Here is a 144,179-nt window from a genome sequence, read left to right as displayed (position 1 = left end):
ACCAGTTTAATGGAAACGGGCTAAATTCGCTTTGTCTTAATGCGTATTTCTGATAATTCGCTTCCTTAATTCGAATAAGTTTATGGAAACATGGTTATGTCAATGTTTTGTGCAATGTCTGCTTTATTGTAATCATTCTAATTACAGGTAACTATTTATTTGTTTATTTTCTCTGTTAAGAACTTGTGCTTCATCTTCTGCTCTGTAAAGCGTCATGAAAGGTGCTATACAAATAAAGTTTTATTATTATTATCATTATTATCATTATTATTATCTGTATTCTTTAGGCTGCTACTAAGTAGACTGGCTGCTACTTACTAATTATGTTTACTTTAGTCACAGGACCAGAGCATCATGCTGTTCAGTGCCATAGACACAATTGGCATAAAACCGGTATTTATGTCAGTGACCTGCCGGTCACAGATTCGCCCGGTTTGATATCATACCTGCCGATTTTTTATATTGGCCGATTCCGATTTCCACCCCTAGTTAGATCATAACATTATGGGAGGACCACATCGTAAGTTACATCATAACATTATGGGTGGACCACATCGTAAGTGGACCATAAGTTACACTATAACATTATTGGTGGGAAAATATGTTTTTTTAGATATCTGTAGTGATAATATGGCCATAGCTATACTAACACTAGATATAGTGATAATATGGCCATAGCTAACACTAGATGTAGTGATAATATGGCCATACCTATACTAACACTAGATGTAGTGATAATATGGCCATAGCTATACTAACACTAGATGTAGTGATAATATGGCCATAGCTATACTAACACTAGATGTAGTGATAATATGGCCATACCTATACTAACACTAGATGTAGTGATAATATGGCCATAGCTATACTAACACTAGATGTAGTGATAATATGGCCATACCTATACTAACACTAGATGTAGTGATAATATGGCCATACCTATACTAACACTAGATGTAGTGATAATATGGCCATAGCTATACTAACACTAGATGTAGTGATAATATGGCCATAGCTATACTAACACTAGATGTAGTGATAATATGGCCATAGCTATACTAACACTAGATGTAGTGATAATATGGCCATAGCTATACTAACACTAGATGTAGTGATAATATGGCCATAGCTATACTAACACTAGATGTAGTGATAATATGGCCATACCTATACTAACACTAGATGTAGTGATAATATGGCCATAGCTATACTAACACTAGATGTAGTGATAATATGGCCATACCTATACTAACACTAGATGTAGTGATAATATGGCCATACCTATACTAACACTAGATGTAGTGATAATATGGCCATAGCTATACTAACACTAGATGTAGTGATAATATGGCCATAGCTAACACTAGATGCCAAAAAATTAAAAGATCCTGTGTTTGTGGTGTGTCTCCCCCCTTCCCCCGCCTCTCTGTTCGTCGTCTCCACACAGCAGTCACATCTCCTCTCCTATGAACACAAATTTGTTTCCGTAGCCTGTAGCCGCTGCCTGGAGTCTAATATGGGAGCGACATTGCATACTAATGTCTTCAATGAGTTATGGCCCGCCTAGTATTTGACAGTCATATCACATTTCTCTGTGTGTGTGTGTGTGTGTGTGTGTGTGTGTGTGTGTGTGTGTGTGTGTGTGTGTGTGTGTGTGTGTGTGTGTGTGTGTGTAGGTTTCTCTTTGAAGGCTCTCAGGGTACAGTGTTGTACACAGGAGACTTCAGGTTCGCCAAAGGAGACGCCTCCAGGATAGAACTGTTGCATTCTGGGAGCAGGTGAGCTAGTGTGGCGGAGAGAGTTGCATCCCCAGCCTGAAGCCTCAAAAGTCTAGTATCTGCTCTCGTTCCATAGGGATGTCCCTTTGTAGTGATGGTTAAGATATTGGACTTTCACGCGGGAGACCTGGGTTCGAAACCGGGTGGGGAGGTTCGGATCACCTCCGCTATCATTGGTGCCGTGACCCGGATCCGGGCTTCCCTGTAGGAGGAGGTCAAAGGGGGGTGAGTGTGGCGGAGGGAGTCGCAGCCCCAGCCTGAAGCCTCAAACGTCTAGTATCTGCTCTCGTTCCATAGGGATATCCCTTTGGAGTGATGGTTAAGATATTGGACTTTCACGCGGGAGACCCGGGTTCGAAACCGGGTGGGGAGGTTCGGATCACATCCGTTACACTAGTCTCTCTTTCTTTTTCTCATTACTTGTGCCAGCAGGGCGCATAAGTACTGCGTTCGGCTGCGTATGTACTGCACGTATGTATGTTGGTGTCTGCCTGTGATTAAGCCTGTAGCCTAATCAGGGACCAGCATTTCTGGCAACGTCATCATTAACAGCCAATGAGGGACCAGCATTCCTGCTGATGCCAGTGGTGATGCCAGTGGTGAGCACACCTTATGATGCACTCTGCTGGTGCACAAGTAGGCCTTGTGCAACACCTGGACAGAGTTCTAGTTTGCCTTTGTTTCATTCAGCTTTTTCAAAGTGACCAACAGTCGCCACTCGGCACATTATCGGTTGCATTTAACATGAATTTGTTCTATAAGCGCACATTTTACCCTCCTTTTATAATGGACGACTTGCTTATCAGGCAAGTGGGCATGAATGACATTAAGGCTAAAAGGATAACGCAATACTTTACTAGTTATTCTGCCCTGATGCTGTGTATCTGTACAGTAGATAGTGAACAAAAATCCACATCTCCAAAAAACTTTGAAGAATGTCAGATTATATCTGTAAAAAGCCCAAACCCAAAGTTTCCAAGGCCCCGTTTTAAACACACAAAACAATGTGTTGGCAGGGGGAGAAAGATCTGTGTCTGAAGCAGTTACTCTGTTACTTATTAGCTGAGGAAAGCATCACAGCTGCTACTGTACTTACTACTGTAGTTGCACTGTCACACCTGTTACAATTTAGGTCAGTGGTTCTCAACCTTTTCAGGACGCGACCCCCCAAAATAATCATATGACGAACAAAAAGAGTTACATCTTGTACTGTAAAACAATGTTCTGTTGTGAAAATAGCAGCATGTAGATCGGCTATTTTCACAATTTCTGCCTCTAATATTTGACAATTCTTTTGCCAATGCTTTGTCATTTTAGAGGTATTAAAAAGTTCCTTAAATTGTCACTTTAGAAATGTGCAGATACCACTATACACTTAAACTTTATGTTGGTTTGTTTACTGTTGAGTGAGAAAACAATGTGAAGCTGGCGTCCGGAGAGGAAGTGGTCACCAGGAGAGGAAGTCAGGGTTCCACGTGAGGTGTGGGGACCCCCCTCAGAGACCCCCGTGGGGCTCCTTGAGGGGGTCCAGGGGGTTCAACGTTAAATGTGTTCATTTAGCATCACGATCCGGAATTATTTAATACTTTAGATATTAAAAGATAGCAGACATACAAGCTTGCAGTGCGGCACCGAGTGCCGCGCTGCGAGCTTGTAGATCTGCTATTTTTGGAAAAATCGTGAAAATGTGTGCAAATCTTTTTCAAAGCAGACTTTTGTAACTCAAATCTATGCTTCTGGGAGGTCCCTGGAACAATATGTTTTGAGATGGGGGTACACGGCTAAATACGTGTAATTTTGGGGGTCCTTGATATGAAAAGTTTTGAGAACCACTGAGTTAGAAGAAGGATTTAGAAGATATTTATAGAATCGGGTCAAAATTATTCAAGGGGTCCCTGGAACAAATTATTTTCAGATGGGGGTCCACGGCCAAATGCATATCATTCCAGGGGTCCTAGTATTTAGTTTTCATTACATTCCTGAATCTGAGACAGTAATCTGACGACAGCTCATCTGTCAATAGGAGACTCTTTGAGACTCTGTCCCTCCTCAAACTATGGACCCTAACCCTACAGTATGTGACAGAAAATTAGCATTTATTTTGGTGAACTACTCCTTTAAACATAATGTAATACCACCCCCCCGCCCCCGATTCGATATGTGTGTGTTTAAAATGTTCGGTCAGAGTTTGTGTCAGAGTTTTGACAGTCAAATGTTTACACAAATAGCCAGAGTTCTCTGGAAGAATCAAGTGTTTCTATAAAGAATGTTTCTTTGTTACCAAGTGTTTCTGTAAAGTTAAGTTCATTAAGGTCATGGTTTTGGAGTCATTGACCAATCAGAAGAGCAGTAAAAGCTGATGACATCACAGACTATCTTGATGATTCATTGTCTTGATAATTCTGTTTTCTTTTATGTGTATTTGTATACTGTATATATTTACTGTATATTTTGTATTTGTATACTGTATATATTTACTGTATATTTTGTATTTGTTAACGTGTTATTGACGTTCTAGATATTGAGTGAAATAAAAAAGATGTAGTTAATTTAGTGATGGACGTCTCATTTAAACATAATGCTTCACTTTGATGACGACTGGTAAGTGTTCATTTTCTCCTTATTTTCGTGTTGACATATTTTATTGCCTTTTATATTTAAAAAAAAAAAAGAGAGAAACTAGAAGCAGTGCTCTTCCGAGCACAGGTCTCCACCAGGCCACACAAATCGGCCTGTTATAGCGCCACCATGAGGCTGATTTAAAAAATGTGGGGCAGAGGTTCTGAATTAGCATCCAGGGAGTGTGTGTGCTCAGTTTGGCAGCGATCGGGCCAACGGCGCCGGAGATTAGCTGGTAACAACCAGGCCACACAAATCGGCCTGTTATAGCGCCACCATGAGGCTGATTTGAAAAATGTGGGGCAGAGGTTCTAGATTGGCATCCAGGGAGTGTGTGTGCTCAGTTTGGCAGCGATCGGGCCAACGGCGACTGAGATTAGCTGCACACAAACTATGAGGACACACGGACACACGGACGGACGGACGCACGGACGGACGGACGGAGGGGAAAACATACTCTCCCTCAGCCTTCGGCTGGTGGAGACAATTAAACGTTTACCCTGGACCCATACTAGTGAAAATAGCAGATCTACAAGCTCCACCCACCTCTACCCACCTTCACCCACTTTCAGCTTGAGCTGCAACAGCCTGGTTTAAATGAGCTGAAAAGCATAACGTTTTGCCTTTTAAAATAATAAAGTCTGTTCACAATTCCTGCAGGGTAAACCTGGTTTCTGCTGAGGTGATCATGTCTTGTCCAACACGCAGGAGAGAAACATGCCATTCATAAACACCTCAACACTTAGGGCTCATACTGTACACACACATACACACTGAAATGAGCAGATCTACAAGTTCACAGCACGTTGCTGACGCCACAAGAGGTGAGCTTGTAGATCAGCTATTTCCGGTCCATGAAGCCGCTATGCAACAGAGTGTCCTGGAACGACCCTTGAGTCTCTCTCTCTCTCTCTCTCACTCAAGCACACACACACACACACACGCACGCACACACACACACACACACACACACACACACACACACACACACAGCTCTGCAGTTTACTGTAAGTCACATGACTTCAGGAACTCTCTCTCTGTACAAACCACTCCTCCTGCTCTTCGAGGAAGAGAGAAAAGTTTCTGTTCTTTGTCCTTTCAGTTGCAGTAAGGAGAGACAGATGGGGAACACGACGCACACAGACAGAAGACGGACATTTTGTTGTTCAAGCTTGTGAACAGAGTGAGTAGAAATGTATTTATTTATATTATAAAACCTTAATACAGTAGGTTCATGTTGAGTTACAACAATAATAAAAGTAATATAATAATGCGAGGTGTTTTGATCTTGTAAAACGACTATTTGGAAAATGTTTATCTAATATTATTTGACAAGTTGATCAGATGTATACTTCATGGTACCAGGGTGTCGTGTACTGAAATGAGCGGCGACGGGTCTCCATTCCGATCACCAGGTTAGCATTCGCCAGCGTTGGTAGGTTAGCATTCACCAGTGTTAAGTTTGACTGAGCTTAGGGTTAAGGTTAGGTTTAGGGGGTCGGAATGAGCAGATCTACAAGTTCACAGAACATCGCTGACGCCACATGAGGTGAGCTTGTAGATCTGCTATTTCCGGTCCATGAAACCTTTGTGCAACAGAGTGGCCCTCTAGTCATCAGCCTTGTGTGTGTGTGTGTGTGTGTGTGTGTGTGTGTGTGTGTGTGTGTGTGTGTGTGTGTGTGTGTGTGTGTGTGTGTGTGTGTGTGTGTGTGTGTGTGTGTGTGTGACCCCTCAATCATGTGAGGACCCCCTGGGGGTCCCGAGCCACAGGTTGAGAACCAGTGCTGTGTGAGACATCATTTTCCTCAGGAGAGAAACCAGTTTGATCTGGTTTAGATCGCTCCTTTCATTTCCTGTTGTTACTACCACACACACACACACACACACACACACACACACACACACACACACGTATATAGTTTACTGTACGTCACATGAATTCAGGACAGTGTTGTAATGTCTCTCTGTCTCTCCAAACCACTGATCTTGAAGAACGGCTATGTTGAAAATGTTTGCAGAACATATTGTTTTAAGTTCATTCAAGCTCCTCTGTGTTGGCTGGTGACTTAAGAGACGCTCCACATAAATACTTCACCTCCACAAAAAAGACCGTTAAGAGTGTTTCCCCTGACATCAATCACAGTGACATCAGAGCACGATGTCAGAGCGACAAACCCATAGACCGTAAAAAGGAGTACACGTCCAGACACGGACAAGCTGCCGTTTCTCATAGTAAACTTGCTCCCTGCGGCCTGCGGTCGCAACAAGATCACAGCTCATTGCGGATGCGACTGTTGTGAGCTTGCAGGTCTGCTGTTCTTGGCTGTTCTCTGCATGCGACACCGTCGCAGTACGGAGCATATGACAATGAGGTGTGGTTTTGATAACAAACTGCTTTGAACAGCTTCAAAGCAGGTACGCCCCTCTCCCCCCCAGCACCCCTACTTCCCGCGGTAATGGCAGGTTTTATAGCATTGTTTGTTGATTACTTTTGATGCAGTGAAGATCTTTTTAAGGCGTTAAAAAGTTGTTAAAAGTAAAAGGAGCTATTCAACTTTTTTTTTGAAAAACAGATGCTAAAATAAAAATAATGTTTCAAAAATATTTTATGAAAAAATAAGTGTTTCTGTTCAAAAATTACCACACAAAGCGTAAAATAATGATAAAATAATAATTTTGGCCGTTGTCAGGCTGACACTTTGTTTACATTCTTGTATAATGTTAGACTAGGATGTAAACAAAGTGTCGGCCCTACAAACAAAAGTTGACTATTCCTTTAAATTGTCACTTCACTGTCCTCATGTTGTGCTGAAACATGTGAATACAGCCTTCACATCACAGGAACGAAGAAAAAACACATTAAGCCCAACTTATATTTCATTGAATGTCAAGTACTGAAAATAGCAGATCTACAAGCTCTCAGTGTGTTGCCAACTGCGACGCCTACAGCTTGTAGATCTGCTGCATTCACATGTCACATGTATTGCCATGTGACACCATCCTACAGCTTGTAGATCTACTTTTGTGATTGCTGAATGTTTGCTCCAGAATAGATGATGTGGTTCACTCAATGGTGACTCACACACACAGGGCTGTATTAACCATTGGGCCAGTGGGGCCGTTGCCAGGGGCCCTTGGCTCTTAGGGGCCCTTGGGGGAACTGGGCCACGTGGTCATTAACAATTTACTAAAGTTAAATGTATAGGTTACATTCCACAGAGTGATTTTGGCAGTATGACTCAGCCCCACCCTGTTCTGTCTGTGATTACAGTACATCACGCATCTCTCTCTCTCTGTGTGTGTGTGTGCGTGTGTGCGTGCGTGCGTGCGTGCGTGCGTGCGTGCGTGTGTGTGTGTGCGTGTGTGTGTGTGTGTGCGTGCGTGTGCGTGTGTGTGTGTGTGTGTGTGTAGGTCTTGCTCTACCATGAGTGGCTCAGTGGAGAGAGAGGAGTCTGACCCCTCCTCTAAAGACATCCTGAGTGACAGGTCAGTCTGTTTGAGTGATTGAAGAGTTTATTAGCAGTTTGCAATAGGAAAAAGTACACACACACACACACACACACACACAGCTGAGAGCTCTGGTTAATCGCGTTAGAATGCGTTCTCCATAACGTTAATAGTTTCAATATAAGGAACGATGTTGGTGTAAGTGTAAGTAAGTGATTTGAAGAAGGATATATAAATTGATGAAATGGAAACGCTGTGTTTATCTGCATTTCTCCAGACTAGTAAAGAGGCTGTCTGTCTTCTTTCTCCTCCTATGGATTCAATAAGCTCCCCGGCTGGTATTGTAGGCGGGCAGTGGAGGGGGCTACGCTGCGGGCGATGGGAAATTTGGATTCAAAGTGTTTTCAAATAGACCATGTGACCTACTGTATCATACTATTATAATTTTGGTGCTGACAGCGGGCCTTTAAGGCCTGTCTGTCTGTCTGTCTGTCTGTCTGTCTGTCTGTCTGTCTGTTGAGGAAGCTGTAATGTGTAAGAGAGGTTTGACAGAGTGGATTCCACATGGATTGTAATGATTGAATATTAATAAAGTAAATGATGTTGATGCTGTCTTTCTGTCAGGGTCCATCGGCAGAGAGCAGGGTCTCCTGTACCCAGCTGTGTCTCCATGAAGAGTGACATTTCCATGGGTAGAGGTATTAACTTCAAAGATGGACACCACTCTACTGATCCCAGGTCAGAATGTAAAACACATCATTTAGTTGTTATGAACTCTACTGATCCCAGGTCAGAATGTAAAACACATCATTTAGTTGTTATGAACTCTACTGATCCCAGGTCAGAATGTAAAACACTCTGAAGAGAAAACACATCATTAGTTAAAGGTTGAAGTTAAAGTCTTACTATTTGTTGCATTCATTGCTGCCTGTATGTGAGATTTGTTCTCCACATTTCACCCATCTCTAGGAGCGGTGAGCCGCAGCCATGTTGTGCTCGGGAATCATTTGTTTTTGTTGATCTAAACCTAAACGATGCTATCTAGCTTTCATCTATAGTCATTGAGGTTGGCGAGTGCTACTGTAAGTGCTATGGGCTTAGATAGATAGATAGATAGATAGATAGATAGATACCTTTATTATCCCAAGGGGGAAATTCAGTTGTCCAGTAGTAGCACAGCAGTATACAGTTTAAAAGTTACAGAGACGTAACAAAAGATAGATAAGAGGGAAAAAAACAAAACAAAGACAAGAGCAGTACAGTACCAATAAAGAGAAGGTGCATCAATAGAGGGGGCGAATAATATATAAGTATATATACATAAAGTGTATGCGGTATGTAAGGTTTTATAGCATCCTTTGTTGATTACTTTTGATGCAGTGAAGATCTTTTTAAGGCGTTAAAAAGGTGTTAAAAGTTAAAGGAGCTATAGTCAACTTTTTTTTTTTTTAAACAGATGCCTAAATTATATTTCATTGAATGTCAAGTACTGAAAATAGCAGATCTACAAGCTCTCAGTGTGTTGCCAAGTGCGACGCCTACAGCTTATAGATCTGCTGCATTCACATGTCACATGTATTGCCATGTGACACCATCCTACAGCTTGTAGATCTACTTTTGTGATTGCTAAATGTTTGCTCCAGAATAGATGATGTGGTTCACTCAATGGTGACTCACACACACAGGGCTGTATTAACCATTGGGCCAGTGGGGCCGTTGCCAGGGGCGCTTGGCTCTTAGGGGCCCTTGGGGGAACTGGGCCACGTGGTCATTAACAATTTACTAAAGTTAAATGTATAGGTTACATTCCACAGAGTGATTTTGGCAGTATGACTCAGCCCCACCCTGTTCTGTCTGTGATTACATCATGCATCTCTCTCTCCGTGTGTGTGTGTGTGTGTGTGTGTGTGTGTGTGTGTGTGTGTGTGTGTGTGTGTGTGTGTGTGTGTGTGTGTGTGTGTGTGTGTGTGTGTGTGTGTGTGTGTGTGTGTGTGTGTGTGTGTGTGTGTGTGTGTGCGTGCGTGCGTGCGTGTAGGTCTTGCTCTACCATGAGTGGCTCAGTGGAGAGAGAGGAGTCGGACCCCTCCTCTAAAGACATCCTGAGTGACAGGTCAGTCTGTTTGATTGATTGAAGAGTTTATTAGCAGTTTGCAATAGGAAAAAGTACACACACACACACACACACACACACACACACACACACACACACACACACACACACAGCTGAGAGCTCTGGTTAATCGCGTTAGAATGCGTTCTCCATAACGTTAATAGTTTCAATATAAGGAACGATGTTGGGCTAAGTAAGTGATTTGAAGAAGGATATATAAATTGATGAAATGGAAACGCTGTGTTTATCTGCATTTCTCCAGACTAGTAAAGAGGCTGTCTGTCTTCTTTCTCCTCCTCCTCCCCGCGCACGTCTCCTCCTATGGATTCAATAAGCTCCCCGGCTGGTATTGTAGGCGGGCAGTGGAGGGGGCTACGCTGCGGGCGATGGGAAATTATGATTCAAAGTGTTTTCAAATAGACCATGTGACCTACTGTATCATACTATTATAATTTCTATTTCAGAGCTTTTTCAAATAGACCATGTGACCTACTGTATCATACTATTATAATTTCTATTTCAGAGCTTTTTCAAATAGACCATGTGACCTACTGTATCATACTATTATAATTTTGGGGCTGACAGTGGGCCTTTAAGGCCTGTCTGTCTGTCTGTCTGTCTGTCTGTCTGTATGTCTGTCTGTCTGTCTGTCTGTCTGTCTGTCTGTCTGTCTGTCTGTCTGTCTGTCTGTCTGTCTGTCTGTCTGTTGAGGAATCTGTAAGGTGTAAGTAAGAGAGGTTTGACAGAATGGATTCCACATGGATTGTAATGATTGAATATTAATAAAGTAAATGATGTTGATGCTGTCTTTCTGTCAGGGTCCATCGGCAGAGAGCAGGGTCTCCTGTACCCAGCTGTGTCTCCATGAAGAGTGACTGGTCCATGGATAAAGGTATTAACTTCAAAGATGGACACCACTCTACTGATCCCAGGTCAGAATGTAAAACACATCATTTAGTTGTTATGAACTCTACTGATCCCAGGTCAGAATGTAAAACACATCATTTAGTTGTTATGAACTCTACTGATCCCAGGTCAGAATGTAAAACACATCATTTAGTTGTTATCAAACTGAACTCTACTGAGCAGCAGATGAGGAGTATAAATTAATACAGTGAGGATTTAGTTTTATAGCATGAACAGTTATGACATTATCAGTTGTTAGTAATCTCATCATACTGTCCAAAACAACCAGATAGATGTATTTATGATTTAATGTTGGCAGACTGATTCATTGATTGGCAACAGAGCCAAGCCAGTGCACAGGTAGCCTGATTTCAGACTGCTCAGAGAGTGGGCGGGTCTATGGGCTGGTCTATGGGCGGGTCTATGGGTGGGTCTATGGGTGGGTCTATGGGTGGGTCTATGGGTGGGTCTATGGGCTGGTCTATGGGCGGGTCTATGGGTGGGTCTATGGGTGGGTCTATGGGTGGGTCTATGGACTGGTCTATGGGCTGGTCTATGGGTGGGTCTATGGGCTGTCTATGGGCGGGTCTATGGGTGGGTCTATGGGCTGGAGCAAGGCAAAGTGCACAGGAGCAGGGTGTCGTGAAGGACGCACTGCATTCTTGTGTTATTGTGGGCTCGCTGAAAGCGAGAACACTATGTTATCTTCATTATTTATCTATCAAGTTCTCCTCAAAATGATGTACAGTTTACAGTTTATGCCTTTAGCAGACGCTTTTAATCCAAAGTGACTTACAATAAGCAGGTAATACATCACTATAATAAACAAGATAATATGTCAGAACATCAACAACAATAACAACAATAATATAACAAATGCATATGAATATCAATCTAGAAAAAACAATATAATCAGCAAAGAAAAAAGGTTCTAAAAACCTAAAAACAAATGCTAACTAGCTTCATGTATGGTCATTGAGTGTTTCAGTAGTGCTATGCTATGAAAATGTGAGTCTTCAGTCCACGGCGGAAGCTAGTGAGTGAGTCTGTTGTTCTAAGTGTGACAGGGAGTTTATTCCACAGTTTGGGGGCCAGGAGGGCAAATTGTCTCAGACGAGTGGATTTTTGACCTGGGGTTTTCAGTCAATTTCTCCTAAAAAATGACATAAGTCAAGTTCTCTTTAAAAAGTGACGTAATCTATCAGTCAAGTTCTTGCGTTTTATATTGTGAATGATGTCACAGTTCTGATCTAGAAGTATGTCGTGTTTGCATCGCTCACTTCGCACGGGTGCTTTTTGCACAAAGGTAAAAGTGAATATTTTGGTCCTGATGCTTCACACACTGTTGTCACTGTTGTCATGACAACATGACATCACCTTCCCAATGAATGAACCATTGTAAAGCGCTTTGATCACTTGGAAAAGCGCTATAAAAATGCAATTCATTATTATTATTATCACAATATAGAATAGAAACGCTATAATGGAATTCATTTCACAACTAATTTGTTGCGACTCGCGTCAGCGCAACCACACTTGCAATTTCCCAGAATTACACCTTTCTAGTTTTATCTAGCTTTATTTATTGATGCTACAATGTGTAGACGAGACACAACCTAAGAATGTTACTCTCTTTATTGAATAAAGTAACAATAAAGGATCTTGAACAAACTGACATTTTTGGTCTATTTTTCTGATTCCAGAAGTCTTCACCACAGACCAGAGTCTCCGACAGACAGCTGTATGAGTGACTGGTCTAGAGAAAGACCTCCTGACTTCAGTGAACCTGGACCTCCACACACACAGTAAGATCACTGATCTGTAGGAACTAGAGAATGTCTTGTATCTGCTCACAGATGTATAGACATAGTAGAGTATCTCTGTCATCCGTAGTGATCTTTGATTCACGTATTTGCGACCGTCAGGGAGCAGTTTACTATGAAAACCTCCACCGGCCGTCCGTCCGTCCGTCCGTCCGTCCGTCACACGTCACACGTGACCATCAACAAACGTCACACCTTTGTTGATGTTTAAATCGAAGAGTCTTGGTCAAATACTTCTGTTGGTTTCTGCACTGATCATTTATACAATTCAGCTGTGTTTGCTTGTGTCATCATGATGAGGTCATAAATCAGCCATGCCCAAATATAGATTTTACGGGTTTACATGCTTACTCAGTTATTCGTTATGTGAAAGTCCTATGACGTCTATGATATCTGACATCATCATACATACATTCCCTTTTATGCCCATAAATGGAGATCCCCTCTGTAGAACCAGCCACTGACATCACTGTAATGTCAGGGGAACCAAATCCCTTTTATGCCCATATATGGAGATCCCTGTGATGCCAGGGGAACCAAATCCCTTTTATGCCCATATATGGAGATATGGAGATCCCCGTGTTGCCAGGGTAACCAAATCCATTTTATGCCCATATATGGAGATCCCTGTGATGCCAGGGGAACCAAATCCCTTTTACGCCCATATATGGAGATCCCTTATGTCATCAATATTAAGCCCATATCTGTGAATATCTTTGGGTACCAGATGTCTCCATATATGGTTAAATGGTCCGATATACATCACTGGCCAGAAGACCAAGAAATGGTGCAACCTCGCCCTTTGCTTTTCTCCCTTAGGCATCTTACTGGTAGGTAGTTTAATGAGGAATGCAGTATGGTGGTAGGTAGGTAGTTATGGCCTTTGATGTAAGATTTTCACTTTCTAGGATAACTATATTTGCTATTCCCAGATGATGCCCTTTTAGGGTACCCCTCATGCCCATATATGGAGATCCCCAGGCTTTACTAATTAACATAAGTTTTATGCCCATATATGGAGATCATTGTCCCAATGTCATCAGATATATGGGCATAAATGGACACAGGCAAACTAGATGGGCTGTATGGATATCCAGATGTGTGATGTAAGTGTTTTATTCCAAATGTGGCACCCCACAGACATATTTCCAGAAACAAAATCCCTTTCATGCCCATATATGGAGATTTCTGATGTCATCAATCCCAGGCCCTGTAAAAAACATGGTTGCTATGGTAAACAGTTGGTTGCTAGGGTAAACAGTTGGTTGCTAGGGTAAGAAAACATGGTTGCTATGGTAAACAATTGGTTGCTAGGGTAAACAGTTGGTTGCTAGGGTAAAAAAAACATGGTTGCTGTGGTAAAAAGTTGGTTGCTAGGGTAAACAGTTGGTTGCTAAGGTAAAAAACATGGTTGCTATGGTAAACAGTTGGTTAGTAGGGTAAACCTTCAATGATTTTGACATCTTGTTACTAATCTGTCGGTAGATAATGCCGGTCTTATATAAGGGTCATTTGTGTACGGTGTGATGTCATACTGATGTCAGCAGTGTGACAGGAGATAAGCGACCAACGGTCGCTTATCTCCCGATTAGGGAGTCTTACTGGTCTTAGGTTGTCTTAGACATGCGTCAGGGTTCCTCACAGTGAGACCAAAAGATGTACAAGGGTCTTCTAGAATCTGTCTGAAAAATGGTCCAGATGTGATAATCCATTGCAGAGTTAAAACCAGATGAATGTGGCTTGTTTTTGCCAAAACGCATATATTATACTTGTCTTTGGCAGTAAAATGGTCCCATTGATCCTCTGATCCATCCTATCCTTGCAAAGTGAACTGGGTTTATGTGAGAACTATTTTAATAATCCTGTCTTTCTGTCAGGGTCCATCAGCAGAGAGCAGGGTCTCCTGTACCCAGCTGTGTCTCCATGAAGAGTGACTGGTCCATGGATAAAGGTATTAACTTCAAAGATGGACACCACTCTACTGATCCCAGGTCAGAATGTAAAACACATCATTTAGTTGTTATGAACTGTACTGATCCCAGGTCAGAATGTAAAACACATCATTTAGTTGTTATCAAAGTGAACTCTAGTGAGCAGCAGATGAGGAGTATAACTTAATACAGTGATGATTTAGTTTTATAGCATGAACAGTTATGACATTATCATTTGATAGTAATCTCATCATACTGTCCAAAGCAACCAGATAGATGTATTTATGATTTAATGTTGGCAGACTGATTCATTGATTGGCAACAGAGCCAAGCCAGTGCACAGGTAGCCTGATTTCAGACTGCTCAGAGAGTGGGCGGGTCTATGGGCTGGTCTATGGGCGGGTCTATGGGCTGGTCTATGGGCTGGTCTATGGGCGGGTCTATGGGCTGGAGCCAGGCAAAGTGCACAGGAGCAGGGTGTCGTGAAGGACGCACTGCATCTCATTGGTGGTTCTTGTTTTATTGTGGGCTCGCTGAAAGCGAGAACACTATGTTATCTTCATTATTTATCTATCAAGTTCTCCTCAAAATGATGTACAGTTTACAGTTTATGCCTTTAGCAGACGCTTTTAATCCAAAGTGACTTACAATAAGCAGGTAATACATCACTATAATAAACAAGATAATATGGCAGAACATCAACAACAATAATATAACAAATGCATATGAATATCAATCTAGAAAAAACAATATAATCAGTAAAGAAAAGAGGTTCTAAAAACCTAAAAACAAATGCTAACTAGCTTCATGTATGGTCATTGAGTGTTTCAGTAGTGCTATGCTATGAAAAGGTGAGTCTTCAGTCCACGGCGGAAGCTAGTGAGTGAGTCTGTTGTTCTAAGTGTGACAGGGAATTTATTCCACATTTTGGGGGCCAGGAGGGCAAATTGTCTCGGACGAGTGGATTTTTGTCCTGGGGTTTTCAGTCAATTTCTCCTAAAAAATGACATAAGTCAAGTTCTCTTTAAAAAGTGTCGTAATCTATCAGTCAAGTTCTTGCTCGCACAGACACCGTTTTATATTGCGAATGATGTCACAGTTCTGATCTAGAAGTATGTCGTGTTTGCATCGCTCACTTCGCACGGGTGCTTTTTGCACAAAGGTAAAAGTGAATATTTTGGTCCTGATGCTTCACACACTGTTGTCACTGTTGTCATGACAACATGACATCACAATATAGAATAGAAACGCTATAATGGAATTCATTTCACAACTAATTAGTTGCGACTCGCGTCAGCGCAACCACACTTGCAATTTCCCAGAATTACACCTTTCTAGTTTTATCTAGCTTTATTTATTGATGCTACAATGTGTAGACGAGACACAACCTAAGAATGTTACTCTCTTTATTGAATAAAGTAACAATAAAGGATCTTGAACAAACTGACATTTTTGGTCTATTTTTCTGATTCCAGAAGTCTTCACCACAGACCAGAGTCTCCGACAGACAGCTGTATGAGTGACTGGTCTAGAGAAAGACCTCCTGACTTCAGTGAACCTGGACCTCCACACACACAGTAAGATCACTGATCTGTAGGAACTAGAGAATGTCTTGTATCTGCTCACAGATGTATAGACATAGTAGAGTATCTCTGTCATCCGTAGTGATCTTTGATTCACGTATTCTTAGGTTGTCTTAGACATGCGTCAGGGTTCCTCACAGTGAGACCAAAAGATGTACAAGGGTCTTCTAGAATCTGTCTGAAAAATGGTCCAGATGTGATAATCCATTGCAGAGTTAAAACCAGATGAATGTGGCTTGTTTTTGCCAAAACGCATATATTATACTTGTCTTTGGCAGTAAAAGCGTCCCATTGATCCTCTGATCCATCCTATCCTTGCAAAGTGAACTGGGTTTATGTGAGAACTATTTTAATAATCCTGTCTTTCTGTCAGGGTCCATCAGCAGAGAGCAGGGTCTCCTGTACCCAGCTGTGTCTCCATGAAGAGTGACTGGTCCATGGATAAAGGTATTAACTTCAAAGATGGACACCACTCTACTGATCCCAGGTCAGAATGTAAAACACATCATTTAGTTGTTATGAACTCTACTGATCCCAGGTCAGAATGTAAAACACATCATTTAGTTGTTATGAACTCTACTGAACATCATCTTAATATTTTAGCATGACGACATCCTTCCATATTTGATACCCCAGGCCCCCCAATCCACCAGAAAACCCTGACAGGTTTAATAAAGACCCAGAGATGATCTATTTAATTGACTGTAACCCTGACAGGTTTAATAAAGACCCAGAGATGATCTATTTAATTGACTGTAACCCTGACAGGTTTAATAAAGACCCAGAGATGATCTATTTAATTGACTGTAACCCTGACAGGTTTAATAAAGACCCAGAGATGATCTATTTCATTGACTGTAACCCTGACAGGTTTAATAAAGACCCAGAGATGATCTATTTCATTGACTGTAACCCTGACAGGTTTAATAAAGACCTCCAGATGGATGTCAGTCAGAGTGTTGCCAAACGCCACAGAGCAGAGTCTCCAACACCCAGCCTTGTGTCTATGAAGAGTGACCGTTCTAGATTGGAACCTCTTAACTTCAGTGGACCTCCACACACTGAGTAAGTGCATTTTTAGCCCCTTATGCGAAGATTTCAGACTCAATTGGCGGGCGGCAGGGTGGGCAGGTTATCACACTCTCATGTGCAAAAAAATAAATGAAAATAATCACCTGCTCTTACTTGCCTTTTATTCTTAATAAGAGTAATAATAAGAATACGTTTGAATACACTTGAATTGAGCGTGAGGGAGTGACTTTTAAAATGCGCCAGAGAGGCTTGGAATGAGGTTTCTCCTCCGCTCCTTGGAGCGAGGACCGTCCTCTGCTCCAATTCCACTCCTGTTGGGGCCGTGAACCATGTCTGTGCCTCGCATGGCTTTTTACTGTCAAATAATAGTAAAGAACCCCATTTTGAACAATATGCTTGTTTATTTAGCCCAAGACAATATTGTGCTACTGTAGACCTTTATGTAAAGCGACTTTGGGTACTTAGAAGAGCTGTGTATAAAGATGAGCTATTGTGGAGATGATTATCATCTATTTTTTCGCGGAACTTGCGGGGCGGGCGGGTTTGTTGATTTGTATATTGTTCTGCGGGGCGGGTTACATTCTGTGCGGGCTGTGGGCGGTGCAGGCTCTGAAAAAAACCTGACCGGCTCATCACTAGTGTGTGAATACCAGTGTTGGGAAGAACGCCGTTACTTGTAACGACGTTACGTAACGAAACTACTTTTCTCGGTAACTAATAACGTAACTCGTTACCTTTCCCATTTCAATAACGCCGTTCTAGTTACTGTGGTGTAAAGTGGCTAGTTACTTTCAGTGGTCCAATCTCCGCAGCGGAGAGCAGACTGTGAGAACGGCAGCGGTCAGCGGAGCCTCCCCTCCACTCCCCTCCCCTCCCCTCCCTGCCCTGTCATAAACTTCCCCTGCATGTGTCTGTGGTAAATCTCACAGTAGAGTGAAAGGCATGCCTGGTCTAGCACACTAACTTGTGCTGTAGAGGAGCAATGATTGGTTGACCTAGCTTAAACCTTCAGGCTAAGCCAATCAGAGACGGCCTTGGGCGGGTCTTAAAAAATACACACACACTGAAGCCAGCGCAGTGAGCGCACACACATTGTCACATAAACAGTGAAGAGAAGAGACACGGAGCGGAGAGTTTTAGTGTCTCCAAATGCTGACGAGATCTCGAGACAACAGCAGCTTTGCAACTTGGAAACATTATTTTAACTTTGTGGAGATAAATGGCGCTAGAATCTACTCCACCAAAATCGCCACAGCATGTCAGATTGATTGCCAAGCCACGTAATGCAAGTGCTAGCTAGATATGAAACATGCTTGATCAACAATGCTTTCCATCGCAACCTTTGAGTAGAACTAGTCAGTGTGCACAGCACAAAGTTCACAACTTGGTTTGAAAAAGGCTACAATGATTATATTCCTGTCAACATTTCTAAACATATCTTTAGCTTTATTGTTCCACTGCATTTCTATGCATAATAATTGCTACAATGACAGGGAGTTGTCTTTTTTCTTTATAAGGTCATTATTGAAGCCCCCTTGCTTTTTGGCAACGTTTTTTAAATAAAAAAAAAACGTTATAATTAGTTTTCCTGTTCTTTTTTCACATTAACATCACCATTAAATCCTATTGTTTAGTATTACAATGCCATTGGCCACGATATTTGCATATAAATACCCCCCACAGAGAATGACATTCACACTTCCCTGAGAAGTTGAAATTCCAGCTTCTGGTTGAACAACATCTCACTTTTTAACTGAAGCTATTCCTCACTAAAATGCGAATTAGAACATGATTTATGATTTATGGCTATAAAACATTACAAAAACGTTTTAATTTTTTTTTTAATTACATTTTCCTGTGATTAGGACTCCTACTACACCATCTGATTTTTTTTTTTTTTTGGGCCAGTAGAAATTAATTCGGGCCTTGCAGGGCAAAAAAAAAAAAAAAAAAGTGTAACTGACTTTTTCCAAAGTGTAACTGACTTTTTCCAAAATGCTTCGTTTTGATTATATATATTTTTTAAAGTAAAGTAAGGTAACTAGTAACAAGTTACTTTTATAATTTAGTAACTAGTAACGTAACAAGTTACTTTTTCAGAGCAGTAACTAGTAAAGTAATAAGTTACTTTTTTAAAGTAACTTGCCCAACACTGGTGAATACTGACACACCACTGCACGTACAGTAGCCTAAGTTAGACAGGTCCTGACAGACAGTCAACTAAGTATTTAAAGATTGAAGCCTTGGTATGAACACATCAGGGGTTGACACTAAAGTCTCAGAGGAACTTGCCCGTCAGGGAAGTGCAGCTCATGTTCTACTTGTCCAAAGGTCATGCCCACTTGCCCGGAAAGTAAATCGTCTATTAGAAAATGATAGGTAAAATTTTAATTACCGCTCAATTTAACACTTATTTCTTTACTTTCTGGGGCTGTGCGATAAAAAATGTCTTAACTCAATACCTTAAAGTTATACCATGTAACTTTTTTTATAAAACAAATCTTAAAATTGTCCTAACTGTTAAATGGCTAAAGTTTTAGAACACCCACTCCGTTATTTTCAGCTTCAAAAGCCTTCTCTTTATTTGTTTTCTATGAACCGTGAGGGGGGGAGAATTTCGCGGCAAAATTGCGTCATCATCACTACCGGCCAATCACAGCGAGGGTTATACACTGCCGGCCAATCACAGCGCATCTTGAAGTGGGGTCGCTAGGGCGGCCATATTTGTAGTCTCCCGTGTGTCTCTATACTCGAGTGAACGGTGAAGCATGGGTGAAGGAGTCGTTTCTCCGGAATGCCTGAACGCACAGGAACCAGGGACCCCTCAAAAGATAGATCTCGGCGAGGTGGAGGCAGACGCGGGGATTGTGAGGCCCGGTCCACGGCGAAAAAACTTACACAGTATAGCTTTAAAATCCAAATACCTACAAAGCTATGATTTGTCTATGGTTTCACACTTTTTACTTTACATTTTTAAGTGTATCAACGGTAAAAACAGCACATTATAGGTAAACAGTGCTATTATTTTACATTCCACAGACTAGAAGACAGAGCACTCTGGCCATGTTAAGGTGTTTAGACTTTAGACAGATATCTGGTGTTGTGTTCATAGACGTTCAGGTGTTTAGACAGATACACCGGTGCCTAACTCTGTCCCCACTAGGTGGAGCACAAATCTAGGAGGCGCCACGAAATATCAGGTATTTCTGGTTATAAAGTCGGCTACAATGTAGGGATGGGGCGGTATCGACATTTTGTTACCGCGATTACTGTCTTTCCATTTACCGCCGGTACTGCGTTAATTACCGCACCCCCGTATCTATTAATTAAGGTTCGGCGATAAGCCAAAATATTGCAATCATCTTCCCAAAATCGCCTCTCCACAGCCTGACTGCCCGAGTTATACTTCTCCGTACAGCACAGCGGGTCTGGCTTTTAAAGGAGCAGATCTACAAGCTCACAACACATCGCATCCGCGACGCGTTCTGAGATTTTTAGATCTGTGCACTCACTGCACTGTCGGGTTACCATAGTAACGTAGACTAGCTACTTGGGCTTTTCAGACACAAACAGCTGTGTGTGAACTGTGAACAAACCAGAAGAGGACGGGTAGTCAGATCATGTACAGTGATTCTGTAAACGTCTCAACTCTCAAATCGCAGTGATTGAGTGCTGCTATATACAGGTTTTAGTTACAAGACTTGACAGAAAAGGTTATAAAATCGCCGACGCGCCGCCGGACGGGGCACAACGCGCGACGCGGTGGAAAAAGTAATTTTCGGTTTTAGTCCACGCGGCCCGCGCTCCGGCAGTAATCCGTATGAATAAAAAAGAAACTGCTACAACACGGTATGTATTAACATCCTTGTGTCGTGTGGATCACAGAGAAAGTTTACACTGCTCTGTACTCCTCTACGCGGCTGCTGTGCTGCCCTGTGTAGGTCTGACTGTCTGTGATCCGAGTGACGTATGTGGCTTCCAAACATGTGGTACACGGCCCAGAGCAGAGCGGCATGGAGCGCATGCGGTCCTCGCTTCTCCCCCGTTTTAAAACTCGCTTGTTTTTGTTTTGCAGATGTGGGGGAGCCATTGCTCCCCTTTGCTCCATTAATTAGGCGCCAGTGGACAGATATCTGGTGTTGTGTTTATCGGTTGCGTCCCCTCTCAAATGAGCACTTGTCGGGTCGGGCAACCTGAAAGCAAACTTCAACTGCCCAATAGTTGTGTTTACCTGCCAGGGGCAGGTGGGCAACCCTTAGTGTCAGTGCCTGACATACATTATCGTATTTCATTGACTGTAACCCTGACAGGTTTAATAAAGAACCAGAGATGATCGTATTTCATTGACTGTAACCCTGACAGGTTTAATAAAGACCCAGAGATGATCTATTTCATTGACTGTAACCCTGACAGGTTTAATAAAGACCCAGAGATGATCTATTTCATTGACTGTAACCCTGACAAGTTTAATAAAGAACCAGAGATGATCGTATTTCATTGACTGTATCCCTGACAGGTTTAATAAAGAACCAGAGATGATCGTATTTCATTGACTGTAACCCTGACAGGTTTAATAAAGACCCAGAGATGATCTATTTCATTGACTGTAACCCTGACAGGTTTAATAAAGACCCAGAGATGATCTATTTCATTGACTGTAACCCTGACAAGTTTAATAAAGAACCAGAGATGATCGTATTTCATTGACTGTAACCCTGACAGGTTTAATAAAGACCCAGAGATGATCTATTTCATTGACTGTAACCCTGACAGGTTTAATAAAGACCCAGAGATGATCTATTTCATTGACTGTAACCCTGACAGGTTTAATAAAGACCCAGAGATGATCTATTTCATTGACTGTAACCCTGACAGGTTTAATAAAGACCCAGAGATGATCTATTTCATTGACTGTAACCCTGACAGGTTTAATAAAGACCCAGAGATGATCTATTTCATTGACTGTAACCCTGACAGGTTTAATAAAGACCTAGAGATGATCTATTTCATTGACTGTAACCCTGACAGGTTTAATAAAGACCCAGAGATGATATATTTCATTGACTGTAACCCTGAGAGGTTTAATAAAGACCTAGAGATGATCTATTTCATTGACTGTAACCCTGACAGGTTTAATAAATACCCAGAGATGATCTATTTCATTGACTGTAACCCTGACAGGTTTAATAAAGACCCAGAGATGATCTATTTTTGACTGTAACCCTGACAGGTTTAATAAAGACCCAGAGATGATCTATTTCATTGACTGTAACCCTGACAGGTTTAATAAAGACCCAGAGATGATCTATTTCATTGACTGTAACCCTGACAGGTTTAATAAAGACCTAGAGATGATCTATTTCATTGACTGTAACCCTGACAGGTTTAATAAAGACCTCCAGATGGATGTCAGTCAGAGTGTTGCCAAACGCCACAGAGCAGAGTCTCCAACACCCAGCCTTGTGTCTATGAAGAGTGATCGTTCTAGATTGGAACCTCTTAACTTCAGTGGACCTCCACACACAGAGTAAGTGCATTTTTAGCCCCTTATGCGAAGATTGGCGGGCGGCGGGGTGGGTTATCACCACTCTCATGTGCAAAAGTATAATCACCTGCTCTTATTTGCCTTTTATTCTTAAAAAAAGAAAAAAGAAAAAAAAAAAGGTACTCTGACGGTTTCCCCATCCACTGCCATTCATTCGGGTCCCCATCTGGAATCAATGGGGTAGATTTACTATAATCACATTTTTGTGTTAGGAATACAACACATACTAACAAAATATTATTGAACTCAAGTCTCCATGGCATGAGTAATCAATAGGAAAAAAAGGGGGGGGGGGAGACAAAGTTGTGTATTAGCTTGATCTTGTTTGATAGGGAGAGAATACAGTCACAGCTGGTACCGCTAACGAAAAAAAGACTTCCCAAGGAATATGTGGAAATTTAAGTTTTTAAAATCAGATCAGAATTGACTGAGATGTGGCCGAGTCAGTCTGCTGTGTTCTTATGCAACCAAATGGACCCGCGCTGGGAAGCCACTGAGGAGGCCAAATGACCTCTAAACGCTTTTGTCAAGGTTCATAATAGCATGTCACTGCATTGCGCCCCCTAATTAACATAACCCCCCCCCCCCCCCCCCCCCCCATGCCTTAACCCATTCAGGCCGGGAACACATTTTGCTGTTTGGGAGGGGCTTACAGTACATGTACAGTATGTAGCAACATATTTGTTTTTGTAGGCTATTTCTGATTTAGATAAGATGTTGCTGTTATCACTTAATTAAGGAATATGAGCTGGGATTAAGTGCTTCATTTTAGGGCCCATAGTCTAATAAAGTTGTCTCCTCCCTGTCCAATCTTTAACTATAGGTGTGCACCCGCTGGCCTACTGGTTCAGGCGCATACCACTTAGGCATGGATGCCTGGCGGCGTCGCTGGTTCGGTTCCCGATCCGAACGACCTTTGCCGCGTGTCACTCCCCATCTCTCTCCCCATTTCCTTTAAGTCTACTGTTCTATCAATGAAGGCATAAAAGCCCAAAATACAAATCTTAAAAAAGTATAATAATAATCTTTAGCTCTAGATTATAAATTACTGTGTGTGCAGTTTGTGAATGAGTGGTGAAGCTGAACAACAGACTGGCTACTTGAGTCCTATCTATGAAACAAACAAATGTGTATCTGTCGGACTGTCCGTCCGTCCATTTATCTGTTCTACTGTCCTATGTTCGACTATTATTTTATTGTTTGTTGCAGCAATGTCATGGAGAAAAAAACAATAATTGTACTCTTTTATACATTTTGCTCATATGATAATTGTTTAAACATGTTTTATGATTTCAGAAGTGTTGACCACAGAGCAGAGTCTTCAGCAGCCAGCTGTGTGTCTATGAAGAGTGACCGCTCGAAAGATCATCCTCCGGACTTAAGTAATGACCCTGGACCTCCACACACACAGTATGTGAATCCTCTCATATAATATACAATATAACACTATACAATATATTATAGGGAAGGGAGAAGAGTCTGGGACGCGTGGAGCGTCGTCCAGGGTGTTTTAGGGAAAGGAGAAGAGTCTGGGACGCGTGGAGCGTCGTTTTAGGGAAAGGAGAAGAGTCTGGGACGCGTGGAGCGTCGTCCAGGGTGTTCGAATTTGTTTGTTTGATCCACACGAGAATTTGCATGAGCCTTCACATCAGCCCAAACAAAGCACACTTTCTGACAATACGCTCAGTATTGGCAACAATTGGTGAGGACCCCCTAAAGGCCTAAATGATATGTATTTGGCAAAGACCCCCTAAATGATATGTACTTTCGCGAGGACCCCCTAAATGATATTTATTTGGCCCTCTGGACCCCCTAAATGATATGTATTTGGTCTTTTAGAGGGGAAATGGAGGCGACCATTTATACTGTATTGAGCATTTGTAAGAATCTTGACAAAACCCTAGTTTGACCCCTAACAAACTTGTTAACCTTCTTTTTTCCCTCGTATAATAAAGTTATTAGGACCCTAACTTTCAACAGCTTTCACAGATTCTCCTAGGTAAACTGAATTTAAATCTTTGTGAGATGTGTTACTAGACACCTTTACAAACCTTTGGAATGGAATTCATTCACAGATTGGACATTTGTCTGATAATATTTCCTGACTACAATCTACATCAACACGTTGAGAGCTTGTAGATTTAAAAATGTATTTCAAGATAGTGAAACATGGCAAAAGATTTTATGGATAAGGGGTAAGGCCAGGGGCGTCACAAGTGGGGGGGACTGAGTTACCAGGGCCCAAGGTGGAGGTGCCTTGATTATGTTATACTTTAGCTATTGAAAAATAGCAGATATACAAGCTTGTAGATCAGCTATTTTTCAATAGTTCAAGCACAAAATATTGTGTAATAATGCATTTTCCAGTCTAAATGGGTTAAACCAGGGGGAGGACCCCTTATGAAGAACATTGAAAACCTAAGAGTGAATCCTTAATATTACTGTTTTAGTCCTACTGTATGTTCATAGACCATTCTTCTATTGTTTGTTGCTGCATTGTCAAGGAGACAAAATCATGAGCTCATATGATATGAACATGTTTTATGATTGCAGAAGTGTTGACCACAGAGCAGAGTCTTCAGCAGCCAGCTGTGTGTCTATGAAGAGTGACCGCTCTAAAGGTCTGGTGCCCAACTTCAGTGATGAACCTCCACACACACAGTAAGAGAATCTTCCTACAGTAAATATCCTCATACTACTGTAAGTTAGGCTACATGTGCACATTTAACAACAACTTTGTTTTTTTGAAGCGGTGAAAGCCGCTTCCAAGGAGTGGCTTTGTGTGTCCCATATGTGTCCCCACATCCATATATGGTCATTTCAGTCCAGAATGAACAGGTTTTATCTGTCCGTAAATGTGTGTCCCATGTGTGTCCCCCACGTCCATATATGGTCATTTCAGTCCAGAATGAACAGGTTTTATCTGTCCCGTACGTCCAGAATATGCGTGTAGTGTCCGTCCCGGTCTGATGATTGGATGATTAAAAATGTCCAATGAGACCATACTTTGAGGATTGGTCAAGCTTCACATGACAATTCGGACCCTCCAGATAAAATCCTTAATTCATTCAGAATTCTGAATTCTGAAGCTCTAGAACACATATCGCTTCACTTCGAACCGAATGTATATACAGAGTTCATAGCTCTAGAACACATAGAATAAAAGTTCACCGCTTCACTTCGAACCGAGGTTTGATTTTTACAACAAGGGTTGTCCTTTAACTACAAAACTCATCACGAGTCTATTTTGAATGCGCTAGTAAGAGCAGCTCTTAAAGAGGCGGTGCCATAGTTTTGTACTTTTTCTGGTTTTCATGTGTCTAGGAGGTTGACAGTACTTCATTAGACCCAATTATGGTGTGGTTGTTATGAGCAATTATGTATTGCCTTTCTATTTGGGTTTTAGCTGGAGGCTGCCACCTTGTGGGGTCAAACGTGCCGGTCCAAAAACACAGATACTTATTACATCACAGAATCAACCCCTCCCCTAATTACCATTCACCCAACATATGTGGGTGTGGCTATTTTCAGCTGGGTCACCACCCACCATGACAACCACGCATACCAATGAACTGGTGGGTGTGGCCACATAAAACATAATTTTAACTGTTTATGTACACTTTTTTGGAAAAACCTTCCTCCTAGTATAATCATAATAGTAGATAATCATGTTTTAGAGGGGGAAAAAATCATGGCACCGCCTCTTTAAGAAGATTCCGGCTCTTAAACTAAGATATGGAGGCGTGACCAATTGCCATTTTGCTATTATGAGTGTGTTAATTAGGGCAGTACGGCAAGGTGATGTGCGTAAAAGGCCCTGAATTAGGCTTGTTTGGGCGTTAATTTAATCAAACCAATCAGCGTAGTGCCTGTCTGTAAGAGCTGCTCCAGAGACAATGACAACAACAACAGAAACAGGGCTGTGTGCTTTACAGCAGAGGAGACCCTGATGCTGGTGCACAGACAAACATCCTCCCCAATCAGGAAGCCAAGTGAATCTGGGTGATTAATACATTCATTAAATGATTAATCTGGGGGTGGGAGAGCATCACACAATGATCTACATCTGGGGCACTGCTTCAGTGATGTTACTAGTATATTCAAATGCCAAGCGCCCCCTTGTGGATCAACTGTAATATTGTCAGATCATGAACATTACAATTGTGAGCTTGTATATCGGCACTATTCATTGAAGGACAAGTAATATAGGTCTTAAGTGGTTAATTCAATAATATAATATAACTTTAATATATTATATTGTCTTCATCTCCACAGAGAGAGACTCAGAACCACACCTGAACAGAAGACATCCAGTCAAACCACAAGTGAACAAAGTAAGACACATTTTACACTAATTAACATCTTCATATTAATTACTATTTTTGGACGAATTTTAGATTTTCTGGCGGGTATTTAAGATATAGTTTTAATGGTAGGCTATATTAGATGTAAAGTTATACATTAACTTGAGTGTTTAACATGTCTTCATTGTCTTCTCATAGCAGGTGTCAGTCCGCAGGAGCAGTTAAAGGTTTATAAGGTCGGTTTGAACCGTCTTGATCGTGTGACATACGTCACTGAAGTGCCCTCCCTCAGCAGCATCTACACAGAGCTCTACCTCTCAGCGGGAGAGAGTGAAGGGGTTAATACCCAACATGAGGTCTGGCAGCTTGAGACAGCTTCCAAGAAGAGGACCCTCCATGACCAACCAATCAAATGCAGTGACATCTTTAAGCCCCTCCTCCTTGGCAGAGAGACACCCAACAGAAGAGTTCTGACCAAGGGCATCGCTGGCATTGGAAAAACCTTCTCTGTGCGTAAGTTCACTCTGGACTGGGCAAAGGGTTTGGAAAATCAAGATGTCATTCTCCTGGTTCCCTTCTCATTCCGGGAGCTGAACCTGGTCAGAGATGAGCAGCACAGTCTTCTCTCACTGATCCATCGTTTCCACCCAGAATTAAAGAAGGTCACAGCAGAGCAGCTCGCTGTCTGGAAGGTTGGCCTCATCTTTGATGGTCTGGATGAAAGCAGGTTTCCGCTGAAATTCGAGAACATTGATATTGATTCTGTTGTCTTCAACAACAATGACATCATCTCTGATGTCACAGTGACATCATCAGTGGGTTTGCTGTTGACAAACCTCATCAAGGGGAATCTGCTCCCCTCAGCCCTCCTCTGGATAACTACCAGACCTGCAGCAGCCAATCAGATCCCTCCTGCACATGTTGACCTGGTGACAGAAGTACGAGGATTCACAGACCCCCAGAAGGAGGAGTTCTTCAGGAAGCGATTCAGTGATGATGAGAAGATGGCCAACAAAATCATCTCACACATGAAGACATCAAAGAGCCTCCACATCATGTGTCACATCCCAGTCTTCTGTTGGATCACTGCTACCGTTCTGGAGGACATGTTGAAGACAAATGAGACAGTAAAGCTGCCCAAGACCCAGACTGCGATGTACAGCCACTTCCTGTGGGTTCAGACCAAGAGGAAGTGGAAGAAGTATCATGATGTGAATCAACAGCAGCTCATGGAGAAGGACAGGGAGGTTCTTCTGAAGCTGGGCAGGCTGGCGTTTGAACATCTGGACAAAGGTAGCATGATGTTCTACCAAGAAGACCTGGAAGAGTGTGGTCTTGATGTGACTGACGCCTCGCTGTACTCAGGAGTGTGCACAGAGATCTTCAAAGAAGAGACTGTTAAATCTGAGGGAAAGGTCTACAGCTTTGTTCATCTGAGCATCCAGGAGTTTCTGGCTGCAGTCTACCTGTTCCACTGTTACACACAGAGGAACATGAACGTACTGGAGACATTCCTGGGAGAAGAAGAAGAAGAAGAAGAAGAAGAAGAAGAAGAAGAAGAAGAAGAAGAGGAAGGAGAAGAAAAAAATATGCCCCTGGATGTCTTTCTGAAAAGAGCCTTCAAAAAATCCCTGAAGAGTAAGAATGGCCACCTGGACCTCTTTCTCCGCTTCCTTCATGGCCTCTCACTGGAGTCCAACCAGAGTCTGTTAGGAGGTCTACTGTTTCAGACAAAAAACAGTCCAAAGAGCATCCAGAGAGCCATCAACAACCTGAAGAAGATGGAATGTGATGATGCAAATATTTCTTCTGACAGATTGATCAACATCTTCCACTGTTTGATGGAGATGAACGACCACTCACTGCATCAGGAGATCCAACAGTACCTGGAGTCAGGGAACAGTTCAAAGACAGAACTGTCTGAGAGCCAGTGTTCAGCTCTGGCCCACATGCTGCTGACGTCAGAGGAGGTTCTGGATGAGTTGGACCTGGACAAATACAACACAACATCAGGCTGGGCGAAATCCAGGCTGGTCCCAGCTGTGAGGAACACCAAAAAGGCTCGGTTAGTTGTCATGTGAATAGAAAATGTATTAGAAGAGAATAAATCTACCATCACATCCAACACTATAAGTAGAAATGATGGTTAATGTAAAATATCCAATAATAATCAGGTCTGGTGGTATTGTGTTTATGTGCAAATAAAGGACAGTCCTATTAAAAATATCCATGGCTAATAAGACATTAATACATTATAATTGACACCTATAACTAAAACACATTACATAATAATGTAATATTACCAGTGTAGTTAAATAAAACAGACATGAGTTATACTGTACCTGTATAATATATAATAATATCACAACAGTCACATTATGTTCCTATGTCCACAGTCCTGTAGCTCCTCTAACCAAACACTTGATGTATTCACCAAAAAACATAGTCTAATATGCTCTGTGTGTGTGTGTGTGTGTGTGTGTGTGTGTGTGTGTGTGTGTGTGTGTGTGTGTGTGTGTGTGTGTGTGTGTGTGTGTGTGTGTGTGTGTGTGTGTGTGTGTGTGTGTGTGTGCGCGTGATAGCACGTCAATTAACAAGTATAGTCGTTATTGTCAGTAAAAGAGTTACATTAAATTATGTATGTGGACATTAAATCATTATTTTATTTGATGACCTTCCTGTCCTGGCATTTGACCTTTGTGCCCTCAAAACGTTGACAACACTAAAGGTCAAATGATCTTGACCCTAGAATGACCAAACTCCTATGAACATAAAATAACCATTAAAGACACACAACAAACAGTTCAAATGTTCACATCAGTGTTCCTCCTGGTTTAAGTGGAAATGCTTTTGGTGCTGCGTTGATACAACCCTCACCATGTGATCCATAATTGGGGTTGAATGATTTTTGTTTTCGTGGTTTTGTTTTTTCTTTTTCCTTCTTGATCTAATCTGTGTTGATAATCTCTGTTTTTACATATTCTACATTTACAGACTTGTTGGCTGTCAACTCATACAGACAGATTATGAGATTGTGGCTTCAGCTCTCAACTCTAATCCTTCACATCTCAGAGAATTGGATCTCAGTTATAACGACGTGGAGGATTCATTCATGGAACTCATCTCTGCTGGATTAAAGAGTCCACATTGTGAACTGGAGATACTGAGGTCAGATTAGCAGCATTATTTAGATTAGTTCTGTTTTATTATTTATTGTTTGATTTTAATAAGAGGAGTGTGCATTAAGTTGACATCATGGTAGAATCATGATACGGTGTTAGTTAGTCCTCACTCTGGCCACTAGGCGGCGGGTGAGCCAAACAGCATCTATGCAAGGCTGTTTTTATTTTATTTATTTTTTCAATACTACTCCACTACATCTCAGATCCAAATATTGTAGTCTACTTTCACTCCACTACAATTATATGAAAACTTTAGTTACTTTGCAGATATAAATGATTATATTATAAAGCCATTTTTAGCCCTGTTTTATACCTATAGAGACTATTTAAAAATATACGATCTACAAGCTCACAACGTGTCGCGCTGTGACACGTTGTGAGCTTATTTTGATGCAATCACTTTCGTAGCCTACTTAACCAAGTACATCTTGAATTCCGGACTTTTGTAACAGAGTATTTCACTCCACTGAGAACGGAGAGACAGAGACTAGAGAGCTCTATGAGTATGATCACAGCAGCTACAGCCCATGGCCATCAGGATCAAGCCTTTATTCTCCAACGATGTTGCACGCAGAGAATAGCAGACCTCCAAGCTCAGAGTCACTACAGGCACATCCACGACGTGATGTGAGCTTGCAGGCTATAGTATGAAGCTGAAGCTTGTACAGCCAGCTGTTCTCAGCGTTCAATGCTGTTGTGGCCGGGTGACGTCTCACCAGCCAACACAGAAGAGGTACGAATGAACTGAAACCCGTGCTGAGCACTGAGCGCACCCCAAAACAACACATTTGGGGAATTGATTACATTTTAGGCACCTGCGCATGAAGTCTCAAATTTGGTAAACAAGACATCTGTCTATATAATGCTGCGCTCATACTGTATATTAGGCTATAGCCTCATTTGAAAACTACCCAGTAGCATTTGGGAAGGCATAGCCTCCCCTATGCTCTGGCATCACATCACACTGATACGCTACAGTAAATACAATATGTGATCCATCATGGCTGCTAGGGAATTATCACGTCCACTTACACAATCATTGAGTGTCAAACTGGTGTAAACACAGACTGGAAGGTTTGCTGGTTCCCCAGCCCACCAGCACCAGCAGTCTGTTGTCTGTTTCATTTAGTCAATAAGGCTGATATCATGGTAACCCACACTGACTAGAAACAAATAATAAAAATAATAAGAAGCGATAAAATATTGATATATTATGTGTACTTTTTTTGGGGGGAAAAGAAGATGAAGTCCGCACACTGGTGGCTCGCTCCCAAAGTTGATTCTTTATTAATTATAACATTAAAATCGACAACGTTTCGATGCCCTTCGGCGTCTTCATCAGGTCTAAAGTGAATGACACAATAGGCTAGCCAGTTATATGGAACCGGAGGAAGTTCATCAGTACACATGTGTAGCAGCTGGGTAGACACACCCATCTAGTCTAATAACACTGCCCTTTTAAAAATCAGAGGATCTGGGCTAGTGACAATATTTATTAACAGTCTACCAGTGTAGCCTGGTTAAAGCTATAAAATAGCCAAACAATGTAAACAAAATAATATGTGTAAAAAACACAGAGTCCCTCAGTATACGCCTAAAGAAAAGACCAAAACTAAATATATAAACAGTACACAAAATGTAATCAGATGAGTAAAGGCAATAATAAAAGACGGTAACATCAGAAAAACAACACATAATGTACACCCAAATAGAAAAATATATATAAATAAATATATACAGAGGAAGGAAAACATGTCACAAAAAAGGCTTGATGTCAAATTCTTCATTGAGTCCACAGGAGGCCATAGTGTTAAGTGTATATGTCACAGTTTGTTAGAGAAACAGTACGGTCGAGAAACGGAGCACTCGCCGTGCGGCACGGGGCGGAACAAGCGGTCGCCACAACAACGTCCTCCAGGCGGAGCCGCTCGATTGTCCATGACATTACGAAGCCGTGGTGAATGCAATCGTTATATTGTTACGGCCTGGGCAAGCCCACGATAAACGCCCTGTCCAAGTGACTACAATGGAGCTAATGGCTAATGGCTAATGGCTAATGGCTAAACACTGCCGAGCTAGGCTAGTAAATAAAGAAAGAGAGTCGCAAACGAGTGACGTCAGCGCCTTCACTAGTGAATGGCTGTCGTCGCCATCTGGTGGTGATTGGTGTGTGGTGAACGACAAAACAAGCGCTCTTACAATGAACGTACTGAGTTACCCAAACGTACTGTAACATATATATATAGTAGGCTTCCCTTTGAAGGAGGAGGCGATTGTGGTCACCACCTCGGGGAGGTTTTTCACTTTACTTTTTTCTTTTACAACTATTACTAACTACCAGGTCTGTCTGTCTGTCTGTCTGTCTGTCTGTCTGTCTGTCTGTCTGTCTGTCTGTCTGTCTGTCTGTCTGTCTGTCTGTCTGTCTGTCCTCTCTCCGTCAGTTTGCTGAATCATCTGATGTTAACTTGCTGCTTCCTGTTTCCTGTCAGTTGGCTTCCTGTTGGAAGATGACCATGATTTACTTCACATTATTCCTGCCTGCCTGTTCTTTCCATCTCTTTGGTCCCTCCTCCAAAACTCTGATAATCAATCCAGATATGTAATCTTTAATTACAGACTTGCTGGCTGTAACTTCACACAGACAGGATTTGACATCCTGCTCTCAGCTCTCAGATCTAATCTTTCCCATTTGAGAGAATTGGACATCAGTTTCAACTGCCTGCAGGAATCACAAGTGGAGCAACTCTCTGCTCTACTGAAGAGTGAAGAGTGTAGACTGCAGATCCTGAGGTAAATAAATAGTGTGTTTTCTCTCTGTGTGGATCTCTACTTGAACATCAACAGCACTTTGTTAAATATGGATTTCTCTGCAGGTTGTCAGGCTGTGGGCTCACAGAGGAAGGCTGTTCTTCTCTGGCTTCAGCTCTGACCTTCAACCCCTCCCATCTGAAACAGCTGGACTTGAACTTCAGCCACTTAGGAGGCTCTGGTCTGAAGAATCTCTCTGCTGCACTGGAGACTCTGAAGTGAGTAGACTTGGACTGTGTCCATGTTGGTTAGTGCGGTGTTTCCTTACAATGTTGAACTGGAGACTCTGAAGTGAGTAGACTAGGTGTGTGTGTGTGTGTGTGCGTGCGTGCGTGCGTGCGCGCGTGTGTTAGGGTTTAATACTTTCCCGGATTTAGCTAATTTTAATTCCCGGGAATTTTCGGACCTTATCCCGGCCTCCCCGGGATGTCCCGTTAATATACTTACATATATATTAAAAAAACGGTGCAAACGGTCTCCTATATCTCTCGGCCTGGCGGAGACAAAAAGTAGAAAGATATGATCACCGGTCCGCAGGGCGGGGTCTTGGCTCTGTCATCAGAACTTCAGTTCACTAGAAAGATATGATGATCATTGCCAGTCCGCGGGGGCTCGCTGTCATCAGAACTTCAGTTCAGGACTCGCTGTTGTTGGACCTTTATATCCGATCGGCGGACATTAGGCTACAAAAACAATTCACATCATCCACCACACACGGTCTCTGTGGCTGCGCTATTCACGGGACTGTCAAAAGCAGCAATGGATGTTATTCATTTTCCTGCCACATACAGTAGGTAGGCCAATCTCTTTGAAAAGACGTTTTCTGCAAATTCTGCGCCCACTTTTTTAAAAACAAAATATCACGACTTAGCAGAGCGAAGATGATCTTTGTGTTGCAGTGAGCAGAAAAGCGTTTCTCTAACTTCAAGCAAACAAGCGCAAGTGCGCAACCATCCCACTCATTTTGAAAGGTAGACCTACGCCAATACAATTCATAAATGGTCACAAAGTGCTGTCAGATGTTTTAATTCTGGTTAAAATATATTGTGTGGAAATGCAAACCAACAGAGTAGGCCATTTTATATTTAGAGTTGCCATTTGTGAGTGTAATTGACTGAGTGGAGTGGACACATCAATAATGCATGCATTATTGGTGTTTACAGTTTATATCTTGGCAATGTATGTCAAATCTAGTGTTTCATAGTTATAGAAAAATAGCAGTTATACAAGCTCACAGGGCGCGACACTGCACCGCAGCTTCTCACGAACTGTGTGCGTGCTCTTCATTTAGCTGATTGTAGAAGGCTATTTTTTTCCTTTTTTCTTTTTTTGCTGGAGAGTTTCTCATGTAAAAACGTTAAGAGCATAATTAATGCAACAATAAGAAAGTAAATGCGCCATTATCACCTGTCAGTGTTTTCTCCGCATCACTTTAAGAAGTAAACTTGCCTAGTGAAAACAGCCAATCTACAAGCTCACAACGCGGCACTTTGCGCTACGTTGTGAGATGGTAGATCAGCTATTCCATGACGCGTTATTGGAAATGACACCCGGGCTCCAGACGGAGCCGCTCGATTGTCCACGACACTGCAAGCGGCGCGAAGGCCAGCGGACCTTGGTCCTGCTCTTCGCCCCCGAGCGCCGCAGGCGCGAGTGGCCGCGAAGTGCGGGCCAGGGCCGCGCGGCCGGCGGAGCGCCGCGCGAGTTACGAAGCCGTGGTGAATGCAATCGTTATATTTATGCCCAGGCCGTAAGGCCTGGGCAAGCCCACGATAAACGCCCTGTCCAAGCGACTACAATTGAGCGCTCCCTAGCTCCGCTTCAGCCAATCAAAAGCTTCGGTGGGCGGGGTTTCCCTGGAGCCCGGGTGTCCTTTCCAATAACGCTTCGATGACAGGCTTGCTTGACAGCCCACAGAGACTGGTAAAATCCTTCCACACAGCTGAAACAGATGAGATGCTTGCACGGCTGGTGAGGATAACGTGTCAGGCAGTCTAATTGCCTCTGCGCTGCTAGTAAATTGTATTTTCTAACAAGAAAAAACACAACCTCCAGGACGACGGGTGTCGCCGCCAATTCCCGGGAGGGAAATTACGTGCACTCTGCCCGGGAAGACCGGATCCCGGGACCCCGGTATTAAACCCTAGTGTGTGTGTGTGTGTGTGTGTGTGTGTGTGTGTGTGTGTGTGTGTGTGTGTGTGTGTGTGTGTGTGTGTGTGTGTGTGTGTGTGTGTGTGTGTGTGTGTGTGTGTGTGTGTGTGTGTGTGTGTGTGTGTGTGTGTGTGTTAGACAGTCAGACATTGATTCATTGTTGTTCTATTTCCTACAGTGTGAATCATGGAGGAGAACACTGGATTAAACCTCAACTCCTTACAAGATGTGAGTGTCTGTCTGTCTGTCTGTCTGTCTGTCTGTCTGTCTGTCTGTCTGTCTGTCTGTCTGTCTGTCACATTGACATTTTATACACAGTTTTATACAGTGTTTTATACTGTGTTGGCCTCCCTCCTTGTATTCAGAGGATTAAAAAAAAACCTAAGTGGAACTGAGGTACTAGGGCCCAAAAGTATTTTATGCTTTAACTATTGAAAGATAGCAGATATACAAGCTCACAGCGCGGCACCGAGTGCCGCGTTGCGTGCTTGTAGATCTGCTATTTTTTTAAAGTCGTGAAAATGTGTGCAAATCTTTGAATATATGTATTTTGTAACTCAAGTTTTGCTTCTTCGGGGTCCCTGGAACTAAATATATTGAGATGGGGGTCCGTGGCCATATACATATCATTTTGGGGGTTTATTCCATGTTTGGACATTTTTATGTCCTGAAAGTGTTACTCCAGTAAATACTCAGGTAAATAGCCTACTCAAGTATTAAAAAGTACAAACTACAGAACTTTATTTTCCATCAATGCCATTGTTTTTTTTTAATTAAAAACATTTCCCCAAAAATAAATGCATTAAAACAGAACTGCTTAAATATTGTGAAAATAGCCAATCTACAAGCTCACAATGCACCGCAGTGTGAGGCGTTGTGAGCTTGAAGATCTGCTATTTTCACTATATTTTAAATAAGGCTTAAGCGGTTAACCCATTAAGATCTGAGATATGTCCGCCCGCCCAAATATCAGATCTACAAGCTCACAACCACAGATGGTTCCTCAAAGAACCTTCTTTGAACCATTAACCATTTAAACCCCGCGTCCCAATGTTGGACATCCTCGATGAAGGGTTAAAGTGGTTGATGCTTCTCAAAGTGTGGCCCAGGGGTCCTTAGGGGGTTCCAGGGGGTCCCCAGCAAAATGTTCACAGCATCACTCATTTGAACCACTTTATCCATACTTTACACCTTGGCTATTTACAAATTGCAGATCTACAAGCTCACAGCGCATGTGTCTAGGTGTGTGTCAAGGACCCCATCTGAAAAACGTTTGTGCCAGACACAACATTTTCCCAATATTCTTCATTTGAAAATAGCAGATCTACAAGCTCACAACGTCCCGCAATGTGGCGCGTTTTGACCTTGTAGATCGTCTATTTTCAAGTAGTCAATCGTTCAGCAGTAAATGGTTAAAGTGGTTACAGTGATTTTGATGCTATACATGAATGTTGCTGGGGACCCCCTGGAACCCCCTCAAGGACCCCTGGGCAGGGGCGATGAAGTTTCAATATTGAGCTGGATGCTCGTTTTGGACCCCACCCCTTTTTCACAATAAATAACTTGTTTTATCCTGCTGTTCTTATTTCAATATTAATTATTATACCCTACAATGTTGTAGGCATATTATGCCTTCTGTAATCTCAGCATTATGGATGAGCTAGGGCTCTGCTACGCTCAATGTATTTTCGAGAAAATAAATTAAGTTTAAATGTGAATAAAGGAAGGGAAATTCAAGCTACTGTTAAAGTTAGATATGAACTGCTTTGCATCGCACTGACTACAGTGAGTGAGGAGAGAGAGAGTGAGCGAGCCGATGCTCGATTAGCAGCCCGGCCGTCAGTGAAGAAAAATAGAAAAGTACTCCCATGTTTTACTTAAGTAACTGAAAGTAGAAATACTCTGTTAGAAGTCCCATGTCCAAAATGTACTTGCATAATGACGTTTTGGTATCAAAATGTACTGTATAAATAAAACGTAGTCATTTGCAGAATGTCCCATTTCACAGGTTTTCACAGCCTACCATAGATACAAATATCTTAGCAGTTCTAAGCTCACAATTATAGCTAAGCGTCTGCATTGTGATCTTGTATTTTCATTTCTAATGGCCTAAATATATAGACTGAAGTGGTTAATGTATGCCTTTATAATAATCGAAATATGCAAAGTAACAGCTGTTTACAAATATGTGTAGTAGAGTAAAAGTAGCCTACAATACTTGCCTCTAAGAAAGCCTCAAAATTGTACTTGGCCTACAGTAGGCTACTTGAGTGAGTATAATGTAATGTGTTACTTTACACCACTGCAGCCTGGCCCATCAGAACCGGTTGAACATGTAATAGCAGACAGACTTGTGTATTGGAAGCAATTAGCATGAGTGACTGGGGGTCGCAACAAGCTCCAGCAGCGATTTAGCAAGACAATGGGGACATTGGGACCATAGCGCCGTTTGGGGGGAAAAAACGGACCAAATGACAGAAGAAATAGGTTGATAGCCTGAAAAGTGGGGTGGCAGTCCGGTCCAAAAAGACCCGGCTCCGGCGAACGTCTCATAGCTGTACGCTTGAGCTCCCAGGCGTACCCTATGTTACCGCCCCGGACCCCACTTTGAGAACCACTGTATTCATGATCTATAAATCTGTACAATATTCATGTTTAAATGTGTTAGACACACAGAGACCCCCCTCCCATCGCTATGGAAAACCAAACTTTATTGATTCTGTACCCCCCCCCCCCCCCCACACACACACACACACACACACACCTTACCTGATCCATTATTATAGTGTGTGTGTGTGTGTGGGTGGGTGTATTTGCATGCATGCACGTGCGTGCGTGCGTGCGTGCGTGCGTGCGTGCGTGCGTGCGTGCGTGCGTGCGTGCGTGCGTGCGTGCGTATGTGTGTCACTCAGTGAATATGTATTTAATGTTTACTGTCTTGTTTTCTCATCAGATTCTCATCGTCTCACACTGGACTCAAACACAGCAGACACAAACCTCTCTCTCTCTGAGAACAACAGGAAGGCGACTCGGGTGGAACAGCCTCATTCATATCCTGATCATCCAGAAAGGTTTGATGGACAGGTCAATGTTCTGTGTACAGAGGGTCTGACTGGACGCTGTTACTGGGAGGTAGAGTGGAGTGGAGGGGTTCTGATAGCAGTAACTTACAGAGGAATCAGTAGGAAAGGACAGGGTGAGGAATGTAAGCTTGGATACAATAAAATGTCATGGAGTCTGAGCTGTTATGATGGTAACCATGTTAACAGATACGCTGTCATACACAATAGTAAGGCCACTTACCTTCCTGATCGTCCCTCTGACTCCAACAGAGTAGCAGTGTATCTGGATTGTCCTGCTGGGACTCTGTCCTTCTATGAAGTGTCATCAGACACACTGACACACCTTTATACCGTCCAGGACACATTCACTGAACCTCTCTATGCTGGCTTTGGGTTTGGTTCTGACTCCTCTGTGTCTCTGTGTGAGGACAGACAGACAGACAGGCTGTGAGGACAGACAGGGTGGTGTATCATAATGTAATAATCAGGAACGGGGGGTGGGGGGGGGGATGTTTATAGAATCAATATGGTTTGGTTTCCATAGCGATGGGGGGGTAACACATTTAAACATGAATATTGTACAGATGTATAGATCATGATATCATCATACAGTGGTTCCCAGGGGTCCTTGAAGGCGTTCCAGGGGGTCCCCAGCAACATTCATGTATATAGCATCAAAATCAGTGTAACCACTTTAACCATTTACTGTATAAATTGACTCTTTGAAAATAGACGATCTACAAGCACACAACATGTCGCATCACAGCGTGTTGTGAACTTGTAGATCTGCTATTTTCAAAAAATGAATCTTGTAAAAATGGAGTCTCTGGAACAAACTGTTCAGATTGACATGAAAAGGTTTGTTCTCAACCTGTGGGTCTGGACCCCCAGGGGGACCCCCACCCGGTGACCCCCTTAGGGACCCCCATCTGGGGACCCCCAGAGGGACCCCCAGGGGGTCCCCAGATGACAGTGAAGTGACAATGAAAGAACTTTTAAAAGTAATCAAAGGATAAACTGGTCAAACATTGGACAAATTGTCAAATAACATAAAGAGGCAAATATTGTGAAAATAGACGATCTACAAGCTCACAACGCCTCGCAACGTGGAACTGAGTCAAACTAAATGTAATGCTTCAACTCTACAATTTACACTTTGTTTGAACTGGGGGGTCCCCAGTTCATATATGATTATTTTGGGGGTCGTGACCTATAAAGTGTGAGAACATCTGCTCTAGAGCAGGGGTCTTCAACGTTTTCAGGCCAAGGACCCCTTAGCAGAGAGAGATGAAGCAGGGACCCCTTAGCAGAGAGAGATGAAGCAGGGACCCCTTAGCAGAGAGAGATGAAGCAGGGACCCCTTAGAGAGAGAGAGATGAAGCAGGGACCCCTTAGCAGAGAGAGATGAAGCAGGGACCCCTTAGCAGAGAGAGATGAAGCAGGGACCCCTTAGCAGAGAGAGAGATGAAGCAGGGACCCCTTAGCAGAGAGAGATGAAGCAGGGACCCCTTAGCAGAGAGAGAGATGAAGCAGGGACCCCTTAGCAGAGAGAGAAATGAAGCAGGGACCCCTTAGCAGAGAGAGAGATGAAGCAGGGACCCCTTAGCAGAGAGAGATGAAGCAGGGATCCCTTAGTAGAGAGAGATGAAGCAGGGACCCCTTAGCAGAGAGAGAGATGAAGCAGGGACCCCTTAGCAGAGAGAGATAAAGCAGGGACCCCTTAGCAGAGAGAGAGAGAGAGATGAAGCAGGGACCCCTTTGCAGAGAGAGAGAGAGATGAAGCAGGGACCCCTTAGCAGAGAGAGAGATGAAGCAGGGACCCCTTAGCAGAGAGAGAGAGAGAGAGAGAGATAGATGAAGCAGGGACCCCTTAGCAAAGAGAGAGAGATGAAGCAGGGACCCCTTAGCAGAGAGAGAGATGAAGCAGGGACCCCTTAGCAGAGAGAGAGAGAGATGAAGCAGGGACCCCTTAGCAGAGAGAGAGATGAAGCAGGGACCCCTTAGAGAGAGAGAGATGAAGCAGGGACCCCTTTGCAGAGAGAGATGAAGCAGGGACCCCTTAGCAGAGAGAGAGATGAAGCAGGGACCCCTTAGAGAGAGATGAAGCAGAGAGCCCTTAGCAGAGAGGGATGAAGCAGGGACCCCTTAGCAGAGAGAGATGAAGCAGGGACCCCTTAGTAGAGAGAGAGATGAAGCGGGACCCCTTAGCAGAGAGAGATGAAGCAGGGGCCCCTTAGCAGAGAGAGATGAAGCAGGGACCCCTTAGCAGAGAGAGAGATGAAGCAGGGACCCCTTAGCAGAGAGAGAGATGAAGCAGGGACCCCTTAGCAGAGAGAGAGATGAAGCAGGGACCCCTTAGCAGAGAGAGATGAAGCAGGGACCCCTTAGCAGAGAGAGATGAAGCAGGGACCCCTTAGCAGAGAGAGAGATGAAGCAGGGACTCCCTCTACATATTGTATAAATGTGTGATGGAGATTCTCATGGATTTCATAGATAGATTCATAGACTTGTTTGACTCTTGACCAATTAAAATCTTAAATCGTCGATACTTAGTAAACTTGACCTTTCACTCTGTACTTGGTCTGCTCTTTTTTACCTGTACACCAAACCTTTTTGCCAAGCTGGACGGGCAGGGTGCCTCGCAGCGCGAGGCGTTGAGAGCTTGTAGATCTGCTATTTTTGTCTACAGTTCTCCTCAGAATAAGGATGCGAGGGTTCAAGTTGTTCATTTAAAATAATTATCCTATCACATAAGGATTTGGTGGACCCCCCTGTAGTAACTCTGAGGACCCCCTAGGGTTCCCGGACCCCCTGTTGAAGACCCCTGCTCTAGAACATTTAAACATGAATTCTGTAAAGTTTTATTGATAATGAAAACAAAAATACAATTACTCTAATGAAGGGTTTTGAAAATCATGTATTTTTGTTTTGTTATGTTTTTGTTTGTTTTTTTTACCTATAAGATGGTTTTATAAAATGTAAAACATTTATATTTACTCATATTTCCAATAAAATGAAACCATTGCTATTCTATTTACATTGTGCCAAAGTTACATTAAACCCTGATACAATGTTTTGATAAAAACAACAATAAAATATTATAAAATAAAAACATTTTGAATGTAACTTTTTGAAGTGAGGGTTATTCTGTACGCACACGCGCGCACATACACACACGCACACGCAGTAATCATTAGTGTGTGTTCAGTAACAGTGTTAAACAGCTCTATATTGTGACAGTAATCATCGCTATAGTGTTTGTTCAGCAACAGTGTTAATAGCTCTATATTGTGACAGTAATCGCTATAGAGTGTTTGTTCAGTAACAGTGTTAAATAGCTCTATATTGTGACAGTAATCATTGCTATAGACCAGGGATACTCAAACTTCTGAGCCAGTGGGCCACTTTACAAAAATGGCAAGGGGCCGTGGGCCAGTTGATAAAATGACGACATTAACACTACTTCCTCCATCCATTTTCTTTATTTCCATATACTAACATGAAAAGACAAACGCAATGTGCATTCTTTTTCCATTTCTATTCTGTTAATGACACATTTGTAATCAAAGTCATTTTTAACATTTTCTCTCTTTTCAATAATTCTTTGGTAGTGCAATAATGTAAGAGCACATTCAACACAAGCAAGTAACAACTGTTTCCATAAAACAAACTAATGTACATTTGTCTGCTATCTGTCAGTCAGGCAGTCAGTCAGGCAGGCAGGCAGTCAGGCAGTCAGGCAGTCAGTCAGGCAGTCAGGCAGTCAGTCATCAAGTATGTTAACATTAAAGATAGCTGAGCAAATATCTAAACGCAATGTGCATTCTTTTTCCATTTCTATTCTGTTAATGACACAATATGTAATAAAAGTAAGTTGTAACATTTTCTCTCTTTTGAATAATTCTGTGGCAGTGCAATAATAATTCTAAGAGCACATTCAAGTTCAACACAAACAACTGTTTCCATAAAACAAACTAATGTACATGTGTCTGCTATCTGTCAGTCATTCATCAACATTAAAGATAGCTGAGTAAATCTCTTTCAATTGCTTCCCAATGGCATTCATGCCATGGCCCACATTTAACACAAAAACATAACCTTGTGAAAATAAATAGTTATATGGCCAATGAAAATAAAATAAAATAAAAGCAATCTACCTCAAAATAGATTAGCCAGCTTTCTGTTGTTTTTTTCCAAAAAATAAAATTGTGAAAATAAATAGTTATGGTTAAGGAAAATAAAATAAATTAAAACACAATCTACCTGAAAATAGATTACCAAGCCTTCTGTCTGTGTAGCTAACATTGATACAGTTGCTAAGTAGAGCTACAATTTGTAATTTATGACTGGGCCCACATTAAACAGCGTTCTCTCCATAAAAGCAAGGAAAATAGATAAAATAAATTAATGAAGTATAAAATAAAATCGACCTGAAAATGTATTCCCCAGTCTGAGTTTAGTGAGATGGGTGGCATTGCAGCCTGTCCATTGCAATGCTGCTGAACACTGGCTTGTGAGAGGTGAGGGCGATATGCATGCACTGGTTGAGGTGCACGTCTGTCAGCCTGTTGCGCTTCTTATCTTTAATCAGATTCATAGTTGAAAACCCCGACTCACAAACATAGGTTGATCCAAACATTGTCAAAAGGTAAATGGCAAGTTTGTTGCAGTTCTTGTACTGCTGTGCAGCGTGCGTCCAAAACGCGCACAGCTCTTTTTCCTTGAACGTGGCTTTCAGGAGGTCGTCTGTCTGTAGTCGCGTCATTTCCAGCTGGAATGCGCCCTCGTCTATGCCGGGCAGCAGAGCCTTAGCCTCGGCTGGACATGTACCGGTGGCAGCCACGTTGAACGGGTCGCGCAGAAATCGGAGCAATTCACTGGGGATTTTGAAATGCTCAAAACGGGTTTTAAAGTTATCTCTCAAACATTTCAGCAATTCTCTCATTGCTGACAGCGAGTCTGCGTTTGCAGGGACATCACGCAGAGTAGGGAAGTGTAACTTTCTCCCCTGCAGATCGGACAGGAACACATCTAGTTCAGCTTGGAATGCATTCACTTTGTGGAGAAGCTCTCCTACACTCGCACCTCCACCCTGCAGCTGCAGATTAAGCTTGTTAAGGTGGCTTGTGATATCACACAGAAAAGCGAGATGGGATATGAACTCTGGATCTTGCATTAATGACAACAACTCCTGTGATTTGGCAGACTTCTGACCAGAGAGAAACTCATTGACTTCTTTACGCAGGGCAAAGAATCTCTCCAGCACACGCCCCCTGCTGAGCCATCTGACATCGTTGTGCTGGAGGAGATCATTGTAGTCTGCGTCTTGCTCTTTAAGCAACATTTTAAAAAGGCGGTGCTGCAAACTCGACGTTGAGCGGATATGGTTCACTGTTTTAATCACCACCTCCATGGTTTCTTTCATCTTGCCAGACAGCTTCGCACACAAAACAGTCTGATGGATGATGCAATGTAGTGAGTTCACAGTGGGATATTCTGCTCTTACACGCGATGCAAAGCCCTTCTCCTTTCCGATCATAGATGCCCCTCCGTCAGTAACGAGAAGGTTGATTTTGCCGAGGTCTAATGAATTTTCAATAAAAAAATTCTTCACAGATGCATAAATCACCTCTCCAGTCGTGTTAGTTTTCAGGGGCAGAAGGCACAGTAACTCCTCTTTGAACTCATGTCCATCAAAGTACCTTACAAACACAGATAGTTGAGCTGTATCCGTTTGATCCGTTGATTCATCCACTGCAATGGACATACACTCCAACTCCGCTGATTTCAGATGTGACAGTAAAGATGAAAAGCTGTTCTCATACAAAACTTCCACCCTTCGCATCGCTGTTGAGTCAGATAGCTGGACTGTTTTCACACGGTTGACGATCTCCTCCTTCTGTTTCTCCCCAGCATATAATTCCTCCACAATGCTTAACGTGCATTTTTTCACCAGTTCAGCATCCATAAATGGCTTGCATTGTTTAACCAGATCCCAAGTCACACGTAGTGAGGCCGCGGTGGCCTTTTGCGTTGCTGTTGTAGCTGTTGTTAATATAGTTGTGGAGGCGATGTATGACCTTTTCAATGTAGAAATCTTTTCTTGTCTGGCTGTGCAACCGAGGGGGAACTCGGCGTGGAAGTCGGCATGTTTACCTTCGTAGTGGCGCTTTACATTGGCGAGCTTAACAACTGCCACTGTCTTCTGGCAAATTAAACACAGTGGTACTGAATTCGCATGCGGTGGTAAAATAAAAGCAAAAGTATCCGTCCATTTGGGGTTAAATTGCCGGTTCTCTGCGTCAACCTTTCGACGTTTGCTGAGGCTCATTTTTGCTGCTGCTGTTTTGATATGAATGAGTTCAGTTCAGGCCGGTATAGGGGGCAGGAGGTGAGTCCGAGGTGACTTGATGTTCCGCACCAATGGTTCCGCTGCGTTAAATGAGTGGACACAGTTTTGCCTACCTGGATGATTATTCATGTAATAGTAATATAAAGAGAAGATATGATGATAAAGATACAAATAATATGTTTTAATGTTTTTATTATAATTTTTTTCGTTTTTTTTTTTTTTTTTATAATAATAATTATTATTGATTAATTGATCGGCGGGCCAGTCAAAAATGCGTCGCGGGCCGGAAGTGGCCCGCGGGCCGGAGTTTGAGTATCACTGCTATAGACTCTATAGCGATGATTACTGTCACAATATAGAGCTATTTAACACTGTTACTGAACAAACACTCTATAGTATAGAGTGTTTGTTCAGTAACAGTGTTAAATAGCTCTATATTGTTCAGTAATCATTGCTATAGAGTGTTTGTTCAGTAACAGTGCTAAACAGCTCTATATTGTGACAGTAATCATTGCTATAGAGTGTTTGTTCAGTAACAGTGCTAAACAGCTCTACTGTATATTGTGACAGTAATCATTGCTATAGTGTATTTGTTCAGTAACAGTGTTAAACAGCTCTATATTGTGACAGTAATCATTGCTATAGTGTTTGTTCAGTAACAGTGTTAAATAGCTCTATATTGTGACAGCGAACTTAACAAGATCTGCACCTGGCTCAATGACAACAGACTCTCAATTCACCTAGGCAAAACTGAATGTATCCTCTTTGGATCTAGTCAGAAACTTAGCCTAGTTGAGAACTTCACAATTAAAGTAGGTGACACTGTGATAGAAAGAAAAAACTACATCTGCTACCTGGGTTGCATCCTGGAGGCTAACCTATCCAGTGAAAAAATGACCACCAAGGTTATCAATAAAGTCAACCAACGAATTCGCTTCTTGCAAAGGGTTGCCCCGCTGATCAATACTAAATCCCGAAAGACACTAGGAGGAGCTCTTATTGGGCCCCTCATTGATTACGGAGTCCTTGTCTGGTATCGCGACGCCCCAGCCGCCTTAACGTTAAAGCTTCAAACAGCCCAAAACAAACTAATTAGGGTTGTGCTTGGTCTCCCTCCTCTGACCCACCTTACCGATCATCACCACGAAAGCGTGGGATGGCTCAAAGTAGCTGACAGAGTACAGCATCTTGCAATGGGCCTGGTGTACAAGATACACTACACCTCCAAGATTCCCATGTACCTGACAAACTACTTCTTAAAGGTCAAGGATGTCCACGACCACAACACCAGAGGCAGCTCCACGAATCATCATCAACGTAGATTTAACACTAAACAAGGCTCTAACTCGTTCTCCTGCTACACCATCAACATGTGGAACGCCCTTCCTCAAGCCCTAAAGGAGAGCAAATCCCTAGCCTCCTTCAAAATTGGTATGAAAAGTCACCTTCAGACAGCTGCTACCCGTGACTTGTAAATAGACTAAGCCCCCATGCCCCCCCCCCCCCTTTTTTTATTATTCTTTTTTCTGCCTTTGTATTTGATGTTATGCTTTTGAAACTGATATTATGTACTATGTTCTATCCGTCTGTCTTTCAATGTTATATGAGATACTTAAAGTGTGGTTCCTGTGGAAATAAGCCTCGGCTTTCTAGGATCTCCTTTTAGTTGACCTTGTACCAGTGATTTGTACTGTCATGAAACTGTACTTTTTTCTATTGCAAACTTCTAATAAATTCTTCAATCAATCAAACAGTAATCATCTCTATAGAGTGTTTGTTCAGTAACTGTTAAATAGCTCTATAAATGGGGCTACATTGACCCCTAGGGGTAATCGGAGGTACTACAGAGGGAATGTGAAAGAAAATATGAAATGCAGTTGTATTTAATTATGAAACTTTAAGAAACTTTGTGAGAACCTAAGTTTTCAAGAACCTGACTACCACAACTGTTACAGAGTAGAAAGTAATACCTTTTTGCATATAAAAATATATTTGCATAAATATTTTAATAACTTTAGGGTACTTTGATTCAGAAAGCACATGCAGAAAGGGAGAACCGAAGTCAGAAACGTTTGTGATGCACTGATAGACCAAACACCCTATATCAGGGGTCTTCAACGTTTTCAGGCCAAGGACCCCTTAGTTGAGAGAGAGATGAAGCAGGGACCCCTTAGTTGAGAGAAAGTTGAAGCAGGGACCCCTTAGTTGATAGAGAGTTGAAGCAGGGACCGCTTAGTTGAGAGAGAGATGAAGCAGGGACCCTTTAGTTTGAGAGAGAGATGAAGCAGGGACCCCTTAGTTGAGAGAGATATGAAGCAGGGACCCCTTAGTTTAAAGAGAGATGAAGCAGGGACCCCTTAGTTGAGAGAGAGTTGAAGCAGGGACCCCTTAGTTGAGAGAGAGATGAAGCAGGGACCCCTTAGTTGAGAGAAAGAGAGATGAAGCAGGGACCCCCACAACCTGTTCATAGATTCCATATAGTTTCATTGTTTGACAGCACAATCATCAGTGTATTTTGGATTCATGTCAATTTGTGTTTTCAGATATTTAACCACTTGAACCGTCAATACTCAATAAACTTGACCTTTCACTCTGTACTTAGTCTGCTCTTTTCCCCCTTATACGCCAAACCTCTTTGCCAAAAATAGCCGATCTACAAGCTCACAACGCCTCGCAGCGCGAGGCGTTGTGAGCTTTTAGATCTGCTATTTTTGGCTAAAGTTCTCATAGGAGAGATAACAGGCAAACTTTGATCAAAGTAACAATTCTTCTACATTCTCTTAATTTTTAGACTTCTTGTAAATTAATTAATGCAAATGTTTAACAATAGTTTAACTCTTGAGAGGATAAAATGAAACCAAATGGTTGGTTACCAACTCTCCATCATTTAGCTGGGGACCACCTGGAACCCCCTCAAGGTCCACAGGTGGTCCCCGGACCACTGGTTGAGAACCACTGCTCTAATGATTACTGTCAGAAATAGAGAGTACACATGGAACCAAATCTGGTTCCATTGTTTGATTGATTGACTGAGGTATTTATTGGAAGTATTGCATAGTAAAAGCTACAGTTTCATGACAGTTCACTGATACAAGGTCTGTGAGTGGTTTTTCAGGGCGGTTTTAAAGGATGCTTGAGATTTGCACTCCTTTAAGGCCTTCGGTAAGGCGTTCCACATTTTGGTGGTATAGCAGGAGAACAAATTTGATCCTTGTGTACACTCTGAATTACAGACCTGGCTGTAAGGGTCCATTTGGTTCCATTTGTACACTCAGAGTTACAGACCTGTAAGGGTCCATTTGGTTCCATTTGTTCACTCTCAGAGTTACAGAGCTGTAAGGGTCCATTTGGTTCCATTTGTACTCTCTCAGAGTTACAGAGCTGTAAGGGTCCATTTGGTTCCATGTGTACACTCTCAGAGTTACAGAGCTGTAAGGGTCCATTTGGTCCCATTTGTACACTCTCAGAGTTACAGAGCTGTAAGGGTCCATTTGGTCCCATTTGTACACTCTCAGAGTTACAGACCTGCAAGGGTCCATTTGGTTCCATTTGTACTCTCTTGGTGAGCTTGTAGATCTACTATTTTGAGAGAATAAATAAATACCAATCTATAGATGAGGTCCCAGCAAATATAAATGAATACAAATAATAGTCAATTATTTAACAATAATAATAAACAAATCTATAGCTGAAGTCCCAGCTTATATAATAATACTACTATTAATGATTTAATAATAATAAATAAATACTACTAATAATGATTTAATAATAATAAATAAATACAGATGAGGTCCCAGCAGATATAAATAAATACTAATAATAATGATTTAATAATAATAAATAAATACTACTAATAATGATTTAATAATAATAAATAAATACTACTAATAATGATTTAATAATAATAAATAAATACAGATCAGGTCCCAGCAGATATAAATAAATACTACTAATAATGATTTCATAATAATAAATAAATACAAATCTATAGATGAAGTCCCAGCTTATATAAATAAATACTACTAATAATGATTTAATAATAATAAATAAATACAGATGAGATCCCAGCAGATATAAATAAATACTACTAATAATGATTTAATAATAATAAATAAATACAAATCTATAGATGAAGTCCCAGCATAAATAAATAGGCTACTATTAGTAATGATTTAATAATAATAAATAAATACAGATCAGGTCCCAGTATATATTAATAAATACTAATATAATGATTTCATAATAATACATAAATACAGACTGCTGGGCGGAACCTTTTCATCGCTCCTCGTTCACCGGAAGTAAGACGGAGCCGTTTGAGTGACGGAGCGGAAGCAGCGTGAGGTGAGTGTAGTTCTATATTTTTAGAGAAGGAGCTGCGAGCTGCATACATATACAGATCCTTCTCAAAAAATTAGAATATTGTGTAAAAGTTCATTTTCTTCTGTAACATAATATTTTTTTTAAACTTTCATATTGTTTAGATCCATTGTGCATGCAGTGACATATTCAAAAGTTTTGTTTTGTTTTAATTTAGATTTTTATGGCATACAGCTCATGAAAATCAAAAATCCATATCTCAAAATATTAGAATATTCCACACAGCCACTCAAAAGAAGCATTTATAATACAGAAATGTCAAAGTTCTGAAAGGTTATGTTAATTTATGCACTCAGTACTTTGTATGGAATACTTTTGAACAATGCCTTCATCAGTGGGGCGTGGCATGAAGGTGGTCAGCCTGAGGTACTGCTGAGGTGTTATGGAAGCCCAGGTTTGCTTTGATAGAGGCCATAAGCTCATCTGTGTGGTTGAGTCTGGTGTCTCTCATCTTCCTCTGGACAACACAACACCGATTCTCTGTGGGTTTCAGGTCAGGCCAGTTGGCTGGTCAGTTAAGGCCAGTAATACCATGGTCACTACACCAGTTACTAGTAGTTTTGGCTCTGTGGGCAAGTGCCAAGTGCTTCTGGCTAAAATAAATCAACATCTCAATAAAGCTTGTCAACCTACGGAAGCATTAAGTGCTCTAAAATCCCTGGGTAGATGACTGTCTTGACTCTGAACTTGACAAAACGCAGTGTGGGCAAAACCAGCATTGCATTGTATTGCAGGGAACGGAGCGAACAGGCTGGCTCCAGGCTAACATAAAGGTGCTTTACTTGATGTTCTCCGTGGGGCAGAGGATGGTCCTGCCCAGTGCCGTCTCCTGGTACGCGGTGGCGTGGAGGTAGTCAAAGACCACCTCCTGCAGGTTAGGGCTGTCACGATATGACATTTTACATGACGATTAATTGTCACTCAAATAATTGGCGATTAACGATTTAATTGTATTTTTGTCGTTGATAATTACATTTCTGTTTGGCTTTTAGGCTTTGAAGTTGCACATGGTAGATATGACACATAACCTAAATATACAAATACATTACTGACATATTTGACTACTTAAAAAATTACTTTGATAGTGGAAATAGCCGATCTACAAGCTCACAACGCGTCGCGATGCGACGCGTTGTGAGCTTGTAGATCTGCTATTTCCACTATTTCAGACATTTTTTAACATTCACGATTATGACGATTATGACAAAATAATTGCGATTATGTCAAATAATCACGATTAGACGATTATGTAATAATTGTGACAGCCCTCCTGCAGGTTGGTCTCCACCTCCTGCATCTCCCTCAGGATGACTCCTCGCTCGCGCTCGATCTCCGCCGCGCTCAGCGTGCTGTTCTGAATGATGTCGGCCAGGATCTCCACCGCTTGGTGGGAGAAAAACCAGGGGACAATTAACCTATTTAGGCCTGGGATTATTGAATGCTTTAACCAGTGAAAAATAGCAGATATACAAGCTCACAGCGTGCTGCGAGCTTGTAGATCTGCTATTTTTGAAAAAGTCGTGAAAATGTGTGCAAATCTTTGAATATATGTATTTTTTGAAGCGAACGTTTGTAACTCAAATTTTGCTTCTGGGTGGTCCCTGGAACTAAATATTTTGAGATGCGGGTCCGTGGCCAAATACATATCATTTTGGGGGTCCTTGACATGAAAAGGTTTGAGAACCACTGACATAGTGGTCTCTCAAGAACAGACTAACTGAGTTCCAGTTAAGTGAAAAGGACCCTTTCTTTGACGATGGCTGGCCAGATTGCTGACATAGAAACATAGGTTTTTCAAAAAAAACCTTAGAAGGATTCAAAAGACACTTATAGAATCGGGTCAAAATTCTATTTTTCACGATTAAAAAATAATAGCAGATCTACAAGATCTACAGCACTCTGTGCTGCGCTGTGAGCTTGTATATCTGCAGTTATCTGCAGTTTCTAGCAGTTCCAACTGCTAGAAACCTTGGTGTGGTCCTGCACATTGCATCAGTCACCCGGTCCTGTAGGTTCACACTCTATAACATCCATAAAATCAGACCTTTCCTCACCCAGGAGGCAGCCCAGCTCCTCATCCAGACATCTGTCGTATCAAAACTTGACTATTGTAACTCTCTCCTCACTGGTCTCCCGGCATGTGCACTTAAACCTCTTCAACTGATCCAAAATGCCGCGGCACGATTGGTCTTCAACCAGCCTAAGTTCTCACATGTCTCTCCCCTTCTCCGCAGCCTCCACTGGCTCCCGGTTGCGGCCCGCACTGAATACAAAACACTGATGCTGACCTTCAAAGCAGCCAAAGGTATGGCTCCTCCATACCTCCAAAACCTGATCAACCCCTACACCCCCACCCGTTCACTTAGATCAGCCAACACAGGGATGCTGACAGAACCCTCACTGAAGGCCCCAGGACAGAAATCCACTCGTCCGAGACAGTTTGCCCTTCTGGGCCCCAAGCTGTGGAATAAACTTCCTGTCGCACTTAGAACAACGGACTCACTCGCTAGCTTTCGCCGTGGACTCACCTTTTCAGACTCCACCTTGACCCATAGCACTACTGAAACACTCAATGACCATACATGAAGCTAGTCAACATTTTTCTTTTTTCTTTTTCTCTTTACTGATTTTTTGTTTTAGATTGAAATTCATATGCATTTGTTAGATTGTTGTTGATGTTCTGACATGTTATCTTGTTGTATTATCTGCTTATTGTAAGTTGCTTTGGATTAAAAGCGTCTGCTAAATGCCTAAACTGTAAACTGTAATGTGCAAACATTGTTTTCTCACTCAACAGGAAACAAACCAACAAAAGGTTTAAATGTATAAAGGGTTATTTTCACATTTCTAAAGTGACAATTTAAGGACTTTTAATAGGCTACGTCTCCACAAATTCATTTATAGGGGGCAGATATTGTGAAGAAATTGTGAAAATAGCTAAAAATAGCTAAAATAGATCTACATGCGAGGCGTTGTGAGCATGTAGATCTGCTATTTTCACAATAGAACCGTGTTATACAAAATGTTGTGTTATTAAAGGAGTAGTTCACCCCCAAAATATATACTATTGGGATTTGTTTCTTGATTGTTAACTGATTATTGGTCATGTCAGCTCAACAAAAGTGTCTCCACACTTTTTTTTCCAAGTAGGCTATGCTATAGCTCGGGGGTTTTCCTATGCAAATAAAGTCTTCAATCAATCAATCAATCAATACTTTAATGGTTTCCTGTGGAAATAAGCTTAGTCTTTTCATGGATCTCCTTTTAGTAGACCTTGTACCAGTGAACTGTACCGTCATGAAACTGTACCTTTTCCTATGCAAACTTCTAATAAAGTCTTCAATCAATCAATCAATTAATTAGCCCACAGTCCGTCGCCCAATAAATTAAAACAATTAACGGATAATTAACGCTGATTCCTCAGTGATTCATTCTTCTTGAATGAGATGACATTGGGCTTGTGGCAGGGCAACTCACCTGAGCACACGAACGCGACGTTGGAGTTGACAAAAAAAGCAAACTAATATATCATGAATTGTGTGTTCTTTTTTTAGTTTTTTTTTATACAATGTGCGCCCAGTGCACGACGGGGAACAAAATGTGTCGCTCTCTGTTATCCGGTGAGTGAGTGTTCCTACCATAGGAGACGCGTGTGCATAAATTAGAAAGCGCGGCCTGTGATTGGCTGGAGCGGAGTTCTGGAGCGCTCGGCTGTGGTCACTTGGACTGCGCGGGCGGGTGTGAATGCGTTTATCGTGGGCTTGCCCAGGCCTTACGGCCTGGGCATAAATATAACGATTGCATTCACCACGGCTTCGTAACTCTTCGCGGCCACTCGCGCCTGCGGCGCTCGGGGGCGAAGAGCAGGACCAAGGTCCGCTGGCCTTCGCGCCGCTTGCAATGTCGTGGACAATAAAACGAGCGCTCCTTCAAACGGCGTCTCCTACGGTAGGAATAATAGCATCCGGCCAAGTTCTCTAGGCGGATACGGAAGTGGTGTGCGCATGGATGTGTGCGTGCAAGAGTAGGCCTACGGAATACGGAAGACGGGCGCGAGACCGGATCACACGCCTGAAAGAGTTATAGACGGGTTTCTGGTCCACGTCACGTTTGATTCGGTACCAAAATTAGCCAATGAAACCAGGCTTAACCAGCGCTCCCCAAAACAACAGGTTTGGGGATTGGACGGACTGATTACATGATACAGTCACCTGTGCATATAGTCTCAATGTTTGTAAACAAGAAACCCGTCTATAGAACCATCACAATATGTTGCTGCGTCACATCCATCACCCATCAAATATATGGCGGTGTTTATCTAAACTTTTTCATTTCAAGGACCCCGAAAATGATCTAGGACACACCACTGGTTTTGGCCCAGGACATATTTTGTGCCATAAAAGATTTGTGTGGTTAAAATAATTCAGAAATACAAAATAATAATCGAATCTAATGTTTTCAAGATTGTTTGAAAATCTTCAGATCTACAACCTCAGTGTAACACAAAAGTAACGCAAAACATTTGAGTCCTTTTTCCACCACTGAAGCTGGCCATTCTGCGTTAGTGTTTGAACGTGGAGAACAGTTGTGTTGGAGCTGATTAGTTGTTTGAGATTGATTGATTGATTGATTGAAGACTTTATTAGAAGTTTGCATAGGAAAAGGTACAGTTTCATGACGGTACAGTTCACTGGTACAAGGTCTACTAAAAGGAGATCCATGAAAAGACTAAGCTTATTTCCACAAGAAACCATTTAAGTATCTCATATAACATTGAATGACAGACGAATAGAACACAGTACTATGCAGTAGATATGTAAAGAAAAACAAAAAACAAAACAGTAAGTCTAAGCAAACAGTATACAGAGAAGGGGCAGGGGAGGGTAGGGTTGGGCTAGGTTAGTTTTTTACCAGTTGCGAACGGCTGCTGCCTGTAAGTGGTTTTTCAGGGCAATTTTAAAGGAAGCTAGTGATCCATCATCGTGCCATCCTTTGTATGCCTGTACGTTTTAAAGTTTCATGTTATGTCCTAATAGTAGCTTAGTTTTCACTATATTTAAAAAACTGCATTCATGGTCTGTAGAGGGCACTTTTTTTTACAGACAGATAAAAGGGCAGGGGCTCAAGCCCCCTTTGATGTCTATGTGTGCACGTGCCTGGAGCGAGGGGGTGTGTCTGTGTCCCAGGTTGTCAATGGTCACACATTAAAAGCACACCTAGCATCAATATGAGTTCACTGACACAACGCAGCCCTTTATTTATTATCCTCAAACCATTATTTCTACACCGAAAATGTGTTTTAAATCTGCACTGTCTGGCGTGACAATAATGGCATTTAAAAATAAAAGGCACAAAATAATACACACATTTCACAAGCCGTGTGTAGGCCTACGTTAATAGCGATATCATTTTCACATTGATTGTACACACGTGTTAAAATATTCATATTAAATGGAGGCTATGATAGTTTTTTATTGTTTTTAAATGGACTGAATGAACAAAAGGCATTCTCCTCCTCCTCCTGCCCTGCCTACTGTTGGTGCGTACACGGCACGCCCATACACACACGTTATGTGTAGACTAAGACGAGTGTACAGTCAGTCACACACACACACACACACACACACACACACCGGGCTGGAAAAGTGGCGAGCGAAAGAGAAAAGCGAAGCTGCTTCGGACTGGGAATAGAAAGAATCCAGCAGGCAGCAGACCCAGAGTTAACGGTCAGCATTCAGCAACGGTCCCATCATAATATATAAATTATATATGGGACAACAAAGCAGTGAACGGAGGGTCTAAGATACACACGGAGCAATAAGGGAACGCGACGTTTTTCTGTTTTGTCTTTTTGTTTTAAAAAGCGGACAGAGGAGGAGGATCTCTCTCTGTGTCTGTCTGTGTGTCTCTCTCTCTCTCTCTCTCTCTCTCTCTCTCTCTCTCTCTCTCTCTCTCTGTGTGCACTTAAGGCTGCTAGAGTCGCTCAGTCTGCAGCCTTTCTGTCTTTGCACGCCAGTACGGCACCCAACAACAGCGGTTCCGTTCGGCTCCGTTTTTGTGTTCGGAGAAAATGGACCGGTGGTCCTCCTGAACGGGCCGGGGCCGGGGGGAGCCGAGCCGAGCCGAGCCGAGCTGAGCCTCTCAGCAAGCAGAGCCGCTCTGCAGCATCGCGTCGACGGGACACGGACCGGACGGTTGCTGTTGTTGTTGTTGTTCGGGTGGAGGGTGAACCGTTGGAAGCCGTTGGAAGGAGGATGAACCATTCCACTCAGATGGCTTCTTACTAAGCTCACCATCACAGAGTCTGGGGTGGGTGGTGGGGAGGAGAGGAGGGGGCTGCCTGGGGTATCCCCGACCCAGAACCAACCAACCAACCAACCAACGAACGGATTATATTATACCTCCTATACGTGCTTTTATTGCGTGAAACTTGCGTGTTTTTCTGTGTAATTTCTTTGGATCGCTGGTCGTCATCATGGGCAAGGAGCAGGAGCTGCTGGAAGCCGCCCGCACCGGCAATGTGGCCACCGTGGAGAAACTACTGACGGGGAGGAGAGGAGGGATCCTGGGCTCAGCCTCCGGGTCCATACCGCTGCCCAGTCTACTGAGGTGAGAGAGAGAGATAATAACAACCTATGGCATTGGTCCGAAATCTCATTGTTCCGACATCCCATTAGTAGTCAGAATCTGGTGACGTTTAAAGGACAACTTTGTTGTTTTTACAACAAGGGTTCATATTTTAGATTGTTATTCGAGAAAAGACAATGTGAGTGTTAAAATGTTTTCATTTGCTTCGTTCTATTGTTTTATGGCGTTTACCGTGCTAAAATGTGGGCCATGCATATGCATGCGTGGCTAAATATGTATTTTTACACAGAATAAGCCAGCAGTTTCTTTATTGCTGTTTACAGTAACACTTCTAGCCCCCATAAGTCACATCCAAACATGAAAGGTTGCGTTGTATGGGCTTATTTTGTGTAAAATGACATATTTAGCCACTTGTACGCATGCCTCCAACCACTGAAATAAGAATCTCTACAACAATAGAAAGAAGTAAATGAAATCAATTTAACACTCATCTTTTATATTCTTTAATTCCAATCTAAAATATGAACCCTTGTAAAAAAAACTAAAGTTGTCCTTTAACCTGGTGAAAAATACTATGCCTAAACCTAAACCTTACCCTAACCTCAGTAAAACTATTCCTAACCTAACCCTAACCTCAGTAAAACTATTCCTAAACCTAACCCAAACTCTAACCTCAGTAAAACTATGCCTAAACCTAACCCTAACTAAATTCGGACAAATGAGATGTAGGACTAATGAGATTTCTGACTTATGGGCAGTCCCCCCATATACTGTAATGTTGTACCACTAGAGGGTCGCGGCCCTTCGGGCCGCTCACATCTAGTTAAAAAAAAAAAAAAAAAAAAAAAAGTAAAAAAAAAAAGTAAAAAAAAAAAAAAAAAATGGGGGGGGGGGGGGGGGGGGGGGGGGGGAACTATTGTGGCGGAACTATTGTGCCGCAGCACGTTTCCGGTCGGACATCCGTTGACTGTGGACTGCCCTGTGCCCTGTGCCTATGCCCCCCCCAAGTGTGCGCGCTTCTCTCCCTCTCCCTCTCCCTCTCCCTCTCTCTCTCTCTGGGGGAGTGTTGGAATGTTGCTGCTTCAAAGTCCGTTGACTGTGGACTGCCCTGTGCCCTGTGCCTATGCTCGAGTGTGGGCGTGTCTCAAAGTCCGTTGACTGTGGACTGCCCTGTGCCCTGTGCCTATGCTCGAGTGTGGGCGTGTCTCAAAGTCCGTTGACTGTGGGCTGCCCTGTGTCCTGTGCCCTGTGCCAAAGTGGGCTGCGGCCTTAAGCCAATTGTAAATATAAGATAGTGTGCTGCTGCTGCTGTAGCTACTGTGGGAGGGCTATTCGCTGTGATATAACCGTAGTAGTTATCTGCTGTGTGCGAAATATCTATTGACAACATGATCTACAGCGGTGTTTCTCAACCTTTTTTCTGCATGGGCACACTTTTCATGATGTCCCAAGAATCCATGGGCACACCGACATAATATGGGGGTGTATGTTAAGGGCTGTCGCACAACAGTAGTGAAAACAGCAGATCTACAAGCACACGACGCCTCGCACCGCAAGGCGTTTTGTGCTTGTAGATCGGGCTGTTTTCAAGGGGCACACTTGACCCTTCTCAGGGGCACCAAAGGTCCCCAGGCACAGTGGTTGAGAAACACTGGTCTAAAGCAGTGTTTCTCAAAGTGGATTCCAGGGACTCTCTCTGTGGGTTCCTTAATTGGGGGGGGGGGGGGGGGGGGGGGGACCTGTATCTCTGACAGTGTACAAATGGAACCAAATGATTTGGTTCCATTTGTACACTTGTCAGAGTTAAGGGGAAGACCTTGGCCTTACTACCAACTTAATGTGAAACATGCTCCAGACAGCAACTACAACAATCTCTCTCTCTCTCTCTCTCTCTCTCTCTCTCTCTCTCTCTCTCTCTCTCTCTCTCTCTCTCTCTCTCTCTCTCTCTCTCTCTCTGAGGGGTGTGTACTGTACAGTCGTATTGTTCATGGATATTGTGACAGCTGATTGCTGTTGGTTGTGTAGACAAAGCAACAGGGTGTGTGTTTATGAACCAGTAAAACTCCCTAATCGGGCCAATATGTGTTTTGCAAAAATCGGCCACGTGGTGGCGCTAGAAGAGGCCCATGTGCAAGTAGATGTGAAGATGTTAAGTGTCATGCATATAGGCCTATGTGTTGAGGGAATGTGCGTGGCTAATTGCAAAGAAAAGGCATGATGTGTTCATGATTTGCGGATCTTTTTGAAAGGGGAGCAATCCATCAAACTTTAGAAGGCAGTCGTAGCCTATCAGGAGGGAATATGGGAAATGTGACAGATGCATGTTGCTGACATGAGTTGCGAGATAGTGTGTAGCACTTTGCGTGATTTTAAGGCAAGATCTGTAGGAGCAGTGTCCATGAATGTTGTAAGAAAAAAGCAGCCTCATGGTGGCGCTAGAACAGGGGCATGTGAGAAATGAGGGGCGGAGGTTGTGGTTTGTCAGACAAGGATTGTGTGTGCAAAGTTTGACATGGATCCCTATCCATGCCAAACTTTGCACACACAATCCTTGTCTGACAAACCACAACCTCCGCCCCTCATTTCTCACATGCGGTGCCGAAGATTAGGGGCAAAAGTGTGACAGACTGACGGACAGCCAGTGGATGTTTTGATAGTAACTGCGCCCTGACGGTCGCAATTATTCACTTTACGTCTATACATTATTATTGTTATTATTATTATCATCATCATCATTAGTATTATTATTATTATCAACTAGAATGTATGTATGTAAATGTAAATAGGGAATGAATGCCCCGCCCTTTAATGCAAACCCCATTATACCTGTTGTCATAGGATCTGTTTTTGACCATCTGTTTGTGTGTGTCCATTTATGCCCATATATGGAGATATCTGTCTGTTAACGTCCATTTTATGTCCATATATGGAAATCTCTGTAGGACCCGTATTGACCATCTGTTTTCCGGGGTCCATTTTATGCCCATATATGGAGATATATGTATCTGTCTGTCTGTGTCCCTTTATTCCCATTATGGAGATCTCTGTATCTGTCTGTGCCTCGGACTGTGTTGCAGACACAGTGCCGGTTCCCCCTTTAATGCAAACCCCACTATACCTGTTGTCATAGGACCCGTTTTGACCATCCGTTTGCCTGTGTCCATTTAAGTGAAAAGGACCTTTTCTTTGACGATGGCTGGCCAGATTGCTGACATAGAAACAGAGTTCTTTTTTTTTTCAAAAGACACTTTCGGGTAAAAATTCTAATTTTCACGGCGCTGTGAGCTTGTATATCTGCTAGTTTTCAATAGTTAAAGCATAAAATAATGATACACAATAATGTGTACCCGTTCTACACATCCACCTCTGAGCTGAGTGAGCCCCACTGGTGCAACCTTTCACCCCAGGGACGTGCAGAGAATGTCAGAGAGAGACGGGGGCTGAAATTTCTAAAAGGGCACTGAAAATGGCAGACCTCCAAGCTCACAACGCGTCTCAGCGGTAGGCTATTTTCGGCGCTTGATACCACGCTGAGCTAAACAAGTCAAGAACATAATCAAGTCAATACTGGAGATGTGGTGTACGGTATGGATTTCTACGTAGAGAGGGCAGAGAGGGAGAGTTTGGACAAGGCAATTCTCTTGAACGCTGCCTTCAGGTATGGCATGGAAAGAGGGGGCATTTGCATTTCTTTCACCATAGTAACTAGACCAGGTCAACCTGGTTGTGCCAGACCCCCTGTCTGTCATCATCATTTATGACATCATGCCTTTTGTAGGTATGTCATCATCATGTCATCATCATATATACCCTTTATATAGAAAAGGGACAGACCGACATTTGCTTATGTAGGCCTACCCATTTCATGGGTCTGGCAAAAATCAAACCTCGGTTCGAAGTGAAGCGGTGAACTTTTATTCTATGTGTTCTAGAGCTATGAACTCTGTGATCTATACATCCATCCAATTCTGAATGAATGAATGATTTTATCTGGAGGGCCGAATTGACATGTGAAGCTGGACCAATCCTCAAACTATGGTCTCATTGGACATTTTTAATCATCCAATCATCAGACCGGGACGGACGTTACACACATATTCTGGATGTTCCTGTTCATGTCTGTTTCTCCATCTGTTGGACTGCATGCAGACACACACAGACATGTTGAGTTGCACGTACTGAGCTGTGTGTGTGTGTGTGTGTGTGTGTGTGTGTGTGTGTGTGTGTGTGTGTGTGTGTGTGTGTGTGTGTGTGTGTGTGTGTGTGTGTGTGTGTGTGTGTGTGTGTGTGTGTGTGTGTGTGTGTGTGTGTGTGTGTGTGTGTGTGTGTGTGTGTGTGTGTGTGTGTGTGTGTGTGTGTGAGTGAGATCTTAACCACTTGAACCTTAGGCTCTCTATTCTTGGGATGTCATCATACCCGACGAACATTCGGTGAAAATAGATGATCTGCTGCGAGTTGCAGCAAGCTTGTAGATGCTCTGTTTGGTGTTGAGGGGGAAAAGAAGGGAGCCAAGTCAGGGGCGACTGGGGGACCCCTGGGCCGGGGGACCCCAGGACTGGGGACCCCTGGTGGACCCCTGGGCTGGGGGACCTCTACTTCGCTGACCCCGGTCAGCGAAGTATAGAGAGTTTAAGTGGTTAATTGTTTTCCTCTACTTAAAAGTACGTGACCCTTACTCTGTCGTTTGTCTCTAAGGCAGTGGTTCTCAACCTGTGTGTGTGTGTGTGTGTGGGGGGGGGGGGGGTCGTTTTCTCACTCAACAGTAAACAAACCAACATAGCGGTAGCGATAAAACACATGTTAAAAGTTTAAAAAATATTCTTAGTGGATCAAGGTAAATTCAGGGGGTTCAAGTTTGGGTCCCTTCACTTACTATACAGGAAAAAAAGACCCCCCAAGCATGTGAGGGGTCTAACTAGTGGGTTTTCATGATTCTGAATCCATTGCAAGCATTTGTTTTGCACGAAAAATATTCCCCTGGACAAAAACTGACCCACAACACTATGGTGTAGTGATGAGTCATCACTTTTCACACTTTTGGGTGGGTCAATTTTTAGCCCGAGGAATGTTTTTTGTGCAAAACAATTGCTTGCAATGGATTCAGAATCATGAAAAAGCCCTAGTTAGTTAACCCCCTGAATTTACCTTGATCCACTAAGAATATTTTGGACGATTTTTAACATGTTTTTTGGATGACCCTAAGGATCATAAAAAACCTTGAACCATTACTAGTGCAATTTCTTTTGGGTCAAACCTCAGATTGACTGGCCTACACAACCTTGATCCAGACAAGGATGAGAACCACTGCTCTAAAGGCCTTGCACACAAAGTCTGATCAAAGAATAAATCCATGTTTGTTTTCATTTGAAGCCAGTGGGTTTTGGGCGTTGCGTTTAAAAATGTATGGACTGCTGCTTCAGCTCTGTGTGCAACGCCATTGATTCACCCTGATCTTGCACTTTGTAAGCTGCCCTGTATAGAGGGTATGCGCGTGACATCACTGTTGCTGGAAGTTATGTGGGAACGCCTACTGAGTGGCAAAAAACTAATTTCTGCCATTGACAGTCCATACATCCAAACAGAAAAGTCCTATCTGATTGTATTAAACAAAGTTAAACTCACCAACATTGCGGCTGTACTGAAAGCTTGAATTATCCTCTTTCTATCTGCAAAGTTTTTGTTTCATAAAAATCCACCATAGGCATGTTATGAGCTACTTTCTGTCAAGACATTCTGTGCAGGTTTTAATTTTTCCAAGTGTCAGAGTTTGGAAGCACTCGTTTTCAACAACACAACATCCTGCTGCCTCCTGCATTATGTACAAATTAGAAACAGGTGGTATGCAGGGCCGTTGATTGATTTGCAACTAGCACTTCCAAACTCCAATGCTCCAAGCTGCTCAATGTTTTGCCACTCAGTCTAGATTAGGGGGGCGGGGCCCAGTGGACGTGCATACCCTCTATAGTAGAGTGTTTGATAGTCCAGGCGTTTCGGGCAGTATTTTGATGGAATCGTGCACTTTATGAAAGAAGCATGAAATTTGGCACACAGTTAGAACTAACATATGGAACATTTTTGGCTATAGGGGCATCACAGATTTGTCTTGGGAAACTTGTGGGAGCCAATCAAAGTTGGGCTCTCATAGACTTTACTATAGAGTAAAATAATACAAAAAATAAATATGCTTTAAGTAGCATGTGAGGGGTCAAACTAGGTGTTTTTCGGGATTCTGAATCCAATGCAAACATTTGTTTTGCAGGAAAAACTGGCTAAAAACTGGCCCATAATTTGGCAATAAAACTATGATTTAGTGATGAGTCATCATGCTTTTCACAGTTTTGTGGGGGCCGTTTCTTGGAAGGGATGGCATGTCCTAACTGTGTGCCAAATGTCATGCTTCTTTCATAAAGTGCACGATTTTTGCCTGAAACGCTCTGACTATGATGAATGCCTGGATAAAATAACTCCTGCTTGTTTAGAGCAGTGTGTTCCTGTTCATGTCTGTTTCTCCATCTGTTGGACTGCATGCTTCGCAGACACACACAGACATGTTGAGTTGCACCCACTGAGCTGTGTGTGTGTGTGTGTGTGTGTGTGTGTGTGTGTGTGTGTGTGTGTGTGTGTGTGTGTGTGTGTGTGTGTGTGTGTGTGTGTGTGTGTGTGTGTGTGTGTGTGTGTGTGTGTGTGTGTGTGTGTGTGTGTGTGTGTGTGTGTGTGTGTGTGTGTGTGCGCGCGCGCGTGCGCGTAATGTTGGTCAGTGTGAGTGTTTCATAATTATTTGAGTACTTTTGTGCGGTGCTTTGTGTACACGTGACAGACCAACATGGTTGTGTGTGTGTGACATGTGTTCCAGGGGGGTCCCCAAATTATTAGGGGGGGGGGGGGGGGGTCCCCACTGATGATTAACCTAATGTGCAACATTGTGACAATTTAAGGACTTTTTAATACCTCTAAAATGACAAAGTAAACATTGGCCAAATTGTCAAATATCAGAGGCGGGGGGGGGGGGGGGGTGGGGGGGGGGTGGGACTGAGTTACTAGGGCCCAAGGTGGAGGGAGCCTTAATTATTTATTGAAAAATAGCAGCGAGCTAGATCTGCTATTTTTGAAAAAGTCATGAAAATGTGTGCAAATCTTTGAATTTGTGTGATTTTTAAGCGAACATTTGTAACTCAAATTTAGCTTCCGGGGGATGGTCCCTGGAACTAAATATTTTGAGATGGGGGTCTGTGGCCAAATAAACAAACAAATACATATCATGTTTGGGGGTCCTTCACATGAAAAAGTTTGAGCACCACTGACATAGAAACATTTAAAAAAAAAAACCTTAGAAGGATTTGACATTCAAACATTCAAAGACTTGTCCCAGTGAATCCTTGTAACCAGGGCCAAGAATTTGGCTCATCATCCTCCTCTTTCCACTGCAGCAGACTTTGCAGTCTCACTCCACTGATTCAGCCTCCCTTTCCTCCTCCCCCTTCATCATCCCCTGAAGCTCTTTTTCCTCGTCTTTCTCTTAATCCCATCTGTTTTCCTCCTCGCTACCTTACCTCTCTGCTCTCTCTCTCTCTCATCCATGCAGGACAGAGAGAGAGAGAGAGAGCGTTGTCATTTCGTAACACAATTTGATTTATCCAAACATCACTTTACCCTTGTACTGTATTTTTACCTCTGGTGTCTCTCCCTGGATGCCAATTCAGAACCTCTGCCCCTCATTTTAGTTCAACCACAAAATGATAAATGTACCCCCATTGATTCCGGATGGGGACCCAAATACATTTGGGTCCCCATCCGGAATCAATGGGGGGTAAATTTACTATAATCAATTCTTTTTTGTCTTAGGAATGCCACAAATAAGAACAAAAAATACATATTGAACTCAAGTCTCCATGGTGTGAGTAATCAATAGAAAAAAGGTCATTTTGGGGGTGAACTACTCCTTTAATCTCCCTTGTTATTCTAACCTCTCTCTCTCTCTCTCTCTCTCTCTCTCTCTCTCTCTCTCTCTCCGTCCAGGCGGCGGGGGGGGAGGAGGCTACGGCCAGCGGCCCCCCGCCAGCGCGGCGGCCGGGCCCGGAGGTCCAGGCGCGCCTGGAGAGCGGGCCGCGCGCCGCCGCTCGCTCTCCGCTGGCGGAGCGCAACGGCTTCCTGCGGCTGCGCGTGTGCGGCTACCGCGCCACGCTGCTGATGTCCACGCTGAGGAACCTGGCCGCCTTCTGGAGGACGACGACCAGGACACGCAGGTGAGGGGGTGATATGGGGAAAAAAAAACATATTTTCCCCAAAGCTGTATCGCGATACGCGATACACAATCTTATCACGATTCTTTTTCATGTTGGTTTTTATGGTTATTTTTGAGCGGTGGTAAACCGCTCCATAGATTGGTTGTGCGACTGCGTGTGTCTGTAGCCACTTTTCCTCAGCGTTTTGCCATAGCAATATGTGTGTTTGCGTAGCCATATTACATCACCAATTACATCCTAGACCTATATTCTAGTCTTTTTCCTCAGCGTTTTGCCATAGCAATGTGTGTGTGTGTGTAGCCTGTATTACATCACCAATTACCAATTGAAGACGTTATGCAAGTACGACCACCGCTCACTTCACATTGGGTGTGATTTTTCAAGTTACTTAACAGTACAACCACCTACAAGGAGACAAAAACTTAAAGAAAAAGGAGTAACAGACCATTTAGACCAGTGGTCCTCAAAGTGGAGTCCAGGGACTCTCTGGGTTCCTTTTGGGAGGTCTAAATTGACCCTTAACAAGTATGTAACTCTGACAGCATACAAATGGACCCTTACGGGTCCATTTGGTTTCATTTGTATACTGTCAGAGTTAAGGGGAGACCTTGACATTTTCAAGTTTGAGAACTACTGCTTTAGACCAAAATGCAGGTTTAAATGAATTCTGCAATGCAATGAATCTGCTCTATCAACAATTTCAACAGGATTTTCATTGTATCACGATATATACGATATCTCTGAAAAGGCATATTGTGGAGACATTGTATCCTCTTAACGATATTTATTCCCTTTTGGCCCCGCAGGTGTTGCCCATGGAGATCATCGTCGGGGACACGCACCTGGACATGAAGGTCAGCACACACACACACACACACACACACACACACACACACACACACACACACACACACACACACACACACACACACACACACACACACACACCTGGACATGAAGGTCACACACACACACACACACACACACACACACACACACACACACACACACACACACACCTGGACATGAAGGTCAGCACACACACACACACACACACACACCTGGACATGAAGGTCAGCACACACACACACACACACACACACACCTGGACATGAAGGTCAGCACACACACACACACACACACACACACACACACACACACACACACACACACACACACCTGGACATGAAGGTCAGCTGTCCTCCTGTTCATTCTATCTCCTATAAATAAAGGCAGAAAAAGCCCCCCAAAAAAGTAGATTGTAGATCTGCCATTTTTGAAAAGTCGTGACATTTTGGGGCACATCTTTGAATGTATCTCAAATATTTGTTCTGGGGGTCCCTGGAACAAAATATTTTGAGATCCGTGGCCAAATCCATATATTTGGAGGTCCTTGACATTAAAAATCACACCCGTGTGAACTGAGTGGTGGAGTCTGTGCGCGTGTGTGTGCGTGCGTGCGTGCGTGCGTGCGTGCGTGTGCCTTGCCTGTTCTGGCCTGGCCTGAACAACAGCGCCCCTCCCTTAACATGTGTGGTCAGAAAAGGTACTACACCACAGGCTTGAGGCTACATACAGACCCACCCACCCACCCACATACATACATACATACATACAAACATACAAACAAACAAACAAACAAACAAACAAACATACATACCTACACACACGGCCACGCTATGGAGACGGTGTGACCACCGCTCAAAAAGTTTGAGAACCACTGACATAGAAACACACTGTAGGTTTTCCGTGAGTAATCAATAGAAAATAAGTCATTTTGGGGGTGAACTACTCTTTAACACACTGGGTGCCCCTAGATTGAGCCCCATTTATCCCCTCTCGCTGCCCAGGCCCACCACCATTCTATTGAATACGGCCCTGCTGCGTCAATGCATGCGTCATGACCTCACTTGGTCACATGACCGCAGACAGGATGTTGTTGTGTAACTTACTGTATGGACCAGTGTTGATCATAGCTGTTCATTGCCGATCAAAAGTTGGTCATTTTGCCGCACCCCGCCACAGTTTTAGCCATAAAACAAACATCAGAGATAAAGGGCGTTAAAGATGGGGAAATGCATTGGATTATATGGAGAAAAAACGGCCGCGCGATGTTCTCAGCGTCGATTCGAAGCGACCCGCGGTGAATGGGCTGCATCCAGGCGTAGCCCCGACCTAACAATGAGATTTAAATGTAATACTGTGAATACAGTAAACGCGTCAAAAACGTTGTGGGCCTCCAGCGACATCAAAGAGTTTGACGCGTGGGCACCCGCTGAGTTAATGGGTTTCAACAAACACAACGTGTGTCTCCCACAGGACGACGGACCACGTGAGAACCCCTCGGACCCGGAGCCCTCCCCCATCAGCGTGCACGTGGACAGTCTGGTCATACACAGACGAGACGACGGCTCCTTCTTTATAGGAGGTGATGCACGCACGCACGCACGCACGCACGCACGCGCACGCACGCACGCACGCACGCACGCACGCACGCACGCACGCACGCACGCACGCACGCACGCACGCACGCACGCACGCACGCACGCACGCACGCACACACACACACACACACACACACACACACACACACACACGACCACATGCTTACAGCTCCAACCACTGTTTCATTTCATAACTGGTCCTGCATAGACGTCGTCCAGATCAGTGGTTCCCAATTTTTTTTGTCTCAATATTTATCTCAATATTTATTTAATCCGAGGCACCCCTACATTATAATTCTCACTCCCAGCACCTTATATTTATAGCATATCATCGTTGTCGGGTGGAAACCTTGTATGTCCAAAACCGTTCGTTTTGTATTTATCATCTATAATATGTACTAAACTAGTGAAAACAGCCGATCTACAAGCACACAACGCCTCGCATTGCGTTGCGTGCTTGTAGATCTGCTGTTTTCACTAGTTTTGTGCGACAGTCTTGTATGATGAAGCAGGGCTTTACTTTACCAAAAGACGTACACATATGAAACTTGGAGATACGAGGTTTCTGCCCGACAGTGACGATATTTTAGTGATTATGTTTCGAGGAAAACGTTGAGATAACAGCCAATTTGGTTAGAACTGACTGAAAATAACTTTGTACTTCAAGTTTAAAATGATACTAAATATTTTATCAAGTGTCCAAATAAATTCCAAATTATCAAATGATCTCGCGGCACCCCTGGACTGCCGTCACGGCACCCCAGGGTGCCCCGTCACCCACTTTGAAAACCCCTGGTCCAGATGTTAAGCGGCTCACAGCTACTCCCTCTTGTGGTCTCAGTGGAGAACAACGGCCCGGCGGCAGAGGACAAAGCCAGGACGGACTGCGACGACGGTGGCGGCGGCGCGTTGAGGCTGAGTGACAGCTCTCTGAACCAACCGCAGACTGACGGCCTGCTGATTGACACCTCTCTGAGCCCGGTCCCCGAGGCCGTGGCCGTGATCTGCACCCTCCCCAAAGCCACGCAGACCCAACCCCTCCCCCTCCTCCCCTCCGTGTCCAGCAAAGAGAAGGTGAGGAGCACGCCTACACAGCCGCGACCGCGGTTTTCCCAGTGAACCTGAGCACAAGGGTGGGGGCGTGGGAGTGTGGGGAACACCATACTAGGGCTGTCTTCGACACAGGATTTATGAAGTCGATTCGAGTCGCGGGGGTTAATCCGACGCGTCGACGAATCGTTTTATAGTCTACTTTGTGTAAAAAAAAAAGAAAAAAAAAGTGTTGCTTTAAACCACGTCAACATAATAGAATAATACATTAAGAGATGAATTGAATACACAGTGTTTTCGGTGATATCGGTGCGCGAGCACAAATGTTATCTGCATAGCAGTGTACAACCATAGAGTTATAACACACCGTTAAAACAAATAAAACATCTCCGCTGTTTCAACTCTGCCCCGTCTCTCTGCACTGTCTGCAGCGTGCAGTAGAGATGAGACATTCGCGAACGATTCCGCTCTCTTGAACGGCTCTTTTAAATGAACGATGGGATCCAGTCCGCAGTCGCGGGACACAGAGCACTGACAGAGTAATGAGTCAGTGTCGAGAACAGATTCATTTCAGAAACTGATCATAAACAGGTGGAGGCACAGCTCCCGCTTGAGCCAGCAGTGACATGTCATGGACGCAAACACAGCGAAACCCAATCATTCATCATGGATTACAACACTGGAACAATTCAGAAGCACTTTAATTAGAAAATGTAACTTGTAGCCTACACTTGTGTATGTTAATTTGACGTTAGAAGATTGTTTACTACTTCGTGGACGCGCGTTTGTGCTGTGGCAGGTTATTTAATATGGGATTTTGACAGCGTACTTCCTCCTCTTAACGGAACACTGTCCCGGCTCGAAGCGGCGGTTCTGAACCGTTCTGGCCGTTCCGTCTCACTTTCAACCCGACGCTGGTGCGAGACAATAAATAACTGTTCGCCAATTGCTACTTCTCATTGGAAGTACATGACACCACACCAGTCCAGCAGTGCACCGCAGTACTGGCAGTAGTAGGCTATAACTGGTGATATATTGACTCAAACAATTGGCGTCGATTCCCGGGGCTTAAAACGACGCGTCGATTCGTCGATTTTTAGAAGACACCCCTACACCATACCACTGACTATTGCCATCGATGGAGAGGTTATATAGCTTTATGTAATGAGAGGCACTCTTGCCGAAGAGACTCGTCGCCAATTGCAAGATATTTAAAAGTTATTTGGGGCCATGATGATAACCCCTTCTTCCCATTATTAGACTAAGGATTTATATTGTCTGTGTTATTGTTTACAACCACAATTATTCACGTGTGGCTAGATCGCGGTTCCACTAGTTTTACTAGTAGGCTAGTGTAGGCCTTTTCAGAAGTTAATTTAATGTTTTCCATTTAATTATTTCCTTTATCCTCATCTAATCTTGCGCTAATGCACACAACTGTTTTCACCAGGTTTTAAGGCCTAGTAGGCTTTTCAGAAGTTAATTTAATGATTTCCTTTATTGTCATCTTGCGCTAATGCACGCAACTGTTTTCGCCAGGTTTAAGGTCTTATTTTTGTATTTATTTTTGTGCTTAGGTTCACTGGGAAAACCGCGGTCGCTACACAGCCACGTGCACACATAAGACCCTTTTAGACTGCAGCTTTAGTGCCACACAACATCACACCACACAAAATATCTACATGTTCAACTGCACAAAAGTCCCCCTATCGGTAAGAAACAAATCTATTATCATGTATTACAACTATATCCTGGTGGTCTAAATGAAAAGTCAGTGAGTGATCATTCATTATGAAGTGTTTTGGCCCTGTTTGGCCTAGCTCAGACCTACTCTAGATTGGATACTTTTTAGTACCACGTTTAGTACTGCTTTCACACCACTCTACCCAGGTCCTTGTTGTGGAAAACCTGGCACAAGTGGGCGGTGTGGTGTGGTGTGGTGTTGGGCCATGTCAGTGGAAAAGTGGCTATAAAGTGCCCTCTCCAGACCATGAATGCAGTTTTTACTATGGTGAAAGAAATTAAAATGCCTCCTCTTTCCATGCCATACCTGTAGGCAGCATTCAAGAGAATTGTCTTGTCCAAACTCTCCTGAACTTGAATGCAGCATCTTATGTTGAAAGAATTGATGATTATGCTTAGTTCAGTGTGGTATCACGCACCGAAAATAGCCGACCTCCAAGCGAGAGGGCGCTGTGAGCTTGGAGGTCTGCTGTTTTCCATATTTCCACCAAAAGGCAGTTTTAGAAATGTCAGCCCCTGCCTCTCTAACATTCTCTGCACGCCCCTTATCCTGGGTGCGGAACCAGGTGTGGTTATTTCAATAAAACCATTGTTGGAAAATGGAAATAAAGCATTTAATTTCTTTATTCTATGTGCACTGTGCAGTGTGCATGAAAGGATATGCTATTCATTATCTGGGTTAGGCAGGCAGTGGACCTAAAGCAGAAAAACATTAAAAACGATATAATGCAATTGTTTTTGCTAATATCGTGAGTAATATCGATATCGAGGTATTCAACAACGTTATCGAATATTGAAGGTTTTCCTAATATCGCCCAGGCTTAACGCACGCACGCACGCACGCGCACACACACACACACACACACACACACACTCACACACGCGCAAACACACAGGTTCAAGTCTTTTCCACTAATCTTGGTCACCTTTTTTTTTGGGTTGTTTGTTCAGATGCTGATGGAGGAGAACGAGTGTCTGAAAGTGGAACTCTCCAGAGCCAAGATGGCGCTGGCTGAGGCCCAGATGGAGAAGGACTCACTTCTGCACCGCATGAAGAGTCTCAAGATCAACACCAGCTAGGGTCAGGGTCAGGGTCAGGGTCAAGGTCAGGGTCAGGGTCAAGGTCAGGGTTAGGGTCAGGGTTAGGGTCAGGGTCAAGGTCAGGGTCAGGGTCAGGGTTAGGGTCAGGGTTAGGGTCAGGGTCAGGGTCAGGGTCAAGGTCAGGGTCAGGGTCAGGGTCAGGGTCAGGGTCAGGATCAGGATCAGGGTCAGGGTTAGGGTCAGGGTCAGGGTCAGGGTCAGGCTTTTCTCTGTCCGAAGGCGCCGGGAGGCAGCATTAGCAAGCAACGTGGCTGTTTTTTTGTTGTTGTGTGGATTATTTTCTTTTTTCATTTTTTTTTTTTGCTAACTCATCCTAGGCGACGTCAACAATTTGGCGGTCGGGCGGGGGAGGGAAAAAGTTTCTCAAAGCCCCAGTTCACCCAGATTTATTTTTGCCAGCGCACAACTTTGACACTTTTTAACGCAGCGCAAAGCAATGAACGCAGACTCTCTCGAGTGTGACGCGATCGTTCTGTGTGTTTTCAGTTTGTCTGTCTGTATCTACGTTTTAAAAGATACAAAAGGAAGAAACTAAAACGATATCCCCCAGTTCCTTTCCTCATGGCCGAGACGGGAGCGAAAGAACATCGAATGTCATATCTTCAGAGGAATGTCTTTACGAAAAAAAAAGAAAGAAAAAAGTGACTTATTTTGCACTGCACTGTAATGTAACTTAATGTAATTTAACGCTTTCATATCGGGGAGGGGAAAACGACAACATCTAGTTGCTCAGAGTGTAGAGTGTACAGTAGGCCCATGTGTGTAAGAATGTGAACACGCATAACGCAAAGAGTTTTTTTTTTTCTACAGACATTGTTTATGCTGTGCGTGCGTGCGTGTGCGTGCGTGTGTGTTTGCGTGTGCAGCCAGAACAAGCATTTCATTACAGTGAATAAATGAACTCGTACGCGGTACGAGTCACATTCCGTTCCGTGGCTTTTTAGCGGCGGTGTGCTCCCAAAAAGTCCAGTTGCACAGACTTTCTTTCCCCCTATTTTTCTACGTGTAAATAAATAGCTTTAGTGTGCAGCACTTTGAATACCTGGGCACTGTCCGCTCCCTCCAGTCCCGTAGCTTAAGGAAACTCCAGACGTTGGATTCTCAAGCAACCGGGGATTCGAGGGAAGGTGACCCATCTGTTATCCAATAAATATAAAGCATATTAGAAACTGCGACTAAGTAAAAATATGGTCACATTTGAGCTGCCTGGCTATAGTATATAGTCCTGTGTGTGCGTGTGCTTTTATGTCAATTTCTATATTTGCATAACGTTTCACGTGTAGTTTTTATTTCCACGGACAAAGTGTTGCCCAGTGTTGCTGCTGTCAGACACAAATGGAACAAAAGTGATTTTGTGTTCCTGGTGAAACGGGCTCTTCACGATGGCCAGTCCTATTCACAACGCAGAGTTCAGTCCGTCAATCCACCCCATTGTCCATCGTGATCTGTACGTGACTGTCCAAGTCCCCACTTGAACTAAACGCTCACTTTGGTCTGGCCCGGTTCACTTTAAGTTGAGCAACCTGACATTCCTACGTTAGGCATGTCATCAGGCAAACATTTTAAATACATTTAAAAAAAAGTAGCGTGCCGTAAACAGCCGATTTATAAGCTCACGTCGCGTCTTTAAGTGGTGGTTCTGGCTCGTGTAGATTAGGTGGAACACGACTATGTCCTCTGCACAACTACAGCAACGTGAAGACTTGAAAAGGCAGAGGGAGGATTTTGAACACTTTTTGATTGTACCTGAAGATTCTTCTTTGTTGTGCCTCCGATAGACTCCGCCTCTCTCATCATCACACAGCCCCCCGCCTTCATCTGGGAATCTGTATTGTCTGTCAAAGCTGCTGAAATATTAATGAAATAAAGAAGGGCATCAAAGTGAAATGCTTCTCTATCCTTAGTGTCTAATTTGAACTAATGTAGCTTCGTTGGCATGAATGGATTTGTCAAAATAAAGGTTCTGTCTTCGTACACCAGTGACATCACTAGTGACATCATCACCAATGACAAAGCCAATTGGGGCTGCAATCGTTATCCACAACTTTCCAACATCCCATGGTGCATTGCGCAGAAGGCCAGCGGCATTTCCGGCGTCGCAGCCGAATGTGATCTACAAGCTCACAACAGTTGCATCTGTGACGCGACGTGAGCTTGTATGTCTGCTGTTAACCGGAAGTGTCCCGCAGATAATGTTACAGTAAAGTCTTGCGGAAACGGGTGGTTAGACCTTATTCACACCGCGTCCATCTTGGATCACATGACCACATGGGATAGCAGCCTGCATTACAAACCTTTGTAAACAATGGAGCGATGGTCCCAAAATATGAGTTCTGTTCAACCAATTTATTTTGACCAAAAGGGCAGATGACAACATCGACATCCCAAAAATGATTAAATAGAAGGGTATATCCACAATATTCATGGTTGTTAGGTTGCAGTGTTACTCTGTACAAAGACTTGCTACAGTATCTGTGCAGACTAGTGCTTGCTCTGCCATCATATTAACTTACTGTATCATGATTTTTGCATATTAATCAGGAACAATCTAACAACAAATGGTTAATATGATGGTGGAGCAAGCACTGCACAGATACGTCTTTGTACACAGTACAACCTAACCTTGAATATTGTTACCATGGATGTAATCAATCCTGTTACTGTAGCGCTCTAATCCTTTTGGGGATGTTGATGTTGTCATCTGCCCATTGGTCAATTTGGTCAAAATAAATTGGTTGAACAGAACTCATATTTTGGGATCATCGCTCCACCCCATGTGGTCATGTGATCCAAGATGGCCGCGGTGTGAATACGGTCTATTGCTACATCTTAACACCATTGCTTTGCAATGGGCTGTGTGTGTGTGTGTGTGTGTGTGTGTGTGTGTGTGTGTGTGTGTGTGTGTGTGTGTGTGTGTGTGTGTGTGTGTGTGTGTGTGTGTGTGTGTGTGTGTGTGTGTGTGTGTGTGTGTGTGTGTGTGTGTGTGTGTGTGTGTGTGTGTTGGTTCCATTTGTACACATACAGTTAAATTAACACTAAACTTTACAGTGTAGAATGGGTCTTCAACAGGGGGTCCTGACTGGACCCCTAGGGGGTCCTCGCTGGAACCCTAGGCCTAGGGGGTCCTGACTGCAGTAGGAGCGAGATCATTTAGCGACCTACAACCGGGTCGCAACGTGGTCGTAGTTTTCAGCGACCAGGTCGCTAAATCTACCGACCGGCCTGCAGTTTTAGGTCGGTAGATTTAGCGACCCGGTTGGTAGATTTAGCGACCCGGTTGGTAGATTTAGCGACCCGGTCGGAAGATTTTGCGCCCCGGTCGGTGATTTACCGGCCCGGTCGGTTGATTTAGCGACCCGGTCGCTGAAAACTACCGACCACGTTGCAACCCGGTTGTAGGTCGCTAAATGATCTCGCCCTCTCTCCCTGACTGGACCCCCTAGGGGGTCCTCAGTTTGTGGGATACTGTAGGATAATTCCTTTAAATGAACAACTTGAATCCTCGCATCCCTATTCTGGGGAGAACTTTAGCCAAAAATAGCATTCTTTATTATTATTGCAATCCCTGCAGTAACAGCTGTCAATTATAACGTTATAAATAATACTGAGAATCCTAATAAACCATCAAAGTACAATACATAAACCCAGGATACAAAAAAAACAAAAAAAACATTCAAAGTTTCAAATGTAAAAACAAAAGATCCCATCAAGATTTGGCGGGCCCCCTGTAATAACTCTGAGGACCCCCCAGGGGTCCTGGACCCCCCCCCCCCCGTGGAAGAACCCTGGTATTTGCTACTACTCCTTTTTGTTTTCAGAGCCCAGCTACAATAACTTTTATGCTTCAATTATGATCTAATTTAACATTGTTCTGGAGCAGTAGCAGAGCTATTACTGAGATAGGCTCAGGGGTCTGTCTGGGGGGTCCTAGGTGAGGAAAGACCCCAATCAAAAGTCAGAAAGGTTATTCTGGCTGCTTTAAAAGTGTAATAAATGAACTCAGGATGTTTTAAAACCTACAAAATAACTCTAATATGAAAATTTGACATTAACCGGCGTGCTGTTCTGGGAGGTCCCAGATTAGATAACCCCCAGAAAGGGGGTGGGGGTCCGGAACATTTTACACCCATCGTTTACTCATTCGATTCCTTGCTTGACCCAGAAAACATAGGATCGGTATGTTTAATTAAGTTTCTAGGTTGTCTAGAAGCCAATAGCACAAATTATGTATTTTATTATGTCTGCCATTTTGAACGTCCAAAATGGCGGTTGGCATAACCGCATTGAATGGCCAGGGGTGGATGTTTTGACAGTATGCACATATATGGTCATGACTCATGATGACTGTGTGTGTGTGTGTGTGTGTGTGTGTGTGTGTGTGTGTGTGTGTGTGTGTGTGTGTGTGTGTGTGTGTGTGTGTGTGTGTGTGTGCGTGCGTGCGTGCGTGCGTGCGTGCGTGCGTGCGTGCGTGCGTGCGTGCGTGCGTGCGTGCGTGCGTGCGTGCGTGCGTGCGCAGGGTAGAGAGAGAATATGTGTTGATGTTTGGCTGTGTCTACATATGTTAATGTTTATATGATGGTCAGTATGAGTGATTGTATTCAGACAGACTATGCACACATACAAGCTTTCATGTTGTTCTGTTGCCTAGTATCCTGTGTGCTGTGTTTCTCCAACTGTACATACATCCTCTGTGATAAAAAAGGCCAGCTGAAGTGCTCCATCCTCCTGTACTTATAAGTAGCTATAATTTCTATAAACAATTAGTAGGGCGGGAGTGGCTTATTATTAGTGGCGTTTCCATAAAGCCACTTTTTGCGCATTAACGGCTTATTCGCTAAATCTTTTTATGGAAACACTTCAAAATGCGAATAAACTTTAATTATCCGCAAAAAAAATTATCCGCTTGGAGGAGGAGGATTTTGAGCCTTTATCGAATAAACTAAATGCGCATAAGTGAATGGAAACGGGTCAGACAATAAATGCGAATAAAATATGACGTTCTGGTCCATATCGTCCTCCTATAACACTTTCCCCCGCCGCTTAATTAACGTCCATTGTATAGCGTTAGCCCACAAAACAAACCGGTTGTTGCACACGGAGTGACCCTTCGTCATCACACCGTGATGCGCGTGCCAAGTGGCCGTACAAGCTCACAGCAGCTCGCATCTGCGATGGTGCAGGATGCAGTCTGCCCGGAGGACTCAACCGGGCGGCGGGGCGGCCGCCTCGGCTCGGGGACGCCACTCGGGGCGCCCTGGCCGGGGTCGCTTGCTCTGTGCTCCCGCCGGCTGCACTTTCTCCGCGGCGGTGCGACCGGCTCTGGGTCGGGATGTGTGTGTGCAGCGAGTCACAGCAGTGCCCTCACGTCTCTCACCTACCTGTCTGAGCCATTTCGCCTACCCTCAATTCTGCTGTCAGACTGTCCATGTTTGCAAATTATCTCTTTGTCATTTAAATATTATAGTGACTGTGACAGTGGTGTCAAGTGAATCTAACAGTTTATTTGACATTTATTATTTACATCACATTTTATTCCTAAAAAATGGCAAAATAGTTTTTTATGCCTGTTGACAGGCAAGGTTGATTCTATAGGCTATTTAGGTCGGTGTAGCATATATCTTATATAGACCTATATAGGCTAATAGCCTACATATATATTTTGTATAGCCTAATGTTAAAACAATATAGGCCTACAATACTGTTCATTTTACAATACTGTTCAATACTGCACCAAAGAATGTATAGTATCGGGACATGGATTAATTAATTATTTGGGCGCACCTGATTCCAATAGCTCTGTATTTATGTGATTACTATGGAGTGCATAGGATAGCCGTGTGTAGGTTTGACATGTAACACCACTGTCACAGTCACTATAATATTTAAATGACAAAGAAATAATATGAAAACATGGACAGTCTGACAGCAGAATTGAGGGTAGGCGAAATGGCTCAGACAGGTAGGTGAAAAGACTCTCCTCCAAGGCAAAAATGCCAGGTGAAAGGACCAAATGCGTGTAGGCGAATATGTTATAGGCGAATATGCCTGACACCGAAAAAATCAGCCCCCATCCCAGCTCTGTGCACTGTGTGCAAGGCAAGCCCGCGGGAAGTATTTACAGCACGTCGGTTAGACGGACCCAGGCAGGATCTCCCAAGAATCGCATTTCACCAGTTTAATGGAAACGGGCTAAATTCGCTTTGTCTTAATGCGTATTTCTGATAATTCGCTTCCCTAATTAGAAAAAGTTTATGGAGACATGGCTAATGTCAATGTTTTGTGCAATGTCTGCTTTATTGTAATCATTCTTCTAATTAACTATTTATTTATTTATTTTCTCTAAGAACTTTGCTTCATCTTCTGCTCTGTAAAGCACTTTGAGCTGCATTTCATGTCATGAAAGGTGCTATACAAATAAAGTTTTATTATTATTATTATTATTACCCGTATTCTTTAGGCTGCTACTAAGTAGACTGGCTGCTACTTACTAATTATGTTTACTTTAGTCACAGGACCAGAGCATCATGCTGTTCAGTGCCATACACAATTGGCATTAAACCGGTATTTATGTCTGTGACCTGCCGGTCACAGATTCGCCCAGTTTGATATCATACCTGCCGATTTTTTATATTGGCCGATTCCGATTTCCATCCCTAGTTAGATCATAACATTATGGGAGGACCACATCGTAAGTTACATCATAACATTATGGGTGGACCACATCGTAAGTGGACCATAAGTTACACTATAACATTATTGCTGGTGGGAAAATATGTTTTTTTTTAGATATCTGTAGTGATAATATGGCCATAGCTATACTAACACTAGATGTAGTGATAATATGGCCATAGCTAACACTAGATGTAGTGATAATATGGCCATACCTATACTAAGGCCACATTCTCATAATATAATTCGGTTTAGTTGTGCGAATGGGAGGGGTGAAGTTGCCACATTCTTGCATATTTAATTGATACGTTTGCGCTCACACACATTGTCATCCGAAACAAGGAATCGCTGAGTCCACGTCTGTCCACGGGACATATGTATCCAAGCTGCATAGGGCCTAATGCCTCCTCCATCTCCCTGTGTTTAATAATTCTTCAAGTTCAACTCACAATGTAACCGCAGGACCCCGCAAATATTTATCTGCGGTCGATGGTCGTAAACGGGCGATCAAAAAATAAAACCATGCGGCGGCGGGAGGGACTCGCAAAATCTACCAGCAATAAACCAGACAGCAAATAGGCCTACTTTTTTTTAGCAAGATAAGAATATCTACGAAGAGGACAACGTCAACGTCTCTCTCTCTCTCTCTCTCTCTCTGCCCCTCGATCGTCTTGCCCTCCGCTGGCTCCTTCTCTGCGCTCCGCGGCGTGCGTAAAGCGTCTCCATTTGGACATGATTGCACAGAGAGCAAGAGCGCGAGCGAGGGCGAGAGACCGACACATCGGCCTATATTATATTATATGATATACAAGTGACTCCAGTGGCACTTTCCTTTCATCTAACTGTGAGCAACTCCTCACAAATAATACACTATGTGCGATCGAGGGAGCGGTGATCAGAAATGATATCAATGAGGGGAGGAGGCGGCCAGAATGGTCAGAAATCTAATGAGAGCAGACGGTCTGGAGGGGGATTTAACCTTTTATAAATAACTATATGGATTTAACCCGCACATGGCTCTATATATTGCCTGTATTTGAGACGGATGGATTCACACCAACAGGGAAGCGTTTGCGGTAGCGCATCGAAACCACCGTTTTTTTGTGGATTTGCATTTGTTTCTTTTATTCGAAAAAGAATACGGATGCGTCTTCACACATGCCCAACCGTTGTGTATTTTCCAACAATACGTTATAGGATTCGTTTTAATCGTAATAAAACGTGCCTGTGTGAATGCCGCCTTACACTAGATGTAGTGATAATATGGCCATAGCTATACTAACACTAGATGTAGTGATAATATGGCCATAGCTAACACTAGATGTAGTGATAATATGGCCATAGCTATACTAACACTAGATGTAGTGATAATATGGCCATAGCTATACTAACACTATATGTAGTGATAATATGGCCATAGCTATACTAACACTAGATGCCAAAAAATTAAAAGATCCTGTGTTTGTGGTGTGTCTCCCCCCTTCCCCCGCCTCTCTGTTCGTCGTCTCCACACAGCAGTCACATCTCCTCTCCTATGAACACAAATTTGTTTCCGTAGCCTGTAGCCGCTGCCTGGAGTCTAATATGGGAGCGACATTGCATACTAATGTCTTCAATGAGTTATGGCCCGCATAGGCCTAGTATTTGACAGTCATATCACATTGTGTGTGTGTGTGTGTGTGTGTGTGTGTGTGTGTGTGTGTGTGTGTGTGTGTGTGTGTGTGTGTGTGTGTGTGTGTGTGTGTGTGTGTGTGTGTGTGTGTGTGTGTGTGTGTGTGTGTGTGTGTGCGCAGGTTTCTCTTTGAAGGCTCTCAGGGTACAGTGTTGTACACAGGAGACTTCAGGTTCGCCAAAGGAGACGCTTCCAGGATAGAACTGTTGCATTCTGGGAGCAGGTGAGCTAGTGTGGCGGAGAGAGTTGCAGCCCCAGCCTGAAGCCTCAAAAGTCTAGTATCTGCTCTCGTTCCATAGGGATGTCCCTTTGGAGTGATGGTTAAGATATTGGACTTTCACGCGGGAGACCCGGGTTCGAAGCCGGGTGGGGAGGTTCGGATCACCTCCGCTACACTAGTCTCTCTTTCTTTTTCTCATTACTTGTGCCAGCAGGGCGCATAAGTACTGTGTTCGGCTGCGTATGTATGTTGGTGTCTGCCTGTGATTAAGCCTGTAGCCCAATCAGGGACCAGCATTTCTGGCAACGTCATCATTAACAGCCAATGAGGGACCAGCATTCCTGCTGATGCCAGTGGTGATGCCAGTGGTGAGCACACCTTATGATGCACTCTGCTGGTGCACAAGTAGGCCTTGTGCAACACCTGGACAGAGGTCTAGTTTGCCTTTGTTTCATTCAGCTTTTTCAAAGTGACCAACAGTCGCCACTCGGAACGTTATCGGTTGCATTTAACATGAATTTGTTCTATAAGCGCACATTTTACCCTCCTTTTATAATGGACGACTTACTTATCGGGCAAGTGGGCATGAATGACATTAAGGCTAAAAGGATAACGCAATACTTTACTAGTTATTCTGCCCTGATGCTGTGTATCTGTACAGTAGATAGTGAACAAAAATCCACATCTCCAAAAAATGTTGAAGAATGTCAGATTATAATCTGTAAAAAGCCCAAACCCAAAGTTTCCAAGGCCCTGTTTTAAACACACAAAACAATGTGTTGGCAGGGGGAGAAAGATCTGTGTCTGAAGCAGTTACTCTGGGTGCGTTCGGAAACCCGCACCGGGTGTGTGCTCAGTGTAGTGAGTGCAGTGGGCGTGACGACGTAGAGTGCGTTCACTGGTTTACGAACAACCAGTTTTAAGAGGCAGCTGTGCGCTTTTTCACTCTGAACTCTGAAGGTAAACTTTCTGAAAAGCAGCAGTTGCTAAGTATGCTAACGTAACGTTGATATTGAAAGGAGATGTAATTCATAGCATTGGAATACCTGCTGTTAGTTTACACGTTAATGCGTGTGAAACTATCGAGCCCAAACAACCAATTAAGCTGCAAATGCTGCATTTTGCAGTCATTTCCTCCATTGTTCACAGCTGAGAAGCGTTCGAGACATGGCCATGAAAACCAACCAATCAAAGCACCGCACCGACGCACCACACCGTCAAACTCCATCTTCTGAGTAGGGTTGTTCAGTGCGTGCACTCAACACACCAGTGCGCCGCGCACTGGATTTCCGAACGGCAACGCACCAAGTGCACCGAATAAACGAACGACAACATGGCACACCAGTGCGTTGAGTGCGCATTTCCGAACGCACCCATTGTTACTTACTAGCTGAGGAAAGCATCACAGCTGCTACTGTCTGTAGCCTACTTACTACTGTAGTTGCACTGTCACACCTGTTACAATTTAGGTCAGTGGTTCTCAACCTTTTCAGGACGCGACCCCCCAAAATAATCATATGACGAACAAAAAGAGTTACATCAGTTAGTTGTCATTCAATGTTATATGAGATACTTCAATGGTTTCCAGTGGAAATAAGCTTAGTCTTTTCATGTATCTCCTTTTAGTAGACCTTGTACCAGTGAACTGTACCGTCATGAAACTGTACCTTTTCCTATGCAAACTTCTAATAAAGTCTTCAATCAATCAATACATCTTGTACTGTAAAACAATGTTCTGTTGTGAAAATAGCAGCATGTAGATCGGCTATTTTCACAATTTCTGCCTCTAATATTTGACAATTCTTTTGCCAATGCTTTGTCATTTTAGAGGTATTAAAAAGTTCCTTAAATTGTCACTTTAGAAATGTGCAGATACCACTATACACTTAAACTTTATGTTGGTTTGTTTACTGTTGAGTGAGAAAACAATGTTTCAACATTAAGTTAATCATCCGGGGACCCCCCAAAATAATCTGGGGGTCCCGATCCACAGGTTGAGCACTGGTTTAGATGATGATCAGAGCTTTGGACTGGGTTACATTTCTATCCATAATACCAGAAACAGCCACAAGAGGGAGTTATCCTAACAGGCTCAGTGTAGGAAAATCATAAAACATAAGAATACAATGAATGCATGGAAAATAACATTTATTAAATACATGTGAAGCCAGTAGCACACGACACATAGGCTACACTACACAGAAAATAGCTATCAGCGCTAGCCTAGCGTCCATTCTTCTCCGGTTCCGTGGTAAACAGTCCAGAGCTGGAGAAAGTTTGTCCATGGATAAAAGCTCAGACAGCTTGTTTGTAAAATACTTGCACATTTTAACTGGTTATAGAACATGGAGTTGCCAAATCTTTATACGTTTTACAACTCCAATGGCTGGTTTTAAAATTTGTTTCCGAAATGCAAACAGCAACAAGTGCCCACTGCGACAGCTCTACAGTGTATGCTCTGAACGACACAACGAGACGCCAAGCTGCGGTTCCAAATAAGGCAACTCTCTTGTCAGTACAATGAAACCACGCCCCCCCCTTGATACAACTCTATATTAAACAAACGTTAATATTAATTAGATATGCCAACGTCACGGCACACAAATGGTACACTGTGAGCTAATATTTAATGAGTGGCGCAAAATATTTCTTTTCTACCCTACTAGAAGTAGGCTTACACAGAAATAGCTACAGAGACAGCAGAAAGCTCTGAATCCCCAAGCCTATGGGCACATTGAACCATATCACTGCTCCCTATCACAAGTGAATCATTGATATAATATATATTTATAGAAAAAGTGATTTTGTGTTTCATGGCCCTTTAAACATACAATACAGTTTCAGTTTGTTATTTGTAAAGGATTGTTTACTAAAAGAGGTGGTGCCACAGTTTGTACTTTTTCTGTTTTGTATGTGTCTATGGAGTTAACTTTACTCTAACAGACCCCCAGGTGTGGTTATAATATGTTTTGTATGTGTCTATGGAGTTACTCTAACAGACCCCCAGGTGTGGTTATAATATGTTTTGTATGTGTCTATGGAGTTACTCTAACAGACCCCCAGGTGTGGTTGTAATATGTTTTGTATGTGTCTATGGAGTTACTCTAACAGACCCCCAGGTGTGGTTGTAATATGTTTTGTATGTGTCTATGGAGTTACTCTAACAGACCCCCAGGTGTGGTTATAATATGTTTTGTATGTGTCTATGGAGTTACTCTAACAGACCCCCTGGTGTGGTTATAATATGTTTTGTATGTGTCTATGGAGTTACTCTAACAGACCCCCAGGTGTGGTTATAATATGTTTTGTATGTGTCTATGGAGTTACTCTAACAGACCACCAGGTGTGGTTATAATATGTTTTGTATGTGTCTATGGAGTTACTCTAACAGACCCCCAGGTGTGGTTATAATATGTTTTGTATGTGTCTATGGAGTTAACATTACTCTACTAGACCACCGGGTGCTGTTATAATGTACACATTTGCCTTCCCTGTGTATTTTTGGTTTCTTTCTGAAAGCTGAAAGCCTCTGAGTCAAAAGGACCGGTCGAAAAACACTGATTTAATGACATCATAGAATCAACCCCTCCCCTAATTACCATTCACCCAACACTGTGGGTGTGGCTAACTTCAGATGGGTCACCACCCACCATGACAACCAGGCATACTTAATTAACTGGTGGTTGTGGCCACATAAAAACCAAATTTTAACTCTTTCTGTACACTTTTTAGGAAAATAATCCTCCTCCTATTATAATCATAATACCTGATAATCATGTTTTAGCGGAGAAAAAAATCATAACACTGCATCTTTAAATGTTTTTTTTTTTTTTAGGGCTGGGATGCGATTCAAAAAATTAATCGAATTAATTACAGGCTTTGTAATTAATTAATCGCAATTAATCACATTTTAATCGCATAATAATATTTGACCCGAGAAGCATTTTTTTCCAAGTAAAACACATTTTGTTGTATGAGTGAATCAACGAGTGAGTTTTTGAAATCTAAATTTCGCATCCACTGGGCCAAGCAAAGCGCTCTGATCGGCTACTTCTCCCTTGGCGTTTGTTGTCTCTTCTTGGTTGGTGCATCGCTATGATTAATTAATCTCAATTAATCAGTTTCTCAGCCCTAGTGTTTTTATGTCTCTCTCTTTCGTCCAATCAGGCGTCATCGGATCAGGACACGCCCACGACCTCCACGCTCGTCGACCGGGAGCAAGGAGGGCCCGCCTCTTTCGACGGGCGGCGTCAGAGGGAGGAGGAGATGATTGGCAGCCAGAGCGTCCAATCGGAGGAGGAGGAGCTGCAGGGGTCTCAGGAGTTGTCGGACTTTGACATCCCGTGCTCGCCCGGGTCCCAAGCCCCGCCCATACAGGAACTGGCCCAGTTCTACAGGAAGCTGGCGTCCGGAGAGGAAGTGGTCACCAGGAGAGGAAGTCAGGGTTCCACGTGAGGTGTGGGGACCCCCCTCAGAGACCCCCACGGGGTTCCTTGAGGGGGTCCAGGGGGTCCAATGTTAAATGTGTTCATTTAGCATCACAATCCGGAATTATGTAATACTTTAGCTATTAAAAGATAGCAGACATATAAGCTCACAGCACTGCATTGAGTGCCACGCTGCGAGCTTGTAGATCTTGAACATTTGTGTCTATATATCTTTGAATACATATTTTTCAAAGCAGACTTTTGTAATTCAAATCTATGCTTCTGGGGAGGGGTCCCTGGAACAACTTATTTTGAGATGGGGGTCCACGGCCATATCATTCCGAGGGTCCTTGACATGAAAAGGTATTATTTATGTTTTTCAATAACCTTTAGATTTAGAACACAAGTGTAGAGTTGGCCTCAGTGGATAAAGGAATTGTGATGCTAAATTAAAGGAGTAGTTCACACCAAAAGAAATATGTATTTTTCCTATCAGTTCCTCAAGCCACGAAGCCTTGAATTCATTCAAGAGTATTTAGTTTTCCTTACATTCCTGAATCTGAGACAGTAATCTGTCAACTGATCATCTGTCAATAGGAGACTCTTCGAGACTCAAACTATGGACCCTAACCCTTTTGTGACAGAAAATGAGCATTTATTTTGGTGAACTACTCCTTTAAACATAATGTAATACCCCCCCCCCCCCCCCCCGGTCAGAGTTTGTGTCAGAGTTTTGACAGTCAAATGTTTACACAAATAGCCAGAGTTCTCTGGAAGAATCAAGTGTTTCTATAAAGAATGTTTCTTTGTTACAAAGTGTTTCTGTAAAGTTAAGTTCATTAAGGTCATGGTTTTGGAGTCATTGACCAATTAGAAGAGCAGTAAAAGCTGATGACATCACAGACTATCTTGATGATTCATTGTCTTGATAATTCTGTTTTCTTTTATGTGTATTTGTATACTGTATATATATTTACTGTATATTTTGTATTTGTATACTGTATATATTTACTGTATATTTTGTATTTGTTAACGTGTTATTGACGTTCTAGATATTGAGTGAAATAAAAAAGATGTAGTTAATTCAGTGATGGACGTCCCTCATTTTCTCCTTATTTTCGTGTTGATATATTCTATTGCCTTTTATATTTTTTTAAAAAAAAGAGAGAAATTAGACGTTTACCCTGGACCCATACTAGTGAAAATAGCAGATCTACAAGCTCCTCCCACCTCTACCCACCTTCACCCACTTTCATCTTAAGCTGCAACAGCCTGGTTTAAATGAGCTGAAAAGCATAACGTTTTGCCTTTTAAAATAATAAAGTCTGTTCACAATTCCTGCAGGGTAAATCTGGTTTCAGCTGAGGTGATCATGTCTTAACCTAACCTGGTTAGGGTTAGGTTTAACCAGGTCTAACCTGGTTTCAGCTGAGGTGATCATGTCTTAACCTAACCTGGTTAGGGTTAGGTTTAACCAGGTCTAACCTGGTTTCAGCTGAGGTGATCATGTCTTAACCTAACCTGGTTAGGGTTAGGTTTAACAAGGTCTAACCTGGTATCAGCTGAGGTGATCATGTCTTGTCCAACACACAGGAGAGAAACATGCCACTCATAAACACCTCAACACTTAGGGCTCATACTGTATACACACTGAAATGAGCAGATCTACAAGTTCACAGCACATGGCGGACGCCACACGAGGTGAGCTTGTAGATCTGCTATTTCCGGTCCCTGCAGCTATTATGCAACAGAGTGTCCTGGAACAACCCTTCCGTACACACACACACACACACACACACACACACACACACACACACACACACACACACACACACACACACCTGCAGTTTACTGTAAGTCACATGACTTCAGGAACTGTCTCTGTGCACAAACCACTCCTCCTGCTCTTTGAGGAAGAGAGAAAAGTTCTTTGTTCTCTTTTAACAGTTGTTTTCACAGTAAGGAGAGACAGACAGAGATGTGGAACACGACGCACACAGACAGAAGACGGACATTTTGTTGTTCAAACTTGTGAACAGAGTGAGTAGAAATGTATTTGTTTCTGTTATAAAATCTCACTAATACAGTAGGTGCATGTCAAGTTACAACAATAATAAAAGTAATATAATAATAATGCGAGGTGTTTTGATCTTGTACAACGACTATTTGGAAAATGTTTGTATCTAATATTATTTGACAATGTGATCAGATGTATACTTCATGGTACCAGGGTGTCGCGTACTGAAATGAGCGGCGACGGGTCTCCATTCCGATCACCAGGTTAGCATTCGCCAGCGTTGGTAGGTTAGCATTCACCAGTGTTAAGTTTGACTGAGCTTAGGGTTAAGGTTAGGTTTAGGGGGTCGGAATGAGCAGATCTACAAGTTCACAGAACATCGCTGACGCCACATGAGGTGAGCTTGTAGATCTGCTATTTCCGGTCCATGAAACCTTTGTGCAACAGAGTGGCCCTCTAGTCATCAGCCTTGTGTGTGTGTGTGTGTGTGTGTGTGTGTGTGTGTGTGTGTGTGTGTGTGTGTGTGTGTGTGTGTGTGTGTGTGTGTGTGTGTGACCCCTCAATCATGTGAGGACCCCCTGGGGGTCCCGAGCCACAGGTTGAGAACCAGTGCTGTGTGAGACATCATTTTCCTCAGGAGAGAAACCAGTTTGATCTGGTTTAGATCGCTCCTTTCATTTCCTGTTGTTACTACCACACACACACACACACACACACACACACACACATATAGTTTACTGTACGTCACATGAATTCAGGACAGTGGTGTAATGTCTCTCTCTCTCTCCAAACCACTGATCATGTAGAACGGCTATGTTGAAAATGTTTGCAGAACATATTGTTTTCAGTTCATTCTAGCTCCTCTCTGTGTTGGCTGGTGACTTAAGAGACGCTCCACATAAATACTTCACTCATCAGAGCACGATGTCAGAGCGACAAACCCAATGACCGTAAAAAGGAACACGTCCAGACACGGACAAGCTGCCGTTTCTCATAGTAAACTTGCTCCCTGCGGTCGCAACAAGATCACAGCTCATTGTGGATGCGACTGTTGTGAGCTTGCAGCTCTGCTGTTCTTGGCTGTTCTCTGCGCGCGACACCGTCGCAGTACGGAGCATATGACAATGAGGTGTGGTTTTGATGACAAACTGCTTTGAACAGCTTCAAAGCACGTACGCCCCCCTCCCCCCCAGCACCCCTACTTCCCGCGGTAATGTCAGTTTTTTATAGCATCCTTTGTTGATTACTTTTGATGCAGTGAAGATCTTTTTAAGGCGTTAAAAAGGTGTTAAAAGTTAAGTTTTCTTTTGAAAAACAGATGCTAAAATAAAAAATAATGTTTCAAAAATATTTTATGAAAAAATAAGTTTCATATATGTGTTTCTGTTCAAAAATGACCAAACAAAGCGTAAAATAATGATAAAATAATAATTTTGGCCGTTGTCAGGCTGACACTTCTTGTATATGTTAGACTAGGATGTAAACAAAGTGTCAGCCCTACAAAAAAAAGTTGACTATTCCTTTAAATTGTCACTTCACTGCCCTCATGTTGTGCTGAAACATGTGAATCTGTCACCTTCACATCACAGGAACGAAGAAAAAACACATTAAGCCCAACTTATATTTCATTGAATGTCAAGTACTGAAAATAGCAGATCTACAAGCTCTCAGTGTGTTGCCAACTGCCACACCTGCAGCTTGTAGATCTGCTGCATTCACATGTCACATGTGTTGCCATGTGACACCATCCTACAGCTTGTAGATCTACTTTTGTGATTGCTAAATGTTTGATCCAGAATAGATGATGTGGTTCACTCAATGGTGACTCACACATGGCATGCACGCACAGGGCTGTATTAACCATTGGGCCAGTGGGGCCGTTGCCAGGGGCCCTTGGCTCAGGGGCCCTTGGGGGAACTGGGCCACGTGGTCATTAACAATTTACTAAAGTTAAATGTATAGGTTACATTCCACAGAGTGATTTTGGCAGTATGACTCAGCCCCACCCTGTACTGTCTGTGATTACATCACGCATCTCTCTCTCTCTCTCTCTGTGTGTGTGTGTGTGTGTGTGTGTGTGTGTGTGTGTGTGTGTGTGTGTGTGTGTGTGTGTGTGTGTGTGTGTGTGTGTGTGTGTGTGTGTGTGTGTGTAGGTCTTGCTCTACCATGAGTGGCTCAGTGGAGAGAGAGGAGTCGGACCCCTCCTCTAAAGACATCCTGAGTGACAGGTCAGTCTGTTTGATTGATTGAAGAGTTTATTAGCAGTTTGCAATAGGAAAAAGTACACACACACACACACACACACACACACACACACACACACACACACACACACACACACACAGCTGAGAGCTCTGGCTAATCGCGTTAGAATGCGTTCTCCATAACGTTAATAGTTTCAATATAAGGAACGATGTTGGGCTAAGTAAGTGATTTGAAGAAGGATATATAAATTGATGAAATGGAAACTCCGTGTTTATCTGCATTTCTCCAGACTAGTAAAGAGGCTGTCTGTCTTCTTTCTCCTCCTCCTCCCCATGCACGTCTCCTCCTATGGATTCAATAAGCTCCCCGGCTGGTATTGTAGGCGGGCAGTGGAGGGGGCTACGCTGCGGGCGATGGGAAATTATGATTCAAAGTGTTTTCAAATAGACCATGTGACCTACTGTATCATACTATTATAATTTCTATTTCAGAGCTTTTTCAAATAGACCATGTGACCTACTGTATCATACTATTATAATTTCTATTTCAGAGCTTTTTCAAATAGACCATGTGACCTACTGTATCATACTATTATAATTTCTATTTCAGAGCTTTTTCAAATAGACCATGTGACCTACTGTATCATACTATTATAATTTCTATTTCAGAGCTTTTTCAAATAGACCATGTGACCTACTGTATCATACTATTATAATTTCTATTTCAGAGCTTTTTCAAATAGACCATGTGACCTACTGTATCATACTATTATAATTTCTATTTCAGAGCTTTTTCAAATAGACCATGTGACCTACTGTATCATACTATTATAATTTTGGGGCTGACAGCGGGCCTTTAAGGCCTGTCTGTCTGTCTGTCTGTCTGTCTGTCTGTCTGTCTGTCTGTCTGTCTGTCTGTCTGTCTGTCTGTTGAGGAAGCTGTAATGTGTAAGAGAGGTTTGACAGAGTGGATTCCACATGGATTGTAATGATTGAATATTAATAAAGTAAATGATGTTGATGCTGTCTTTCTGTCAGGGTCCATCAGCAGAGAGCAGGGTCTCCTGTACCCAGCTGTGTCTCCATGAAGAGTGACAAGTCCATGGATAAACGTATTAACTTCAAAGATGGACACCACTCTACTGATCCCAGGTCAGAATGTAAAACACATCATTTAGTTGTTATGAACTCTACTGAACATCATCTTAACATTTTAGCATGACAACATCCTTCCATATTTGATACCCCAGCCCCCCCAATCCACCATAAAACCCTGACAGGTTGAATAAAGACCCAGAGATGATCTATTTCATTGACTGTAACCCTGACAGGTTTAATAAAGACCTCCAGATGGATGTCAGTCAGAGTGTTGCCAAACGCCACAGAGCAGAGTCTCCAACACCCAGCCTTGTGTCTATGAAGAGTGACCGTTCTAGATGGGAACCTCCTAACTTCAGTGGACCTCCACACACTGAGTAATTAAGTGAATCCTCCTTTACAATACACAGCAATATGTGTTTCTGTTAACAGCTAATCTCCGGCACCATTTGCCCGATGGCAGTGAAACCTTGCACACACTCACTGGATCCCAGAACAGATCGGCCTGTTCTAGCGCCACCAGTAGAGCAATTTTTGAATCAATTTCTTTGACAGTACTCCTACAGATTTTGTTCAAACATCACACAAATCTTTACACATTGTCTCTATAGTGATTAAAACAAACATATTTGTCAGATTCCATCCTGATTGGCTGAGATCGGCTTCCAAAGTTTGCAGGAGTGAACAAAATACCTCAAATCATGAACACAGTGTGAGATTTCTGTGTAATTTAGCACAGACTTTCAAGTATCATTTTTTCTACTATGGAAGAAATGATATTTGAAAGTCTTCAAATCGGCCTCCTCACCAGGCCCTGGTGCCTATGACATCTTGGTCCTTGGCTTCCACATTATCCTGGTCTGAGGTTTTCCTTTGATAAAATATTGTCTTTGAGATGGAGAACAGTGAAGTTACTGTGGAGTCTAGACAGGCATCCCCCCACTCTGCGACAGGACACCTCAAAAGTAGCAGATCTACAAGGTGACAATACGTTGCACTTTGTGCTTTTAGATCTGCTATTTTATTTTAAAATGTCACACCTAAACATGTCCAGTTCCAACAGGGTTTCTAGGTTCTATCAATGTGTAAGCAATACAAGAACACACATCATTCATGATAAATACTGTATACAACAAACACATACATTATCACATTTCATTGACTGTAACCCTGACAGGTTTAATAAAGACCCAGAGATGATCTATTTCATTGACTGTAACCCTGACAGGTTTAATAAAGACCCAGAGATGATCTATTTCATTGACTGTAACCCTGACAGGTTTAATAAAGACCCAGAGATGATCTATTTCATTGACTGTAACCCTGACAGGTTTAATAAAGACCCAGAGATGATCTATTTCATTGACTGTAACCCTGACAGGTTTAATAAAGACCCAGAGATGATCTATTTCATTGACTGTAACCCTGACAGGTTTAATAAAGACCCAGAGATGATCTATTTCATTGACTGTAACCCTGACAGGTTTAATAAAGACCCAGAGATGATCTATTTCATTGACTGTAACCCTGACAGGTTTAATAAAGACCCAGAGATGATCTATTTCATTGACTGTAACCCTGACAGGGACCTCCAGATGGATGTCAGTCAGAGTGTTGCCAAACGCCACAGAGCAGAGTCTCCAACACCCAGCCTTGTGTCTATGAAGAGTGACCGTTCTAGATGTGAACCTCTTAACTTCAGTGGACCTCCACACACACAGTAAGTGAATCAAGTTACAGGTGTCATTTCATTTAAGGTGACCATACGTCCTCTTTTACCTGGACAAGTTAGGGGGGGTTTTACCGCAACACAAACACTGTACACTCCTTCAGATGAATGCCACGCTGTCACACACACACGCACGGCGCACGCACACACACACACACACACACGCACGCACGCACGCACGCACGCACGCACGCACGCACGCACGCACGCACGCACACACACACACACACACACACACACACACACACACACACACACACACACACACACACACACACACACACACACACACACACACACCATCTACATGTATTTAAGAACACATTGATTATGTACAACTATTACCTCTAGTCTACAGTGATATAACATTATGTACAACTATTACCTCTATAGTCTACAGTGATATAAGAACCTGTATTTACATCTGGGCAGTGTGTTTGTATCATGCAGGCCAGGTCATGTAATTCATGTTCATCTATATACAATATTATGTAAAAGAAACATGGCGAAATGAGCAGATCTACAAGCTCACAACACATGGCATCACAGCACTTCCTGAGCTTGTATATTGGCGCTAATCATTGTACGACAAAGTATACAGGTCTTAAGCGGTTAATTAAATAATATAAGTTAATATATTAAACTATCTATTATCTATATTCTATTGTCTTCATCTCCACAGAGAGAGACTCAGAACCACACCTGAACAAAAGACATCCAGTCAAACCACAAGTGAACAAAGTAAGACTGGACACATTTTACACTAATTAACATTTCATATCAATTAATGAAATGTTTAAATAGCAGAAAACATCATCAGACTAAATGTCCACGTTGTATTCCTGTATCAATGTCCAAATACTGGTGATTAACTTATGCATTTAGACCAAAACAAATGATACAAAGTAGGGGTGTAACGATACATTTGAACAACGATACGAAACACATCACAATACATGGTTGACGATACGATACATGGACGATATTGGTTCATTCATTGTGATGCGATTCGATTCAATGATTTAAAATCAATATAGTAACTATTTAGCAAAGAAATGAAATCTGTGTGAAACGTGTCAATAGAGCAGTTTTTTTTAGGTAAAAATCTATTATTATGGGTATAAATAAATAAACCCTGTGATTATTTAGCAAATATATGGAGATTACACACATTTATCGATAGACCAAGAGTAGCTATATGGAATGGAAAAGTAATTAGACCCCTCTTTTTAATTTTACCTCTTAAAATTGCTAAATACAAGGCACAAATACTTAGTTTTCGATACAATAGATTATTTGCATTGCAAAACGATTCCATACCGATTATTTCATTTTAAACGATACAATACGATATGCAGAGCCAAACGGTACGATATTTGCTTTTGTAAATCGATACAGTAGATCATTGCAAATTAAAAACGATTTTTCGATTCAGTTACTATCGTTACACCCCTAATACAAAGTTATTTATTATGCTGTTTTTTTTTTCACTCTTTTTTGACAGATTGTATAGCTTTTCAGAAGGGTATTTAAGACATAGTTTTCATGGTATATTAGATGTAAAGTTATACATTAACTTGAATGTTTAACATGCCTTCATTGTCTTCTCATAGCAGGTGTCAGTCCGCAGGAGCAGTTAAAGGTTTATAAGGTCGGTTTGAACCGTCTTGATCGTGTGACATACGTCACTGAAGTGCCCTCCCTCAGCAGCATCTACACAGAGCTCTACCTCTCAGCGGGAGAGAGTGAAGGGGTTAATACCCAACATGAGGTCTGGCAGCTTGAGACAGCTTCCAAGAAGAGGACCCTCCATGACCAACCAATCAAATGCAGTGACATCTTTAAGCCCCTCCTCCTTGGCAGAGAGAAACCAAACAGAAGAGTTCTGACCAAGGGCATCGCTGGCATTGGAAAAACCTTCTCTGTGCGTAAGTTCACTCTGGACTGGGCAAGGGGTTTGGAAAATCAAGATGTCATTCTCCTGATTCCCTTCTCATTCCGGGAGCTGAACCTGGTCAGAGATGAGCAGCACAGTCTTCTCTCACTGATCCATCGTTTCCACCCAGAATTAAAGAAGGTCACAGCAGAGCAGCTCGCTGTCTGGAAGGTTGGCCTCATCTTTGATGGTCTGGATGAAAGCAGGTTTCCGCTGAAATTCGAGAACATTGACATTGATTCTGATGTCTTCAACAACAATGACATCATCTCTGATGTCACAGTGACATCATCAGTGGGCTTGCTGTTGACAAACCTCATCAAGGGGAATCTGCTCCCCTCAGCCCTCCTCTGGATAACTACCAGACCTGCAGCAGCCAATCAGATCCCTCCTGCACATGTTGACCTGGTGACAGAAGTACGAGGATTCACAGACCCCCAGAAGGAGGAGTTCTTCAGGAAGAAATTCAGTGATGATGAGAAGCTGGCCAACAAAATCATCTCACACATGAAGACGTCAAAGAGCCTCCACATCATGTGTCACATCCCAGTCTTCTGTTGGATCACTGCTACCGTTCTGGAGGACATGTTGAAGACAGACGAGACAGAAAAGCTGCCCAAGACCCAGACTGCAATGTACAGCCACTTCCTGTGGGTTCAGACCAAGAGGAAGTGGAAGAAGTATCATGATTTGAATCAACAGCAGCTCATGGAGAAGGACAAGGAGGTTCTTCTGAAGCTGGGCAGGCTGGCGTTTGAACATCTGGAGAAAGGTAGCATGATGTTCTACCAAGAAGACCTGGAAGAGTGTGGTCTTGATGTGACAGACGCCTCGCTGTACTCAGGAGTGTGCACAGAGATCTTCAAAGAAGAGACTGTTCAATCTGAGGGAAAGGTCTACAGCTTTGTTCATCTGAGCATCCAGGAGTTTCTGGCTGCAGTCTACCTGTTCCACTGTTACACACAGAGGAACATGAAGGTACTGGAGACATTCCTGGGAGGAGGAGGAGAAGAAGAAGAAGAAGAAGAGGAAGAAGAGGAAGGAGGAGGAGGAGAAGAAGAAGAAGAAGAGGAAGAAGAGGAAGGAGGAGGAGAAGAAGAAGAAGAAGAAGAAGAGGAAGAAGAAGAAGAAGGAATGACCCTGGATGTCTTCCTGAAGAGAGCCTTCAAAAAATCCCTGAAGAGTAAGAATGGTCACCTGGACCTCTTTCTCCGCTTCCTTCATGGCCTCTCACTGCATTCCAACCAGAGTCTGTTAGGAGGTCTGCTATTTCAGACAAAAAACAGTCCAAAGAGCATCCAGAGAGCCATCAACAACCTGAAAAAGATGAAATATGATGATGCAGATATTTCTCCTGACAGATGTATCAACATCTTCCACTGTTTGATGGAGATGAACGACCACTCACTGCATCAGGAGATCCAACAGTACCTGGAGTCAGGGGACATATCAAAGACAGAACTGACTGAGAGCCAGTGTTCAGCTCTGGCCCACATGCTGCTGTCGTCAGAGGAGGTTCTGGATGAGTTGGACCTGCAGGAATACAACACAACAGGAAACGTGGCGACATCCAGACTGGTCCCAGCTGTGAGGAACACCAGAAAGGCTCGGTTAGTAGTCATGTGAATAGAAAATATATTAGAAGAGAATAAATCTACCGTCACATCTAACACTATAAGTAGAAATGATATTAATGATGTTAATGTAAAATATCCAATGATAATCAGATCTGATTATTATCCTATTAAAGTCGTATTAAAAAGATCCATGGCTAATTGGAAGGGGGGTTATGATGGAGGGTGGGGGGGCCCTAAAAAAATATTTTCCAGGGGCCTTCATGGGGGTGTGTGTGTGTGTGTGTGTGTGTGTGTGTGTGTGTGTGTGTGCGTGCGCGCGCGCGCGCGCGCGCGCGAGTCAAATATTGGCAGTAAAAGAGTTAATTATTTACCTGGACTTTAAATCATTGTTTTATTTGATGACCTTCCTGTCCTGGCATTTGACCTTTGTGCCCTCAAAACATTGACAACACCAAAGGTCAAGTGGTCTTGACCCTAGAATGACTAAACTCCTATGAACATAAAATAACCATTAAAGACGCACACACAACAAACAGTTCAAATGTTCACATCAGTGTTCCTCCTGGTTTAAGTGGAAATGCTTCTGGGGCTGCGTTGATACAACCCTCACCATGTGATCCATATTTGGGGTTGAATGATTTTTTTTTTCATGGTTTTGTTTTTTCTTTTTCCTTGAACATGAATTTACCCGGTAATCTAATCTGTGTTGATAATCTCTGTTTTTACATATTCTACATTTACAGACTTGTTGGCGATCTACTCGGAAAGCCAGAATATGAAATTGTGTCTTCAGCTCTCAGCTCTAATCCTTCACATCTCAGAGAATTGGATCTCAGTTATAAAGACGTGGAGGATTCATTCATGGAACTCATCTCTGCTGGATTAAAGAGTCCACATTGTGAACTGGAGATACTGAGGTCAGATTAATTAACCAGCATTATTTAGATTAGTTCTGTTTTATTATTTATTGTTTGATTCTAATAAGAGGAGTGTGCATTAAGTTGACATCATGGTAGAATCATGATACGGTGTTGGTTAGTCCTCACTCTGGCCACTAGGCGGCGGGTGAGCCAAACAGCATCTATGCCAGGCTGTTTTTCTTTTTCTTTTCAATACTACTGTTATCACAGGTGATATCACCTATGTAAAAGTCCATATATGGGTATTCCCCAGAATCCCTTTTATGCCCATATATGAAGATCCCTGATGTCATCGATATGCATCACTGGCCAGATGGCCAAGACATGGCCCATATCTGTGTGGCTGGTTCAGATAGGGATCTCCATGTATGGGCATAAAAGGGATTGTATGTTGTGATGTCATGGGAACCACTCTAACATAATCCCTTTTATGCCCATACATGGAGATCCCTGATGTCATCAATATAAAGCCCATATCTAACTTCATATGGGAATGCCATATCTGCGTGGCTGGTTCAGATAGGGATCTCCATGTATGGGCATACAATGGATTGTATGTTGTGATGTCATGGGAACCACTCTAACATAATCCCTTTTATGCCCATACATGGAGATCCCTGATGTCATCAATATAAAGCCCATATCTAACTTCATATGGGAATGCCATATCTGTGTGGCTGGTTCAGATAGGGATCTCCGTGTATGGGCATAAAAGGGATGTACCATATACAGTACATGGATCTCCATATATGGGTACCAGGGGTCTCCATATGGGTAACTGGTCTGATATACATCACTGGCCAGATGGCCAAGAATTCGTGCGCCCTTTAGGGCGAGGACGCATGTCGCCCTGAGGCGTCTTACTAGTAACTATATTGTCTGTCTGTCTGTCTGTCTGTCTGTCTGTCTGTCTGTCTGTCTGTCTGTCTGTCTGTCTGTCTGTCTGTCTCTCTGTCTGTCTGTCTGTCTCTCTGTCCTCTCTCAGTCAGTTTGCTGGATCATCTGTTGTTAACTTGCTGCTTCCTGTTTCCTGTCAGTTAGCTTCCTGTTGGAAGATGACCATGATTTACTTCACATTATTCCTGCCTGCCTGTTCTTTCCATCTCTTTGGTCCCTCCTCCAACACTCTGATAATCAATCCAGATATGTAATCTTTAATTACAGACTTGCTGGCTGTAACATCACACAGACAGGATTTGACATCCTGCTCTCAGCTCTCAGATCTAATCTTTCCCATTTGAGAGAATTGGACATCAGTTTCAACTGCCTGCAGGAATCACAAGTGGAGCAACTCTCTGCTCTGCTGAAGAGTGAAGAGTGTAGACTGCAGATCCTGAGGTAAATAAATAGTGTGTTTTCTCTCTGTGTGGATCTCTACTTGAACATCACTTTGTTAAATATGGATTTCTCTGCAGGTTGTCAGGCTGTGGGCTCACAGAGGACGGCTGTTCTTCTCTGGCTTCAGCTCTGACCTTCAACCCCTCCCATCTGAAACAGCTGGACTTGAACTTCAGCCACTTAGGAGGCTCTGGTCTGAAGAAGCTCTCTGCTGCACTGGAGACTCTGAAGTGAGTAGACTTGGACTGTGTCCATGTTGGTTAGTGCAGTGTTTACTTACAATGTTGAACTGGAGACTCTGAAGTGAGTAGACTTGGACTGTGTCCATGTTGGTTAGTGCAGTGTTTCCTTACAATGTTGAACTGAGTAGACTTGGTGTGTGTGAGTGTGTGTGTGTGTGTGTGTGTGTGTGTGTGTGTGTGTGTGTGTGTGTGTGTGTGTGTGTGTGTGTGTGTGTGTGTGTGTGTGTGTGTGTGTGTGTTACGGTTTAATACTTTCCCGGATTTAGCTCATTTTAAATCCTGGGGATTTTCTGACCTTATCCCGGGCTCCCCGGGATGTCCCGTTTATATATATATATATATATATATACTGTATATATAAAAAGAAAAAACAGTGCAAAACGGTCTCCTATATCTCTCGGCCTGGCGGAGACAAAAAGTAGAAAGATATGATCACCGGTCCGCAGGGCGGGGGCTTGGCTCTGTCATCAGAACTTCAGTTCACTAGAAAGATATGATGATCATTGCCAGTCTGCGGGGGCTCGCTGTCATCAGAACTTCAGTTCAGGACTCGCTGTTGTTGGACCTTTATATCCGATCGGACATTAGGCTACAAAACAAATTCACATCATCCACCACACACGGTCTCTTTGGCTGCGCGATTCACGGGACTGTCAAAAGCAGCAATGGATGTTATTCATTTTCCTGCCACATACAGTAGGCCAATCTCTTTGAAAAGACGTTTTCTGCTAATTCTGCGCCCACTTGTTTAAAAACAAAATATCACGACTTAGCAGAGCGAAGATGATGTTTGTGTCGCAGTGAGCAGAAAAGCGTTTCTCTAACTTCAAGCAAACAAGCGCAAGTGCGCAACCATCCCACTCATTTTGAAAGGTAGGCCTACGCCAATACAATTCATAAATGGTCACAAAGTGCTGTCAGATGTTTTAATTCTGGTTAAAATATATTGTGTGGAAATGCAAACCAACAGAGTAGGCCATTTTATATTTAGAGTTGCCATTTGTGAGTGCAATTGACTGAGTGGAGTGGACACATCAATAATGCATGCGTTATTGGTGTTTACAGTTTATATCTTGGCAATTTATGTCAAATCTAGTGTTTCATAGTTATAGAAAAATAGCAGATATAGAAGCTCACAGGGCGCGACACTGCACCGCAGCTTCTCATGAACGGTGTGCGTGCTCTTCATTTAGCTGATTGTAGAAGGCTATTTTTTTCCTTTTTTCTTTTTTTGCTGGAGAGTTTCTCATGTAAAAACGTTAAGAGCATAATTAATGCAACAATAAGAAAAGAAAATGCGCCATTATCACCTGTCAGTGTTTTCTTCGCATCACTTTAAGAAGTAAACGTGCCTAGTGAAAACAGCCAATCTACAAGCTCACAACGCGGCACTTTGCGCTACGTCGTGAGATGGTAGATCAGCTATATTCGATGACAGGCTTGCTTGACAGCCCACAGAGACTGGTAAAATCCTTCCACACAGCTGAAACAGATGAGATGCTTGCACGGCTGGTGAGGATAACGTGTCAGGCAGTCTAATTGCCTCTGCGCTGCTAGTAAATTGTATTTTCTAACAAGAAAAAACACAACCTCCAGGACGACGGGTCTCGCCGCCAAATCCCGGGAGGGAAATTACGTGCACTCTGCCCGGGAAGCCCGGATCCCGGGACCCCGGTATTAAACCCTAGTGTGTGTGTGTGTGTGTGTGTGTGTGCGTGTGTGTGTGTGTGTGTGTGTGTGTGTGTGTGTGTGTGTGTGTGTGTGTGTGTGTGTGTTAGACAGTCAGACATTGATTCATTGTTGTTCTGTTTCCTACAGTGTGAATCATGGAGGAGAACACTGGATTAAACCTCAACTCCTTACAAGATGTGAGTGTCTGTCTGTCTGTCTGTCTGTCTGTCTGTCTGTCTGTCTGTCTGTCTGTCACATTGACATTTTATACACAGTTTTACACAGTGTTTTATACTGTGTTGGCCCCTCCCTCCTTGTATTCAGAGGATATTATAAAAACCTTCATCAATGTGTTTTAAAGGTGTTTAGTAACACAATCCAAAACATTGAAATTCAACCCCCTCCAGGGCAGTGGTTCCAAACTGGGGTTGGGGACCCCTAGAGAGACCATTTAAAATACAGTTCAATCAACAGGCTTAGCTGTTCTTCAGCAGATACAAAGTGTTGCTGAGCACATCCATAGAGGGGAGAGGGGGAACAGCCCAGGACCTCATGCTCCCCTCTACCCAGGTGAGGAGCACCCTAGTCCTGCTCCACTCCTCCACTCCATCCAGGAGAACCTCTGGAGGAACCAGAGAACCTCCAGGTGATCTGGACTCCTGAGGAGCAGTGTCTCCTAGGATTCTACAAACTAAGAAAGATACTTTTTAATTTGACACGCTCCCACAAATAGAGATTCTCACACAAAACAAGGCTTTGGATAGCAGATATACAAGCGCACAGCATGGCACCGAGTGCCGCGTTGCGTCCTTGTATATATATGTATTTTGTAACTAAATTTTTGCTTCTGAGGGGTCCCTGGAACTAAATATATTGAGATGGGGGTCAGTGGCCAAATACATATCATTTTGGGGGTCCTTCACATGAAAAGGTTTGAGCACCACTGACATAGAAACAAAGGGTTTTCAATTTTATTTTTCAAAAATAGCAGATCTACAAGCTCGCAGAGCGGCACTTGGTGCCACACGGTGATCTTGTATATCTGCTATTTTTCAATAGTTAAAGCACAACATAATGCGTAATAATACGTTCCCAGTCTAAATGGGTTAAACCCCCTCCCCTATGAAGAACATTCATGGGAACATTCACGCAGTGAATCCTTGTACCCAGGGCCCAGAATTTGGTGTGACACCCCTGCCTAGGGGAGTTTCAACCTTTTGAAATGTGTTACTAGACATCTTTACAATCACATTAGTGAGGAAATGTCTTGAGAAGGAATTTATTAAATGAAATGTGTTACTAAACATCTTTACAATCACATTAGTGAGGAAATGTCTTGAGAAGGAATTTATTAAATGAAATGTGTTACTAGACATCTTTACTTACACATTAGTGAGGAAATGTCTTGAGAAGGAATTTATTAAATGAAATGTGTTACTAGACATCTTTACAAACACATTAGTGAGGAAATGTCTTGAGAAGGAATTTATTAAATGAAATGTGTTACTAGACATCTTTACAAACACATTAGTGAGGAAATGTCTTGAATCCACATTTTCCTGTCCTGAAAATCCAGTAAATACTCAATAGCCGGGGACCCGCAAGCCCAAAAGCTCAAGGAATAGGGTAGGACATGTGATTTTCTGCCGTACTTTTTATTTCTGTTTTATCTATTAGTTTGGTCATTGAGGTCCACAGAATGAGAGGCCTGCTCTGCCGGAAACATCGTGAAAAGAAGTTATGGCCATTTGGATATTCACTGTCCCATTGACTCCACTAGAAATATTAAAAAAATAAAATACATGTGCTTTAAGTAGCATGTGAGGGGTCAAACTAGGGGTTCTTCATGATTCTAAATCCATTTCAAGCATTTGTTTTGCATGAAAAACATTCCTTGGGTTAACCTTCAGCAGCCCAAAACTGTGAAAAGTGGAAAAAAGGTGATGACTCATCACTTTTCACAGTATTTGGGGGGCCGAAATCTAGCCCAAGGAATGTTTTCATGCAAAACAAATGCTTGCAATGGATTCAGGATCATGAAGAAAAACCCCCAGTTTGACCCCTCACATGCTAATTAAAGCAGACTTTTTTTCCTTTTTTTAATATTTCTAGTGGAGTCAGTGGGACAGTGATATACAAATGGCCATAACTTTCTTTCGCGATGTTTCCAGCAGAGCAGGCCTCTCATTCTGTGGACCTTAATGACCAAACTAATAGATAAAACAGAAATAAAAAGTACCGCAGAAAATCACATGTCCCCTCCCATTTTGGTGACTGGGTCCCCGGCTACAAGTATTAAAAATTACAACTACAGCACTTTTCTTTTTTTCATCAATGCATTGTTTATTGAAATTAAAAACATTTCCCCAAAAATAAATGCATTAAAACAGAACTGCTTAAATATAGTGAAAATAGCCAATCAAGCTCACAATGCACAGTAGCCCCGTTTACATGCACGCTTCTAATCGTATTAAAAACAAGATTTTAGATCAACCCGATCTAATTCTGCATGTATACACCTAAATAAACCCGATCAAAACCAACACGATTTAAATTCTGATCGGATGCAGAGGGGTGGTCTAAACTATTTTACGACCCGATCAAAAGGAAAATCCTTCCATGTATACACCTAACCCGATTAGAATGTGACATGGTTTCCAGTGGAAATAAGCTTAGTCTTTTCATGGATCTCCTTTTAGTAGACCTTGTACCAGTGAACTGTACCGTCATGAAACTGTACCTTTTCCTATGCAAACTTCTAATAAAGTCTTCAATCAATCAAACATGTTCTTTCACCGAAGCACATGAAGCATATTGCTTGCTGATGAGCGCGACAGAGACAGAGAGGGGAGAGACGCGCGCGCGCGCACACACACACACACACACACACACACACACACACAACGCAAAAGAATCACGAGAGAGAGAGAGAGAGAGAGGTTAACACACCGACCCAAAAACTTCACGAGCGCAAACTCACTAAATGGACCTGTACTGTAGGCCTACGTGTGGTGTGTGTGTGTGTGTGTGTGAGAGAGAGAGAGAGAGAAAGAGAAAGAATCTAGCGCAACTGGACGTTACCCTGTCTGTCCCGTTCATCTATCCTCCTGTCGAGTCCTGTGCGTCTTTTACCAGGTCAGATTGACCTGGCCACTAACTAATTGTCTTCTTGCTATCTATACTATAATTTTGCGAATGTCTGAGTGAGTGAGTGAGTGAGTGTCTGTCTGTCTGTCTGTCTGTCTGTCTGAAACAGCGTTTCTCCTCAGTGGCTGGAGCAATTGATCTGAAATCGCATCACCATTAGCATATGAACACACCTGACATAACTGTGAAGCCCGTTTGTCACTTTCACAAATCATATGCTGTATATTAGCATTTTTATGGTGTATCTATTATCTGTTCTGCATCTAGCATGAGGCACATCTATTCTGCATCTAGCATGAGGCAAAATGTTTAACCAGCTCTGTGTGTGTGTGTGTGTGTGTGTGTGTGTGTGTGTGTGTGTGTGTGTTTGTGTGTGTGTGTGTGTGTGTGTGTGTGTGTGTGTGTGTGTGTGTGTGTGTGTGTGTGTGTGTGTGTGTGTGTGTGTGTGTGTGTGTGTGTGTGTGTGCAGGCAGGCAGGCAGGCAGGCAGGCAGGCAGGCAGGCAGGCAGGCGGGTGTGTGTGCAGGCGGGTGGGCGGGCGGGCTGGGGGGAGGGGGGGGGGAGACAGTATCTCTGTAGCCATTAAACGAAACGGGTTTCTTACATTGATGCTCCTACATCATGCAAGCACCAGTTAAAGTTACTTTCCATCCCTCATATACTGTGTGCACAGTGCACATCCCATAACCCACACACTGCACATCATTTTGGAGCTCATATCTTTGAACGGGTAAGGGCTAGTCATAAATAACCTAAGAAACACCAGCAAAATATCCTTTATCCTATATCCTTCATCAGATAAATAGCCCAAGGGGACTGGGTTAAGGGGATATAAGAGTCGATTTTAAAAGTATTTAACTATACAGACTTTTTGTTTATTATCGTGAATGCACTTGTCCATGAAGCCTATTATGTTGATGGGCCGTCGGGCGCAAATGTGGATTGTGACGTGATGATGATTATAATAATGATAGGCCTAAGTAAAAGTATCAATACTGCAATGTAGATGTACTCTGTAGTGACAAGTAAAAGTCTGGAATTTAAAATGTACTTGAGTAAAAGTACGAAAGTATTGGCATCAAAATGTATTTAAAGTACCAAAAGTAAAAGTACAAAATGTTTGAAAATAGCAGATCTACAAGCTCACAGCGTGTCACATCGCGACGCGATGTGAGCTTGTAGATCGGCTATTTTTAGCTAAGGTATAGATTAGGGCTAAAGTGCATTAATGTATGTTTAATATAATATAATAATTTATATGCAAAGTAACTAGTAACTAAAGTTTTCAAATAATTGTAGTGGAGTAAAAGTACAATATTTGGATCCGAGATGTAGTGGAGTAGAAGTAAAAGTAGGCCTACTGAAAACTGGAAATACTCAAGTAAAGTACAAATACCTCAAAACTGTACTTAAGTACAGTAGGCTACTTAAGTAAATGTACTTAAATACTTTACACCACACATCCCCAATAATCTAATTAAAAGAGCATCGCAGCTTTTTTTTCACTTTGGTGGGGCTGTGCATTTGCATTAGGCTCCATTATTGCGACCGTAGGTCGCACTTACTACAGAAAGCTGCTCGAGGTGTCCGTCCGTCCGTCCGTCCGTCCGTCACACACGTCACACGTCACACTTTTGCCCTGCTCATATCTCCGCAACCGTTGCCCCGATCCATGCCAGATTTTGCACACACACTCCTTACCTGCCAAACTACAACCTCCAAGGACCCCCGGAGCTCCAGGGACCCCCAGCTCCCTCGGGGACCCCCAAGTGTAAAAAATGAGCACATGTGCAAAAATTACCAAATGACCACCCCAACGGGGCTGCTCACGGGGCATTCCCGGGGACCACCCACTCCTGGTGCTCCAGAACGGATGCAAAAGTGGTGGCGCCCCCAGTGGAGGACCCCCTGCCACTGCAGCTCACATAAAATGCCGTAACTCGGGCTAGGAGCGACCGGGAGAGCCGGGGCCGGTACCTATTCGTCCGCCTTGGCGGCGCGGAGACCCCACCCCTCATTTCTCACATGGCCCTCTAGCGCCACCATGAGGCCGATTCAGATTTTGCCCTAAAATCACGAAAATCACTACACAGTATGTCTACACTCATGTCATCAACATGCTCAGGAAGATTTTGGAAAAACACATTTTTGCTCTATTTGTGGAGATAAGTGACCTACGGTCGCTTATCTCCCGATTAGGGAGTCTTACTGGTTATTACTATTAATGGATACAGGGAAATGCGATCACAACACAATTTAAAAGTGGGCACATGTAAATGTTACGGTTAGTTTGGGTAACTCGGTTAGACTGTGGTAAGAGCGCTTGTTTTGTCGTTCACCACACACCAATCACCACCAGATGGCGACGACAGCCATTCACTAGTGAAGGCGCTGACGTCACTCGTTTGCGACTCTCTTTCTTTATTTACTAGCCTAGCCTAGCCTAGCCTAGCCTAGCCTAGCTTGCCCAGGCCTTACGACCTGGGCATAAATATAACGATTGCATTCACCACGGCTTCGTAACTCGCGCGGCGCTCCGCCGGCCGCGCGGCCCTGGCCCGCTTTTCGCGGCCACTCGCGCCTGCGGCGCTCGGGGGCGAAGAGCAGGACCAAGGTCCGCTGGCCTTCGCGCCGCTTGCAATGTCGTGGACAATCGAGCGGCTCCGCCTGGAGGACGTTGTTGTGGCGACCGCTTGTTCCGCCCCGTACCGCACGGCGAGCGCTCCGTTTCTCTATCTAACCGTTTCTCTATCTAACCGTGACATAAACACCAGATCGGATTGATCTCACCCCATGTAAACACTTGATCCAATACCTTCAATCGGGTTTATTTAGATCAGATTGGAATGATGCTGTCATGTATACGCAGCTAGTGTGAGGCGTTGTGAGCTTGTAGATCTGCTATTTTCACTATATTTGAAGTAAGGTTTAAGCGGTTAACCCATTAACATCTGAGATATGTCCGCCCGCCCAAATATCAGATTTACAAGCTCACAACCACAGATGGTTCCTCAAAGAACCTTCTTTGAACCATTAACCATTTAAACCCTGCGTCCCAATGTTGGACATGTCTTAATATGTGAACATTCACCGTAAATAGCAGATCTACAAGCTCTCAACTCATCGTGCTGCGACGTGTTGTGAACTTGTAGATCGGCTATTTTGGAGTGTGGAGGGTATAGAGCCCTGGGAGACACCGGTCGATGAAGGGTTAAAGTGGTTGATGCTTCTCAAAGTGTGGCCCGGGGACCCCCAGGGGTCCTTAGGGGGTTCCAGCAAAATGTTTACAGCATCACACTCATTTGAACCACTTTATCCATATTTTACACCTTGGCTATTTACAAATTGCAGATCTACAAGCTCACACAGCGCATGTGTCTAGGTGTGTGTCAAGGACCCCATCTGAAAAACGTTTGTGCCAGACACAACATTTTCCCAATATTCTTCATTTGAAAATAGCAGATCTACAAGCTCACAACGTCCCGCAATGTGGCGCGTTTTGACCTTGTAGATCGTCTATTTTCAAGTAGTCAATCGTTCAGCAGTAAATGGTTAAAGTGGTTACAGTGATTTTGATGCTATACATGAATGTTGCTGGGGATCCCCTGGAACCCCCTCAAGGACCCCTGGGCAGGGGCGATGAAGTTTCAATATTGAGCTGGATGCTCGTTTTGGACCCCACCCCTTTTTCACAATAAATAACTTGTTTTATCCTGCTGTTCTTATTTCAATATTAATTATTATACCCTACAATGTTGTAGGCATATTATGCCTTCTGTAATCTCAGCATTATGGATGAGCTAGGGCTCTGCTACGCTCAATGTATTTTCGAGAAAATAAATTAAGTTTAAATGTGAATAAAGGAAGGGAAATTCAAGTTACTGTTAAAGTTAGATATGAACTGCTTTGCATCGCACTGACTACAGTGAGTGAGGAGAGAGAGAGTGAGCGAGCCGATGCTCGATTAGCAGCCCGGCCGTCAGTGAAGAAAAATAGAAAAGTACTCCCATGTTTTACTTAAGTAACTAAAAGTAGAAATACTCTGTTAGAAGTCCCATGTCCAAAATGTACTTGCATAATGACGTTTTGGTATCAAAATGTACTGTATAAATAAAACGTAGTCATTTGCAGAATGTCCCATTTCACAGGTTTTCACAGCCTACCATAGATACAAATATTTTAGCAGTTCTAAGCTCACAATTATAGCTAAGCGTCAGCATTGTGATCTTGTATTTTCATTTCTAATGGCCTAAATATATAGACTGAAGTGGTTAATGTATGCCTTTATAATAATCGAAATATGCAAAGTAACAGCTGTTTACAAATATTTGTAGTGGAGTAAAAGTAGCCTACAATACTTGCCTCTGAGAAAGCCTCAAAATTGTACTTGGCCTACAGTAGGCTACTTGAGTGAGTATAATGTAATTTGTTACTTTACACCACTGCAGCCTGGCCCATCAGAACCGGTTGAACATGTAATAGCAGACAGACTTGTAATTGGAAGCAATTAGCATGAGTGACTGGGGGTCGCAACGAGCTCCAGCAGCGATTTAGCAAGACAATGGGGACAGTGGGACCATAGCGCCGTTTGGGGGGAAAAAACGGACCAAATGACAGAAAAAATAGGTCGATAGCCTGAAAAGTGGGGTGGCAGTCCGGTCCAAAAAGACCTGGCTCCGGCGAACGTCTCATAGCTGTACGCTTGAGCTCCCAGGCGTACCCTATGTTACCGCCCCTGCCCCTGGGGGTAGGGGCCCAAGGAATGGGGCCCACTTTGAGAACCACTGTATTCATGATCTATAAATCTGTACAATATTCATGTTTAAATGTGTTAGACACACAGAGACCCCCCTCCCATCGCTATGGAAAACCAAACTTTATTGATTCTGTAACCCCCCCCCCCCCCCCCCCCCCCACCACACACATACACACACCTTACCTGATCCATTATTATAGTGTGTGTGTGTGTGTGGGTGGGTGTATTTATATGCATGCACGAGCGTGCGGGCGTGCGTGCGTGCGCCTGTGCGTATGTGTGTCACTCAGTGAATATGTATTTAATGTTTACTGTGTTGTTTTCTCATCAGATTCTCATCGTCTCACACTGGACTCAAACACAGCAGACACAAACCTCTCTCTCTCTGAGAACAACAGGAAGGCGACTCGGGTGGAACAGCCTCATTCATATCCTGATCATCCAGAAAGGTTTGATGTAACGGCTCAGGTTCTGTGTACAGAGGGTCTGACTGGACGCTGTTACTGGGAGGTAGAGAGGAGTGGAGCGGTTGATATAGGAGTAACTTACAGAGGAATCAGTAGGAAAGGAGAGGGTGAGGAATGTTACCTTGGACACAATAAAATGTCATGGAGTCTGACCTGTTATGATCGTAACCATGTTAACAGATACATTGTCACACACAATAATAAGATCACTTACCTTCCTGAACGTCCCTCTGACTCCAACAGAGTAGCAGTGTATCTGGATTGTCCTGCTGGGACTCTGTCCTTCTATGAAGTGTCCTCACCGACACTGACACACCTCTACACCGTCCAGTACAAATTCACTGAACCTCTTTATGCTGGCTTTGGGTTGTGGTCTAACTCCTCTGTGTCTCTGTGTGAGGAGTCTGAGGACAGACAGACAGACAGCTGTGAGGACAGACATGCAGGGTGGTGTATCATAATGTAATAATCAGGAACAGGGGGTGGGGGGGGGGGATGTTTATAGAATCAATATGGTTTGGTTTCCATAGCGATGGGGGGGTAACACATTTAAACATGAATATTGTACAGATGTATAGATCATGATATCATCATACAGTGGTTCCCAGGGGTCCTTGAAGGCGTTCCAGGGGGTCCCCAGCAACATTCATGTACTGTAGCATCAAAATCAGTGTAACCACTTTAACCATTTACTGTATAAATTGACTCTTTGAAAATAGACGATCTACAAGCACACAACATGTCGCATCACGGCGTGTTGTGAACTTGTAGATCTGCTATTTTCAAAAAATGAATCTTGTAAAAATGGAGTCTCTGGAACAAACTGTTCAGATTGACATGAAAAGGTTTGTTCTCAATCTGTGGGTCTGGACCCCCAGGGGGACCCCCACCCGGTGACCCCCTTAGGGACCCCCATCTGGGGACCCCCAGAGGGACCCCCAGGGGGTCCCCAGATGACAGTGAAGTGACAATGAAAGAACTTTTAAAAGTAATCAAAGTATAAACTGGTCAAACATTGGACAAATTGTCAAATAACATAAAGAGGCAAATATTGTGAAAATAGACGATCTACAAGCTCACAACGCCTTGCAACGTGGAACTGAGTCAAACTAAATGTAATGCTTCAACTCTACAATTTACACTTTGTTTGAACTGGGGGGTCCCCAGTTCAAATATGATTATTTTGGGGGTCGTGTCCTTTAAAGTGTGAGAACATCTGCTCTAGAACAGGGGTCTTCAACGTTTTCAAGTCAAGGACCCCTTAGCAGAGAGAGAGATGAAGTAGGGACCCCTTAGCAGAGAGAGATGAAGCAGGGACCCCTTAGCAGAGAGAGAGATGAAGTAGGGACCCCTTAGCAGAGAGAGATGAAGCAGGGACCCCTTAGCAGAGAGAGATGAAGCAGGGACCCCTTAGTAGAGAGAGATGAAGCAGGGACCCCTTAGCAGAGAGAGAGAGATGAAACAGGGACCCCTTAGCAGAGAGAGAGATGAAGCGGGGACCCCTTAGCAGAGAGAGATGAAGCGGGGACCCCTTAGCAGAGAGAGAGATGAAGCAGGGACCCCTTAGTAGAGAGAGATGAAGCAGGGACCCCTTAGCAGAGAGAGAGATGAAGCAGGGACCCCTTAGCAGAGAGAGATGAAGCAGGGACCCCTTAGCAGAGAGAGATGAAGCAGGGACCCCTTAGCAGAGAGAGAGATGAAGCAGGGACCCCTTAGCAGAGAGAGAGATGAAGCGGGGACCCCTTAGCAGAGAGAGATGAAGCGGGGACCCCTTAGCAGAGAGAGAGATGAAGCGGGGACCCCTTAGTAGAGAGAGAGATGAAGCAGGGACCCCTTAGCAGAGAGAGATGAAGCAGGGACCCGTTAGCAGAGAGAGATGAAGCAGGGACCCCTTAGCTGAGAGAGAGATGAAGCAGGGACCCCTTAGCAGAGAGAGAGATGAAGCAGGGACCCCTTAGCAGAGAGAGATGAAGCAGGGACCCCTTAGCAAAGAGAGAGAGAGATGAAGCAGGGACCCCTTAGCAGAGAGAGAGATGAAGAAGGGACCCCTTAGATGAGAGAGATGAAGCAGGGACCCCTTAGCAGAGAGAGAGATGAAGCAGGGACCCCTTAGCTGAGAGAGAGATGAAGCAGGGACCTCTTAGCAGAGAGAGAGATGAAGCAGGGACCCCTTAGCAGAGAGAGAGATGAAGCAGGGACCCCTTAGCAGAGAGAGAGATGAAGAAGGGACCCCTTAGCTGAGAGAGATGAAGCAGGGGCCCCTTAGCAGAGAGAGAGATGAAGCAGGGACCCCTTAGCTGAGAGAGAGATGAAGCAGGGACCTCTTAGCAGAGAGAGAGAGATGAAGCAGGGACCCCTTAGCAAAGAGAGAGATGAAGCAGGGACCCTTTAGCAGAGAGAGATGATGCAGGGACCCCTTAGCACAGAGAGATGAAGCAGGGACCCCTTAGCAGAGAGAGATGAAGCAGGGACCCCTTAGCAGAGAGAGATGAAGCAGGGATCCCTTAGCAGAGAGAGAGATGAAGCAGGGACCCCTTAGCAGAGAGAGAGATGAAGCAGGGACCCCTTAGCAGAGAGAGATGAAGCAGGGACCCCTTAGCAGAGAGAGATGAAGCAGGGACCCCTTAGCAGAGAGAGAGATGAAGCAGGGACCCCTTAGCAGAGAGAGAGATGAAGCAGTGACCCCTTAGCAGAGAGAGATGAAGCAGGGACCCCTTAGCAGAGAGAGATGAAGCAGGGACCCCCTCTACATATTGTATAAATGTGTGATGGAGATTCTCATGGATTTCATAGATAGATTCATAGACTTGTTTGACTCTTAACCAATTAAAATCTTAAATCGTCGATACTTAGTAAACTTGACCTTTCACTCTGTACTTGGTCTGCTCTTTTTTACCTCTACACCAAACCTTTTTGCCTAGCTGGACGGGCAGGGTGCCTCGCAGCGCGAGGCGTTGAGAGCTTGTAGATCTGCTATTTTTGTCTACAGTTTTCCTCAGAATAAGGATGTGAGGGTTCAAGTTGTTCATTTAAAATAATTATCCTATCACATAAGGATTTGGTGGACCCCCCTGTAGTAACTCTGAGGACCCCCTAGGGGTCCCGGACCCCCTGTTGAAGACCCCTGCTCTAGAACATTTAAACATGAATTCTGTAAAGTTTTATTGATAATGAAAACAAAAATACAATTACTCTAATGAAGGGTTTTGAAAATCATGTATTTTTGTTTTGTTATGTTTTTGTTTGTTTTTTTTACCTATAAGATGGTTTTATAAAATGTAAAACATTTATATTTACTCATATTTCCAATAAAATGAAACCATTGCTATTCTATTTACATTGTGCCAAAGTTACATTAAACCCTGATACAATGTTTTGATAAAAACAACAATAAAATATTATAAAATAAAAACATTTTGAATGTAACTTTTTGAAGTGAGGGTTATTCTGTACGCACACGCGCGCACATACACACACGCACACGCAGTAATCATTAGTGTGTGTTCAGTAACAGTGTTAAACAGCTCTATATTGTGACAGTAATCATCGCTATAGTGTTTGTTCAGCAACAGTGTTAATAGCTCTATATTGTGACAGTAATCGCTATAGAGTGTTTGTTCAGTAACAGTGTTAAATAGCTCTATATTGTGACAGTAATCATCGCTATAGACTATAGCGATGATTACTGTCACAATATAGAGCTATTTAACACTGTTACTGAACAAACACTAACAGTGTTAAATAGCTCTATATTGTTCAGTAATCATTGCTATAGAGTGTTTGTTCAGTAACAGTGCTAAACAGCTCTATATTGTGACAGTAATCATTGCTATAGAGTGTTTGTTCAGTAACAGTGCTAAACAGCTCTACTGTATATTGTGACAGTAATCATTGCTATAGTGTATTTGTTCAGTAACAGTGTTAAACAGCTCTATATTGTGACAGTAATCATTGCTATAGTGTTTGTTCAGTAACAGTGTTAAATAGCTCTATATTGTGACAGTAATCATCTCTATAGAGTGTTTGTTCAGTAACTGTTAAATAGCTCTATAAATGGGGCTACATTGACCCCTAGGGGTACTCAGAGGTACTACAGAGGGAATGTGAAAGAAAATATGAAATGCAGTTGTATTTAATTATGAAACTTTAAGAAACTTTGTGAGAACCTACGTTTTCAAGAACCTGACTACCACAACTGTTACAGAGTAGAAAGTAATACCTTTTTGCATATAAAAATATATTTGCATAAATATTTTAATAACTTTAGGGTACTTTGATTCAGAAAGCACATGCAGAAAGGGAGAACCGAAGTCAGAAACGTTTGAGATGCACTGATAGACCAAACACCCTATATCAGGGGTCTTCAACGTTTTCAGGCCAAGGACCCCTTAGTTGAGAGAGAGATGAAGCAGGGACCCCTTAGTTGAGAGAAAGTTGAAGCAGGGACTAGGGATGGGCCGAAAGCAAAATTCTTGGCCGAAACCGAATACCGAATACTGGAAACATTCCACCGAATACCGAATACCGAATAGCCGAATAATACATGTATATAATTTATTTTGTATAATAAATGTTTGTACCATTGCTGTACCTTTGTTGTAAAGCTACCTGATTATGGCAAACCCTAACTTAAATAATAATCACCATATGGTTCCATAAAACATTTATTTCTCACTTTTGAATGCACACATAACAAAATAAAATATTTTCTCTTTGCAATGTTAGCATAAAACAAAGTCAAAATAGTGCAACTATTTCTGTAGTATCCTACAGAGATAAAAGTGCATCAGAACAAGGTGCTTAAAACTGCAGAATGATCTAGGCCTACAACAAAATATTATTGTAAACACAAGGGCTGTAACAGCCAGGCCTTCAACAACAAATGCACATACTGTATGTTGCAAAATGATCTAGGGCCCAGGGGTCCTCAAATACAAATCTTGAAGGTCCAGAAATATTTTTTTGAAACAGGTCCAGGTCCGAAAAAAAGGCGAAGGCAAAATAAGGCGGATACATTTATACAGTATGTACTGTATGTATGTATGTTTATTATAATCATTAGAATTGTTTATTTTAATTATTATTATTATTATTTGGAACTTTGGAAATCTCAGTTGGAACTGTTACCCCTGCTACCTGATGCTGGATAAGCGGTTGAAGATGGATGGATGGATGAATGGATAATTATTTATGCATGTAGAGTAGGCTACATTATTTACATTTATTGTGTAGCAATAAAACACTGGCTTATAGTTTAATTATTGGAAACTAAAGAGCATAAATGCAATATTAGGCTTGTCGTTCAGAATGGAAAATAAAGTGGAACTTAGCGTGAGGGGGAGAGGATTACTTGACATTCAGTTAGTTGACACACGTACTGCACAAGCCAGACTGTGCTGATTGACTATGTCAAATGACCAGTCAAATCAGGGTCAACGAGTCATAGTTATTAACCTAACACAGCCTAGGATAGCTGGCAATAATATGCGACGACACATCACATTGTTAAAGACGCATGATCACGCATCGCGAGTTTCGCGACCATTTCTCGTCTAATGCAAGCAGTTGGAGCCTTACATCGTGGATATTAATGTGTTGCTGTTGTCCTCTCCAATTGAACAGCCAAAGGTAGAAGATCTCTAAGTTATTAATCCAGTGGGAGCAATGGTTTCCAAGAGGTTTTAGCAACTTTTTTAAGGCAGCGAGCGGCATGAGTGTGTGGAGAGGAGAGGAGAGGAGAGGGGAGGGGGGGGAGCAGCATGGAGAGCAGACTGCGTCGGAGACTCGGAGGGAAGGAAAACCTTTGATCTACAAGCCCACAGCACGTTGCACCCGCGACGCTTTGTGGGCTTGCAAATTGGCGTAGGGGTGTGTCTTGTGAGCCTGTGTATGTGTTTGAGCGAATGAGCACAATCAGCACATACACACCCACGCACACACAAACACACATCACACACAGTCAGTCCGATCGTCAGATACAACTGTGCGGAGATTTCTCAGAAATGTGCCGCGGTCCGGACATGGACTGCGGTCCGCCTATTGAGGACCCCTGACCCTGTCCTTCACACTATTCGGTGCTCAACTATTCGGTTTTAAAAGCTATCCAGCCGAAAACCGAAAATGCATTTTTAGCCATTTTCGGCCGAAAATTTTCGGTGCCGAATATTCGGCCTCATCCCTAGCAGGGACCCCTTAGTTGATAGAGAGTTGAAGCAGGGACCGCTTAGTTGAGAGAGAGATGAAGCAGGGACCCTTTAGTTTGAGAGAGAGATGAAGCAGGGACCCCTTAGTTGAGAGAGATATGAAGCAGGGACTCCTTAGTTTAAAGAGAGATGAAGCAGGGACCCCTTAGTTGAGAGAGAGTTGAAGCAGGGACCCCTTAGTTGAGAGAGAGATGAAGCAGGGACCCCTTAGTTGAGAGAAAGAGAGATGAAGCAGGGACCCCCACAACCTGTTCATAGATTCCATATAGTTTCATTGTTTGACAGCACAATCATCAGTGTATTTTGGATTCATGTCAATTTGTGTTTTCAGATATTTAACCACTTGAACCGTCAATACTCAATAAACTTGACCTTTCACTCTGTACTTAGTCTGCTCTTTTCCCCCTTATACGCCAAACCTCTTTGCCAAAAATAGCCGATCTACAAGCTCACAACGCCTCGCAGCGCGAGGCGTTGTGAGCTTTTAGATCTGCTATTTTTGGCTAAAGTTCTCATAGGAGAGATAACAGGCAAACTTTGATCAAAGTAACAATTCTTCTACATTCTCTTAATTTTTAGACTTCTTGTAAATTAATTAATGCAAATGTTTAACAATAGTTTAACTCTTGAGAGGATAAAATGAAACCAAATGGTTGGTTACCAACTCTCCATCATTTAGCTGGGGACCACCTGGAACCCCCTCAAGGTCCACAGGTGGTCCCCGGACCACTGGTTGAGAACCACTGCTCTAATGATTACTGTCAGAAATAGAGAGTACACATGGAACGAAATCTGGTTCCATTGTTTGATTGATTGACTGAGGTATTTATTGGAAGTATTGCATAGTAAAAGGTACAGTTTCATGACAGTTCACTGATACAAGGTCTGTGAGTGGTTTTTCAGGGCGGTTTTAAAGGATGCTTGAGATTTGCACTCCTTTAAGGCCTTCGGTAAGGCGTTCCACATTTTGGTGGTATAGCAGGAGAACAAATTTGATCCTTGTGTACACTCTGAATTACAGACCTGGCTGTATAAGGGTCCATTTGGTTCCATTTGTACACTCAGAGTTACAGACCTGTAAGGGTCCATTTGGTTCCATTTGTACACTCTCAGAGTTACAGAGCTGTAAGAGTCCATTTGGTTCCATTTGTACTCTCTCAGAGTTACAGAGCTGTAAGGGTCCATTTGGTTCCATTTGTACTCTCTCAGAGTTACAGAGCTGTAAGGGTCCATTTGGTTCCATGTGTACACTCTCAGAGTTACAGAGCTGTAAGGGTCCATTTGGTTCCATTTGTACACTCTCAGAGTTACAGACCTGCAAGGGTCCATTTGGTTCCATTTGTACTCTCTTGGTGAGCTTGTAGATCTACTATTTTGAGAGAATAAATAAATACCAATCTATAGATGAGGTCCCAGCAAATATAAATGAATACAAATAATAGTCAATTATTTAACAATAATAATAAACAAATCTATAGCTGAAGTCCCAGCTTATATAATAATACTACTATTAATGATTTAATAATAATAAATAAATACTACTAATAATGATTTAATAATAATAAATAAATACAGATGAGGTCCCAGCAGATATAAATAAATACTAATAATAATGATTTAATAATAATAAATAAATACTACTAATAATGATTTAATAATAATAAATAAATACTACTAATAATGATTTAATAATAATAAATAAATACAGATCAGGTCCCAGCAGATATAAATAAATACTACTAATAATGATTTCATAATAATAAATAAATACAAATCTATAGATGAAGTCCCAGCTTATATAAATAAATACTACTAATAATGATTTAATAATAATAAATAAATACAGATGAGATCCCAGCAGATATAAATAAATACTACTAATAATGATTTAATAATAATAAATAAATACAAATCTATAGATGAAGTCCCAGCATAAATAAATAGGCTACTATTAGTAATGATTTAACAATAATAAATAAATACAGATCAGGTCCCAGTATATATTAATAAATACTAATATAATGATTTCATAATAATACATAAATACAGACTGCTGGGCGGAACCTTTTCATCGCTCCTCGTTCACCGGAAGTAAGACGGAGCCGTTTGAGTGACGGAGCGGAAGCAGCGTGAGGTGAGTGTAGTTCTATATTTTTAGAGAAGGAGCTGCGAGCTGCATACATATACAGATCCTTCTCAAAAAATTAGAATATTGTGTAAAAGTTCATTTTCTTCTGTAACATAATATTTTTTTTAAACTTTCATATTGTTTAGATCCATTGTGCATGCAGTGACATATTCAAAAGTTTTGTTTTGTTTTAATTTAGATTTTTATGGCATACAGCTCATGAAAATCAAAAATCCATATCTCAAAATATTAGAATATTCCACACAGCCACTCAAAAGAAGCATTTATAATACAGAAATGTCAAAGTTCTGAAAGGTTATGTTAATTTATGCACTCAGTACTTTGTATGGAATGCTTTTGAACAAATTCCTTCATCAGGGTGGGGCGTGGCATGAAGGTGGTCAGCCTGAGGTACTGCTGAGGTGTTATGGAAGCCCAGGTTTGCTTTGATAGAGGCCATAAGCTCATCTGTGTGGTTGAGTCTGGTGTCTCTCATCTTCCTCTTGACAACACAACACCGATTCTCTGTGGGTTTCAGGTCAGGCCAGTTGGCTGGTCAGTTAAGGCCAGTAATACCATGGTCACTACACCAGTTACTAGTAGTTTTGGCTCTGTGGGCAAGTGCCAAGTGCTTCTGGCTAAAATAAATCAACATCTCAATAAAGCTTGTCAACCTACGGAAGCATTAAGTGCTCTAAAATCCCTGGGTAGATGACTGTCTTGACTCTGAACTTGACAAAACGCAGTGTGGGCAAAACCAGCATTGCATTGTATTGCAGGGAACGGAGCGAACAGGCTGGCTCCAGGCTAACATAAAGGTGCTTTACTTGATGTTCTCCGTGGGGCAGAGGATGGTCCTGCCCAGTGCCGTCTCCTGGTACGCGGTGGCGTGGAGGTAGTCAAAGACCACCTCCTGCAGCTTAGGGCTGTCACGATATGACATTTTACATGACGATTAATTGTCACTCAAATAATTGGCGATTAACGATTTAATTGTATTTTTGTCGTTGATAATTACATTTCTGTTTGGCTTTTAGGCTTTGAAGTTGCACATGGTAGATATGACACATAACCTAAATATACAAATACATTACTGACATATTTGACTACTTAAAAAATTACTTTGATAGTGGAAATAGCCGATCTACAAGCTCACAACGCGTCGCGATGCGACGCGTTGTGAGCTTGTAGATCTGCTATTTCCACTATTTCAGACATTTTTTAACATTCACGATTATGACGATTATGACAAAATAATTGCGATTATGTCAAATAATCACGATTAGACGATTATGTAATAATTGTGACAGCCCTCCTGCAGGTTGGTCTCCACCTCCTGCATCTCCCTCAGGATGACTCCTCGCTCGCGCTCGATCTCCGCCGCGCCCAGCGTGCTGTTCTGAATGATGTCGGCCAGGATCTCCACCGCTTGGTGGGAGAAAACCAGGGGACAATTAACCTATTTAGGCCTGGGATTATTGAATGCTTTAACCAGTGAAAAATAGCAGATATACAAGCTCACAGCGTGCTGCGAGCTTGTAGATCTGCTATTTTTGAAAAAGTCGTGAAAATGTGTGCAAATCTTTGAATATATGTATTTTTTGAAGCGAACGTTTGTAACTCAAATTTTGCTTCTGGGTGGTCCCTGGAACTAAATATTTTGAGATGCGGGTCCGTGGCCAAATACATATCATTTTGGGGGTCCTTGACATGAAAAGGTTTGAGAACCACTGACATAGTGGTCTCTCAAGAACAGACTAACTGAGTTCCAGTTAAGTGAAAAGGACCCTTTCTTTGACGATGGCTGGCCAGATTGCTGACATAGAAACATAGGTTTTTCAAAAAAAACCTTAGAAGGATTCAAAAGACACTTATAGAATCGGGTCAAAATTCTATTTTTCACGATTAAAAAATAATAGCAGATCTACAAGATCTACAGCACAAGGTGCTGCGCTGTGAGCTTGTATATCTGCAGTTATCTGCAGTTTCTAGCAGTTCCAACTGCTAGAAACCTTGGTGTGGTCCTGCACATTGCATCAGTCACCCGGTCCTGTAGGTTCACACTCTATAACATCCGTAAAATCAGACCTTTCCTCACCCAGGAGGCAGCCCAGCTCCTCATCCAGACATCTGTCGTATCAAAACTTGACTATTGTAACTCTCTCCTCACTGGTCTCCCGGCATGTGCACTTAAACCTCTTCAACTGATCCAAAATGCCACGGCACGACTGGTCTTCAACCAGCCTAAGTTCTCACATGTCTCTCCCCTTCTCCGCAGCCTCCACTGGCTCCCGGTTGCGGCCCGCACTGAATACAAAACACTGATGCTGACCTTCAAAGCAGCCAAAGGTATGGCTCCTCCATACCTCCAAAACCTGATCAACCCCTACACCCCCACCCGTTCACTTAGATCAGCCAACACAGGGATGCTGACAGAACCCTCGCTGAAGGCCCCAGGACAGAAATCCACTCGTCCGAGACAGTTTGCCCTTCTGGGCCCCAAGCTGTGGAATAAACTTCCTGTCGCACTTAGAACAACGGACTCACTCGCTAGCTTTCGCCGTGGACTCACCTTTTCAGACTCCACCTTGACCCATAGCACTACTGAAACACTCAATGACCATACATGAAGCTAGTCAACATTTTTGTTTTTTGTTTTTTTTCTTTTTCTCTTTACTGATTTTTTGTTTTAGATTGAAATTCATATGCATTTGTTAGATTGTTGTTGATGTTCTGACATGTTATCTTGTTGTATTATCTGCTTATTGTAAGTTGCTTTGGATTAAAAGCGTCTGCTAAATGCCTAAACTGTAAACTGTAATGTGCAAACATTGTTTTCTCACTCAACAGGAAACAAACCAACAAAAGGTTTAAATGTATAAAGGGTTATTTTCACATTTCTAAAGTGACAATTTAAGGACTTTTAATAGGCTACGTCTCCACAAATTCATTTATTGGGGGCAGATATTGTGAAGAAATTGTGAAAATAGCTAAAAATAGCTAAAATAGATCTACATGCGAGGCGTTGTGAGCATGTAGATCTGCTATTTTCACAATAGAACCGTGTTATACAAAATGTTGTGTTATTAAAGGAGTAGTTCACCCCCAAAATATATACTATTGGGAGTTGTTTCTTGATTGTTAACTGATTATTGGTCATGTCAGCTCAACAAAAGTGTCTCCACACTTTTTTTTCCAAGTAGGCTATGCTATAGCTCGGGGGTTTTCCTATGCAAATAAAGTCTTCAATCAATCAATCAATCAATACTTTAATGGTTTCCTGTGGAAATAAGCTTAGTCTTTTCATGGATCTCCTTTTAGTAGACCTTGTACCAGTGAACTGTACTGTCATGAAACTGTACCTTTTCCTATGCAAACTTCTAATAAAGTCTTCAATCAATCAATCAATTAATTAGCCCACAGTCCGTCGCCCAATAAATTAAAACAATTAACGGATAATTAACGCTGATTCCTCAGTGATTCATTCTTCTTGAATAAGATGACATTGGGCTTGTGGCAGGGCAGCTCACCTGAGCACACGAACGCGACGTTGGAGTTGACAAAAAAAGCAAACTAATATATCATGAATTGTGTGTTCTTTTTTTAGGTTTTTTTTATACAATGTGCGCCCAGTGCACGACGGGGAACAAAATGTGTCGCTCTCTGTTATCCGGTGAGCGAGTGTTCCTACCATAGGAGACGCGTGTGCATAAATTAGAAAGCGCGGCCTGTGATTGGCTGGAGCGGAGTTCTGGAGCGCTCGGCTGTGGTCACTTGGACTGCGCGGGCGGGTGTGAATGCGTTTATCGTGGGCTTGCCCAGGCCTTACGGCCTGGGCATAAATATAACGATTGCATTCACCACGGCTTCGTAACTCTTCGCGGCCACTCGCACCTGCGGCGCTCGGGGGCGAAGAGCAGGACCAAGGTCCGCTGGCCTTCGCGCCGCTTGCAATGTCGTGGACAATAAAACGAGCGCTCCTTCAAACGGCGTCTCCTACGGTAGGAATAATAGCATCCGGCGAAGATCTCTAGGCGGATACGGAAGTGGTGTGCGCATGGATGTGTGCGTGCAAGAGTAGGCCTACGGAATACGGAAGACGGGCGCGAGACCGGATCACACGCCTGAAAGAGTTATAGACGGGTTTCTGGTCCACGTCACGTTTGATTCGGTACCAAAATTAGCCAATGAAACCAGGCTTAACCAGCGCTCCCCAAAACAACAGGTTTGGGGATTGGACGGACTGATTATATGATACAGTCACCTGTGCATATAGTCTCAATGTTTGTAAACAAGAAACCCGTCTATAGAACCATCACAATATGTTGCTGCGTCACATCCATCACCCATCAAATATATGGCGGTGTTTATCTAAACTTTTTCATTTCAAGGACCCCGAAAATGATCTAGGACACACCACTGGTTTTGGCCCAGGACATATTTTGTGCCATAAAAGATTTGTGTGGTTAAAATAATTCAGAAATACAAAATAATAATCGAATCTAATGTTTTCAAGATTGTTTGAAAATCTTCAGATCTACAACCTCAGTGTAACACAAAAGTAACGCAAAACATTTGAGTCCTTTTTCCACCACTGAAGCTGATTATTTGGTGCCACCTACTGGCCATTCTGCGTTAGTGTTTGAACGTGGAGAACAGTTGTGTTGGAGCTGATTAGTTGTTTGAGATTGATTGATTGATTGATTGAAGACTTTATTAGAAGTTTGCATAGGAAAAGGTACAGTTTCATGACGGTACAGTTCACTGGTACAAGGTCTACTAAAAGGAGATCCATGAAAAGACTAAGCTTATTTCCACAGGAAACCATTTAAGTATCTCATATAACATTGAATGACAGACGAATAGAACACAGTACTATGCAGTAGATATGTAAAGAAAAACAAAAAACAAAACAGTAAGTCTAAACAAACAGTATATGGGTGGGTGACGTGACGTAGCGTTTTCGCTGTCCTCGGTGTCAAACATGTATAAATAAAAAATATATTTGTCAAAAACCTTCTGAATATTGTGCAGGACATTAAGCTTTATGTGAACTTACTCAAGATTAAAACATTTCATTCCTCATTTCTTCAGAATCTTCAACCAAACATGGTAAATGTCATCTGGTGTGACTGTCCCGACCTTGTTTCTCAAAGTGGGAACTTGAATAAAACTAAGAAAAAGAATTGCTAAAATTCATTTAAAAATGAATTTAGGCAAAAAAAAATGTCTATTTGTGAGCCTATATCTTTTCAAAGTCCAAGCATAATGTTTTCAGTCATTTCTGATCAAAAAGATTTTGTCCCCCAAACCAAAATCATCTGGTGTGACACTAGTTTGGAAAAATTAAACAGGCAATAATTTGGACACCTACTGGGCTAGAGAGGTCCTTCTTCTGTAAGGCTATTCAGCACTCCCAGCACAACTGCAAGACAGGTGTCTGAGGTGAGTTATGATTTTAACATTTTCATGAAATGCCATCTTGTTGAAACTTTGACAAGTGTGGCACTTCTGGATGTCATCTGGTGTGACACCTTTTTCATTAATAAAGCAAAAGTTATTTGAAACTTTGGTCATAATTACATGTAAATCTAGGTTGTTTTGTTATAGCTAGCATGTTGTTAGCATGCTAATGTGTACCTGGTAGCCTCAAGGTAGTCCTAAATGCAGAAAACGTCATCTGGTGTGACACTTCGTCATCTGGTGTGACATATCTGCTTGTCACGCCAGATGACTTGATTGTCACACCAGATGATATATACTGTATTTTCCTACAGACATAACAATAAATAACAAGTCCCATGTTTCTTTTGTCCATTTAAAACATTTTAACATGTTTAAAACAACGTTTTAAACATTTTTACATAATTTAATTTAGCTTCATTCGGTGATACAGCAAATTCATCAGACAGAGCAGAAACCCCTTCACAGAAACCTAAACCTTATATTGTGGTAACACTTTATAATAACTATCTGTTATAAGCAGTTAATATAAGAAAGAAAAGTAAGTAAAAAAGTAAAATAAGAAAATGTGATTTTATTATTTCCAAAATACACAAACATACTGTATAGTGATGAATGAATGGATATGGAGGAAGGGCATAAATCCTCAGTGATGGGCCAGCAACCCAGTACCGGAATCGCACAAACTGCTTCCTCATGAGCAGCATTCCTTATACATGGGGATTCAAGAGGGTCACCTGGAACTTTTCAGAGCGTTCCCATGGAAAGGGCGCACCTGATGGTGTGGGAGGGGTGCTGAAGCGTAAGGCAGACATGTATGTCCTCGGAGGCAGTGACCTACAAACACCGAGGGATCTGTGTGAGTATTTACAGAAGTCCTCTGAAAAAGTCACTGTCATGTGGATCGAAGAAGAGAAGATATCCAACATGGATGAAATGGTCCCTCCATCAGTGCGTCCAGTGACTGGCATCAGCACTACGCACCAGGTTCTTTCTATCTTCCCGGGAAAGATAGTTTACAGAGACCTGAGTTGTTTCTGCCAGTTTCCTCAGATCTGCACCTGTCACAACCCACGGAAATTACAGTTCGACCAAGTCTCCAGGGCTGAGGTGCCAGGTGACAAGACAAGTGATGAGTAAGTATAACTAAATCATTCTCTTTGCCAATTTTATGATACCTGTAATTGTACCTGTTTAATGACAATAAAGTAACTTATGTCATCCATTCATTCCTTTTCTTCCTTAACTAAGTGGTGGCCCATCTGCGGAACTGCCCCCTTCCCAGGTCAGCTGCAGGCCCAAAACAGCTTCCGGAGCTCAGTGAGTATAACATACTTGGCAAACTTGAGGACTTGCTAGTAATTACATTTTACTACTAAAAACAATCTACCTGACAAATAAATTACATTTAAATGTCTCCTCCTGAAGGTCTTCTACTCAGGTGCTGGACACAAGTGCATCTATTGGAGAGGCCCAAGCTGAGGATTCAGACACCTCCTCAGATGAATACACACAAGGACAGTTTGTCATAATCAAATATGAGGGAAAGCCATATGTGGGGCAGATTGTTACCATTAATAAGGAGGGGCTAGAGATAAACTGCATGAATCAACTTGGAAAAATGAAAAATGGTTTTGTCTGGCCAAAGGGGCGAGACTGCATTTTCTACAAAGAGCAGGAAGTTGTCTGTGGCATAGCAGAACCGCAACAGGGCAAACGGTTTGCTACCCTCACCAAATGTGACTGGCTGATGTACAATACAGTCTAAATGTCTATACCCTCACCAAATGTGACTGGCTGATGTACAATGCAGTCTAAATGTCTATTCTAATCTAATCTAATACTTTTGTACTTTCACTCACTGGACTGGACAATGAGGTAAGGTAGGACCCGAGACAAACATAGCGAAAATAGCTGATCTACAAGCTCTCAACGCATTGTGCTGCGAGAGCTTGTAGATCAGCTATTTTCGGAGTTGCACAACCCAGCACTCTTTAGCTAGTGGAGATGTGGTGTAACGACATGATTCGTAAATAAATTTGTTCAACTTAATAAAATGTTGCCTTGGCTCCCAGTGTGGCTATGCACCTTATTGTCTCTTTAAGATCCTTCTGCCGTGGGCCGGCAGAAGACTTAGGTGTGCGTAGCATTCCTGTGCACATCCTCATCATCCATCTACTACTACAATTCTTTGTTATCCTATGTTAAGGCCCAACAATACTATCCTGTTCAGAAATATTAAGGCCATGTTATTTAATGTTAAAGCAATTTTACTGTTGCTGTTTTTCCTGGGTAATTGTTTAATCAATCAGTAAAGTTCAGTACTCACTAATAGGTAGGTTAAAACACAGTTTGCTTTGACACATGAAGATATGGTCATCTGGTGTGACACTAAGTCATCTGGTGTGACATTCCAAATAGTGAGAAATCATACCTTTATTAATGATGAAACCGAAAAAATGTGTATGGTTTACATAGAAAATAGTATCAGGAAGAGTCACAAATATTTGTGTAATTTTAAAGAAAGTTTTTGTCAGAATAAAATTAAAATATGTTGAAAGATCGACAACATGGGCCTCACACAGAGTGTTGATTATGAAAAAAATATACAGATTCAATTAATTTTCACAAAACTATAGTGGATCACAGGTTAGTTATGATAAAGGACTTTGATAAAGTGAGTAACTTAAGAAAGGTGTACTCCATTTTCATTTTATGAACAATTATTGTCATGTCACACCAGATGACGGTTTTAGGCACAAGTACAACAAACTGCTCAATAAAGTCTGATTCCAATAAAATATCTAAAAACAAAATGTGTTTCCATAAAGTTGAGAGTGAGTAGAACAAAAGTAAATAATTTTTATGCCTGCTATTTAAAGTTTTTTAAAAAACATGTTTTTTGGGGCGTCACGTCACTGACCCATATACAGAGAAGGGGCAGGGGAGGGTAGGGTTGGGCTAGGTTAGTTTTTTACCAGTTGCGAACGGCTGCTGCCTGTAAGTGGTTTTTCAGGGCAATTTTAAAGGAAGCTAGTGATCCATCATCGTGCCATCCTTTGTATGCCTGTACGTTTTAAAGTTTCATGTTATGTCCTAATAGTAGCTTAGTTTTCACTATATTTAAAAAACTGCATTCATGGTCTGTAGAGGGCACTTTTTTTTACAGACAGATAAAAGGGCAGGGGCTCAAGCCCCCTTTGATGTCTATGTGTGCACGTGCCTGGAGCGAGGGGGTGTGTCTGTGTCCCAGGTTGTCAATGGTCACACATTAAAAGCACACCTAGCATCAATATGAGTTCACTGACACAACGCAGCCCTTTATTTATTATCCTCAAACCATTATTTCTACACCGAAAATGTGTTTTAAATCTGCACTGTCTGGCGTGACGATAACGGCATTTAAAAATAAAAGGCACAAAATAATACACACATTTCACAAGCCGTGTGTAGGCCTACGTTAATAGCGATATCATTTTCACATTGTTTGTACACACGTGTAAAATATTCATATTAAATGGAGGCTATGATAGTTTTTTATTGTTTTTAAATGGACTGAATGAACAAAAGGCATTCTCCTCCTCCTGCCCTGCCTACTGTTGGTGCGTACCACGGCACGCCCATACACACACACGTTATGTGTGTAGACTAAGACTAGTGTACAGTCAGTCACACACACACACACACACACACACACACCGGGCTGGAAAAGTGGCGAGCGAAAGAGAAAAGCGAAGCTGCTTCGGACTGGGAATAGAAAGAATCCAGCAGGCAGCAGACCCAGAGTTAACGGTCAGCATTCAGCAACGGTCCCATCATAATATATATTATATTATATATGGGACAACAAAGCAGTGAACGGAGGGTCTAAGATACACACGGAGCAATAAGGGAACGCGACGTTTTTCTGTTTGGTCTTTTTGTTTTAAAAAGCGGACAGAGGAGGAGGATCTCTCTCTCTCTCTCTCTGTGTGCACTTAAGGCTGCTAGAGTCGCTCAGTCTGCAGCCTTTCTGTCTGTCTTTGCACGCCAGTACGGCACCCAACAACAACGGTTCCGTTCGGCTCCGTTTTTGTGTTCGGAGGAGAAAATGGACCGGTGGTCCTCCTGAACGGGCCCGGGCCGGGGCCGGGGGGAGCCGAGCCGAGCCGAGCCGAGCTGAGCTGAGCCTCTCAGCCACAGATCCGCTCTGCAGCATCGCGTCGACTGGACAACGGACCGGACGGTTGCTGTTGTTGTTGTTCGGGTGGAGGGTGAACCGTTGGAAGCCGTTGGAAGGAGGATGAACCATTCCACTCAGATGGCTTCTTACTAAGCTCACCATCACAGAGTCTGGGGTGGGTGGTGGGGAGGAGAGGAGGGGGCTGCCTGGGGTATCCCCGACCCAGAACCAACCAACCAACCAACCAACGGATTATATTATACCTCCTATACGTGCTTTTATTGCGTGAAACTTGCGTGTTTTTCTGTGTAATTTCTTTGGATCGCTGGTCGTCATCATGGGCAAGGAGCAGGAGCTGCTGGAAGCCGCCCGCACCGGCAATGTGGCCACCGTGGAGAAACTACTGACGGGGAGGAGAGGAGGGATCCTGGGTTCAGCCTCCGGGTCCATACCGCTGCCCAGTCTACTGAGGTGAGAGAGATAATAACAACCTATGGCATTGGTCCGAAATCTCATTGTTCCGACATCCCATTAGTAGTCAGAATCTGGTGACGTTTAAAGGACAACTTTGTTGTTTTTACAACAAGGGTTCATATTTTAGATTGTTATTCGAGAAAAGACAAGGTGAGTGTTAAAATGTTTTCATTTGCTTCGTTCTATTGTTTTATGGCGTTTACCGTGCTAAAATGTGGGCCATGCATGCGCATGGGGGCATGCGTGGCTAAATATGTATTTTTACACAGAATAAGCCAGCAGTTTCTTTATTGCTGTTTACAGTAACACTTCTAGCTCCCATAAGTCACATCCAACCATGAAAGGTTGCGCTTATTCTGTGTAAAATGACATATTTAACCACTTGTACGCATGCCCCCAACCACTGAAATAAGAATCTCTACAACAATAGAAAGAAGTAAATGAAATCAATTTAACACTCATCTTTTATATTCTTTAATTACAATCTAAAATATGAACCCTTGTTGTAAAAAAAACTAAAGGTGTCCTTTAACCTGGTGAAAAATACTATGCCTAAACCTAAACCTTACCCTAACCTCAGTAAAACTATGCCTAAACCTAACCCTAACTAAATTCGGACAAATGAGATGTAGGACTAATGAGATTTCTGACTTATGGGCAGTCCCCCCATATACTGTAATGTTGTACCATAGTGTGCTGCTGCTGCTGTAGTTACTGTGGGAGGGCTATTCGCTGTGATATAACTGTAGTGGTTGTTATCTGCTGTGTGCAAAATATCTATTGACAACATGATCTACAGCGGTGTTTCTCAACCTTTTTTCTGCATGGGCACACTTTTCATGTCCCAAGAATCCATGGGCACACCAACATAATATGGGGGTGTATGTTAAGGCTGTCGCACAACAGTAGTGAAAACAGCAGATCTACAAGCACACAACGCCTCGCACCGCAAGGCGTTGTGTGCTTGTAGATCGGGCTGTTTTAAGGGGCACACTTGACCCTTCTCAGGGGCACCAAAGGTCCCCAGGCACAGTGGTTGAGAAACACTGGTCTAAAGCAGTGTTTCTCAAAGTGGATTCCAGGGACTCTCTCTGTGGGTTCCTTAATTAGGGGGGGGGGGGGGGGGGTTAAATGGACCCATGCCAGTCTGTAACTCTGACAAGTGTACAAATGGAACCAAATGATTTGGTTCCATTTGTACACTTTTCAGAGTTAAGGGGAAGACCTTGGCCTTTGAAAGTTTTGAGAAACACTATGGTCTATGCAGAACTGTGCACACTTTTACTACCAACTTAATGTGAAACATACTCCAGACAGCAACTACAACAATCTCTCTCTGGTGAAAACAGTTTTCATGCATCACAGTTACGTGCAGGCAGAGCAGGGATATATACAATGGTTGTTAAGGTGGTTGGGTTCCATTTGATATCCTTCTCTTATCACAGCAGCTCACGAATCTTGCTGCTGTGTTTGCACATTGTTTTACTTCACCCAGCAGGTATGGGAGTTTTTCATCATTGGTCATATTTTCAAATTGTTTCCACTTCATTTTGTGTGCAGTGGGTGCAAAGTCTGTTTTCTCTAGGGAGCCAGGTATGCCTGTGACGTCCTTTCTCGATTGCAAGACTGTGCTCACTGAGTCTGTACCTAGTCAAGATTTTTCTTTGTTTTGGGTCGGCCAACTTGCTCAGGTATTCTGCCATGGTGTATTCTCTGTTTAGGGCCAAATAGCATTCTAGTTTGCTCTGATTTTGGGTTGCTTCTCTCCAATGTGTCAGGTAGCTTTCTTTCTGCTGTTTTATAATTTAGTTTAGTCCAGTGAATTGTCTGTCTGGTGGCTCTGCTTGTGTTTGTGTTCCCGGACCAGTTGGCTGAGGGGGCATCTCCGTAGGGTTTCTCTGTGTGTGAGTGCCTTATGAAGTGCATCTGGGTCACTTTCTTTTAAGTGGTTACCACTTTGCGTGATTTTTAGGCAAGATCTGTAGGAGCAGTGTCCATGAACGTTGTCAGAAAAAAGCAGCCTCATGGTGGCGCTAGAACAGGGGCATGTGAGAAATGAGGGGCGGAGGTTGTGGTTTGTCCGACAAGGATTGGGTGCGCACAGTTTGGCATGGATCCCAAAGTTTGGCATCCCACGAAAAACATTCCTTTCCGAGAAATGGCCGCCACAAAACTGTGAAAAATGATGACTCATCACTAAACCATAGTTTTATGGGGTCCGTTTTTAGCCCAAGGAATGTTTTTCCTGCAAAACAAATGTTTGCATTGGATTCAGAATCCCGAAAAACACCTTGTTTGACCCCTTACATGCTACTTAAAGCATATTTATTTTTTGTATTATTTTACTCTATAGTAAAGTCTATGAGAGCACAACTTTGATTGGCTCCCACAAGTTTCCCAAGACAAATCTGCGATGCCCCTATAGCGAAAAGTTTTCCATATGGCATGTTCTAACTGTGTGCCAAATGTCATGCTTCTTTCATAAAATGCACGATTCCATCAAAATACAGTGAAAAATAGCAGATATACAAGCTCACTTTTTTTTTAAAAAGTCATGAAAATGTGTGCAAATCTTTGAATATATGTATTTTCAAAGCGAACGTTTGTAACTCAAATTTTGCTTCTGGGTGGTCCCTGGAACCAAATATTTTGAGATGGGGGCCCGTGGACAAATAAATATCATTTTGGGGGTCCTTCACATGAAAAGGTTTGAGAACCACTGACATAGTAGTCTCTCAAGAAGAGACCAACTGAGCTCCAGTGAAGTGAAAAGGACCTTTTCTTTGATGCCGGCCGGCCAGATTGCTGACATAGGGATTTTCAAAAAACCTTCAAAAGGCACTTCGGGTCAAAATTCTAATTTTCATGACTTTTCAAAAATAGCAGATCTACAAGCTCGCAGCGCGGCACTCGGTGCCGCGCTGTGAGCTTGTATATCTGCTATTTTTCAATAGTTAAAGCATAAAATAATGATACACAATGATGTGTACCCGTTCTACACCTCCACCTCTGAGCTGAGTGAGCCCCACTGGTGCAACCTTTCACCCCAGGGACGTGCAGAGAATGTCAGAGAGTGACGGGGGCTGACATTTTGAAAAGGGCACTGAAAATGGCAGACCTCCAAGCTCACAACGCGTCGCAGCGGTAGGCTATTTTCGGCGCTTGATACCACGCTGAGCTAAACAAGTCAAGAACATAATCAAGTCAATACTGGAGATGTGGTGTACCGTATGGATTTCTACATAGAGAGGGCAGAGAGGGAGAGTTTGGACAAGGCAATTCTCTTGAACGCTGCCTTCAGGTATGGCATGGAAAGAGGGGGCATTTGCATTTCTTTCACCATAGTAAAAATCAAACCTCGGTTCGAAGTGAAGCGGTGAACTTTTATTCTATGTGTTCTAGAGCTATGAACTCTGTGATCTATACATCCATCCAATTCTGAATGAATGAAAGATTTTATCTGGAGGGCCGAATTGTCATGTGAAGCTTGACCAATCCTCAAAGTATGGTCTCATTGGACATTTTTAATCATCCAATCATCAGACCGGGACGGACGTTACACACATATTCTGGATGTTCCTGTTCATGTCTGTTTCTCCATCTGTTGGACTGCATGCAGACACACACAGACATGTTGAGTTGCACGTACTGAGCTGTGTGTGTGTGTGTGTGTGTGTGTGTGTGTGTGTGTGTGTGTGTGTGTGTGTGTGTGTGTGTGTGTGTGTGTGTGTGTGTGTGTGTGTGTGTGTGTGTGTGTGTGTGTGTGTGTGTGTGTGTGTGTGTGTGTGTGAGATCTTAACCACTTGAACCTTAGGCTCTCTATTCTTGGGATGTCATACCCGGCGAACATTCGGTGAAAATAGATGATCTGCTGCGAGTTGCAGCAAGCTTGTAGATGCTCTGTTTGGTGTTGAGGGGGAAAAGAACGGAGCCAAGTCAGGGGCGACTGGGGGACCCCTGGGCCGGGGGACCCCAGGACTGGGGACCCCTGGTGGACCCCTGGGCTGGGGGACCTCTACAGCGAAGTATAGAGAGTTTAAGTGGTTAATTGTTTTCCTCTACTTAAAAGTACGTGACCCTTACTCTGTCGTTTGTCTCTAAGGCAGTGGTTCTCAACCTGTGTGTGTGTGTGTGTGGGGGGGGGGGGGGGTCATTTTCTCACTCAACAGTAAACAAACCAACATAGCGGTAGCGATAAAACACATGTTAAAAGTTTAAAAAATATTCTTAGTGGATCAAGGTAAATTCAGGGGGTTCAAGTTTGGGTCCCTTCACTTACTATACAGGAAAAAAAGACCCCCCAAGCATGTGAGGGGTCTAACTAGTGGGTTTTCATGATTCTGAATCCATTGCAAGCATTTGTTTTGCACGAAAAACATTACCCTGGACAAAAACTGAGTCATCACTTTTCACACTTTTGGGTGGGTCAATTTTTAGCCCGAGGAATGTTTTTTGTGCAAAACAATTGCTTGCAATGGATTCGGAATCATGAAAAAGCCCTAGTTAGTTAACCCCCTGAATTTACCTTGATCCACTAAGAATATTTTGGACGATTTTTAACATGTTTTTTGGATGATCCTAAGGATCATAAAAAACCTTGAACCATTACTAGTGCAATTTCTTTTTGGGTCAAACCTCAGATTGACTGGCCTACACTACCTTGATCCAGACAAGGATGAGAACCACTGCTCTAAAGGCCTTGCACACAAAGTCTGATCAAAGAATAAATCCATGTTTGTTTTCATTTGAAGCCAGTGGGTTTTGGGCGTTGCGTTTAAACATGTATGGACTGCTGCTTCAGCTCTGTGTGCAACGCCATGGATTCACCCTGATCTTGCACTTTGTAAGCTGCCCTGTATAGTAGAGTGTTTGATAGTCCAGGCGTTTCGGGCAGTATTTTGATGGAATCGTGCACTTTATGAAAGAAGCATGAAATTTGGCACACAGTTAGAACATGCCATATGGAACATTTTTGGCTATAGGGGCATCGCAGATTTGTCTTGGGAAACTTGTGGGAGCCAATCAAAGTTGGGCTCTCATAGACTTTACTATACAGTAAAATAATACAAAAAATAAATATGCTTTAAGTAGCATCTGAGGGGTCAAACTAGGTGTTTTTCGGGATTCTGAATCCAATGCAAACATTTGTTTTGCAGGAAAAACATTCCTTGAGCTAAAAACTGGCCCATAATTTGGCAATAAAACTATGATTTAGTGATGAGTCATCATGCTTTTCACAGTTTTGTGGGGGCCGTTTCTTGGAAGGGATGGCATGTTCTAACTGTGTGCCAAATGTCATGCTTCTTTCATAAAGTGCACGATTTTTGCCTGAAACGCTCTGACTATGATGAATGCCTGGATAAAATAACTCCTGCTTGTTTAGAGCAGTGTGTTCCTGTTCATGTCTGTTTCTCCATCTGTTGGACTGCATGCTTCACAGACACACACAGACATGTTGAGTTGCACCCACTGAGCTGTGTGTGTGTGTGTGTGTGTGTGTGTGTGTGTGTGTGTGTGTGTGTGTGTGTGTGTGTGTGTGTGCGTTTGTGCGTTTGTGCGTTCGTGTAATGTTGGTCAGTGTGAGTGTTTCATAATTATTTGAGTACTTTTGTGCGGTGCTTTGTGTACACGTGACAGACCAACATGGTTGTGTGTGTGTGACATGAAGTGTTCCAGGGGGGTCCCCAAATTATTAGGGGGGGGGGGGGGGGGCACTGACATAGTAACATTAAAAAAAAAAACCTTAGAAGGATTTGACATTCAAACATTCAAAGACTTGTCCCAGTGAATCCTTGTAACCAGGGCCAAGAATTTGGCTCATCATCCTCCTCTTTCCACTGCAGCAGACTTTGCAGTCTCACTCCACTGATTCAGCCTCCCTTTCTCGCTCTCTCTCTCTCTCACTCTCTCTCTCTCTCTCTCTCTCTCTCTCTCTCTCTCTCTCTCTCTCTCTCCCATGCAGGACAGAGAGAGAGAGAGAGCGTTGTCATTTCTTAACACAATTTGATTCATCCAAGCATCACTTTACCCTTGTACTGTATTTTACCTCTGTTGTCTCTCCCTGGATGCCAATTCATAACCTCTGCCCCTCATTTTAGTTCAACCACAAAATGATAAATGTACCCCCATTGATTCCAGATGGGGACCCAAATACATTTGGGTCCCCATCCGGAATCAATGGGGGGTACATTTACTATAATCAATTGTTTTTGTCTTAGGAATGCCACAAATAAGAACAAAAAATACATATTGAACTCAAGTCTCCTTGGTGTGAGTAATCAATAAAAAAAAGGTCATTTTGAGGGTGAACTACTCCTTTAATCTCCCTTGTTATTCTAACCTCTCTCTCTCTCTCTCTCTCTCTCTCTCTCTCTCTCTCTCTCTCTCTCTCTCCGTCCAGGCGGCGGGGGGGAGGAGGCTACGGCCGGCGGCCCCCTGCCAGCGCGGCGGCCGGGCCCGGAGGTCCAGGCGCGCCTGGAGAGCGGGCCGCGCGCCGCCGCTCGCTCTCCGCTGGCGGAGCGCAACGGCTTCCTGCGGCTGCGCGTGAGCGGCTACCGCGCCATGCTGCTGATGTCCACGCTGAGGAACCTGGCCGCCTTCCTGGAGGACGACGACCAGGACACGCAGGTGAGGGGGTGATATGGGGAAAAAAAACATATTTTCCCCAAAGCTGTATCGCGATACGCGATACACAATCTTATCACGATTCTTTTTCATGTTGGTTTTTATGGTTATTTTTGAGCGGTGGTAAACCGCTCCATAGATTGGTTGTGCGACTGCGTGTGTCTGTAGCCACTTTTCCTCAGCGTTTTGCCATAGCAATATGTGTGTTTGCGTAGCCATATTACATCACCAATTACATCCTAGACCTATATTCTAGTCTTTTTCCTCAGCGTTTTGCCATAGCAATGTGTGTGTGTGTGTGTGTAGCCTGTATTACATCACCAATTACCAATTGAAGACGTTATGCAAGTACGACCACCGCTCACTTCACATTGGGTGTGATTTTTCAAGTTACTTAACAGTACAACCACCTACAAGGAGACAAAAACTTAAAGAAAAAGGAGTAACAGACCATTTAGACCAGTGGTCCTCAAAGTGGGGTCCAGGGACTCTCTGGGTTCCTTTTGGGAGGTCTAAATTGACCCTTAACAAGTATGTAACTCTGACAGTATACAAATGGAACCCTTACGGGTCCATTTGGTTTCATTTGTATACTGTCAGAGTTAAGGGGAGACCTTGACATTTTCAAGTTTGAGAACTACTGATTTAGACCAAAATGCAGGTTTAAATGAATTCTGCAATGCAATGAATCTGCTCTATCAACAATTTCAACAGGATTTTCATTGTATCACGATATATAGGATATCTCTGAAAAGGCATATTGTGGAGACATTGTATCCTCTTAACCAGGCCTGGAATTTCGTCATTTTATGGGCAAGGCCACTTGGCCTTTGGTGTTGTTAATTTTTTGAGGGCACAAAGACTAAATGCCAGGGCAGGAAGGCCATTAAATAAAACAAGATTTTAGTCCATTGAAAGAATTTGTTGAATTTAAGGGTTAGGGATTATAACCTAATCTGCAGTGAAATAGATAAATGATGGTATTTACAATCTGATCCATGCTCAGCCCTGCACCAATCAGAGTCACTGGATTGGTTTAAAGATGGGGACTCTGGGGAGTTCAGAATAAAGAAAACTAAAATGCTGTTGGTTTGAGGGTCACAAGGCCGAACTGTGGGGCAACGGAATGAAATTCCTGCCCTGCTCTTAACGATATTTATTCCCTTTTGGCCCCACAGGTGTTGCCCATGGAGATCATCGTCGGGGACACACACCTGGACATGAAGGTCAGCACACACACACACACACACACACACACACACACACACACACCTGGACATGAAGGTCAGCACACACACACACACACACACACACACACACACACACACACACACACACACACACACACCTGGACATGAAGGTCACACACACACACCTGGACATGAAGGTCACACACACATACACACACACACACACACACACACACACCAAGGTTATAATAGTTTTGGTTTTTTCCATTAGTTTTTATTTGTATTAGTTTTGAGGTTTTGTTTTCAATTACAGTTTAGTTTTAATTAGTTTTTAAAGTGAGGTTGCTAGTTTCGTTTCGTTTTTATTTTTTGAAAATGCTTAGTTTTAGTTTAGTTTTTATTAGTTTTAGTGTTAGTTTTAGTCTTTTACGTAATATGGGGTATTTGTCAGGGGTGAGATTAAAAAAGCTCCGGAAAAAGTATTGTCTAATAAAGAAAATCAACAAAACATCATATTGTTGAGTGGCAGGAATGTTGAGACATACAACTTCTCTCTTTGACCTCACCAACTGGTGTTTTTTATTTCCACAAAGACAAAAGACTAAAACTAAGGAGATTTTCTCTATAATTTTAGTTTATTTTAGTTAGTTTTGTAAACACACAATACCGTTTCAGTTAGTTTTCGTTTTTTTAAAAAGCTTAGTTTTTATTTTTATTTCAGTTAACTAAAATGTTTTTCCATTCTAGTTTTCGTTTTTTAGTTAGTTTTCGTTTACTATAATAACCTTGACACACACACACACACACACACACACACCTGGACATGAAGGTCAGCGCACAAACACACACACACACACACACACACACACACACACACACACACACACACACACACACACCTGGACATGAAGGTCAGCACACACACACACACACACACACACACACACACACACACACACACACACACACCTGGACATGAAGGTCACACACACACACACACACACACACACACACACACACACACACACACACACCTGGACATGAAGGTCAGCTGTCCTCCTGTTCATTCTATCTCCTATAAATAAAGGCAGAAAAAGCCCCCCAAAAAAGTAGATTGTAGATTTGCCATTTTTTAAAAGTCGTGACATTTTGGGGCACATCTTTGAATGTATCTCAAATATTTGTTCTGGGGGTCCCTGGAACAAAATATTTTGAGATCCGTGGCCAAATCCATATATTTGGAGGTCCTTGACATTAAAAAAGTTTGAGAACCACTGACATAGAAACACACTGTAGGTTTTCCGTGAGTAATCAATAGAAAATAAGTCATTTTGGGGGTGAACTACTCTTTAACACATCGGGTGCCCCTAGATTGAGCCCCATTTATCCCCTCTCGCTGCCCAGGCCCACCACCATTGTATTGAATCCGGCCCTGCTGCGTCAATGCATGCGTCATGACCTCACTTGGTCACATGACCGCAGACAGGATGTTATTGTGTAACTTACTGTATGGACCAGTGTTGATCATAGCTGTTCATTGCCGATCAAAAGTTGGTCATTTTGCCGCACCCCGCCACAGTTTTAGCCATAAAACAAACATCAGAGATAAAGGGCGTTAAAGATGGGGAAATGCATTGGATTATATGGAGAAAAAACGGCCGCGCGATGTTCTCAGCGTCGATTCGAAGCGACCCGCGGTGAATGGGCTACATCCAGGCGTAGCCCCGACCTAACAGTGAGATTTAAATTTAATACTGTGAATACAGTAAACGCGTCAAAAACGTTGTGGGCCTCCAGCGACATCAAAGAGTTGGACGCGTGGGCACCCGCCGAGTTAATGGGTTTCACCAAACACAACGTGTGTCTCTCCCACAGGACGACGGACCACGTGAGAACCCCTCGGACCCGGAGCCCTCCCCCATCAGCGTGCACGTGGACAGTCTGGTCATACACAGACGAGACGACGGCTCCTTCTTTATAGGAGGTGATGCACGCACGCACACACACACACACACACACACACACACGACCACATGCTTACACCTCCAACCACCGTTTCATTTCATAACTGGTCCTGCATAGACGTCGTCCAGATCAGTGGTTCCCAATTTTTTTTGTCTCAATATTTATCTCAATATTTATTTAATCCGAGGCACCCCTACATTATAATTCTCACTCCCAGCACCTTATATTTATAGCATATCATCGTTGTCGGGTGGAAACCTTGTATGTCCAAAACCGTTCGTTTTGTATTTATCATCTACGTACTAAACTAGTGAAAACAGCCGATCTACAAGCACACAACGCCTCGCATTGCGTTGCGTGCTTGTAGATCTGCTGTTTTCACTAGTTTTGTGCGACAGTCTTGTGTGATGAAGCAGGGCTTTGCTTTACCAAAAGACGTACACATTTGAAACTTGGAGATACGAGGTTTCTGCCCGGCAGTGACGATATTTTAGCGATTATGTTGCGAGGAAAACGTTGAGATAATAGCCATTTTGGTTAGAACTGACTGAAAATAACTTTGTACTTCAAGTTTAAAATGATACTAAATATTTTTTCAAGTGTCCAAATAAATTCCAAATATTATCAAATGATCTCGCATCACCCCTGGACTGCCGTCACGGCACCCCTGGGTGCCCCGTCACCCACTTTGAAAACCCCTGGTCCAGATGTTAAAGGACCTACACCATGAATTTTCACTTTTTCTATTTTAAAACCTTTTTTTGGGGTCCCACTGGCACCTTCTATCCTCACAAAGTCCTATTTCTGACCATTGTGTCTTTCTCTGGTTTTGGGAAGACAGAGATGAAAAGCTTTCCACGGGTTCTCAGAACAGTGCTGTTCTGAGAGTTGATCCGTGTGACGTCACACGCGTTTCCCGTTTTTTTTTTCAGAGTAAAAAAAAATAATAATAATAATAATAATTTCCAAACATTTTTTTTTCCAAACATTTTTTTTTTTTCAAAAAAAAATTTTTTTTTCAAAACTTTTTTTTCAAAAAACTTTTTTTTTCAAAAATTTTTTTTCAAAAAACTTTTTTTTTCAAAAACTTTTTTTTTTTAAAAACTTTTTTTTTCAAAAAACTTCTTTTTTTTCAAAAAACTTTTCTTTTTTTTTTCAAAAAACTTCTTTTTTTTCAAAAAACTTTTCTTTTTTTCTCAAACATTTTTTTCAAAACATTTTTTTTTTTTTATACATAAATACAATGCAGGTGGGGTTGATTGTCTAATGTAGATTAACTTTCTGTAATGTCTGGTCTAGCAACGGTCGCCCTGTGTCATTTGACAGTAGGCCTATAACATACAACATAGGCCTACAGTAGGCTATAATCAGAGATGCAACATTATCCTATTTTTGTATTGGCCCAATATTAACATTATTTGTTGTCAACGTGGGGTCCGGGGAGGAGTGAAGAGGAGGGGAGGGGGGACGAGTGGAAAAACCCCACTAGATGCGCCCCTGAGCAAACAGAGGCCGTTTTGGTATTGCAGCTGGAGAGCCTCATTATAGTAGAGCTAGAACAAACAAAAAGAATGGTCAGAGTGTTCGTTGAGGGTTAAAACCTGTCTAAGACTCAATTTTGAGCATATATTTATACAAAAAATATAGTTTTAAAAGCATGGTGTAGGCCCTTTAAGCGGCTCACAGCTACTCCCTCTTGTGGTCTCAGTGGAGAACAACGGCCCGGCGGCAGAGGACAAAGCCAGGACGGACTGCGACGACGGTGGCGGCGGCGCGTTGAGGCTGAGTGACAGCTCTCTGAACCAACCGCAGATTGACACCTCTCTGAGCCCGGTCCCCGAGGCCGTGATCTGCACCCTCCCCAAAGCCACGCAGACCCAACCCCTCCCCCTCCTCCCCTCCGTGTCCAGCAAAGAGAAGGTGAGGAGCACGCCTACACAGCCGCGACCGCGGTTTTCCCAGTGAACCTGAGCACAAGGGTGGGGGCCTGGGAGTGTGGGGAACACCATACCACTGACTATTGCCATCGATGGAGAGGTTATAATATAGCTTTATGTAATGAGAGGCACTCTTGCCGAAGAGACTCGTCGCCAATTGCAAGATATTTAAAAGTTATTTGGGGCCATGATGATAACCCCTTCTTCCCATTATTAGACTAAGGATTTATATTGTCTGTGTTATTGTTTACAACCACAATTATTCACGTGTGGCTAGATCGCAGTTCCACTAGTTTTACTAGTAGGTTAGTGTAGGCCTTTTCAGAAGTTAATTTAATGTTTTCCATTTAATTATTTCCTTTATCCTCATCTAATCTTGCGCTAATGCACACAACTGTTTTCACCAGGTTTTAAGGCCTAGTAGGCTTTTCAGAAGTTAATTTAATGATTTCCTTTATTGTCATCTTGCGCTAATGCACGCAACTGTTTTCGCCAGGTTTAAGGTCTTATTTTTTTATTTATTTTTGTGCTTAGGTTCACTGGGAAAACCGCGGTCGCTACACAGCCACGTGCACACATAAGCCCCTTTTAGACTGCAGCTTTAGTGCCACACAACATCACACCACACAAAAATATCTACATGTTCAACTGCACAAAAGTCCCCCTATCGGTAAGAAACAAATCTATTATCATGTATTACAACTATATCCTGGTGGTCTAAATGAAAAGTCAGTGAGTGATCATTCATTATGAAGTGTTTTGGCCCTGTTTGGCCCAGCTCAGACCTACTCTAGATTGGATACTTTTTAGTACCACGTTTAGTACTGCTTTCACACCACTCTACCCAGGTCCTTGTTGTGGAAAACCTGGCACAAGTGGGCGGTGTGGTGTGGTGTGGTGTTGGGCCATTTCAGTGGAAAAGGGGCTATAGACATCAAAGGGGGCTTGAGCCCCTGCCCCTTTATCCGTCTGTAAAAAGTGCCCTCTCCAGACCATGAATGCAGTTTTTACCATGGTGAAAGAAATGCAAATGCCCCCTCTTTCCATGCCATACCTGAAGGCAGCATTCAAGAGAATTGCCTTGTCCAAACTCTCCTGAACTTGAATGCAGCATCTTGTGTTGAAAGAATTGCCCTCTCTGTTGATGATGCTTAGTTCAGTGTGGTATCTTAGTTCAGTGTGGTATCACGCACCCAAAATAGCAGACCTCCAAGCGAGAGGGCGCTGTGAGCTTGGAGGTCTGCTGTTTTCCATATTTCCACCAAAAGGCAGTTTTAGAAATGTCAGCCCCTGCCTCTCTAACATTCTCTGCACGTCCCTTATCCTGGGTGCGGAACCAGGTGTGGTTATTTCAATAAAACCATTGTTGGAAAATGGAAATAAGGCATTTAATTTCTTTATTCTATGTGTACTGTGCAGTGTGCATGAAAGGATATGCTATTCATTATCTGGGTTAAGCAGGCAGTGGACCTAAAGCAGAAAAACATAAAAAAAACTATACAATGCAATTGTTTTTGCTAATATCGTGAGTAATATCGATATTGAGGTATTCAACAACGTTATCGAATATTAAAGGTTTTCCTAATATCGCCGAAGCTTAACACACACGCACGCACGCACGCACGCACGCACACACACACACACACACACACACACACACACACACACACACACACACACACACACTCACACACGCGCAAACACACAGGTTCAAGTCTTTTCCACTAATCTTGGTCACCTTTTTTTTGGGGTTGTTTGTTCAGATGCTGATGGAGGAGAACGAGTGTCTGAAAGTGGAACTCTCCAGAGCCAAGATGGCGCTGGCCGAGGCCCAGATGGAGAAGGACTCACTTCTGCACCGCATGAAGAGTCTCAAGATCAACACCAGCTAGGGTCAGGGTTAGGGTCAGGGTCAAGGTTAGGGTCAGGGTTAGGGTCAGGGTCAGGGTCAGGGTCAGGGTCAGGGTCAGGGTCAGGGTTAGGGTCAGGGTCAGGGTTAGGGTCAGGGTTAGGGTCAGGGTCAGGGTTAGGGTCAGGGTTAGGGTCAGGGTCAGGGTCAGGGTCAGGGTCAGGGTTAGGGTTAGGGTCAGGGTTAGGGTTAGGGTCAGGGCTAGGGTCAGGGTCAGGGTTAGGGTCAGGGCTAGGGTCAGGGTTAGGGTTAGGGTCAGGGTCAGGGTCAGGGTTAGGGTCAGGATCAGGGTCAGGGTCAGGGTCAGGGTCAGGGTCAGGGTTAGGGTCAGGGTTAGGGTCAGGGTTAGGGTCAGGGTTAGGGTCAGGGTCAGGGTTAGGGTTAGGGTCAGGGTCAGGGTTAGGGTTAGGGTTAGGGTCAGGGTCAGGGTCAGGGTCAGGGTCAGGGTCAGGGTCAGGGTCAGGGTTAGGGTCAGGGTCAGGGTCAGGGTCAGGGTTAGGGTTAGGGTTAGGGTTAGGGTCAGGGTCAGGGTCAGGGTCAGGGTCAGGGTCAGGGTCAGGGTCAGGGTCAGGGTTAGGGTCAGGGTCAGGGTCAGGGTCAGGGTCAGGCTTTTCTCTGTCCGCAGGCGCCGGGAGGCAGCATTAGCAAGCAACGTGGCTGTTTTTTTTTTTGTTGTTGTGTGGATTATTTTCTTTTTTCATTTTTCATATTTTTTTTGCTAACTCATCCTAGGCGACGTCAACAATTTGGCGGTCGGGCGGGTGAGGGAAAAAGTCTCTCAAAGCCCCAGTTCACCCAGATTTATTTTTGCCAGCGCACAACTTTGACACTTTTTAACGCAGCGCAAAGCAATGAACGCAGACTCTCTCGAGTGTGACGCGATCGTTCTGTGTGTTTTCAGTTTGTCTGTCTGTATCTACGTTTTAAAAGATACAAAAGGAAGAAACTAAAACGATATCCCTCAGTTCCTTTCCTCATGGCCGAGACGGGAGCGAAAGAACATCGAATGTCATATCTTCAGAGGAATGTCTTTACGAAAAAAAAAGAAAGAAAAAAGTGACTTATTTTGCACTGCACTGTAATGTAACTTAATGTAATTTAACGCTTTCATATCGGGGAGGGGAAAACGACAACATCTAGTTGCTCAGAGTGTGGGGTGTACAGTAGGCCCATGTGTATAAGAATGTGAACACGCATAACGCAGAGTTTTTTTTTTCTACAGACATTGTTTATGCTGTGCGTGCGTGCGTGTGCGTGCGTGTGTGTTTGCGTGTGCAGCCAGAACAAGCATTTCATTACAGCGAATAAATGAACTCGTATGCGGTACGAGTCACATTCCGTTCCGTGGCTTTTTAGCGGCGGTGTTCTCCCAAAAAGTTCAGTTGCACAGACTTTCTTTCCCCCTATTTTTCTACGTGTAAATAAATAGCTTTAGTGTGCAGCACTTTGAAAACCTGGGCACTGTCCGCTCCCTCCAGTCCCGTAGCTTATAGTCGGGGGACTTAAGGATATCTCGCGCTAATCAGTCTAAAAGCGCGAACTTTTGCACAGATGTAGCTCAGGGCATGCTCTAATGATTTAGCTAGGGCGCCCGAGTCGGCAACCTTCGGGGTCGCCACAGCGGCCAAATCAAGTTGGGCTCCCATTGACTTTCTATACAGGAGGAAAATACCCAGAAAAACATTTTTTTTCTGGGTATTTAAGTAGGATCTGAGGGATCTAACTAGGGGTTTGTCATCATGCTGAATCCATTGCAAGCATTTTTTTGCACAAAAAACATTCCTTGGGCTAGAAATGGCATCAGAAAACGATGCATGTATGGGTGAGCATTCATGTTAGTCGGAGGCCTTAGGGTTTTTTTTTCTCATGCTAATCAGTCTAAAAGCGCCAAATTTTGCACAGATGTAGCCCAAGGCATGCTCTAATGATTTAGCTAGGGCGCCCGAGCCGGCGACTTTCGGGGTCGCCACAGCTCCAGAAAACACCCAAAAAACTTTTCTTGGGCCATTTGTAGCCCAAGGAATGTTTTTTGTGCAAAACAAATGCTTGCAATGGATTCAGCATCATTACAAACCCTAGATAGACCCCTCAAATCCAACTTAAATACCCAGAAAAAAGTGTTTTTCTGGGTATTTTCCTCCTGTATAGAAAGTCAATGGGAGCCCAACTTGATTTGGCCGCTGTGGCGACCCCGAAGGTCGCCGACTCGGGCGCCCTAGCTAAATCATTAGAGCATACCCTGGGCTACATCTGTGCAAGATTTCGCGCTTTTAGACTAATTAGCGCGAGATTACCATGTCATCTCCCTTATTCTCAAGCAACCGGGGATTGGAGGGAACGTGACCCATCTGTTATCCAATAAATATAAAGCATATTAGAAACTGCGACTAAGTAAAATATGGTCACATTTGAGCTGCCTGGCTATAGTATATAGTCCTGTGTGTGCGTGTGTGCGTGTGCTTTTATGTCAATTTCTATATTTGCATAACGTTTCACGTGTAGTTTTTATTTCCACGGACAAAGTGTTGCCCAGTGTTGCTGCTGTCAGACACAAATGGAACAAAACTGATTTTGTGTTCCTGGCGAAACGGGCTCTTCACGACGGACAGTCCTATTTACAACGCAGAGTTCAGTCCGTCAATCCACCCCATTGTCCATCGTGATCTGTACGTGACTGTCCAAGTCCCCACTTGAACTAAACGCTCACTTTGGTCTGGCCCGGTTCACTTTGGTCTGGCCCGGTTCACTTTGGTCTGGCCCGGTTCACTTTGGTCTGGCCCGGTTCACTTTGGTCTGGCCCGGTTCACTTTAAGTTGAGCAACCTGACATTCCTATGTTAGGCATGTCATCAGGCAAACATTCTAAATACATTTAAAAAAATAGCGCGCCGTAAACAGCCGATTTATAAGCTCACGTCGCGTCTTTAAGTGGTGGTTCTGGCTCGTGTAGATTAGGTGGAACACGACTATGTCCTCTGCACAACTACAGCAACGTGAAGACTTGAAAAGGCAGAGGGAGGATTTTGAACACTTTTTGATTGTACCTGAAGATTCTTCTTTGTTGTGCCTCCGATAGACTCCGCCTCTCTCATCATCACACAGCCCCGCCTCCATCTGGGAATCTCCACCCCCTTAAAACCGGTGGAGTAAAAAGATTGAAATGAAAACCGTAATAAGATGTATTGTCTGTCAAAGCTGCTGAAATATTAATGAAATAAAGAAGGGCATCAAAGTGAAATGCTTCTCTATCCTTAGTGTCTTCGTACACCAGTGACATCACTAGTGACATCATCACCAATGACAATCGTTATCCACAACTTTCCAACATCCCATGGTGCATTGCGCAGAAGGCCAGCGGCATTTCCGGCGTCGCAGCCGAATGTGATCTACAAGCTTACAACGGTTGCATCTGTGACGCGACGTGAGCTTGTATGTCTGCTGTTAACCGGAAGTGTCCCGCAGATAATGTTACAGTAAAGTCTTTCAGAAACGGGTGGTTAGACCTTATTCACACTGCGGCCATCTTGGATCACATGACCACCTGGGGTGGCAGCCTGCATTACAAACCTTTGTAAACAATGGAGCGATGGTCCCAAAATATGAGTTCTGTTCAACCAATTTATTTTTACCAAATGGGCAGATGACAACATCGACATCCCAAAAAGGATTCAAAAGAAGGGTATCCACAATATTCATGGTAGTTAGGTTGCAGTGTTACTCTGTACAAAGACTTGCTACAGTATCTGTGCAGACTAGTGCTTGCTCTGCCATCATATTAACTTACTGTATCATGATGTTTGCATATTAATCAGTAACAATCTAACAACAAATGGTTAATATGATGGTGGAGCAAGCACTGCACAGATAAGTCTTTGTACACAGTACAACCTAACCTTGAATATTGTTACCATGGATGTAATCAATCCTGTTACTGTAGCGCTCTAATCCTTTTGGGGATGTTGATGTTGTCATCTGCCCATTGGTCAATTTGGTCAAAATAAATTGGTTGAACAGAACTCATATTTTGGGATCATCGCTCCACCGTCATGTGATCCAAGATGGCCGCGGTGTGAATACGGTCTATTGCTACATCTTAACACCATTGCTTTGCAATGGGCTGTGTGTGTGTGTGTGTGTGTGTGTGTGTGTGTGTGTGTGTGTGTGTGTGTGTGTGTGTGTGTGTGTGTGTGTGTGTGTGTGTGTGTGTGTGTGTGTGTGTGTGTGTGTGTGTGTGTGTGTGTGTGTGTGTGTGTGTATTGGTTCCATTTGTACACATACAGTTAAATTAACACTAAACTTTACAGTGTAGAATGGGTCTTCAACAGGGGGTCCTGACTGGACCCCTAGGGGGTCCTCGCTGGAACCCTAGGCCTAGGGGGTCCTGACTGCAGTAGGAGCGAGATCATTTAGCGACCTACAACCGGGTCGCAACGTGGTCGGTAGTTTTCAGCGACCAGGTCGCTAAATCTACCGACCGGCCTGCAGTTTTAGGTCGGTAGATTTAGCGACCCGGTTGGTAGATCTAGCGACCCGGTCGGAAGATTTTGCGCCCCGGTCGGTAGATTTAGCGACCCGGTCGGTCGCTTTAGCGGCCCGGTCGCTGAAAACTACCGACCACGTTGCAACCCGGTTGTAGGTCGCTAAATGATCTCGCCCTCTCTCCCTGACTGGACCCCCTAGGGGGTCCTGACTGGACCCCTAGGGGGTCCTCAGTTTGTGGGATACTGTAGGATAATTCCTTTAAATGAACAACTTGAATCCTCGCATCCCTATTCTGGGGAGAACTTTAGCCAAAAATAGCATTCTACCACTTTTTCGAGTCACGTGTTCAAATACTGGATTCTGATTGGCTAAATTCCGGAGGTTATGAGAGGACAACTGCCGCAAAGTTGTGTGTCCGAGATCAATGCGCCTCAGTGTACATCCGGGGACTTCAGGAGGTAGTCCCCCAACCAACAAATGAAGGTCGCAGCGGTCCTATGTTTACTAACGTGCGTACTATCGTCGCCGATTTATTTGGATCCAATGCAATCCGCCAACTTTAAAGCCCCTTTTCTCTGAACCTATGCCTTTCTGGAAGCGAACAGCCTCTATTTACGGCCGGAACGGTGCTTTTAACTGACGTTAGCTTAGCTGTAAGCTAGACGCATGGATTAGTATGGAGTTGGCGCCATCTGTTGGTGAGTAGAAGATGTTGTTGGTGGAACTATCTGCTGTCTCGCGGAAGTTTTATAGGCAATAATGATTGTAACTTAAGATCCTTGCAAGTTACAACTATGTGTTTTCTTTCATGTATACGGGAAAAAGTGGTAGAAAAGCTATTTACCACTCGGGGTCGGACATTATGCTCTCATAATGTCCTGAGTGAGTGTGTTATCGGACTCGGCTGCGCCTCGTCCGATAACACCCTCACTGCGGACATTATGAGAGCATAATGTCCTCTCACTCGGGGTAAATTGCTTACTTCTTTATTATTATTGCAATCCCTGCAGTAACAGCTGTCAATTATAACGTTATAAATAATACTGAGAATCCTAAACCATCAAAGTACAATACATAAACCCAGGATACAAAAAAAACAAAAAAAAACATTCAAAGTTTCAAATGTAAAAACAAACGATCCCATCAAGATTTGGCGGGCCCCCTGTAATAACTCTGAGGACCCCCCAGGGGTCCTGGACCCCCCCCCCCCCCCGTGGAAGAACCCTGGTATTTGCTACTACTCCTTTTTGTTTTCAGAGCCCAGCTACAATAACTTTTATGCTTCAATTATGATCTAATTTAACATTGTTCTGGAGCAGTAGCAGAGCTATTACTGAGATAGGCTCAGGGGTCTGTCTGGGGGGTCCTAGGT

General features: G+C 43.0%; 5 protein-coding genes across 5 annotated transcripts in view; all 5 read left to right on the top strand.

Annotated features, from left to right (window-relative positions):
- LOC308308969 (protein NLRC3-like) overlaps positions 1 to 30,171 on the top strand; it is a gene marked incomplete at both ends in the record, with an annotated part of 283,646 nt that extends 253,475 nt beyond the window's left edge. Inside the window, 3 exons of the mRNA XM_080754422.1 lie at positions 27,050 to 27,108; positions 27,277 to 29,120; positions 30,151 to 30,171. Of these exons, the coding sequence (XP_080610548.1) occupies positions 27,050 to 27,108; positions 27,277 to 29,120; positions 30,151 to 30,171 (1,924 nt within the window). The remainder of the gene's footprint in view (positions 1 to 27,049; positions 27,109 to 27,276; positions 29,121 to 30,150) is intronic.
- A 3,778-nt stretch (positions 30,172 to 33,949) lies between these two features.
- LOC308308968 (stonustoxin subunit beta-like) lies at positions 33,950 to 106,753 on the top strand (the record flags this gene model as incomplete). The annotated part of the gene is made up of 4 exons (XM_080754421.1): positions 33,950 to 33,966; positions 35,398 to 35,447; positions 38,173 to 38,743; positions 106,690 to 106,753. 3 exons carry the CDS (start codon positions 33,950 to 33,952, stop codon positions 38,730 to 38,732), a joined length of 627 nt encoding a protein of 208 aa, XP_080610547.1. The 3' UTR covers positions 38,733 to 38,743; positions 106,690 to 106,753.
- LOC308308967 (bridge-like lipid transfer protein family member 3B) lies at positions 64,660 to 70,161 on the top strand (the record flags this gene model as incomplete). The annotated part of the gene is made up of 4 exons (XM_080754420.1): positions 64,660 to 64,698; positions 66,164 to 66,272; positions 67,130 to 67,362; positions 70,033 to 70,161. The coding sequence occupies 4 exons, from the start codon at positions 64,660 to 64,662 to the stop codon at positions 70,159 to 70,161; spliced, it is 510 nt and encodes a 169-aa protein (XP_080610546.1).
- Positions 87,354 to 93,195, top strand: LOC308308966 (protein NLRC3-like; the record flags this gene model as incomplete). Its single annotated transcript, XM_080754419.1, has 2 exons — positions 87,354 to 87,415; positions 91,926 to 93,195. Coding segments are annotated over 2 exons (1,332 nt in total), but the record flags the coding sequence as incomplete, so codon positions are not given.
- Positions 93,289 to 106,737, top strand: LOC308308965 (neoverrucotoxin subunit alpha-like; the record flags this gene model as incomplete). Its single annotated transcript, XM_080754418.1, has 2 exons — positions 93,289 to 93,337; positions 106,136 to 106,737. The coding sequence occupies 2 exons, from the start codon at positions 93,289 to 93,291 to the stop codon at positions 106,735 to 106,737; spliced, it is 651 nt and encodes a 216-aa protein (XP_080610544.1).
- Positions 106,754 to 144,179: the final 37,426 nt, after the last annotated feature.

Source organism: Nannobrachium achirus (genome assembly GCF_963921795.1).
Source record: "Nannobrachium achirus genome assembly, chromosome: 23".
Classification (NCBI taxonomy): Eukaryota; Metazoa; Chordata; class Actinopteri; order Myctophiformes; family Myctophidae; genus Nannobrachium; species Nannobrachium achirus.
This window is presented reverse-complemented; position numbering and strand designations above follow the sequence as displayed.